The sequence below is a fragment of the Hippoglossus hippoglossus genome, chromosome 8 (assembly GCF_009819705.1).
Source record: "Hippoglossus hippoglossus isolate fHipHip1 chromosome 8, fHipHip1.pri, whole genome shotgun sequence".
Taxonomy (NCBI): Eukaryota; Metazoa; Chordata; class Actinopteri; order Pleuronectiformes; family Pleuronectidae; genus Hippoglossus; species Hippoglossus hippoglossus.
The window spans coordinates 2788796-2932974 of record NC_047158.1 but is presented as its reverse complement, the minus strand read 5'-3'; the positions used below and the strand labels follow the sequence as shown (position 1 = coordinate 2932974).

Sequence of the window (144179 nt, the reverse complement as noted above, 5' to 3'; positions counted from 1 at the left end):
ATCTGACGCATCTAGCCTGGAGGTGTGTTTGGGGTCATTGTTCTGTTTAAATAGAAATGCTGGTCCCACTAAGCGTCAACCAGATGGGATGGCATGTCGCTGCAGAATGCTGTGGTAGCCATGCTGGTTAAGTATGCCTTGAATTTTGAATAAATCCCCAACAGTATCACCAGCAAAGCCCCCCCCCACACCATCTCACCTCCTCCTCCATGCTTCACGGTGAGAACCACACATGTAGAGACCATCCGCTCACCTTTTCTGCGTCTTACAAAGACATGGCGGTTGGAACCAGAAATCTCAAATTTGGACTCATCAGACCAAAGTACAGATTTCCACTGGTTTAATGTCACTTCCTTGTGTTTCTTGGCCCAAGCAAGTCTCTTCTTCTTGTTGGTCTTCCTCAGTAGTGGCTTCTTTGCAGGAATTCGACCATGAAGGCCTGATTCACGCAGTCTCCCCTGGACAGCTGATGTTGAGATGTGTCTGCTACTTGAACTCTGCAAAGCATTTATGTTGCCTCTAATCGGAGGTGCTGTTAATTTGCGGTTTCTGAGGCTGATAACTCTAATGAACTTATCCTCAGCAGCAGAGGTAACTCTTGGTCTTCCTGTCCTGGGGCGATCCTCATGAGAGACAGTTTCATCATAGCGTTTGATGGTTTTCGCGACTGAACTTGAGGATACATTAAAAGTTCTTGAAATTTTCCAGATTTACTGACCTTCCTGTATTAAAGTAATGATGGACTGTCATTTCTCTTTACTTAGTTGAGTGGTTTTTGCCATAATATGGATTAGAACTCCTGTCGAATAGGCCTATTCACTGTATAGAACTGTGCACCAACCCTGCCTCTGCACAACACAACTGATGGTCTCAAACACATTAAGAAGGCAAGAATTCCACAAATTAACTCTTGACAAGGCAAACCATTCCAGGTGACTACCGCATGAAGCTGATTGAAAGAAGACCAAGAGTGTGCAAAGCTGTCATCACAGCAAAAGGTGGCTACTTTGAAGAATCGAAAATATAAAACATATTCTGGTTTGTTTAACACTTTTTTGTTTACCACATTCAATATGTGACTGCTACTGTACATTCCATTGCTATATGCCGTAGTCAGTTCACAAAGTAAAGTCCAGTCCAGAAGCATCCACCATGTCCAAAATTGGTTGTCATATCTTGATAAATCCTTTGACATTGTCATGCAGGATAGATGTCAGTTTTGCCAGAGGGAGTATTCGTCTTGAGGAGTTTCGATTGCGCAAGTGGTTTCCACACCACACACGTGTATAATAATGTGCAAGATACTAGATCTCAGAACAAGCAGAGGCAGCGTCAGCTTGACAAGCCCTCAGTCTGTAGCCAGTCCCCCCTCAGAGATCCCAGATTTGATCCTCAGTTCAACATTAGTGCAGAACTCCAGGACAAGCTGGCCTCCCCCTCTGCCTGATGGGCTCCATGGTTTGGCCTTCTGGGTGTGAAAACAGCCTCAATTCGAATTTGGCTACTTGTTCACCAAACTTAGGTGTTAATGTCAATGTGAGTCTGAGGTGAGGGACCCAGTGGTGGATTTTTGAAAAGGTTTTCCATTTGTATTTAAGTGTAACAAACGTCAAGGACCACACGACATTTCATTGTAGCAATAGCTAATATAACCCATGGAAAACCAATGAGAATAGTTTCAAAAACACAGTCATGAAAGAGATCATTATAATAAAATAATCAAGACAAATTGCCCCTCCTCATGATGCAGGAACATTGCACAGTCCAATAAACATTAAAAACCCCATTGAAACAGGCCTGATGCAACTTGGAGTCCTTTTGTCAACCAGCCAGAAAAAACTCCAGCAGCAACCGCCGCCCTGGAGTTGGTATCTCATTAATAAATACCTTAAGTTACTAAAATGACATGACTGAGAAGAAAGTTAGTTAAATGGGAGCCCTGACAACAAGCTGAGTGTTATGTGAAGCCAAATGTGTATAGTTATTTATCTGTTTTGAGTGTCGTGCTATAAAGCATCAACTAAGTAGATGAAGGGTTGGAAAGAGTTCAGTCTTTTTACACCAGCATGTGTATGCCCAATGTATGTGAATGGTCACGTGACTTGCACTTTCAGGCATGTGAGGACATGATCACACATATGCAGATGCAAAGTGAATATCAAAGTTCACCGAAGCTGAACCCCACACAAAGCCACACTGCGATTTGCCTCTGCACAGGAAGTGAATGTTTTAGTCACCTCCTAGCTCACACAGATTTAAAGTGAACAGGAAGCGAAGGTTAGCCACTGATACATAGTATGGACAGGGATCAATGCTCGTGTGGAACGGTAAATAACAAGCAATAGTAATTACTCGACCAATACTGACACTGGTCTGTTCTCTTTCTTTGTCAGAGGCTGTTTTAGCCAATGAACACGGTTTATTGTGTTTTCCAGAGTAAATGGGAAGAAAGGGTTTTTAGTAGTGTAGTGGAAAATTGCACTGACCAGTGTCTAAGGTATTGGAAATCCCCCTGACCAGGTGTCTCACTGCTGTGATACTGTCTACCTGACAGGATGGAACCCTTATTTGGCAGTGTCTCACTGCTATGACCTTGATAAACAGGGTGCATGCCCTTATTTGGTGATGTTTTTCTTCCAACTGCTACAGCGGACGGACAGACACAGATGATCTCATGTCTTTCATGTCTTTTTTCATATTATGTTTTATGAAACGCCTCTTTGTATAAGTTCTGGCTTTTGTGAACTTGCGGCCAGTTCTATTTTGAGCACCCGTGCTTGTTGTGTAACCTCTGCAGAGCTTACTATTATAAAGACTCAAAGGCAACTCCAGTCTGAGAATTTCATTATTGCAAATAGTGAAAAGTCAAAATGTCATAGTAACTGTCACAACTTCAGTCAGCTCATAGCATTTTCTGTTATCTTGTTTCTCATGTACTAATTCTCATGTCGTTTCAGAATTCAGCCACTCCCCCCTGCTCTGCATCACCTCTTCCCATGGATCTCATTACCTGCCCCACCCCCAGACTCACCTGCTTTCCATCAGTCATCAGTCACCCAGTATATTGTTGGGACATGGAATTTGTGAAACAAAGTTCGGCCTATATGTGCAGTCAAAAGCCTGAAGCCGCATGTCCCTTTGTTCCGGAGAAAACATGTATACATTACATTACATTTCATTTAGCTGACGCTTTTATCCAAAGCGACTTACAATAAGTGCATTCAACCATGAGGGTACAAACCCAGAACAACAACCGGTTATTCTAGGGCACCCATGGTTACGGAGACATAATCCACATATTGACTGGGTTACTGGTTCCATTTTACAATGGAGTAACCACTGTCATGCTGTCTGCCTAAGATCTGCTTCATCACTTCCCTCCAGCCCATCTCCTCCTAATGGGTTTCCAGATCTTTCAGGAGTTCCATCTGAGTACCAGGACTTAAAGGAGGTGTTTAACAAGGCTCGGGCCACTTCGCTTCCCCCACACCGCCCGTATGACTGCGCCATCGATCTCCTCCCTGGTACCTCACCACCCAGGGGGCGACTCTTCTCCCTGTCTACTCCTGAGACCAAGGCCATGGAGAGGTACATAAATGACTCGCTGGCTGCCGGCATTATCCGTCCCTCTTCATCCCCTGCTGGAGCTGGATTCTTTTATGTGGATAAAAAGGACAAGACCCTCCGACCCTGCATTGATTACCGAGGTCTGAACAACATCACCATTAAAAACAGGTACCCCTTCCCTCTAATCTCTTCTGCATTCAAACTGTTGCAATGGGCTACAGTGTTTACCAAGCTTGACCTCCGAAACGCCTATCACTTTGTTCGTATCAGAGAGGGGGATGAATGGAAGACTGCATTCAACACCCCTAGTGGTCACTATGAGTATCTGGTTATGCCTGCGGTCTTCCAGGCTATGGTGAATGATGTTCTCCGGGATTTTCTTAATATTTTTGTGTTTGTCTACCTTGACAGTATCCTCATCTTCTCTAAGTCTGAACCGGAGCATGTTCAGCATGTTCGCAGTGTTCTCCAGAGACTCCTGGAGAATCAGCGGAAATTTCTATTAATCAAACACAAAGTCATACAGTTGTCTTTGGGTAAGTTCAATTCTACATCTGCAGATGGACTCACCCCACACATCACCTAGCGTGACATGTACAACTTTTTTTTTTTAGTTAAGCAAACTGCTACACAATCATGTGACTCTCTCTACTGATGTAGGGAAGAGAGTCGCATAGTTAAGAACAGTGCATCTCTAAATAGTGATGTCTATCATTTAAAGCTATACTGTATTATATCTGAGCCACCTGGCTGTCAAAAATCATAGAACCAGCATATGACACCAGTAAGTCATCATCATATATCACAACATCACATATCACAACATCATATATCCACAGCTCTGAGACATGTTTGAAGCTCTGCTTCCTTTGTTTTTCCTTACAGGAAAAATTAGTGTATGAACAGGAGATTTTTACATGTTCCACAAGAAGATTCAGATATTCTTTTCTCAAACATGACGGTACCTGTTTCAACTCAGGAATATCATTAATGTTTACAACAAAACAATTTTTTTTTATCAATTATATCAAAAGATTTTGACATTCAGGAATGAGTTCAACACTCCTAATTTCATTTATCACTACAGAAAATTGTTTGCGATTAACATTTAGCCCTCTTTTTAAAATCTTTTACTGGGATTAAATGTCTTTTGCCCTCCAGTAGTATTACACCTTTTAATCCAAAGTTCCAAAAACTTTCCACTCAAATTTTTTGGGGTTTTATCAGTGTTACACGAGAATCAGAAGTTGATACCTTAACAAATCTTTAGCCAATGAGTCTATCAAAGCTACTGAGACAACACAGTGTTTACTGTTCCAATACAATCAACTTACATTATCCTTTTCTTTACTCAACATCCTCTATAACCTTCTTAAACTTAGTTTGCCCTTACCTAATGGTTCTCTTCTCTGCGTTAATAACCTTATGTACCTCTGCAAGAGATGGCCTTATCCCAGTCTGCAGCCATGGAAAGTGCCATCAAGAGAATCCTGCTGGATGATGTGTTTTGGGAAAGAGTGACTAGCAGCCTGAGAATCCTCAAACCAATAGCAGCAGCTATTGCCCAGATAGAAGGTGATGATGCCATCTTGTCAGATGTTCAATGTCTGTTTGCTGAGATCAAAGAAGAAGTCCAAACTGCCTTGCCCACTTCCCTGCTGCTCCAAGCAGAGGAAACCGCAGTGGTCAAAATCGATGGAGAAGCGCCAAGAGTTCTGCATGAAGCCAAAACACGCAGCAGCATACATGCTGGACCCAAAGAAGTATGAGAAAAGCATACTCTCTGGTGAAGAGATCAACAGAGCTTACACTGTTATTACTACCATGTCTCACTACCTGGGTCTTAATGAAGGCAAAGTTCTCGGCAGTCTGGCACCGTACCAAGCAAGGTCTTTGGGAAGGGGATTAGATATGGCAGTCATGCCAGCACATATCTGCATCCACCTGGTGGAAGGGACTTTGTAGATCTGAGGCCCTTGCACCTGTAGCCTCCATCATCCTCCAAATCCCACCAACATCAGCCGCCTCTGAGCACAACTGGTCACTGTTTGGGCACACACACACAAAGGTTCGCAACAGGCTCACCAATGCAAGGGTAGAAAAACTGGTGGCCATCCGGGCAAACCTAAGGCTCTTTGAGCCTGACACAGAGCCATCCTCTACAAGGTTGGACAGTGACACCGAAGATGACGACGAGTCAGATGTCGAGGAAGTGGACGTTGATGAGGTCCAGGAAGAAAGCATTGAGACCTGAAAGGATTCAGATGAAAAACGCTAAAACCAGAGGCTTGAGAAGCTTGACTAAATGCTTTCATTTTACATTTAGAATGGGACTTTTTTTGGGGGGGGATCATAGGGAATACATTTATTTTATTCAACATTCATGTTTTTTGTTGTTCAATGAAAGAATCCATTAAAGTTCTACTCACAAATGGATTAAGTCAAAAATGTCATTTTTAAAATTTGTATTTGAAATGTTTGCATGCATGTCTGCTTATGACAAAACAAAATGTTTATATTTATGTCTGTATATGACAAGGTAAATACAGTTAGTAGAGATTACCCACAAAATTTCCAGTTTATTCCCGTTAATTCCCGTATATTCCCGTATATTCCCGTTAATTCCCATGGAAAGTTTCCAACTTTGAAAATTCCCGGGATTTTGCAACCCTACTATATATTAATACTCTAGTTTAACTTTTTCGAAACCAGAATTTGACTTACCAGAAAGACAATGCCATTTGCCATAGTTGGTCCGCTGCATCACATCAGTGAGAGCACTTCCGGTTCTCAGGCTTCCGGCCCCCACTTCTCCAAACAGTTTTTGGGAGGTTGAGGTGAGAATCTAAAACTCCCTGCACAATTTACCTTCAGCACTGAGATCCAGAGTTTTCCTCTCACACGAGTGATCCTGCCAACAACGCAAAATTGTCGTGGAAACTTCTATTAATCAAACACAAAGTCATACAGTTGTCTTTCGGTAAGTTCAATTCTACATCTGCAGATAGACTCACCCCACACATCACCTAGCGTGACATGTACAATGAGCAAAGAAACACAGGAGAATCAGTATACTTATACATCACAAGCCACTCCCTGAGAGGAAGAAGAAGTTATTCATCAGCTTCTTCAATGTCTGATTAGGGTGGGGAGACATACTGTCTCCATCTCTGTCCCAGACCCCTGGAGTGACCCCTCTTGCGAAAACCATTTGTCTCAGAGACCCCTTATCTTCGTTTACAAGACAATGAACACCTGGCCTTGTCTACAAGACAAAGAACCCAGCCCTGTTTACAAGACAAAGACCCCTGGACCCATCTGCTCAGACACCTTGAGTGACCCCTGCAGTGAACCATTTACCCAGAGACACTCAAGGTTTCAGGAAGCCATAAACATTTAAGTTCCTTGAGCAACACTCGTAAACCTTAAGTTAACTCACAGAAACCCATCTGTTCATACATTCCTCTACATACATGTCTGTTCTTTCATTAATCATTACCCAAGATCAGAATTTCAATCACACAGCTTTTCGTGAAAGCAGAGAAATGTGAATTTCATGCCACAGAGGTAATGTTTTTGGGGTTTATCATCAGGGTTGGTCGTATCCTGATGGACCCCACCAAGATCAAAGCAGTGGCTGATTGGCCTAACCCCACCAGTCGGAAGAGGCTTCAGCAGTTCTTGGGGTTTGCCAATTTCTACCATCGTTTCAACCGTAATTATAGCTCTGTGGCAGCTCCTCTAACGGCTCTCACCTCCCAGAAACTCACCTTCCAGTGGTCATCTACTGCAGAAAGAGCATTCGGTGAGTTGAAGTCACGGTTCTCGTCTGCTCCCATCCTTGTCTTTCCAGACCCAGAGCGCCAGTTTATTGTGGAGGTGGACGCATCGGACTCCGGGGTGGGAGCAGTCCTCTCCCAGCGGTCAGCAGAGGTCCAGAAGTTGCACCCGTGTGCTTTTTTCTCCCGCAAATTGTCACCAGCCGAACAACATTATGATATTGGGAATCGAGAGTTGTTGGCTGTCAAGATGGCCCTGGCCATTTGTGGTTGGACCGACCACAAGAACCTGGAGTACATCCGGTCAGCCAAACGGCTGAGTTCCCGTCAAGCCAGGTGGGCATTATTCTTTAATCGTTTTGACTTTTCCCTCTCTTACCACCCAGGATCGAAGAATGTCAAGCCTGAGTCCCTATCCCGTCAGTTCCAGTCAGACAGTTGTCCCACATTACCGGAAAGTATCCTCCCCTCCAAGGTGGTCATCGGCATTATAACCTGGGACATTGAAGATAAGGTGAAGCAGGGTCAGGCTGATCACCCAGCGCCCAGTGCTTACCCTGAAAATCGCCTGTTTGTCCCTGCGAATCTCTGCTCTCAGGTACTCCAGTGGGGACACTCTTCTCGCCTTGCCTGTCACCCAGGTGTTAGATGCACCCTAGCTCTATTGAGGCAACGCTTCTGGTGGGGTTCCATGGAGGAGGACACTAAGGAGTTTGTCACGGCCTGCCAGATTTGTTCCCAGCACAAGAGTGCCCGCCATGCTCCTTCCGGTCTGCTCCAACCACTGCCCATTCCTCATCGTCCATGGTCTCACATCTCTCTCGACTTCATCACTGGACTTCCTCCATCAGACGGTAACACCACTATTCTCACCATTGTGGATAGATTCTCCAAATCTGCCCACTTCATTCCTTTGCCTACATTACCATCAGCCAAGGAGACGGCTGAACTCATGCTGCACCACATTTTCCGTCTGCATGGCCTCCCCAGTGACATTGTCTCCGACCAGATGCCACAATTCACCTCTCGGTTTTGGACAGAGTTCTGCAGTCTGTTGGGGGCCAAGGTCAGCCTATCCTCTGGGTTCCATCCTCAATCGAATGGACAGTCCGAGAGGCTGAATCAGGAGATGGAGACTGCTCTGCGGTGTGTTGTCTCCCACAATCCTTCCTCCTGGTCCAAGCAGCTCCTGTGGGTGGAATATGCCCACAACACACTTCCCAGTTCGGCTACTGGACTCTCACCTTTCCAGTGCTCCCGAGGTTACCAGCCACCACTTTTTCCTGAGCAGGAGCGAGAAGCCAGTGTCCCATCTGTCCAGACGTTTATCCGGCGCTGTCGTCGCACCTGGTTGTGGGCCCGTTCTGCTCTCCTGCGTTCTTCTGACCGGTACCAGAGAGGGGCCAACCGGCACCGCATCCCGGCGCCCCACTACACTCCTGGCCAGAAGGTTACTACATACATTCATCCTCCTTCTCTCATCCCTACCCTCATCCATTCATCCTCCGTCCCTTATAGCTCCCCTCATCCCCACATCCCTTCATAATAATAATAATAATAATAATAATAATAATAATAATAATAATAATAATAATAATAATAATAAAAAGACACATGTCCCTAACGATTTTTTGTCCATGTCCGCCACTCGTGGTGCCGGGGCTGCCCTTTAGGGGGCGCTAGTCAGTTATTTTGCCACGCCCATTCCTTAAAACCATATGAATGTCTGCAGGGTTTCATAAAGTTTCATAACCTTTTGAGCATGTTAAAGCCCTCAAAAAGCCAATTCATTTGGGTTAGAATAATAATGAATTCTCATATTGCTAGTATCTTTGTCTCTTTCTGCCCATTCCGTTGTCACTCTACTTGAAATGTTACACACCGTCTCGTTCTCCATTTACAAAGCAGAAGTTTTGTAGATTAGAAGTAGAATCCATTGTTCCAGAAGTAGAATCCAAAAGAAACATCACACACTGCAGAACGCTGCAGCCAATGGCTCTGGATCAGGAGGAAAGATTCCAACTGGGCCCCAATATTCTAGGGACATGCACCCAGGTCTGATCAACCTGTGGTGGGCCTGCCTTAAAAGAGGATGTCTTGTGATTAAAAGGCCTAAACACCTGATGACGCTAAGGTACACAACTGAAGATATGTCCCTAACATCCGCTGGTGGTCACTAACATCCGCTAACATCAACTGGCAATAGGCATTAATTGCTGCGGTCGAACGTACAAGGAATATTCTCCATCTTGTCCTATGTTCTAAAATGCTACAGAGTTTAGTTTAAAAAGGCTAAAGAGGTAATGATGTCTGATCTACTGAGCAGCCACATGGCTTTCATAGTACTGCCATAATACCCAGCAGCCAGTCAGATTTACCTTTATCCTCAGCATACCCTCAAGTTCGGCCTGTATCATTGATCAGAAGGTCAAAACACTTGATGACGCTAAGGTGCACAACTGAAGTTATGTCCCTAACATCCGCTGGTGGCCCCTAACACCTGCTAACATCTAATGTTTTTTTTGTGGTAATTTGTGCAGAAGACCTTCAGACGTACAAGGGATATTCTACATCTTATCCTATATATTAAATCATATAAACTCTTGTTGCTTTTTACAGAAGTGAGATATAAAAAATATGTTGCAGTTGTAATATTTCCATCTTCCTGCAGAAATTTAACTAATTGAATTAGTTGAGATCTCAAATTTCCTTCAAAATTAAGACAAACACAATCAAGTAACACTGTATCGATTTACGGTGATAGTCAGCAGCAACTGTGTCTTATTCTGAAAATATCTGACAGTTAGGTGCTTACTATCGCTATTTGATCACCAGCCATAATGAGGTCACTCTACTCTGCCTTATACAGCTTGTTGGAGCTACGTTCAGGTGAAGGTGCTGATGGCTGATGAATTAAAGGAAGAAACTAAACTTGCACCTGTGAAACAGTGAATTTTCAGCTTGTAAAACAGCAAAACTTTAGTCTCAGTGGAATAAATCCTGAGAACAAATTATACGATTTTGAATCTTTTAATAATTGTTTTAAATATGGGAGGGAACCGGAGCACCTGGAGAAAAGCCACAACAAGAGAGCAAATAATTCCATTTCATACATTTTATTAATTTTTATAAATGTGGGGATAACAGGAGCACCTGGAGAAAACATATTTAAATTTGAAAGTGAAGCTATCGGAATAACATCATCCACCTTTTATCTCCGGAAGAAGGAAGAGAAGCCTGCTCTGAAAGAGGAGAAGACGCCAGGCTTTTTGCACAGGCGTCTTTTCAAAGAGGAGCTAATTGATATCTCAAGTTCTGGATCTCTTAAAAGAAAGGAAACCAATAGCATCTCTGGACAAGGCCACTTCCTACACAACTCCTTGAAAATGACCTCGTCAAGGATTGTGTTGGGGTTCAAAGTTGAGTCAATGTCTTTGACCTCGGCCCATATTCTCTCCAGCAGATGATGACTTGTGTCTGTTATGTCGACATCGGTCCAGGTCACCTTTGCCTTATTATAGATTCGTGTGATGAGCTGGTCCAAGAGAACACTGACATACATTTTATATCTGTCTGCTGCCAGCATCTTTGCAATCTTCTCCCTGGAGTTCCTGTCTGATGATGCTGAGTTCTCCTTTTCTTTGCTGACCTCTGATGATGTTGTCTGCTTCGATCTTTTCCCCTCAATGCTGCTGAACACTGCTGGTGTTGACTGCTGCGATCTTTTATTCTCATTGCTGCTGACCTCTGATGATGAAGTCTGCTTCGATCCTTTCTCCTCAATTCTGTTGAACACTGCTGGTGTTGACTTCTTTGGTCTTTTCTTCCCACTGCTGCTGACCTCTGATGATGATGACTGCTTCGATCTTTTCTCCTCAACGCTGCTGAACACTGCTGGTGTTGACCGCTTCAATCTTTTATTCTCACTGCTGCTGACCTCTGATGATGAAGTCTGCTTCGATCCTTTCTCCTCAATTCTGTTGAACACTGCTGGTGTTGACTTCTTCGGTCTTTCATTCCCTCCGCTGCTGACCTCTGATGATGTTGACTGCTTCGATGTTTTCTCCTCAATGCTGCTGACCTCTGATGATGATGACTGCTTGTTTGTTTCCAGTGTGTCGATGGCCATAAAAGCCTCTGACACCCTTTTTGTGTGGCAGTTAACTTGGTTGTTCAGCCACCAGCTTATCAAGGACAGAAAACAAAACACCCTGGTCTGAATATCTCCATATATGCCCCTGTGTGCCTTAGGAACAGCCACCTTTTTCACTGGACCTGAACTAATGTCTGAATTCCTTCCAGGTGCGATGTGCGCATAGATGAGATCTGAAAGCTGTTTTGTGAATACAATAACCTTTTCAGATGGAGGCTTTTTCAGTGTTTGGAATGCAGAACTTTCATTTCCACCTCCCGGCTTCTCCTTCTCCAGAAGCACAGCGTCAATACTAGCCATCAATGACTGTATCGTCAGCCTCCTATTGACTTTGGTCTCCTCCTTGAATTTTTTCGCGACCCCTGTCAGTATTTGAAGCGTCCCTGCTGTGGCAAAAGTCTTTATGAAAAGACTATTGATCGTCCTCATTCTGATTGAGAGGTTTGGCTGTGGAGATTCCTTTCCATTTTTGCTTTCCTTATTGATTGACTCAATAATTTCATCTAAAGCCATATCAATCTTTGGAGAAAACGATGAATTGAGAAAGAGGCTGTCATTGAACTCATTAAAGAAGTCTGTGATGTCAGTCAAACTATTGTTGATTGTTTCCTGGACAAGCATCTTCCCACTGTCCATACTGCTTGTTGTTGAACCTCCCTCTGAGGAACTACCTGACTTGGAGCTGATTCCTGAAGAGTGGGAGCTTGAAGAGGTCCTACACATCCGAATGGGATCATCTGAAGCGTCCTGTTCCTCTGAGGAAATGGCCCGACTTCGCCTGCGCGATTGACACTCGAGCAAGAGTTTGATTTTTGCATCTGCCTTTAACGTCTCGCAGGCATAACAGATCATCTTCTGGACTTTAGCGGGGTTAATGAGGCGGGTTGGTATAGGCTTCTCAGAGCTCACACAGGTGGAGCTTGCAGACAAGGTGGAGTTGACAGTCTTCGTCACCTCCTCTACAACCAAGTCTGTGAGCTTATCCAAACTCTTAGACTTTGTTGTGCCCGGTGAAAGACTGTCGTTGAGAGTGTCGCCCAGAATGGACCGAACTTCTTCCTCAGACAAGGGTGCATGGGGAAATCGCTTTGCAATGGCATTTGAAATGGTCGTCATTAACTTCAGCAGAAGATCTGCCAACATAAATGTTGTAGCTTCATCCGGTTTGCATGACTTCAACAGCTCCCACTGCTCTGCACTGATCTTCGTAAAAAAGGACTCGAAGTACGGGCGGACAGTCTCTACCTCTATATCCATTTGTTTCACTCTCTGAGTGATCTCCATTGCGACTGTTGTTTGTTTCAATGTGTGTTACGAATTGTTATTTTCGCTGTTCAAGGTGTGTTTTCCAAATTCTCATGAAAAATCTCTTATCTTCTTTGTTCTACCAATTCGCTGGTTAGTGCAGACTGATTCTTCACTTCTTATTTTTCTGAGATAAAGAGCATCTTTAAAGAATAGAAAGGGAATTGAAGCAAAGGAGTTTAAAGGAATTGAAGCAAAGGGGGTTTAAGAAATTCAAACAAAGGGGGTTAAAGGACTATGATGTGACTAATAGATCAAAGGAAACCATAAACTGTTTTGCCTGCTGCCGTCTGGCCAACGGTACTGCAGCATCCGGGCCCGCACCACCAGGCTCAGAGACAGTTTCATCCCCCAGGCTATAAGACTTTTAAACTTCTCCAATCTGCAATAACTCCACTAAACCAGCACCTTAGCATATTTGCACTATTGCACATAATTGCACTATTGTTTTTTTTCTTTAGGTGTATATATACATTTAGATATATGTATTTTATTTTCTATTTTAAATTTTTGATATTCTATTTTATATTATTTTATTCAATATTTTTTTGCTTGTAATATGCAGAGCATTGCTATAAGAGAGCCTGTGACCCAAGCATTTCATTGCCAGCAACTGCTTAATGTAATTGTTGTGCATTTGACAATAAACTCTTGAATCTTGAATCTTGAATCCACTTGGATCGACCTTGTATTGCAGTACCTCTAGGAACGGTGCACCAACTCAGTCGATGGCGGTAATCAGTCCAAAATACTCTGTTTAATCTATGACAATACCATGACACAAAGAAGTTTTTTTACAGTTATCTTCTGGGATCACATGATCAAAGTCCCTTTCCCAACATATTTTAAGGCCCTCCAACTTTGGAAATGTATATAAATATAATCATAGAATTTTGATGCTCCCTTATTTTTGTGTTCCATCTTAGGTGAGAGATCTTCAATTCCAGTTGTACCTTGAAAATGTGTTTATTTGAAATACAGCAATGCCTAATTTAATAACCAATGCCTAGGTACACTGAGTGGAACTAATGCAGTCCCATACAAAATGTCATATATTATATAAATATTGTACATTTCACGAAGGTAGGACATGTTTTAGGGCTGTTGGTGTTGGATTGTATTAGTTTTAGCTTGGTGTACCTAATAAACTGCTTCACTTAGTTCCTTATGCAATACGTTACCCTTCATGTCCATTGTATAATACTTTGTGCATTGTCAGGGATTTGTTCTGCAGTTGAAAAACAAATTGTGAATAAAATTCACATATTTTTCATTTGGAGAAGTGATGAATGTCACTGTCTGATCTGTGTCAGCACCAAAGTTGGGATCTGCGATTTTGTTTTATGGTTTGTATTAAGCATATATTTAACAAAGCACTTTGTCAACTCCAAATACAAATGACTTCTGAGTCCTGTTTTCTATTGCTTTTTTCAAAATGTCAGTTTTTACTATGTATGACTGATTTGTGGAGAAAGGCATTTTCTTCTTCATCATTCCTGTGTATGCTGAGTGAATATTATAGAAGTGACACTAAATCTGATTCTGATTGTGTTGCAAGTTGATTTAGCGCAGCATCACACAAGCCAAGAGGTTAAAACCTGAACAATACGAGCTCTTCACAGAAATATCAGTAGTGGCATATGTACCAACCAGTAACTAACTAAAAGCTGAAGAGCAGGTTCACACTGAACACATGGGGAACATTATGCTGCCTGTACATTCTACACACTAAACCTTTAAGGTTTCTACATTCTATTGGCCAGGTATTCAGTATCCTAAGCATCCACATTTAGATTTAAAGATGGAAAAATAATTACATTACCAGAGTTTAAATTGATAAAAAATAAGAGTCGGGTTCACAACTGCTGAGACAACCTATTTGAAAAAATAGGTTTAAGAATAGAGAGGATGACTGTGGTTTTTCCGAGCATGGGAAGTCTGAGTTTAAATCAGTTATAGCAACTCAAAACTAAACTGCAATGTGCCGGATTGGGGAGCGTATGAATGTTGTTTAACTGAAGTGAATATCAGGGACTGAACTAATCTCCAAGTCTCAGTGTCTCCGACTACACCCTGATCTGGACTCAGGTCCACCAAGAGAACAACCACAGCCAGCAGTGGTGCAGCCTGATGACCAGTCGGACACTCAGCTGCTACCGCTGCAGAGGGCGCAGGCAGCAGCTGCAGCCGTCCCTAACCTCTATCCAGACTCCGACCTTGTTGCAGCGGAGGATGTGGACAGGCTTCCAGCATACACCACTCCATATGTGGCAGCCCATATTCCACGGCAAAATGGAAAAAGGACAATTCATGGCCTAAATGCAACCTCGCAAGCACCGAGGGGGCGCTAGTCAGTTATTTTGCCACGCCCATTCCTTAAAACCATCTAAATGTCTGCAGGGGGGTCTGTTGTTACACACCGAACACCGAAGTTATAGTAATTTCGTGTGTCACGGCGAGTTGATGAACTTTGACGCCACGCCACTATTATGGCGTTTGACGAAAAGTCACAGTAATGTTATGCCTACATTAACAAAGTCTTGAGACCCATTTGATACAGTTTGACATGGCTGCGAGCAGTGGGTGAGGAGGAATACCTACAAGTGTAAGACGTTCCAAAAACAAGACATTTCTTGTTTCCACCAGGGGGCGCTGTGATTTTAAGTCAAGATTTCTGTGTAAATGTCATCAGGATGGGACTCTTGTCTTACATGTCTAGTTTGGAGTCGATTGGACCTTGTATGTCCGAGATACAGAACCTTGTGTTTTGATGGCGTGTAATCAAACTTTGATGCCACGCCACGGTCACACCGTGTGACGAAAAATCGATCTTTATGGTAGTTTTTATCTCCATCTTGTTTAGATGACACTCATCTCAATTTGAAGTTGATCTGATGAAAGCCCTGGGACAAGTTTGTCAAAGTAAAAATGTGAAAAATGGCCAAAATGGCCACTAAATGCAAAATGGCGGGCTTCCTGTTGCTTTTTTCAAAATGCACCTCTGTTGAGCCATTTTGCCACGCCCATTTAAAATTACTCCAGAATACGTAAATTGTCACCACTTTCTAATTTTCTGCAAACTTTGGTAACTATTTGAGCATGTTAAAGCCCTCAAAAAGCCAATTCATTTGCCTGAAAAAAACAAAACAAATAATCCTTACAATTTCAATAGGGCCTCCCACTGTCTCCTACTGTTCGGTGCTCGGGCCCTAATAATGAAATTATGCCTGAGATGAGACCCCCTTGGAGTCCCCCCATTCTATCCTCTCAGACCAGCCTATGAGACGCATCTTCACCTCAACACCTTCACAGTGTCCATTATTTTCTCCTCAACGTCGAATACATCAATATCCATTCAAACCCTTAAATCATATTGTTGCTGAAATATAGTTAGTCTAACTGTGGATGGATGAATATCTAAACTCTTTGACATTGCTTTGTAACTTTCAGCTTTATGCAATCAATAATTCTCGATTGGAAGTTTTCTAAATTAGTTTTTTGGCAGGCATGGATCACATCAACAGATGCTTCTTATGGTTTGTAAAATTAGTTTTAAGTCGATTTTTTTTTTTCTTGACAATGAGTTTTTATCATACACTTTATCCACCTCCTCCCACTATCCAGATCTGAAGCCAAAATATCTTGGATACAAATGTTTCCAGGTCTGCGCAGCATTAAATCACTAATTAAAACCTAATTTGGTAGAAGAATGAGAACTTGGACAAACATCAGTCTTATAAGAACTGCCTAAAATGAAATAAAACCAGAAAAAATATTTGATGTGACTTTTTAATTTGGTCCATATCCCATCTTTATATACACCATGGAGTTTACTGATGTCATAGGGTGTTCACATACCATGAATCAATATGAATGATGTGCTGTATTCAATATTAACCAGAATATTATATTGCCAGGTTGTTAGCACATTCGTAACTGGAAATTAAATAAATATCAAGCATAAAAGCGTTCATGTGATGATTCTGTGTTTATTTTGGTTTGGTTGTATTTCTGTGTTCTCTCTCTCTCTCCCCCTCCCCTTTCTGTTCATCCCCTGCAGGTCGTGTGTGTGGCAGGGGGTGTGGCTGGTTTTCCCGCTGCAGCAGACAAGGCACACCTGCTCTCACTCATTCATCAACCTCTTCATAAAAGCCTGGTCTTGCGTCCACTACGCTGCCAGATAATTCCGTCTTGTTCGGTAGTGTGTTTTCTTGTTATCTCTCGTTGCTGTTGTCTTTTTGTTTAAGGTGACTAACCCGTGTTTTTTCCTCCGTTTTGCCCAGACCTCCTGTGTGCCTTGCTGCTCGCCGGCGTTTTGTTTTCCGTGCAGTTTTTTCCCTTTCCTGGTGTTCAGTGTCCGTGCCATCCCGTGGAGTGTTCCAGCTAGCCAGCTCCCTGCCTCCACAGCCTGCTTTTCTCTGCCTTGTTGAACAATAAACTCTGCCTTCATTCCAATCTGGTATTCCAGTCTCTGCTTTGGGCTCCAACTAAAATCAGTACCTTCACAGAATTATCTGGCCACTATGGACCCCACAGATGCTGAAAAAATCAGACAGGCCCTATCCACCCAAGGAGCTTGTGTTGGGCAGCATGAAAGAGCCCTACAAGAAGTTATGGACGCTCTTCGCAACCTTTCCACCAATGTGGCTCAGATCGGTGGCCGCATGGACCAGCTTTCCACTCACTTAACCACGCTGACGGCTCCTGTCCACGCTCTGGCCCCTCCAGCTTCAGCTCCGGCACCTCCACCGCCAGCTCTCTGTCTCTCAACCTACCCAACCCCGGGAACCCTTCATCCCTACGCCCGCCAGGTATTCAGGAGTGTTAGGGTCATGCAGACAGTTCCTTCATCAATGTTCTCACGTATTTGACCAGCAGCCGTTGACTTATGCTTCAGACAGTCTAGGATTGCTTTTATTATGAGCCTCTTGACGGAGAAAGCCGCGGCTTGGGCTGTGGCCATATCCAACAGTAATTCACCCATTTGCCATTCTTTTCAATCTTTCACAGCTGAAATCCTTAAAGTGTTTGACCATCCCCTGCAAGGTAAGGAAGCCAGTAGCCGGCTCTTCCACCATCCTCCTCCTGTAGGCTCCCTCCGCAGACAGCCTCTTCACCCTCTGCTCCAAGGAACCAATGCAGCTGGGGAGGATGAGGCTCACCCCTACAGAACGTCAACGTCGTCACCTCCAGAGGCTCTGCATATACTGTGGACAGGACGGCCATCTGGTAGCCCACTGTCCTGCTTTGCCAAAAGAGCGGGCTCTTCAGCCACAGGAGGAGCGCTGGTGAGCCATTCATCTGTTTCGTCTCCTCCCCGCATTCTACTTAAAGGTACTGTCTTGTGGTCACAAGTTTCTCTGCCTCTTCTACTCCTAGTAGACTCCGGTGCGGATGATAATTTCATTGACTCTGACTACATTACACAGTCTAAGCTACCCTCTGAGCCCCTTCCTGAACCCAAGGATGTGTTTGCACTCGATGGGAGGCTTCTTGCCTGTGTCACTCACCGTACTGTCCCAGTGTCACTACTACTTTCTGGTAACCATCACGAGACTATATCACTCTACATTATTCCATCACCTATTTCTCCGCTAGTGCTAGGTCTCCCTTGGCTTAAACTTCACAATCCACACATAGACTGGTCTACTTCCTCTATTACCAATTGGAGCCTGTTCTGTCATTCTCACTGTTTACATGCCGCCATCCCTCCCATGGTATCCATCACACCGTTTCCACCCAAGCCTGTTGATCTCACCTCTATCCCCACTGATTATCATCACCTCCAGGAGGTATTTAACAAGGATCATGCTTTGTCTTTTCACCTCACAGACCATACGGATGTTGTATTGACTTGCTCCCTGGCGCCCCCTATCCTTCCAGTAGACTTTATAATCTGTCCAAGCCCGAAAGGGATGCCATGGAAGCATACATCACTGACTCTCTTGCTGCTGGTCTTATTCGTCCCTCTTCCTCACCAATGGGGGCAGGGTTATTTTTTGTCGAAGAAAGACAAATCGCTTCGCCCCTGTATTGACTACAGAGGTTTGAATGACATAACAGTGAAAAATAAGTATCCCCTCCCAATCATCGACTCAGCGTTCGGGCCCCTTCATCAAGCTACCATCTTCTCTAAGTTGGACCTCCGCAACGCCTACCACCTGGTGAGAATAAAGGAGGGGGATGAGTGGAAGACTGGTTTTAATACTCCCCTGGGACATTTTGAATACCTAGTCATGCCATTCGGTCTAACTAATGCACCTGCGTTTTTTTCAGGCACTTATTAATGATGTTCTGCGGGACATGCTGAATAGATTTGTTTTTGTTTACCTTGATGACATTTCAATTTTTTCCCACAATTTTCAAGAACATGTACAGCATGTGAGACTTGTGTTTAAAAAGACTGTTAGAGAACAGACTACATGCTAAAGCTGAAAAGTGCGAATTTCATGTATCATCTGTCAGTTTTCAGGGTTTTATAGTGGAGAAAGGGCAGATTAAGACCGACCCTGCCAAGGTTCAGGCAGTGGCCGAATGGCCCACTCCTACAACAAGAAAGCAACTTCAAAGGTTTCTGGGGTTTGCCAATTTTTACTGTAGGTTCATCCGTGACTCTAGCCGAGTTGCCACACCACTTACCAAGCCGACATCGGTGAAAATCCCTTTCGTGTGGTCGCCGGCAGCCGAGGCTGCTTTCTCTAAGTTGAAATGTTTGTTTTCCTCTGCTCCTGTTTTGGTTCACCCTGACACTTCTGCTCAGTTCATGGTGGAAGTTGATGCCTCTGACTCCGGTGTTGGGGTGGTCCTCTCCCAGCAAACCACCTCCGACCAGAAGCAGCATCCCTGTGCTTTCTTCTCCCGCCAGCTCTCCCCAGTGGAGAGGAATTATGTGGGGAACCGGGAGCTGCTGGCGGTCGTCTTGGCCCTTCAGGAATGGAGGCACTGGCTGGAGGGCTCCACTCACCCATTTGTGGTTTGGTCTGATCATAAGAACTTATCTTACCTCCGTTCCGCTCGCAGGCTCAACTCGCGCCAGGCTCGGTGGGTTTTGTTCCTGGGTTGATTCAATTTCACTCTCACCTACCGACCAGGCTCAAGGAACGTCATGCCAGATGCCCTGTCACGTCAGTTTGCCCCTCCACTTGAGGTTTCGTTGGTGGAAACCATCCTCCTGTGTGGTGGGAGCAGCTGGGTGGTAGATTGAGGGAGTGGTCCAGGAGGCCCAGAAGGATCATCCAGCCCCTCAAGGGTGTCCACCAAACCGGCTGTTTGTCCCCCTGTCTGCCAGGTCTCCAGTTCTCCAGTGGGGATACGCTTCTAAGATTGACTGCCATCCAGGGTTCCATCGGACTCTGGCTCTCCTTCAGCAACGCTTCTGGTGGCCCTCCATGTCTGCAGACACAAAGCAATACGTTTCTGCCTGTTCTGTCTACGCCTGCAGTAAGGCGTCTCATCGTAGACCTGCTGGCCTTTTTCATCCTCTTCCCCTTCCTCACCGGCCTTGGTCACACATCACTGTTGATTTCGTCACTGGCCTGCCTCCTTCAGAAGGTAACACTACGATTCTGACCATAGTCGACCGTTTTTCTAAGGCTGTGCATTTCATCCCCCTGTCTAAAGTGCCTTCCGCCCTCGAGACTGCTAATCTGCTCATCCAGCATGTGTTCAGACTGCATGGCATTCCAGAGGACATTGTTTCTGACAGGGGCCCGCAGTTCTCCTCCCGGGTATGGAAAGCCTTTTGCCAGGCATTGGGGGCGTCTGCCAGCCTGTCATCAGGTTACCACCCTCAAACTAACGGCCAGACAGAACGCGCCAATCAGGACCTGGGGGCGGCCCTTCGTTGTGTTACCTCTCGTCACCCGGCTTCCTGGTCCACCCACCTCCCCTGGGTAGAATATGCCCACAACTCCCTGGTCTGCTCCGCCACAGGTATGTCCCTGTTCATGGCCTCTAATGGTTTTCAACCCCCACTCTTCCCAGCCCAGGAGACAGACATGGCAGTCCCCTCTGTTCAGGGGCATCTCCAGCGTGCCCGTCGAGTCTGGCGCGAAGCCCGGGCAGCTCTCACCCGCACCGCTGCTCGCAACCAGAGAGTGGCAGACCGCCATCGCACCCCAGCCCCGGATACCAGCCCGGCCAAAGGGTCTGGCTATCCTCCCGTGACCTACCACTCCAAACTGAATCCCGGAAGCTGACACCCAGGTACATTGGCCCATATGAAATTGAACGCATTATTAATCCCTGTGTGGTGAAGCTTAAGCTTCCCCCCTTTTTGAATGTCCACCCTGCTTTCCATGTGTCACTCCTCAAACCAGTTTCCACTAGCCCTCTAAGACCTCCAGCTGAGCCCCCTCCACCCACCCGGATCATTGACAATCGCCCTGCATTTACTGTCAGGCAGTTATTGGATGTACATTGGCGAGGCTGGGGCTTCCAGTACTTGGTGGATTGGGAGGGGTATGGTCCGGAGGAGCGATCATGGATTTCTCGCTCCCTCATCTTGGACCCTGTAATCCTCAGACTTTTCTGCTCAGTACCCGGACAAGCCTGGTAGGCTGCCAGGAGGCGTCCCTTGAGGGGGGGGGGGGGTACTGTGATGATTCTGTTTATTTTGGTTTGGTTGTATTTCTGTGTTCTCTCTCCCCCTCCCCTTTCTGTTCTTCCCCTGCAGGTCGTGTGTGTGGCAGGGAGTGTGGCTGGTTTCCCCGATGCAGCAGACAAGGCACACCTGCTCTCACTCATTCATCAACCTCTCCATAAAAGCCTGGTCTTGACTCCACTACGCTGCCAGATAATTCCGTCTTGGTCGGTAGTGCGTTTGCTTGTTATTTCTCTGTGCTCTTTTGTTTAAGGTGACTAACCTGTGTTTTTTCCTCCATGTTGCCCAGACCTCCTGTGTGCCTTCCTGCTCGCCGGCGTTTTGTTTTCCGTGTTTTTCCCTTTCCTGGTGGTCTGTGTCCGTGCCATCCCGTGGAGTGTTCCAGCTAGCCAGCTGCCTGCCGCCACAGCCTGCTTTTCTCTGCCTTGTTGAACAATAAACTCTGCCTTCATTCCGATCTGGTATTCCAGTCTCTGCTTTGGGGTCCAACTAAAATCAGTACCTTAACAGTTCAGTTACTTTTCTTGCTATTAGAAGTTCTATACTCGAATTGAAATGTTTTTGAAGTTCAAATGAACGTACAGGGCAAAAAATAACATGCTGGTATTAAAAAATACAAAAATGTGTGCGAGGCGGACCAGTGCTCAGAGCAGCAGTGAAATTAATGTGAGAAATGGAGGCTGGAGATTAAAACATGGGTTAAATCCGACGGACAACAGCTGATACAAGGAGACAGTGTGGGGGAGGAGAGATGTTTAGATGAGGAAACACATTAGGAGTGTGTATGTTTACAGCCTCCAGCTTTTCAACAAGGTCACTGAGCATGGTGGGTCACATGAAGACACAAGAACTGCCCTCCACCATGGAACTGAGTCAGAGTTAATTGGTGCTGACCTGTGACTGACTGAGACACTGACATGTGCATGAGACATTTGGTCTAGTCTGTGTTGCTCATTAAGATAATGTGCAAAAGACTAGAACATTTGTAAACTGGATCCCAGATCTTCTAGCTGGTGTGCAGTCAAACCCAAATGGATCCATGGGCCATTTAACCATTTATAGAGTCACACTAGGTGGATGGAGGATGGATGGAAGATATTTATTATATATTTATAAATGATTCATCCACTTCAATGTCAACAAAGCAGCCAAAGTCTTCACCAGGAACACACATTTCTCACAGATACATCACCACCAAATGTTCACATATTAGGTTGAATCATACATGCACAGAAAACCTGGAGACACATGGTGGTGGCTACATGTGACATACATAACCTACAGAGTGGGGGTGCACTTAAACACACCTGCCTTCAATCAGCACCTTAACACACACACACACACACAAATAATCTGGGTAAAATGGGTTGTAACACACAAACATTAATAGATGCTTTGTGTGAGTGAACAAGACAAAACCGATGTTAGCTCACTTTAGACTGAAAAGGTAATGTATGGTCCAATGCATTTTATTTATAATAACATCTGTGAAATGACATTCAGGAAAACATCACAATTTAAATCAAACTACGAAATATTTAGCAAATAAAATTTACCTAAATGACAAAATACACTTGGTTATGCTTCCCAGAATATTTTCTTTCTAATTCAAAACAAAAAGTACAAGACTCAATTTGGTCCATGTATACACATATATTAACAAAAAAAGATTCATACCTACATTTACAAAGATTTGTCTGGTGTGATTAGTATAAATATTTACAACTTGAAACTGTCATTTTTCATCGGTTATCCTAGATTTCTTTTAATTTGAACAACTTTTCCTACAAACTGATTACATCACTGAATTTTTATTAGAAATGATTATCATTAAATGCTGCAACTTAATTTAGTGAATCACTACGTGGAAAATAGTTAAGTTTCTAAAATGCAGGAAGCTCATTATACACAAACTTAGCACTGGATTTATGAATAACAGGTGCAAACCAATCTTGAGCCTTGTAGCCAATATTGATGAAACAGAGATTGCGCTCTCTGTATTGAAATGTGCAGCTTTTCAAATTGCAGCAGTTTTAGTTTCTAGTTTTTAGTTTTATGAATAAATAATATATTCAGTATTTGACACCAGGTGGTTGGTGATGTGAAGTTTTGAAACAGCATGTAGATCTACATGTGTCTACTACTGTCCAAGTGATACCTTTTACATATCTTTCCCAAGGGGTCAAGGATGTGTTTAGGGGAGACTTGGACTCAAATACTGGCTGTAGGACTGGGTGTGACACCGGATTTAAAGTAGCTCGCTGTCTTAAACTGGACTAATAGTTAAAAGCCTGCTCCTGACCTCTACTGGACAAAATGAGCAATTACACATCATGATATGAGCGTGTTGGCTGGAATGGAGCTACATCGCTAATGGGGTTCAAAATGTCATGTTTTTTGCTGAAGGTGACATTTGAGGAAAGGTCACGAGGTCATTGAAGTCAGTATAGTTGTCAGAAACAGATCTATTAGGATGGATATGGACATTTAAGGAATGTAAGAGTCCTACTTGGTAAAAATACATTTCTCTCTGTCACAGTTGTCAAGTATGGAGGGTTTTAAGGGCCCAAACTAAATATATAAAATACATAAGTAATTATTTAAATACATGAATAAATAATTGTATAATATGCTCAAAGAATAGATTCATAATAGTTTCAGTGTCACTCAGGGCTGATATCATTCCTATTTGCTTAGCAATGCCCTCAATCACACGTAAAAAGGCATGAATTAGCATTTGCCTCCATTTGTTCAGCTACAGCAAACATTTCTACCATTGTAGCACGCAATCGATCCATGGGCGCCTTCTTCTTCTTCTTCTATGGTGGAAGTGTAGTGGTGAAGAGCGAAGGTGAAGGGAAGTGTGATCAAACGTTTGCAGTTATCTTACTGTGTGTTTATTGTATGATCATTGTTTTGTGGTGTTTGTGTAGTGTTTGTGTACGTTTAGTGTAGTTTTCTGTGTGTTTTCCGTGTCTCGTGGCGGGGAGGGCAGCGCCGGGGTGACTAAACCTGCGTGGGGACGGTCGGTTCTGCTGCGTCCTCTGAGGCTGCTGGTCCGGCTGCGGCTGGCCCGGCTGCGGTGGGTCCGGCGGTGGGTCCGGCGGCTGCCGGGCCGGCTGCGGTGGGTCCGGTGGTGGCGGGTCCGGGTGCTGGGGGTCCGGCGGTGGCGGGTCCGGGTGCTGGGGGTCCGGCGGTGGCGGGTCCGGGTGCTAGGGGTCCGGCGGCTGCCGGGTGCTGGGGGTCCGGCGGTGGCGGGTCCGGGTGCTAGGGGTCCGGCGGCTGCCGGGCCGGCTGCGGTGGGTCCGGCTGAGTCCAGGTGAATGAGACACCCTGAGCTCCGACATCACTCTGGAGGAGCTGACCACTGCAGTGTCACAGATGGCTGCAGGCAAGGCACCAGGGTTGGACGGATTACCAGCAGATTTTTTACAGCATTTCTGGAATTTTATGGGACAGGACCTGCTGGATGTATTGAAGGAGTCCTTTGGGAAAGGACTTCTTCCAGCCTCCTGCAGACGGGCTGTCATATCCCTCCTGCCAAAAAAAGGGGATCTAACCCTGCTGAAAAACTGGAGACCCGTCTCTCTTTTATGTAGTGACTATAAGGTTTTATCTAAGGTGTTAGCGAATAGATTTAAGGTTTTTATGGAAGTGTTTATTGGTGCTGACCAATCGTATTGTGTACCAGGTAGGTCAATGCAGGACAATTTGTTTTTAATGAGAGACATTTTTGATTTGTGTACAACATATAATATTAATATTGGCATTATTTCTATTGACCAGGAAAAAGCATTTGATCGTGTCGATCGTTCATTCCTGTTTGCCACACTGCAGGCTTTTGGTGTCGGGGAGCACTTTCTGTCCTGGGTGAAATTATTATATAATGATACGTGTTGTGTTGTGAAGGTGGGGAGGGCTGAGCAGACCTGTACCAGTCAAAAGAGGGATCAGGCAGGGATGCCCCATCTCAGGCCAGCTGTACAGCGTGGCCATCGAACCTCTCCTGTGTCGGCTCAGGGCTCGGCTGAAAGGCCTGCGTCTGCCTGAGCTGGCTCACAGCCCCCCTATAATAGTATCAGCTTATGCTGACGACGTAAACGTCCTTGTCCAGGGTCAGGGGGACATCCAGGAATTAGAGGGCAGTCTGGCAGTATATGGGAAGGCTACGACAGCAAAGGTGAACTGGGAAAAGAGTGGGGCCTGTGTGATTGGTCAGTGGGATGCAGGGAGAATACCCCGTCTCCCTGGGAACCTGACATGGGGAATAAGAGGGTTAAAAGTCCTCGGATTGCATCTAGGCAGTAAAGAAATAGAGAGGCAGAACTGGGAGGGAGTGCTGGGGAAGGTGCAAGCAAAGTTGTCTAAATGGAAATAGTTGCTACCCCAGCTGTCCTACAGGGGAAGAACTCTGATAGTCCATAACCTGGTTGCAGCATCCCTGTGGCACAGACTCCAGGTGCTTACTCCTCCACCGGGACTCATGGAACAACTACAGAGGCTGCTGGTGGACTTCTTTTGGTCAGGTCATCACTGGGTGCGGGCGTCCGTTCTGTACCTCCCTGTGGCAGAGGGGGGCCATGGATTAACGGACATCATCTCCAGGACTGCTGCTTTTAGACTGCAGGCAGCCCAGAGGCTGCTGTACGGCTCCCCACTGTGTTGGTCGGCTGTGGCACGCCTGCTGCTCTGGAGAGCCGGGGGCCTCGGGTATGATAAGCAGCTGTTCCTGATGAACTCTCCTCAGCACAAACTGACTGGACTCAGTTGTTATTTTACCTCGGTGATAGATGCCTGGAGGACTCTCAGCTTCACTAGGCCTCCTGACCCCACGCCTGGGATGTGGCTCTTTGAGGAGCCACTGTTCGACAATGGGTTCCTGGCCGACTCGGTCCTAATGTCAACTACGGTAAAGAACAAGTTCAGGGAGGCAGGTATAGTAAAGCTGGGCCACCTGACACGGACGTCAATTGAGAGGCTGGCGGAGGTGACGGGGATAAGATCCACCAGAGTACTGCAGAGCCTCGTGGACGAGGTGTGGCAGTCACTGCCCCAGCCTCTTCGGACCTTCGCCCAGAGCCAAAGTCAGGCTGACCAGTGGACAAAAGTACAGGAGTACAGGTTTCCTATCCTGAATGTGAGTCCTGCTGTGGGGGAGTGGAGAGAAGAGAGCGGCCTACTGCTAACCCTCAGGACTCCAGCACTGGGCACCTTCAACACCTCTGGAGGGAAACAGCTGTACTGTAGCTGTGTGAAGGTCCTGAACCACCGCTCTCTTGCAGGAGTCAGGGAGTCGAGATGGACTGAGTTTTTTGGCTCAGACTCTTCCCCTAGTGGCAGTTGGCAGGTCCTGTATAAACCTCCTGTGGAGAAACGGATGGCAGACATCCAATGGAGGATTATACATGGAGCTCTAGCTACAAACAGATACAGAGCTCACCTGGACCCAAGCACTGAGGGGGGGTGTCCTTTCTGCTCACTGCCAGAGACCCGAGAACACCTAGTAGTGTCCTGTCCCCGATTAGCGGGCACTTTTGAACAGCTGCGGGAGTGGGTGGGGGGTTTGGGAGAGGTTTTCTCTATGCCACTCTTTGTTTTTGGACCCGGGTACACAGCAAGGAAAAAACACACTATGGTTTTAATGAATTTTCTCTTTGCAAATGCAAAGATAGCGACTTGGATAAGTCGGAAGAACAAAATGGCTGGGGGAGGCTGGACTGATCCACTGCGCTGTCTGAGGGGTTTGGTGGCAGCTCGGCTGAAGATCTAACATGCGTATTTCACACTGACGGACAATTTGGAGGGTTTCAGGGCTGTGTGGGGTGTTGGACAGGTCCTGTGCTCACTGGGGGACAGCCAGTCTCTGGTTTTAAATTTTTAGCAGAAAATATTTTAACTCTAGTGTTGGTGTATGATGTGTGTGTGTGTGTGCATGAAAGGAGTTATCCTTTTTTGTTCACATAGTTGAATAATTAGGTTTTACTTGACAAATGTGTCATAATTAAAGTTATTCAAAAGTCAAGTCGTCTTCTTCTTCTTCTTCTTCTTCTTCTTCTTCAATTTGATGGGTGGTTAGCAACCAGATGTGCGCTGCCATCTTGAATTAGGCAAAAGCAGTACATTCAAGTTCAACAACCAATCCGAAGCTTTAACCCGCCCCCTGGACTTTTGATGACTGACGTTGACAGTTTAATTATGTTCTGTCCAGCAAGTAACGCTATGGATAAATAAAAGTATAAATAAGTAAATAAAAAGTATCAGTAAATAATAATAAAAAAAAATTGGAAATATATAAATAAATAAATACACATTTCGGCATTTATTTAGGAATTTAATTATATAATTTTGTATATATTTATGTATTTATATAATTATTTATGTATTTTTATTTGTAGTTTGGGCCCTTAAAACCCTCCATACCCTTGGCTCTTCTCTCCTCATGAATCTTTCAGAGAATTATAGCAACTCTCATTTTTCAAACACGATGAAGCTTTCACTCCAAAGGAAACAAGAATGCAGGGTTTTTACTGTTAATGGTACATTTCTATATTCTTGAATCAGGAGAGCGCCTGTTGTTGTTGGTACCTGCCCCACCCTGACTCCCCCTCCCTCTCCCTCCCTCCCTCTTTCTGTGGACGGTCTATAACCGAAGCAGTTCCTCAAAAGGAGAAAGAAAACCCTGCCACTTCTGATCAGACAAATCGAACAGCAGAGGAGTTGAGGCATAACTTTCACCACAACGTGGATTCAGCTTCAGAACTTCATTAAGCAGAGTAGGTTGTGTTCACATGCAGACTGGAAAGCTAAACTTATCAGTCTCATTGATTGTCCTGTGGCTTGTGATTTCAGGAGCTTTGGCAGAGGCAGCGGACAACATGGAGGTAAAAGAAGCAGCCTCAGTGGTGAGAGATGAATGGCAAAGGATTGAAGGTGTCCCTCACCAGAAAACTATCATTGATCGGGTGCTGCTACTCTGATCTGTATTTGTATGGTATAATATAAAAAAAAAAAACAGAAGACGATCTTTTATGCTTGGGCACTGGACCATAAACTTTTATTGACTGTGATGGCAGCAATAGTTGTTAGTTAATTGTTAGTGTTTTTCTTTACATATGAAAATAGGTAATATGGAAATTCCCTCAAAATGTAAAAAAAAATCCTTTGATGAAACACAGGCTGTATTATAAGACTTTACATGATATTATTTTGCAACAGCAGTTTAATGCAATATATAAGAAATGCATTGCAATGTGTATAGTATATTATGGTAGCACATTTCAAATTTAAATCCATCCATCCATTATCTATACCACTTACCCTCAATGGGTAAGTGGTATAGATCGATTGATTGCGGGAGACATATTTTAGAGATAGGACGTTTGGTGGTCGGTGATAGGACATTCAGAGAATTGTCCAATTGTCGTCTGCCTTCCTTGTCCACTCTGTTGGCGCTTCTTGCCAACTTTGCTGCTGCTAGCGTGCATAGCGTTGATATATTTGTTGTACTTTAGGGCAGCCTTGTATATTGCAGCTGACACTTTTATCTGCTCTGGTAAAATATTTCCCCATTGATGATCTTAGTCGCGCATCTGAATTTGGTCAAACTGCTGCTTTAGCGCCCACATTGCAGTGTTTAGACAGTTTAGACAGATAGTTGACGAGTTGAGTAGTTCTATTCGAGCCTTATTTGAGGGTTGCAGGGGGGCTGGAGTCCCACATTTAAATTCAACTTTGAAATTAGACTAATGAACAATCTCAGTTTCCATTCACTGTGCTGTCTAAATGAGTTGATTTTTTTCCCCACAGAAACCCATCGATCAGTCCCCCTCTCTGTGTGCTGGTGAGCAGGACTATGTTGACAGGAGGAAAAGGGTCGTTCTGGAGTCACTCAACAGCCTGGGAATCAACTGTTCTGCAGTAAGAAAGAAACTGCTCACACACTAACATCATTTCTGTCCGTCCGTGTTAGCCTGGCAAGCACCCGTCAGGAAGGTGCATGTAAGGTAGTCACTCTGCTGGTTGGTGGAGTAAAGGAGTTAGGAGGAAGTTTATGCTTCTTAGTTGTTCCGCTTTGTACCTGTTGTTGCGTTTTGCTGTTTGTCATGCCTGAGTGAGTTGTACCTTTGTGCGTTGTCTCTTACTTTATGCCCTCACACCATGTCAAATATCATTTCGCCTGTTTTTATGTAACACACACATGTCCTCCATGACTTTGTATGATCACTATTTTTAGGTCTTACAGTAACGTTTGAGCAGACTTTAGACACTCACAGGAACAGAGTACTGCTGAAGCTGTATGGTTGTAAGGTAATTAATACAGTGGTAAGTTATAAAACTCATCACATTAATCTTATACCCTTATTAAGAGTGGGGAACAACCAGGAACTTCCTCTACCAACACAAAGGTGAGAAGACAGACCTCATCAGCAACTATAAGAAAGAAGTTGAGTAATGCTTGAGTTCAGTCACTGTCACACCATGGTTTCCATCAGCTGTTTTCTGTGAAAAAGATAGAAAACACTGCACAAAACTAGCACAGCACTTAGGAGCGGAAGTTAGTGGACAACGAAACTGAGCTAAAGAGAGTAAATATTGAATTTACATTTGACGACGTGCCCCGAAACGTGACTCCAGCTAAATGCTAATGTTGCTATGTGTCTACTGGAAGTGGAAATAACTGTTACCTCTCTTCCATTATGATCCCACCCATGGAGGTATAAAACGTTTACTGGTGACCATAGACTGTAAATCAAGAGGAAGACACATCTCCACCTCCGCCCACTATTCAGAAATGAATCCAAAATATCTTGTATTTCAACCCTGCCATCGTGGTGGTGGATTGTAATCGTGGTGTCAGCTGATCATGGACTATGATTAGAAAAAGACTGCTTGATATACAATATGCCATACTCACACACATGTAAATATTGTAATTCTGTTGATGTGTTCAGTTACACGTGGCCTCTATAGCACTAATGCAGTCGCATTGTTTTATTTTTAGTTGTTTTTCCTAGTTTCACACTGTTTGCATAGCATCCAATGGGTAATTATAACCAAACTTAGCAGAAGAATTTTCACTCCAACAAACATCAGTGTAACTTCATTAGAACAACCTAAAATCACAGAAATCATGATTGAGAAAAATGTATTTGACACGTAGCTTGACTTTTTAGTTTGGTCCATGTCCCATCCACTAACAAGGAGGCGGCAGAGTTTATGACCTATATTACAGCCAGCCATCAGGTGGCAATTGAAATGCTTTGGCTTCACTTTTTGGGAGCAGTTGTGTCGTTCATCTTTATATACAGTCGATGCTTGTTACATAGTTATGAATAAAAAAGTAAAGAAACAAATACAGTAAGTGAACAATGGCATTGATTGTCTTATAATGGTCCAATACAATAAAGACAAAATGGTAAGTATATAAGTAAATAAATAAATATATAAAAGATTTGCTTTAAATAGTGATTTAATAGTTAAATGATGGTTAAAAAATGATTTTGCTGGTCAGATGCTCCACCTTGCCTTGGCGCCAAAGAAATAATCCACCTGGTCGATGCCGGGCTGCTGATCAATGTTGCCTACCCTCCTTTTCTGGGAGAGAAGAGAGACATTGACCTCATTATTGTACCGGAGTACAGCGCTGGAAACATGTTTGAGGTAATGTAAAGTGTGTGTGTGTGTGTGTGTGTGTGTGTCTATACACATCAGCCAGGGGCATTGTTTTAAACCATGGGCTTAACTAATAACAACCATATTAGCTAAATGTGGCTCGTAATGAGAACTCACCAATAAGCTTCACCTTGCTCTGCACCTGCATACACAGTGTACATCAAAACTGAGTACACACAATATCAACAAAAAAAATTCTGATTCCAAATGATATCACCTTACACAAATTGGATGTTTAAATAAGTTAAGTTAAATTTAAATGTTAAAAAGTTGACATTTCTACATGCTCAATGAATCCTGGGCTAGGCTGGGCTAGCGAAGGATCCGCCCATTGGAGCCTTTGTTTCTTGCTGATGAAAGGCCGCATTTGAAGGAGCCTCCAAAATGGGACAGCCTAGTTGCACCACTTTGATGCAATCATTAATTTGTAGCCTCCAAAGGATGCAGCCCCTGAATTGAGATACAGCTACTGTCAGTCGCTTCACAGTAAGACAGGAAATAATAAGTCCAAATACTATAACATTCCAAAAGGTCAAAACAGAAGATTTCTCAAAATAAACCAAAAGTCCTCAACTGACATTAAAAGTCCACAACAAGCTCCAAGCTCCAAAACAAGTCCAAAAAACTCTCGGGGGCAGAATAATGACATTATGACAAAGTGGTACCTGTGATTCATGAATTAAAGGATAACTGAGTTATAGCAATTGCTAACCAGTAATTTGTTGCACACTCAACAAGTTCAAGGCTGGAAAACCGTGTGAAACACTGCTGTTCGCTCCTGCGCTCTTCTCAGACTCTGACTCTGGCCAGAGACTATGCTGCGGAGGTAAAGAAGCCTTTCCCCGAGATAGACGATCAGGTCCTGGAGGAGAGAGAGTGGCCAAAGGACTGCTACGTGTTCGAGGGAAAAGAGAAGGAGCCTACAATCGTCTACATGCCGCTCTTCAATAGACGGAACTGCCAAGGTCTGTGACGCACACATACGCACACTTGCAAATTTGTTGTAATGATTTTTCATCTTAGATGCAGAACTGCTTATAAACATGATTTAAACTTCAATGGACAGAAACAAGATGAGCTGTGTTTTTTATGGTGCAGTATGGACACAGTTTGTTTCCTGTGTTAAATGAAATAGCTTCTAGATTTAATAGGTTAGCACAAATGAACAATACCTGTCTCCTTCTGTTAATCTGAAAGCATTTCTCTCAGTGGAGGTCAAGATTGATTTCACATTAATTCCATGAATATGAAAACAAAGACAACACAAAATAGCATTTGGGGTTGTGTGTGTGATTTATCATCCTCAGTGCTGATAAGCACATGGTAGCTTGTTAACATGCAAAAATGGAGCAATGCTTGCGAGCTAGTTCAGGCAGCCAACTTGAGCTGCGCTTCTCCAATCATGTGATGTACCTCACTCTCCACAATCATCTATAATACACACCCACCTTATTAGGCAGTCTATTTAAGCAGATAAAATTTCCCATCACTCCCTTTGCTTGCCCGACCCTGCGTCAGTATTTCTGCCAGTTGCTTCAGCCCCTCCAGCACCCCAGCATCCAGCTAGGCTCCGACGGGGGGGGTTACAAGTATTTGCTCATCAGTCCCATCATAACTATGTAATCATATCGGGGGGAGTCACTAAGTCTGAGAATAGACGCCAAACACTAACCTGTTCTACTGTTGCAATAAATATTTAAATGTGAGTTGTCTGACTGAACTGAAGTTGTAAACGTTTCAATTAGTTATTTGATGCTATTAAAACAGGCTGTGACGTCATGATTGACAGCTGGACAGACTTGCGATTGTTCAAGCGCATGTTACATTACATTACATATCATTTAGCTGACTATTTTATTCAAAGTGACTTCCAATAAGTGCGTTCAACCATGAGGGTACAAACCCAGAACAGCAAGAATCATGTAAGCACATTAGCTTCAAAAAGCCAAACTACAAGTGCTACATGTAAGTGCAACATTTAAGTTAAAATTTTAATATAAACACCAGAGTAGACGGTGGTTATTAGACATCATCTTCTTAACCAAGGTGTAGTTGGAAGAGATGTGTCTTTAGTCTGCAGCTGAAGATGTGTAGACTTTCTGCTGTCCTGATGTCAATGGGGAGCTCGTTCCACCATTTGGAGCCAGGACAGCAAACAGGCGTGATTCTGTTGAGTGGTTAGGTGTCCCTCGCAGTGAGGGAGCAGCAAGCTGATTGGCCGATGCAGAGCAGTGTGGAAGGGATGGGGTGTAAGGTTTAACCAATGACCTGGATGTAGACTGGACCCGATCTGTTCACAGCATGGTACACAAGTACTAGTGTCTTGAAGCGGATGCAGGCAGCCACTTTTAACCAGTGAAGAGAGCGGAGGAACGGTGTAGTGTTAGAGAACTTCGGTAGTTTGAAGACCAGTCGAGCTGCTGCATCCTGGATAAGCTGCAGAGGTCGGATGGCACTAACAGGCAGACCAGCCAGGAGGGAGTTACAATAGTCTAGGCGTGAGATGACCAGAGCCTGGACCAAAACCTTTGCCGCCTTCTGAGTGAGAAGGGGACGTATTCTCCTGATGATGTGCAGCATGTATCTACACGATCGGGTTCTTGCAGCAATCTTGGTGGGAAGGGAGAGTTGGCTGTCGAGTGTCAAATCCAGTTTTCTTGCGGTCTGGGTGGGGGCTGCCACAGAGTTGTTGATCGTAATAGTAAGGTGATGGGTGGGAGAGCCCTTCCCTGGAAGGAAAAGTAGCTTGGTTTGTCAAGGTTGATTTTCAGGGGGTGTGCGGACACCCACTGAGAGATGTCAGTCAGACAGGCAGAGATTCGTGCTGCTACCTGTGTTTCAGACTGGGGAAAAGAGAGAATTAGTTGGGTGTCATGTTCGTAGCTTTGGTAGGAAAAGCCATGTGAGTGAATAACAGAGCCAAGAGAGTTGGTGTACAGAGAGAAAAGGAGGGGACCCAGGACGGAACCGTGAGGTACCCCAGTGAGTGGACAAGGTTCTGACACAGATCCTCTCCAAGTTACCTGGTAAGTGCGGTCGTTGAGGTAGGATGAGAGCAGGGAGAGTGCAGAGCCTGAGACACCCAGATCCTGAAGGGAGGAAATAAGGATCTGGTGGTTCACCGTGTCAAACGCAGCAGAAAGGTTGAAAAGGATGAGGACAGAGGAGAGAGAGGCTGCTCTAGCAGTGAGAAGTTGCTCAGAGACAGTAAGGAGGGCAGTCTCAGTTGAGTGGCCTGCCAGACTGGTGAGGATCAAGAAGGTTGTCCTGGTGAAGATAGGAAGAAAGTTGATTACAGATAGCATGCTTGAGTGCTTTGGAGAGAAATGTATGCATGTATTGACACAACCCCAATACTGCGTCTCCACTCCACCATCACTACTGCACAGAATCTGGCTACAAATTATGTAAAAAGTGCAAGGTGGCGGCATCTGTTTCCCGGATATTTTAGCTTAGTTTTTGAACAGTAGCAGGAAGTGGAGACACGTTGTCCATCTTTGTATACAGTCTATGGTCTGCCACCGTTTACACTCACAACCTCTGATGTGGCAGCATTTCACATCGTCGGACTGTTGAAGCTGGTTTGGTTTCACTCAGGTTTCATTTGATATATAGCACCTGTGGTCCACTTATTTCTGGATGCACCATGGTCTGGATTTGGATGTATGCTTCTGTGTTTCAGTATCTGACAACGCTGAAATGCATTATCAGGGCTCTGAATGTTGATGCTTGCAGGAGCGTGCACGGTGATGTCACCTTTATGTGTGCATATGATTTGCTGTACATAATCCAAAGTACAGCTTGACATGAACTGTGAAATAATTTACTGTACAGCATAACATATATAAAAGTGTCAGGATTAAGAAACTAAGAACGGCCGTGTACACATTCTGCCAAATAATCTGCAAGGATTTACAGCTCCAAACTTTTAAGAGATTCTCACGTATCCAGGTCAGACCTTGTAGATTCTCCCAGACAAACCAAATAGATACAAATGAATACAAATGATTCCTTGGCACAAGTTGTGTTACTTACTAATAGCTTTGTGAATTTAGCAAGCTGTCATAGAAGAGCAGGGTCTCATTTGATTAGAGCCTAATAAGCCTTCACTGTTTTCTATAGATGCAAAGGAGGTCGATGCAAAGATGAAGGAGTTCTCCACTTTCCAGCCTCCTTTCAGTGAGGCCAAGATCAAGTTCATGTTGGAGACGGCAGAAGATAACATGAAGAACAACAAGGAACTTCTGCTGAGGGAGATAAACAAGGCCGTCCTCCGTCGACAGAACAAGAGGTGAGGTTTGGCCGGAGTGTTACAGGAGGGATTGTCAAGCGAAACAACGAGAGAGACCACCCCTCCTGTAACATGATGATGATGTTGATGATGTTGATGATGGTGATGGTGATGATAACGATGATGGGGATGTTAGTGATGATGATGGTGATGATGATAATGATGATGGTATGATGAACAGAATACAAGTTTTACACTACGTTTGTTATAAATATCTCTAGATAAAATAATAATATATTAACATTAGATCAATTTGGTATTATATTTGAACCCAATGTTCATTAAGATTAAGCCAATGGAATTCTTCAGGCAAAGTATTCCCTGTTAAGAAAGCTCTTTATAGGTTTTTCTCAGACTAACCTCCTATGACACTCTAAGTATGATTAAATTGGTGAATGCCAAAAAATTCTCTTCAATTGCTCGTACTACTTCAGAACAAATCTGTCTGTAAGATTGGTTCCCGCTTGAGGCCCAGTGTGTGTATAATGGTAATAGATGGACAAAAAAGAGTATCAATAAAATGAGTTCACGTCATAACCTGTGCATCACTGTGTCTGAGACAGAGGGAGATGTGAACAGCTGATGAATATTTATCGGACTTTATCGAAATCGTGTCTTTTTCTCTCCCTTCCAGGAAGTCTGTGCTGAACAATCTGTTATCATAAATGATTATGACTCAATCTCTGACTTCATCTACAAAAAGAGTTGGAGGAGAAGAAGCTCTCAGACAGACACAGGAGGCAGAAGAAGCACTAACCGCACCAACATGAGCAATACAGAATCATGTAATGCATGCATGTAATGATGTCTGCTAAGATGGCTGACACTAAATAAATGTTGGTTGCATGTGTGAAAGTAATTGTCTTCTTCAAGGGTTTATTGCACTGCACATACATAATTGGTTTGAGGACAAAATTATTTTTCCATTCCACTGCTGCACACTGGGTGATCACATGATACGATGAAGTCACACAATGTCTGTAACAGTCACTTAAGACTTAAACTGCACTAAATCTGTGACTCCTTGCGACAGATATCGGTAAAATTTCAAGGATAACACAACAAATTGGTTTCGACCAATCAGCGTCCTGCAAGGGAGGAACTACTGGCAGCCCTGAGCATGTCCTCGGTGTGACGACATGTGAGAATTGAGTGTTCGTTACCACCAATGACGGATAGGGTTATGGTTCACGTAGATAATGCTTTTACATATATATATATATATATATATATATATATATATATATATATATATATATATATATATATTGCAGCAACAGAACATAGTTAGAGTTTGGCACCCAGGCTCCGACTTCATCAATTAATCAATTTACCAGAAGATTACATTAATCTTATATAATATAATAAATATAATATATATATATATATATAAAATAATGCAACAACAGTCAATGGAAACCAAAATCATCAACCCATTGAGGGCTGGATTCAAATCCACACCGAAAATCAAAGTAAACAATTTCAAGGGCCCATATTGTGTAAAATACATTTTCTGGGCTATTTCTATCCGTAATTACTTGAAGGGGGTCAGTAGGGACCCTCAAAGTATGAAAACAGTCACTCCGCAGACTTTTTCACTCAGTCCATTCTAAGAAATATGTTATCGAAAAGTCTTGTTTCGTACTTCCTCCCCCGTATGAGTCATACAGGATCACACTTCTCCCTCAGCCCCACTCAGCCGGTACCAGTCCAGCCTCTGAACCCACCTCCCCGCTCCCCATCACCACCCCTCCACACCGAATGCAACACCAAGCAGACGTGTTGCTGAGCTAGGAGCTTGTTAGCTACCACAGGCTAACCACAGCAAACAACACTGAAGAAACACTGCAGCGTGGAGGGATGCAAGGAAGAGAATGTGTCCGTGCACATTCCTCCTAAGAACGTTACTGTTCGAGACCAGCGGTTACGCTTTATTTCTTCTGACATGCCGTGTCAGTGTGCTCACTACGGAGTAAAGTCTACATTACTCCGTATTGAAACTCCGTACTGTAACTCGGGACGTTACTCCTACATTGGCCGACTATCCTGCTAAAACTTGAACAAACATGAGGACGGTGTAACTTACCGTTCAGAAACATCCTGTTGTAACCGACTGAGTATGTGGCTGGTCTTCTATAGCTGCATCCAAACATAACGAGACTTTCAGCTCTGTTTACCAGAGGGAGTAAATGCGCCAGAATGAGACGGTGATAGGCCTGGTCACGCACAAAGTGCAGTCAGCCAATCAGCAATACACATTGCAGCAGTTTTTCCGACTTTAAACAACTGATCTATCATCTTAAGGGTATCAATACCTCAAATTAAATCCCAGAAAGGTGTAAAATATGGGCCCTTTAAAATCACACAAGCTGACCCACTTGCATTTATTTCATCACAACAACTCAGAATGTGACTCAGTAGTGTGTATGGCCCCCGCCTGCCTGCATGCACTCTCAACAACGTGTGGTTTCCTTGGGGATCTCCTCCCAGACCTGGATCAGGGAATCAGTGAGCTCCTGGACAGTCTGTGGAGGTACTTGGCAACATCAGATTCGCGATACATAATGTCCCATAGGTGCTCAATTGGATTTAGGTCAGGAGAACGTGAGGGTATGTCAATGGCATCAAAGCCTTCGTCATCCAGGAACTGCCTACACACTCTGGCAACATGAGGCCGGGCATTGTCCCGCACCAGGAGGAACCCAGGGCCCACTGCAACAACGTATGGTCCGACAATCGCTCTGAGGAATACATCCCGGTACCGAACATCAGTCAGGGTAGCGTTGGCTATGACATGAAAGTCTATGCAACCCTCCAAGGACATGCCTCCCTAGACCATCACTGACCCACCACCAAACCTTTCATGCTGGATGATGTCTCCAGACTCTTACATGCATGTGGCGATGCCGGCGAGCTAGTTTTGGCAGGCAACTGGTGGTTCACCGTGTCAAACGCAGCAGAAAGGTCGAAAAGGATGAGGACAGAGGAGAGAGAGGCTGCTCTAGCAGTGAGAAGTTGCTCAGAGACAGTAAGGAGGGCAGTCTCAGTTGAGTGGCCTGCCAGACTGGTGAGGATCAAGAAGGTTGTCCTGGTGAAGATAGGAAGAAAGTTGATTACAGATAGCATGCTTGAGTGCTTTGGAGAGAAATGTATGCATGTATTGACACAACCCCAATACTGCGTCTCCACTCCACCATCACTACTGCACACCATCACTGACCCACCACCAAACCTTTCATGCTGGATGATGTCTCCAGACTCTTACATGCATGTGGCGATGCCGGCGAGCTAGTTTTGGCAGGCAACTCGAGCTGCGCTGCACCAATCATGTGACATACATCATGTGACATACCTCACTCTCCACAACCATCTATATTACACACCCACCTTATCAGGTGGTCTATTTAACCAGAGAGAAATTTCCCATCATCCCCTTTGCTCACACTGCTGCTGCAGTATTGCTACCAGTTGCTTCAGCGACTCAGCGACTCAGCGGTTGACCAAGTGACCGTTGTTCCTCCGTGGGTCGTTTGTCTCTCTCAATCCGAGTGAGTCCTCCGATGACGAGGGTTCGCTTTATTCCCGAAATTTGGGCTCGGTCCTTCGAGATTCACTGCGTGTGAATCGGACGTCAGGCATCTGCGCCGTGGCTCCCGCGGGCCTCTCGGCGTGCACCACATCCTGGAGGAGCTGCGCGCCCAAAGCGTTTAATTCATCGGTCTGAGCCACGAGGAAGTTTTCAACTACTTCTTGACTAAGGGGAGGCTCCGCAAAGCCGAACAAAAGCTGGTGGCAGCATCGCAGACGGCTTCCTCCCTGGGCCTCGCTGCTGCACCAACTTCTCCCTCACCTCGGGATGTTGTCCCTCGGAGGCAGAGGAAGCACGCCTGGATCCGCTGGGGCTTCCATCCTGTCTCCTCTGCTGAATGAAATCTGCACTGAACGTTATGAATGAAACAATTCAGTCTCGAATAATACGCCATCTTCCCTGCACGTGATGTAAACAACACTGGCGAGCCGACAACACTGGCGAGCAGGCTCGTGTTTTAGTACTTCCTGGTACGTCACTCCAACAGGATTATGGGAGCTGTAGTCCCATCTCCAGCCATGGGTTCGAGGCTCCTGTCTCCTGATAACATTCCCTTTCCCATAGGAATCAAATTCTAGCAGGTAATCTGTTTTGTTATTCTGGAAACATTCAATTATATGAATATAATATATATATGTGGGTAGAGTGGTCGTCCTCCAACCAGAGGTAGGTGGTTCAATCCTCAGTCTTCCCATCTGCATGCCAAAGTGTCCTTGGGCAAGATACTGAACCCCTCAAATGGCCCCTTATAGATGTGGAATGCACTAATTGTAAATCACTTTGGAAAAAAGCAGCTGCCAAATGACATGACTTTTCTGGCATGCAATGGTGTTGCAACGGACGCTCCATTGTGCTATGTTTTGTCGCTATTGCACATGCCCGACTTTCAGAGATAGGAAGGGAGCGAGATGGCTCACTCCTCAGCTACTTCCATCAGCACATCCGGTAAAACGAAGTTTAGTTCAGCTGCACGGCACGAATAACACGCGCTATGACGTAACCAACGAAGTATGGACTATTAAATTCGTTGGCAACTATTTTTGTCATCGATTTGTCGACTACGTCGATTTATCGTTGCACCCCTATTTTAGTGGTGAGGTTGGTACATATAAATTAAATTAATCACAATACAAATAAATAAATTAAATCTCTGCCCATAGAGAGGAAGTTTAGACCACAGCCATTTTGGGGGAGTCTTCATTAATGTCTGGCCAACCAAACCCGAGCGTCTTGACCCCAGGGTCTTCATCCGATTCCTACAGAGCAGTGAATAGATCAAGAACAAATTACTTTCTCATGCGTTAATGCTGCTACAATAGAAAAAAAATCTATAAAGCCTCAATGATGACAGTCTTACCTAACATTTAGCTTGGCTTTATATTTCCATATTGCTAAGTTGTTAAGGTGAGTCAGAGTAAATACGATGATGGAAGCTGTCTAACCAGAAATCTGCCAAGGACACTCATTTAATCCTCTACATGACCTTACCCTCTCTAATCTTAGAAGAACACATGTACATGACAAGTCTGATAGATCTTGTCGAGACTTCTGAATTATCATTGCTAAGAATAATACTGCTTTCTGTTCTTTCTCCTCTATGATCAAACGCTTGCATCGCTCTCCAACCCATCTGGCGACACCCTTGCTCACCAACAATGGTTGAAAATGCATGACGAGATCTCCTCAAAACTTCGCCATCCCGGCCAGAACTGAGGCCTAACACCTGAATGCTATTCCCTGCACTCCCTAAGATGTGGCACAGCTACGACAGCAGCACTCCATCACCCATGCTACTCATGCTATGTTGGACACCACAAGAAGGAATATTGACTCTCAAACATCATCTGCACCCTTGATGTTTTAATATGTAATCTCCGCTGCCTAATTCCATTGTCTAATGGTGCGGGTCCTTCTTCCCTCCTCCTCACACTACCAGTCCTTCCACCCGGAAGGACTGGTAGTGCTCCGTTGCCAGTGGTGACGACACAATGTGAACGAAGCCAAGAGATTCGCTGCACCCTTGTCGTGGCATATATCGCGCTCCTGTCCATCCTGGGAGGGGGATCCCTCACATGTGGCTCTCTCTGAGGTTTCTACATTTTCCCCTGTTCATGGGTTTTTTTGGTAGTTTTTCCTTACTCTTGTTGAGGGTGAAGGACAGGATGTCGCACTTGTTAAGCCCTATGAAACGAATCGTTTTTTGTGAATATGGGCTATACAAGCAAAACATGTGAGTGTTGTGCCATAATGCATCAAACGTGATACCATAAAATGGTGTGCCTTTCGGCATTCAATAAATTTGGTTATCAAGATAAAAATATTAAATATTAATATTTTTATTATTAATATTAAAGAATAACTTTAATTGATTAAAGTTACCTCTGGGCACCACCCTTCAAAGGAAGGGACAAGATAGCCAATTTATTGATTAAGTCTCATAAAGGTTCTAACTACAAATTTGGAACTCTGATTAACAATTAAATTAATAACTATAACCAAAATTACCATATAGATAGTTAGCTAAGTTGAAAGATATGGGGTTCTTGACAGTGTAGAGGTTGGCGAAATTCACTTATGCAACATTAATGAAAAAACATTTGTGAAAGAAAAACATTTATTATGAATATAATAAAGTATAAAAACACAAATTACTAACGGTCTAATTGTTAAACAAAGATAGGTATGTGTGTATACATGTGTGTGTGTCTGTGTGAGTCAGCGTGCTTTCAAGATGGTCGCTGGCCAAAGAGATAACACCCTTCCCCCACCTATTGGAATGTTTACGACCTGTAGAGATAATGAGGTGAAGAGTTATGCGTGTGTCTGTGTGTGTGCCAAGTTAGAGAAAGTTACTAGATTGGATGCAACGAAAGACTGTGAAGAGCATAACAGACTAACATTACTTTCTCAATAACTTGTACCCAAAATATCACAACACCACAAATCAAACTTATAAACCTCACACAGAATCGAATAAACAGTCTTGCTTAGCCTAGTATAATTATTAAGCCCAGTTGTGTTACCAGTCCGTGGAAAGGGGAAAACGGAAGTTGCTGTGCAGTTCGCAGTTTTGTGTCGTCTTGCTGGTTTCGGTTGAGCGGTGTAGCTCAGTTGCTGGCTGAAGTTTGCAAGCAGGACATCGAGTCGCTGCTAGGACGTTGGTAGAGCTTGGAGGGCGAGGAGGTTTCCTTGGTAAGATGAGCTGGAAGCTGCACCTTTGTGCTCCTCTCGAAGAGTTGGATGGGAAGAGAAGATGTGAGCTGGAGAAGAGGCTCCACAGCCTTCCCTCCTGTGGAAGGATCATAGGAAGAGGCAGAAGAGGCTCGACAGCCTTCTCTCCGTTGAGGGAGTGTAGAAAGAGGAAGAGAAGAAGCTGGAGAACCTAGCTTATATTGGCCCGGTGACCTCACAGGTCATGGGGTCCAGAGTGACCAACGGGAGTTGAAACCTGTGTCCCTGGGGGGGGTTTCCACCCCTCTGTGTGAAGTTGATGCCCTCTGGGACATTGAGTTCCTTGCTCTGGTTTTTAATGCCCCCTGGGAGACGGAGTCCTGGAGGGACATGCTGCTTCAGGCTTTGATGGCACATGTAGGCCGAAGTGTGGTTTCACACAAAACCATGGCCCAACATGAGTGAATAATATGTATGTGCTTTGCAGCCTGATTATATTATTGCATTTCAGGTGGTTTGCTGGGCTTAAAGGGGACATAGCATGCCCATTTTACCACAAGTTGATATGGTTCCTTGGGGTCTTAATGAAATGTCTGTAACATACTTTGGTCAAAATACCACAAGGATCATATAAAACAGCACCCTTTTTACCCTGTATAAAACAGCCCTCCACAGAGTGACCTGTTTTGAGTGCCTGTTCCTTTAAATGCTAATGAGCCAGCTCCCCCCTCCCCCCTCTCCCCCCATGATTTTAAACGATATAAATTACATATTTTATATGATATAAATTATCAAATATGCATCCCATACTTTGTATTCCCCTTCTGTTGTCCTGGAGTTTTAATTTTCCCAATCACATAATTAAATGTCCCCCTCTGCCCATCCACTACAAGCACACAAGCAGACAGACAGAGAGAGAAAGAGAGGGGTGGGGGGGGGGGGCTATGAAGACCATCATTTACCCCCGAACCCCGACATTCAACGGGTACAACAACAAGCGGAGAAAGCAGAATCGCGGGCTGACCTTATATATACAGTCTATGGGGCTGACCAGCGCGGAGAAATGCTCGTCCCGTGTGAACAGCCAGGCGGCTGCGTGCTGGAGAACGGCGCTGCGCTGGAGAACGGCGCTGCGCTGCCTCGCAGCGGCGCTTCCGCGTCCGGTGTACCCCGGCGTAACTACTGTAACCCGGCGTAACTACTGTAACTGTATGTGTTTTCTTAAGTTGCAGTGCGTTGAGCTCTCAGGGCCACCGTAGTTCTGCAATCAAATAACAGATAACAATGTTAAGATCAATCATATTGCTTCTTATACTAATATGCTAGAAACTACAGCCTATCTGCACTGATGTATAAACTTCTACTAGCATTGAGGGTTGTCCTTTTTTTAGGTTAGAGTAATATGCCCTCAAAATGAATCTGCATGTCAAGCGTCAGCCTCGACTTCTTTACAGGATGGGAGAGATTGGACTGCCGGCAGTGATATACTTTTCAAAAGCAGGCTCTGCAAACATAGGTCACAAAACCCTTCTCTCATGAGTTACCCACAGAATGACCAGTAAGAGACCATTAAAGCTCACACTTATAAGAAGGCTGCAAAATGCTAATTAGTTCTAATTAGCATTTTGTCTAAACTATTGTCTAAAGCTATAAACTATAGGATGTATTCAAATAATATTTCATTGAGATGTGCTCCAAAAGACTTTATTTTACAGTTGCTGAGCGAGGGCTCAGTGCATGATGGGAGTTCCCCCAGCAGTCTAAGCTTACAGCAGCACAGCTAAGGGATGGTTCAGGGCTCCCCTGAGAATCACTAGCTCTATGCTTTATCAAAGAGGAACGTTTTAAGTCTAACCTTAAATGTAAAGATGGTGTCTGCCTCCTGAACCCAGAGTGGGAGCTGGTTCCACAGGAGAGGAGCCTGCTAGCTGAAGGCTCTACCTCCTGTTCTACTCTTACAGACCCGAGGAACCATTACTTTATAGTGACCATAAATGAGCCTGTGTTTAGGGAGCAGAGTGATCTATGAGGTCTTTAGTAAGGAGAATGATTTTAATTATTATTCTGGATTTTACAGGGAGCCAATGCAGATAGGGTTATATGGGAGAAATATGATTTATTCTTGCTCCTGTCAGTACTCAACTGCAGCATTTTGAACCAATTGGAGACTTTTCACATACTCACAGGAACATCCTGATAATAAAGTATTTCAATAGTCCAGTCAACACCACGGGCCTTGCAATAAATATGAAAGATCAAAGTGGTGTTATCTTACAATTTTGAGGTGGACCAGTGCATCTGAGTACAGTGTTACTGGGTATCTCACAGAAGTGAGGTAGACCAGTGTGTGACAGTGGTGCAAAATTAGTCCTGTCATATGGATTGAAAGAGAGGAGTAGTGAGCGAATTACACTGAAATCTATCATCCTCTTTTGGACCACACTCCTTTTTTATATACACTTGTTTTTATTGAGGCTCTCAACAATTATATACACTTTCCAATTCTGCAAGTATACAGAACAACTTTTCCCCTTAGTCTTCTTTAACATAACACAGAGACAGCAGAAGTTACAACCTAACGAACAAACAAAAGAAAAGAAAAACAGGAGACCCAGACAAACAAACGCACAAAGATAAAGCAAAAGTATAAAAAAATATACAGACATACATATGCTCCACCACATTGACATAGTTACAGTACCAGTCAAAAGTTTGGACACACCTTGTCATTCAATGGTTTTTCTTTATTTTTTATTTCTTTCTACATTGCAGATTAATATTGAAGACATCCAAACTATGAAGGAACACATATGGAATTATGTGGTAAACCAAAAAAATGCTCAACAAACCAGAATATGTTTTATATTTTAGATTCTTCAAAGTAGCCACCTTTTGCTTCGATGACAGCTTTGAACACTCTTGGCATTCTTTCAATCAGCTTCATGAGGTAGTCACCTGGAATGGTTTTCCAACAGTCTTGAAGTGTTCCCAGAGGTGCTGAGCACTTGTTGGCTGCTTTGCCTTCACTCTGTGGTCCAACTCATCCCAGACCATCTCAATTGGGTTTAGGTCGGGTGATTGTGGAGGCCAGGTCATCTGACGCAGCACTCCATCACTCTCCTTCTTGGTCAAATAGCCCTTACATAGCCTGGAGGTGTGTTTGGGGTCATTGTCCTGTTTAAATAGAAATGCTGGTCCCACTAAGCGCCAACCAGATGGGATGGCATGTCGCTGCAGAATGCTGTGGTAGCCATGCTGGTTAAGTATGCCTTGAATTTTGAATAAATCACCAACAGTATCACCAGCAAAGCCCCCCCACACCATCTCACCTCCTCCTCCATGCTTCATGGTGGGAACCACACATGTAGAGACCATCCGCTCACCTTTTCTGCGTCTTACAAAGACATGGCGGTTGGAACCAGAAATCTCAAATTTGGACTCATCAGACCAAAGTACAGATTTCCACTGGTTTAATGTCACTTCCATGTGTTTCTTGGCCCAAGCAAGTCTCTTCTTCTTGTTGGTCTTCCTCAGTAGTGGCTTCTTTGCAGGAATTCGAAAATGAAGGCCTGATTCACGCAGTCTCCCCTGGACAGCTGACGTTGAGATGTGTCTGCTACTTGAACTCTGCGAAGCATTTATGTTGCCTCTAATCTGAGGTGCTGTTAATTTGCGGTTTCTGAGGCTGATAACTCTAATGAACTTATCCTCAGCAGCAGAGGTAACTCTTGGTCTTCCTGTCCTGGGGCGATCCTCATGAGAGACAGTTTCATCATAGCGTTTGATGGTTTTCGCGACTGAACTTGAGGATACATTAAAAGTTCTTGAAATTTTCCAGATTTACTGACCTTCCTGTATTAAAGTAATGATGGACTGTCATTTCTCTTTACTTAGTTGAGTGGTTCTTGCCATAATATGGATTAGAACTTCAGTCGAATAGGCCTATTTGTCAGGGTGCGCAAAAATGGCAAACGTGAACCCAGAAGCACGACACTGGAGCAGTTATGGGAGAAGCAAGAGTTCTGGTTTATTGGATGATAAGAGGTCAAAAACCAGGCAGACAGTCAGAGGTAGCAAACAAATCCGATAGGGAGCAGGCAAAAGGGAATCCAGGGTCCAAAAGGCAGGTCAGAGCAGAGATCAGGCAGAAGAGTGAAACGGGATAATGCTGGAAAGCTAGGAAAAAACACACTAGACGATCTGGCAGAGAACAGAGGAAATGGGCCGGTATATATATTGGGTGACTGATGACTGATGGAAAGCAGGTGAGTCTGGGGTTGGGGCAGGTAATGGGAAGACGTGATGCAGAGCAGGGGGGAGTGGCTGAATTCAGAAATGACATGAGAATTAGTACATGAAAAATAAGATAACAGACAATGAAAATGTTATGAGCTGACTGAAGTTGTGACACTATTCACTGTATAGAACTGTGCACCAATCCTGCCTCTGCACAACACAACTGATGGTCTCAAACACATTAATTCCACAAATTAACTCTTGACAAGGCAAACCTGTTAATTGAAAACCATTCCAGGTGACTACCGCATGAAGCTGATTGAAAGAAGGCCAAGAGTGTGCATAGCTGTCATCAAAGCAAAAGGTGGCTACTTTGAAGAATCTAAAATATAAAACATATTTTGGTTTGTTTAACACTTTTTTATTTACCACGTAATTCAATATGTGTTCCTTCATAGTTTTGATGTCTTCAATATTAATCTGCAATGTAGAAAGATATAAAAATAAAGAAAAAGCATTGAATGAGAAGGTGTGTCCAAACTTTTGACTGGTACTGTACATTCCATTGCTATATGCCGTAGTCAGTTCACAAAGTAAAGTCCAGTCCAGAAGCATCCACCATGTCCAAAACTGGTTGTCATATCTTGATAAATCCTTTGACATTGTCATGCAGGATAGATGTCAGTTTTGCCAGAGGGAGTATTCATCTTTAGGAGTTTCTATTGCGCAAGTGTTTTCCACACCACACACGTGTATAATAATGTGCAAGATACTTGATCTCAGAACAGTGGAAGCAGAGGCAGCGTCAGCTTGACAAGCCCTCAGTCTGTAGCCAGTCCCCCCTCAGAGATCCCAGATTTGATCCTCAGTGCAACATTAGTGCAGAACTCCAGGACAAGCTGGCCTCCCCCTCTGCCTGATGGGCTCCATGGTTTGGCCTTCTGGGTGTGAAAACAGCCTAAATACGAAAGGTGGAAATTTGAATTTGGCTACTTGTTCACCAAACTTAGGTGTCAATGTCAATGTGAGTGTCTGAGGTGAGGGACCCAGTGGTGGATTTATCTGTTTTGAGTGTCGTGCTATAAAGCATCAACTAAGTAGATGAATGGTTGGAAAGAGTTCAGTCTTTGTACACCAGCATGTGTATGCCCAATGTATGTGAATGGTCACGTGACTTGCGCTTTCAGGCATGTGAGGACATGATCACACATATGCAGATGCAAAGTAAATATCAAAGTTCACCGAAGCTGAACCCCACAGAAAGCCACGCTGCGATTTGCCTCGGCACAGGAAGTGAAGTGAAAACATCACCGAATAAGGGCATACACCCTGTTTGTCAAGGTCACAGCAGTGAGACACCACCAAATAAGGGTTCCATCCTGTCAGGTAGACAGTATCACAGCAGTGAGACACTTGGTCAGTGGAATTTTCCATTACAAGGCATAACTTTCACCACAACGTGGATTCAGCTTCAGAACTTCATTGAGCAGAGAAGGTTGTGATCACATGCAGACATGCAGACTGGAACGCTAAACTTATCAGTCTCATTGATTGGCCTGTGGCTTGTGATTTCAGGAGCTTTGGCAGAGGCAGCGGACAACATGGAGGTAAAAGAAGCAGCCTCAGTGGTGAGAGATGAATGGCAAAGGATTGAAGATGCATATTAGCAGCACGATTATTAGAATAGTTCACTGTTTAGCTAGTGTCCCTCACCAGAAAACTATCATTGATCAGGTGCTGCTACTCTGATCTGTATTTCTCTGTATGGTATAATATTAACACAACAAAGAGAAGACGATCTTTTATGCTTGGGCACTGGACCGTAAACTTTTATTGACTGTGATGGCAACAATAGTTGTTAGTGTTTTTCTTTAAATATGAAAATAGGTAATATGGAAATTCCCTCAAATTGTCCCCCAAAAAAAATCCTTTGATGAAACACAGGCTGTATTATAAGACTTTACATGATATTATTTTGCAGCAGCAGTTTAATGCAATATATAAGAAATACATTGCAATGTGTAAAGTGTATTATGGTAGCATATGTCAAATTTAAATCCATCCATCCATTATCTATACCACTTATCTATTGAGGGTCAGGCTTTCACAACAACTGTATCTTAGTTGTCGTCAGCTATTCCCAAAAGGAGGTCAACTAGTCGATTGATTGCGGGAGACATATTTTAGAGATAGGACGTTTTGTGGTCGGTGATAGGACATTCAGAGAATTGTCCAATTGTCGTCTGCCTTCCTTGTCCACTCTGTTGGCGCTTCTTGCCAACTTTGCTGCTGCTAGCGTGCATAGCATTGGTATAGTTGTTGTACTTTATTTCCCCATTGATGATCTTAGTCGCGCATCTGAATTTGGTCAAACTGCTGCTTTAGCGCCCACATTGCAGTGTTTAGACAGTTTAGACAGATAGTTGACGAGTTGAGTAGTTCTATTCGAGCCTTATTTGAGGGTTGCAGGGGGGCTGGAGTCCCAAATTTAAATTCAACTTTGAAATTGAAATTAGACTAATGAACAATCTCAGTTTCCATTCAGTGTGCTGTCTAAATGAGTTGATTTTTTCCCCCACAGAAACCCATCGATCAGTCCCCCTCTCTGTGTGCTGGTGAGCAGGACTATGTTGACAGGAGGAAAAGGGTCGTTCTGGAGTCACTCAACAGCCTGGGAATCAACTGTTCTGCAGTAAGAAAGAAACTGCTCACACACTAACATCATTTCTGTCCGTCCGTGTCAGCCTGGCAAGCACCCGTCAGGAAGGTGCATGTAAGGTAGTCACTCTGCTGGTTGGTGGAGTAAAGGAGTTAGGAGGAAGTTTATGCTTCTTACTTGTTCCGCTTTGTACCTGTTGTTGCGTTTTGCTGTTTGTCATGCCTGAGTGAGTTGTACCTTTGTGCATTGTCTCTTACTTTATGCCCTCACGCCACGTCAAATATCATTTCGCCTGTTTTTACGTAACACACGCATGTCCTCCATGACTTTGTATGATCACTATTTTTAGGTCTTACAGTAACTTTTGAGCAGACTTTAGACACTCACAGGAACAGAGTACTGGTGAAGCTGTATGGTTGTAAGGTAATTAATACAGTGGTAAGTTATAAAACTCATCACATTAATCTTATACCCTTATTAAAAATGCAGTCAAAGAGGCGCTGCTTGTTTACAGTGATCCGTTGTGAGTTCATAGTCCACTCCCTGCTCTGCACCACACAGACAGAGTTAAGCTGCTTTCAGACATGCACTGAACTCCAGAGATCCTGTGGACATTCTCCAGAGGGTCTGTGTGAATGCAAATGTCAGAGTGAGAGCCTCCATGCTTTCTGTGGACTTTCTCCACCTTGCCCCCTAATCTAAAGTCTGCAGAAAGTTCAAAGGAGCCGATGTAAGAACACAGCAGGATTCACTGTGAGTGAATGATTTTATAGACCCGACAGAAAACAAGTACACACCAGCGAAAATGTCTTTTAGCCTATTAGGCTCCAGCTTATTTGTTATTTCTGATAATGCCATTATACAACATGTATCATAGTGTGTAGAGTATATACAGTGTATATATATATATATATATATATATATAAAAAACATAACATACATGTGTGTGAGTGCATGTGTGTGTTTATGTTATAATAGTAAGTATTTTTCTGAAGATATCATTTACAATTTTGCCCTGTTTTTTCTGTTCTTGTTTTTGTTGATTGGCATGTCAAATTATATTTGTTTCATGTAATTTTGCAATTGGCTATAAAGGGTATAATGAGGGAAAATAGCATGAACATCCCAACAACCACAGAAAATTCCAAATACAGCAATCCTTTCACTTCCACATCTCATTTGATATAGAAGGATGTTTGCATTGCAATATAAAAAATTCTGGGATCATATCTGAAGGAATTTAGAGTTTAAATAGCACTAAGAAACCCAGAAGCCAACAGTAACCTCATAAATATCCCAAACAATGATGTTTACTTCATGAATAAATAATGTCGTTCTCTAAAGTATTCTGCAATTAGCTTAGCCGCTGTCAGATTTACTATCTCTCCAACCAGGACTGGGTTCCCCACATCGCTCTGCTGCCATCAGGTGGGGGTCAGAGGGCAGCCGTGGGTCTGATGGGTTCCCTCTCTCAAATGGAAAAGGATGGTCTGCTGGACCCTCTGCTTTACATGGGAACAGTCTCTGGGTCAACGTGGTAACAATCACAGTTTCACACATATAATCACGTTAGTGTAACGAGAGCTGAACAGCTGCTGATGCATGATGGGACATGTCAAGGTGATGATGGGATATAATTGGCATATTGTGATATTTATATGGGGCTGGAAGAGCTACAAAAAAATACCTAATTACAGAAGATAACTACCAAAAACAAACCATTTTATACTCAATAATGATTTCATTGGATGTGTTAATCTGTCTGTCTTCCTCTGATAGGTCCATGTCCGCCCTGTACAGTGACCCGCAGTGGACCGGCAACATGGACAGAGCAGTGTCCACGATGACAGGTCCTGGGGTCGAGGTGGAGCAGGCTCTGGCCTGGTTGGACAAGAGGTCAAAGGAGGAGCTTTTCTCTCTGTCTGATATCTGGGGGGTGTTAACCTCTGTTGGGATCATGAAACAGGTACCAGTCCATACACACACACACACACACACACACACACACACACACACACACACACTTTTACTTCCTGTTTGGAAACACACCCTGTTACAATTATTGTATACACAGTCCTTTAGAGAAATATCTTGTTTTCATCAGATGGACTTGCGGCATCTTTCCGACGAGGCCAGCAGGAATGCCACAAACCCTTATCCCATCTACAGCGCCATAGAGAAGGGCTGCCTTTTAGATGGGCCTATAGAAGGTATATACATGCATATGCAGCTTGGGAGAAAGAGCGGGTTGTCCACTAACCCAGAAGGTCTGAGATTGGATCCCAGTCTTCCTCATTCTGCATGCTGACGTGTCCTTGGGCAAGACACTGAACCCCAAATCGCCCCTGACACCCAGTACTGTGTGAGTGATGTGTGATAGAGAGAGTGCTGCACAGAGATGCAGTGTATGAATGTCTGTGTGAATGGTAAAACTGAACCGTAAAGCACTTTGAGTGGAAAAGAAAAGTGCTTTATAAATACCGACCATTTCCAGAGCTTTTCTATGCACATGTCACCGCAGGGTCTAAGTGAATCACCGACTGAATAACAGCAAGTGTGAAATTCACTCTCTGTTTCGTAGGGAAATGGTTTGAGGTGAGTCCTCATGAGGCTGGATTCACAGAGCTGGGTGTCTTTGTTGAAACGTCTCTCCTGGGCAGTAAGTTTCAGAGCGGAGAGCTGCAGGAGCAGAAGACAGAGATGGACATGATCGAGCTACAAGGTGTGTGTTTACATGTGAGAATGGTAACAGCAGGATGGATCTGCAATCAGTAATTTACAGCTCAGCAGCAGCTTTTATTTTGAGGTGAAAAAAATAGTGTTTACTGGATGCATGAGCAGCCAACTCTTTGCCATCATGTTATCCTTATCCACTTTATAACGTGACACTGATGTTACTTTTGTTTTTTCAGTTTGTTTTACTGCCCCTAAGAGGCAATTCATCTCATGATAATAATAATATTGATGATATATTAAAAAAAATTGGCTTTAAAATATGACAAAATCATATATTTGAAAGAAGGGGAGTAAAGTATTCATGCATTTATGGATTGGCAGGAGTGTTGGTCATGCATGCATATGAATTGTCATTTTCAAACTTGTTTGTGTGTTGAAATTGTGCAGGTGTTCTGGGTTGTGCGTTGGCTCATGACGAGGTTATCAGAGAGTTCATCCCTCCCTGGTTGAATGGTAATCACAATCACATTTCTATACCCACGCAGGAAAACAAGTAGTCGCAGTATCGTGCTCCACTATAACATGTGTGAGTTGAATGTCTTACACGTTTGTTCTCTCCCGGTGTGTGTGTTTGTGTGTGTGTGTTTGTTTGGCTCAATGCCCGGACATATAGACAGAGATGCTGATGAGTACTTGCGTGTATACAACACCCTTGACAAACTGGTGGCCCTGATCAGAAGTTCCACAAAGGATCCTACCACTCTTTCTGAGCTGAACACGTTGCAGAAAATACTAGAAGGTGATGGTCCTGCTCAGATGACTTAGTTTTACTCTTTAAATCCAGTTGTTTTGGCATCTGTAAGCTCATTTGTTAAACTGCATTGACAGCCAAAGAGGAATGTTGTCAACGTCGGATTTTTCTTCTCAGTTATGTGTTTTTTGCCTGTGATCATGTGTGATGCAATAAAGACTGCAGAGTGCCCATTACATTCTCTGTTTTCCAGACAAGGTAAATTGTAATGATTCTGTGTTGCTGGAGTCAAAGAATATGGAGGAAAGAAAAAAGATGTTTCATCATTTGAGTCTGGAGCTGCTGGAGGCAGTAGACACCTGGAGCCAAAGATTGGGGAATGGTCAGTGTGAAAGTATTGTAGATATACTAACTTTATTTACTTGATTGAAATGAGATGTTAATGCATCTATTTGTTCTCAATGTGTTTCTCCCAGCCTCTGTAATCCTTAAGCAAGTCCTTCCCCTGATTATGAAGTGGGAGTGGGGAACAACCAGGAACCTCCTCTACCAACACGAAGGTGAGAAGACAAACCTCATGTGCCCCGAAACGTGACTCCAGCTAAATGCTAATGTTGCTATGTGTCTACTGGAAGTGGAATTAACTGTTACCTCTCTTCCATTATGATCCCTCCCATGGAGGTATAAAACGTTTACTGGTGACCATAGACTGTAAATCAAGAGGAAGACACATCTCCACCTCCACCCACTATTCAGAAATGAATCCAAAATATCCTGTATTTCAACCCTGCCATCGTGGTGGTGGATTGTAATCGTGGTGTCAGCTGATCATGGACTATGATTAGAAAAAGACTGCTTGATATACAATATGCCATACTCACACACATGTAAATATTGTAATTCTGTTGATGTGTTCAGTTACACGCGGCCTCTATAGCACTAATGCAGTCGCATTGTTTTATTTTTGGTTGTTTTTCCTAGTTTCACACTGTTTGCATAGCATCCAATGGGTAATTATAACCAAACTTAGCAGAATAATTTGCACTCCAACAAACATCAGTGTAACTTCATTAGAACAAACTAAAATCACAGAAATCATGATTGAGAAAAATGTATTTGACACGTAGCTTGACTTTTTAGTTTGGTCCATGTCCCATCCACTAACAAGGAGGCAGCAGAGTTTATGACCTATATTACAGCCAGCCATCAGGTGGCAATTGAGATGCTTTGGCTTGACTTTTTGGGAGCAGTTGTGTCATTCATCTTTATATATAGTCGATGCTAGTTACATAGTTATGAATAAAAAAGTAAAGAAACAAATACAGTAAGTGAACAATGGCATTGATTGTCTTATAATGGTCCAATACAATAAAGACAAAATGGTAAGTAAGTAAATAAATATATAAAGGATTTGCTTTAAATAGTGATTTAATAGTTAAATGATGGTTAAAAAATGATTTTGCTGGTCAGATGCTCCACCTTGCCTTGGCGCCGAAGAAATAATCCACCTGGTCGATGCCGGGCTGCTGATCAATGTTGCCTACCCTCCTTTTCTGGGAGAGAAGAGAGACATTGACCTCATTATCGTACTGGAGTACAGCGCTGGAAACATGTTTGAGGTAATGTAAAGAGTGTGCTTTTTTGTGTGTGTGTGTGTGTGTGTGTGTGTGTGTGTGTGTGTGTGTGTGTGTGTGTGTGTGTGCCTATACACATCAGCCAGGGGCATTGTTTTAAACCATGGGCTAAACTAATAACAACCATATTAGCTAAATATAGCTCGTAATGAGAACTCACCAATAAGCTTCACCTTGCTCTGCACCTGCATACACAGTATACATCAAAACTGAGTACACACAATATCAACAAAAAAAATTCTGATTCAGAATGGTATCACCTTATACAAATTGTATGTTTAAATAAGTTAAGTTAAATTTAAATGTTAAAAAGTTGACACTTTAGTCTACATGCTCAATGAATCCTGGGCTAGGCTGGGCCAGCGAAGGATCCGCCCATTGGAGCCTTTGTTTCTTGCTGATGAAAGGCCGCATTTGAAGGAGCCTCCAAAATGGGACAGGCGAGTTGCACCACTTTGATGCAATCATTAATTTGTAGCCTCCAAAGGATGCAGCCCCTGAATTGAGATACAGCTACTGTCAGTCGCTTCACAGTAAGACAGGAAATAATAAGTCCAAATACTATAACATTCCAAAAGGTCCAAACAGAAGATTTCTCAAAATAAACCAAAAGTCCTCAACTGACATTAAAAGTCCACAACAAGCTCCAAGCTCCAAAACAAGTCCAAACAATTCTCGGGAGCAGAATAATGACATTATGACAAAGTGGTACCTGTGATTCTCCTCAGACTCTGACTCTGGCCAGAGACTATGCTGCGGAGGTAAAGAAGCCTTTCCCCAAGATAGACGATCAGGTCCTGGAGGAGAGAGAGTGGCCAAAGGACTGCTACGTGTTCGAGGGAAAAGAGAAGGAGCCTACAATCGTCTACATGCCGCTCTTCAATAGACGGAACTGCCAAGGTCTGTGACGCACACATACGCACACTTGCAGATTTGTTGTAATGATTTTTCATCTTAGATGCAGAACTGCTTATAAACATGATTTAAACTTCAATGGACAGAAATAAGATGAGATACAAGTATTTGCTCATCACTCCCATCATATCTATGTAATCATATCGGGGGGAGTGACTAAGTCTGAGACTAGACGCCACACACTAACCTGTTCTACTGTTGCAATAAATATTTAAATGTGAGTTGTCTGACTGAACTAAAGTTGTAAACATTTCAATTAGTTATTTGATGCTATTAAAACAGGCTGTGACGTCATGATTGACAGCTGGACAGACTTGCGATTGTTCAAGCGCATGTTACATTACATTACATTACATTACATATCATTTAGCTGACTATTTTATTCAAAGCGACTTCCAATAAGTGCGTTCAACCATGAGGGTACAAACCCAGAACAGCAAGAATCATGTAAGCACATTAGCTTCAAAAAGCCAAACTACAAGTGCTACATGTAAGTGCAACATTTAAGTGCAAATTTTTATGTGAACACTAGAGTAGACGGTGGTTATTAGACATCATCTTCTTAACCAAGGTGTAGTTGGAAGAGATGTGTCTTTAGTCTACGGCAGACGATGTATAGACTTTCTGCTGACCTGATGTCAATGGGGAGCTCGTTCCACCATTTGGAGCCAGGACAGCAAACAGTCGGGATTCTGTTGAGTGGCTAGCTGTCCCTCGCAGTGAAGGAGCAACAAGCTGATTGGCCGATGCAGAGCAAAGTGGAAGGGCTGGGGTGTAAGGTTTGACCATGTCCTGGATGTAGACTGGACCTGATCCGTTCACAGCATGGTACACAAGTACTAGTGTCTTGAAGCGGATGCAGGCAGCCACTGGTAACCAGTGAAGAGAGCGGAGGAGGGGTGTAGAGTGAGAGAACTTCGGTAGTTTGAAGACCAGTTGAGCTGCTGCATCCTTGATAAGCTGCAAAGGTCAGAAGGCACTAGCAGGCAGACCAGCCAGGAGGGAGGTGCAGTAGTCTTGGCGTGAGATGACCAGAGCCTGGACCAAAACCTCTGAGTGAGAAGAGGACGTATTCTCCTGATGATTTGCAGCATGTATCTACACGATCGGGTTATTGCCGCAATCTTGGTGGGAAGGGAGAGTTGACTGTCGAGTGTCAAATCCAGGTTTCTTGCTGTCTGGGTGGGGGCTGCCACAGAGTTGTTGATAGTAAGAGTAAGGTGATGGGTGGGAGAGCCCTTCCCTGGAAGGAAAAGTAGCTTGGTTTGTCAAGGTTGATTTTCAGGGGGTGTGCGGACACCCACTGAGAGATGTCAGTCAGACAGGCAGAGATTCGTGCTGCTCCCTGTGTTTCAGACTGGGGAAAAGAGATAATTAGTTGGGTGTCATCTGCGTAGCTTTGGTAGGAAAAGCCATGTGAGTGAATAACAGAGTTGGTGTACAGAGAGAAAAGGAGGGGACCCAGTAGTGAGTGGACAAGGTTGTGACACAGATCCTCTCCAAGTTACCTGGTAAGTGCGGTCGTTGAGGTAGGATGAGAGCAGGGAGAGTGCAGAGCCTGAGACACCCAGATCCTGAAGGGAGGAAATAAGGATCTGGTGGATCACCGTGTCAAACGCAGCAGAAAGGTCTAAAAGGATGAGGACAGAGGAGAGAGAGGCTGCTCTAGCAGTGAGAAGTTGCTCAGAGACAGCAAGGAGGGCAGTCTCAGTTGAGTGGCCTGCCAGAATGGTGAGGATCAAGAAGGTTGTCCTGGTGAAGATAGGAAGAAAGTTGATTACAGATAGCATGCTTGAGTGCTTTGGAGAGAAATGTATGCATGTATTGACACAACCCCAATACTGCGTCTCCACTCCACCTGCACAGAGTCTGGCTACAAATTATGTAAAAAGTGCAAGGTGGCGGCATCTGTTTCCCGGATATTTTAGCTTAGTTTTTGAACAGTAGCAGGAAGTGGAGACACGTTTTCCATCTTTGTATACAGTCTATGGTCTGCCACCGTTTACACTCACAACCTCTGATGTGGCTGCATTTCACATCGTCGGACTGTTGAAGCTGGTTTGGTTTCACTTAGGTTTCATTTGATATATAGCACCTGTGGTCCACTTATTTCTGGATGCACCATGGTCTGGATTTGGATGTATGCTTCTGTGTTTCAGTATCTGACAACGCTGAAATGCATTATCAGGGCTCTGAATGTTGATGCTTGCAGGAGCGTGCACAGTGATGTCTGTCAGGGTGCGCAAAATGGCAAACGTGAACCCAGAAGCACGACACTTGAGCAGTTTTGGCAGTAGCAATAGTTCTGGTTTAATGGACGATCAGAGGTCAAAAACCAGGCAGACAGTCAGAGATAGCAAATTAATCCGATAGGGAGCAGGCAAAAAGGGAATCCAGGGTCCAAAAGGCAGGTCAGAGCAGAGATCAGGCAGAGCAGTGAAACAAGGGATAACGCTGGAAAGCTAGGAAAAAACACACTAGACGATCTGGCAAAGAACAGAGGAAATGAGCCGGTATATATACTGGGTGACTAATGACTGATGGAAAGCAGGTGAGTCTGGGGTTGGGGCAGGTAATGAGATCCGTGGGAAGTGGTGATGCAGAGCAGGGGGGAGTGGCTGAATTCTGAAACGACATGAGAATTAGTACATGAGAAACAAGATAACAGAAAATGAAAATGCTATGAGCTGACTGAAGTTGTGACAATGTCGCCTTTAAAATTTGTGTGCAGATGATTTGCTGTACATAATCCAAAGTACAGCTTGACATGAACTGTGAAATAATTTACTGTACAGCATAACATCTATAAAAGTGTCAGGATTAAGAAACTAAGAACTTCCGTGTACACATTTTGCCAAATAATCTCCAAGGATTTACACCTCCAAACTTTTAAGAGATTCTCACGTATCCAGGTCAGACCTTGTAGATTCTCCCAGACAAACCAAATAGATACAAATGAATACAAATTATTCCTTGGCACAAGTTGTGTTACTTACTAATAGCTTTGTGAATTTAGCAAGCTGTCATAGAAGAGCAGGGTCTCATTTGATAAGAGCCTAATAAGCCTTCACTGTTTTCTATAGATGCAAAGGAGGTCGATGCAAAGATGGAGGAGTTCTCCACTTTCCAGCCTCCTTTCAGTGAGGCCAAGATCAAGTTTATGTTGGAGACGGCAGAAGCTAACATGAAGAACAACAAGGAACTTCTGCTGAGGGAGATAAACAAGGCCGTTCTCCGCCGACAGAACAAGAGGTGAGGTTTGGCCGGAGTGTTACAGGAGGGATTGTCAAGCGAAACAATGAGAGAGACCACCCCTCCTGTAACATGATGATGATGATGATGATGATGATGATGGTGATGTTGGTGATGATGATGGTGATAATGATGATGGTGATGATGATGATAATGATGATGGTATGATGAACAGAATACAAGTTTTACACTACGTTTGTTATAGATATCTCTAGATAAAATAATAATTATAAATTAACATTAGATCAATTTGGTATTATATTTGAACCCAATGTTCATTAAGATTAAGCCAATGGAATTCTTCAGGCAAAGTATTCCCTGTTAAGAAAGCTCTTTATAGGTTTTTCTCAGACTAACCTCCTATGACACTCATGAATTATCTTTGTACTTGAGAGGAAATTCTAAGTATGATTAAATTGGTGAATGCCAAAAAATTATCTGCAATTGCTCGTACTACTTCAGAACAAATCTGTCTGTAAGATTGGTTCCCGCTTGAGGCCCAGTGTGTGTATAATGGTAATAGATGGACAAAAAAGAGTATCAATAAAATGAGTTCACGTCATAACCTGTGCATCACTGTGTGTCTGAGACAGAGGGAGATGTGAACAGCTGATGAATATTTATCGGACTTTATCGAAATCGTGTCTTTTTCTCTTTTTCTCTCCCTTCCAGGAAGTCTGTGCTGAACAATCCTTAATCATAAATGATTATGACTCAGTCTCTGACTTCATCTACATAAAGAGTTGGAGGAGAAGAAGCTCTCAGACAGACACAGGAGGCAGAAGAAGCACTAACCGCACCAACATGGGCAATACAGAATCATGTAATGCATGCATGTAATGATGTCTGCTAAGATGGCTGACACGAAATAAATGTTGGTTGCATGTGTGAAAGTAATTGTCTTCTTCAAGGGTTTACTGCACTGCACATACATAATTGGTTTGAGGACAAAATTATTTTTCCATTCCACTGCTGCACACTTGGCGATCACATGATACGATGAGGTCACAGAATATCTGTAGCAGTCACTTAAGACTTAAACTGCACTAAATCTGTGACTCCTTGCGACAGATATCGGTAAAATTTCAAGGATAACACAACAAATTGGTTTCGACCAATCAGCGTCCTGCAAGGGAGGAACTACTGGCAGCCCTGAGCATGTCCTCGGTGTGACGACATGTGAGAATTGAGTGTTCGTTACCACCAATGACGGATAGGGTTATGTTTCACGTAGATAATGCTATTACATATATTTCATATATATATATATATATAGCAGCAACAGAACATAGTTAGAGTTTGGCACCCAGGCTCCGACTTCATCAATTAATCAATTTACCAGAAGATTACATTAATCTTATATAGCCTATATGTGTATGTGTGTGTATATATATAAAATAATGCAACAGCAGTCAATGGAAACCAAAATCATCAACCCATTGAGGGCTGGATTCAAATCCACACCAAAAATCAAAGTAAACAATTTAAAGGGCCCATATTGTGTAAAATACATTTTCTGGGCTATTACTATCCGTAATTACTTGAAGGGGGTCAGTAGGGACCCTCAAAGTATGAAAACAGTCACTCCGCTGACTTTTTCTCTCAGTCCATTCTAAGAAATATGATATCGGAACGTCTCGTTTCGTACTTCCTCCCCCGTATGAGTCATACGGGATCACACTTCTCCCTCAGCCCCCCCCAGCCGGTACCAGTCCAGCCTCTGAACCCACCTCCCCCGCTCCCAACCACCACCCCTCCACACCGAATGCAACACCAAGCAGACTTGTTGCTGAGCTAGCAGCTTGTTAGCTACCACAGGCTAACCACAACAAACAACACTGAAGAAACACTGCAGCGTGGAGGGATGCAAGGAAGAGAATGTGTCCGTGCACATTCCTGCTAAGAACGTTACTGTTCGAGACCAGCGGTTACGCTTTATTTCAGCTCTGTTTACCAGAGGGAGTAAATGCGCCGGTGATAGGCCTGGTCGCGTGTCACTCAAAGTGCAGTCAGCCAATCAGCAATACACATTGCAGCAGTTTTTTCGACTTTAAACCACTGATATATCATCTTAGGGGTATCAATACCTCAAATTAAATCCCAGAAAGGTGTAAAATATGGGCCCTTTAAAATCACAAGCTGATCCAACTTGCGTTTATTTCATCACAACAACTCAGAATGTGACTCAGTAGTGTGTATGGCCCCCGCCTGCCTGTATGCACTCTCAACAACGTGTGGTTTCCTTGGGGATCTCCTCCCAGACCTGGATCAGGGAATCAGTGAGCTCCTGGACAGTCTGTGGAGGTACTTGGCGACATCAGATACACGATACATAATGTCCCATAGGTGCTCAATTGGATTTAAGTCAGGAGAACGTGAGGGTATGTCAATGGCATGCCACACTCATGGAGGCTGTTTATGACGGTTTGGTCAGAAACATCCACACCTGTAGCCGGCTGAAGGTCATTTTGTAAATATGCCCCATATATATATATATATATGGAGCATATTTACAAAATGACCTTCATATATATATCTCAATAAAACCATTAGACAAGTTGTCCACTATGCTGAGGACTGAAGTAGGCCATACCCATTAGAAAGTCTGGCTATTATGTGCTATTTATTTAAATAACCTTCTAATCAGGTTTAGGTCTAAAACACTGATAAAACTTAAAACTTCTCAATTCCCATATCTTTTATTGCTGTTCATTCATACAGCAGGATACATATAACATTGTAATGGTTGTTATGTTATCAGATGACATTTCAATCTTCACACACCAGTGTCGCACTGGATGTGAAGGGAGTTACCCAAACCTAACGCAAGAGGGAGCAGCACATCCACAGGAGAGAGTTCCACTGGTTGCACAGTCTGCAAACACCACAGCTGGATTCTCTGAGAGGGTCTGTGCCACTTGTTTGGAAGTGAAATGAATCACTGTGATAAGTTCACAGTCAGATTGTCACTGATGCTGAATTTTTCTTTTTATTTACTTTGAGATTGGGTCAAAAGCATCTGAATCTAACCGTGTACGCCTGTAATATTGTAAAAACTCTCACCATTATAGAAACCAATTTTTATAAACTATTCCTCGGATCTTGAGTAGATGTCTGACTTTATCACACTCTGTTTTTCCCCTCCTTGTTATTTGGGATGTCTCCTACTGAAATGTACTGTGTGTGTGTGTGTGTGTGTGTGTGTGTGTGTGTGTGTGTGTTACTGTTAGTCATCATCACACAGTGCCATGAACACGCTGTCTCTGTCAGTCTGTGCGCGTTTGTGGAGAAGTTGTCTGATCCAGCGCAGACAAGCGGTGCGCCACTGACATCCGCCCGTTCCGAAGGAACCCCAGCAGAGGAACACGCGTAATGAAAGATTTTACAGCTGGAAATTCTTACAGGCGGATAAACTCACAGATAGATGGTAAAAAGCTGAAATGCTCCAGAACCGCGCAGAAAACGAGGACGACGCTGTGAGGGCGGATCTCCTGCGGGGCTTCACTCCATCTCTGCGCTCCGTGTGAGAGGAGACGCCGAGGGGCTGAGGGGCAGAAGGAGAACTGGAGAAGAGGGGGAAATGCTCAAAGTTTGTCCGCGTCGTGTGGAAGTGCCACCCCGCAAAGCGCCGTCCCGCAACAGCTGCAGAAAATGAGCATGAATTGAACGAAGAATGCATGTCGTTTGGGAGATATCTGTGATTCTGCAAACATATATCATCTGCACGTCATCAGGTAAGGAGACAGATCCTTTAACGTTTCTACACATGTAAGGCAAAGGAGTGAGGCCGTTACTGACGGTAAATACTTCACTGTCAGTGCCAGCTCACCTGTCAGGTACTGTGGTCTCTGTGGACACATCAGCCAGTTCACACTAGAGATTCAGATCATAGGAATTCAATTCATCCTCAAAACTCACACATCATATTCTGTGTTTTGATCAGGAGCCTTTCGTGCATGCGGACGCATACGCGCAGATCTCACTGAGGAGTTCATAAATATCACTGACTGCAGGTCAAAGAGCTCATACTGTCAGGGTGCGCAAAATGGCGAACGTGAACCCAGAAGCACGACACTGGAGCAGTTATGGGAGAAGCAAGAGTTCTGGTTTATTGGATGATCAGAGGTCAAAAACCAGGCAGACAGTCAGAGATATCAAACAAATCCGATAGGGAGCAGGCAAAAGGGAATCCAGGGTCCAAAAGGCAGGTCAGAGCAGAGATCAGGCAGAAGAGTGAAACAAGGGATAACGCTGGAAAGCTAGGAGAAAACACACTAGACGATCTGGCAGAGAACAGAGGAAATGAGCCGGTATATATACTGGGTGACTAATGACTGATGGAAAGCAGGTGAGTCTGGGGGTGGGGCAGGTAATGAGATCCGTGGGACGCGGTGATGCAGAGCAGGGGGAGTGGCTGAATTCAGAAATGACACGAGAATTAGTACATGAGAAAAATAAGATAACAGACAATGAAAATGTTATGAGCTGACTGAAGTTGTGACACATACACAGACACTTTTATCCAAAGGAACTTACAATTAGTGCATTCAACATCTATGAGGGGCCATTTAGGGGTTCAGTGTCTTGCCCAAGGACACTTCGTCATGCAGATGGGGAAGACTGAGGATTGAACCACCAACCTTCTTGTTGGAGAACTACCACTCCAACCCTCAGCCACAGCCGCCCTAATTATAACCCTAACCCTAAAACCAAGTCTTAACACTCAAACAACCCATCGAATTTGTGAGGACCAGTCAAAATGTCCTCACAATGATGATATTGAACCAAAATTGGCCATTGTAACTCTAGATAGACATGGTTAACATAGTCAACTTATAGTCTCAAAATGGTACACACACGCATGCACGCACGCGCGCGCACACACACACATAGACACACACAAAGACACACACACACACATAGACGCACACACACACACACACACACACACACACACACCCTCAATGGTTTTAGTCAGAGTGTCACGCTCCTCACTGCTTGTGCACAGCACAGGGCCAAAATTACCTAGTCAACTGCCCATTTGGCCTTCTTGACTGGCAAAACCCAAAACTTTTATAATTGTTGTGGTTGCAACAATAATACTCAGTAACTCAATAGTTGCTAAAATTCCCTCAAATAAAATCACGTTGTCATCCATGGACACTCCAAACTGACGATTTACATCAGAGAAGATGGCTCTCTTGACGTTGTGAAGCCTGGTTTGGCTATGTTGTTGTAAGAGATTTTAAGGGCGCGGTCACACACACGAATGCAAAGCGAATGACGCGGGTAAAAGTTCGCCAACGTTGTACTCCATACGAAGCCACGCTGCGGAATTGCCTCATCACAGGAAGAAATTGTTCACCTCCTTGCTCATGCTGATTGGAAGTGAGATGGGGGGTCGAAGGTTCGTCACTGATACATTCAAGTTTATATGACAGAGCCCTAATGTTGAATTCTTTTGAAGTTGTAGAAATGATTAATGACAAACTGTATAATCTGTGTGAATCCATTTAGATAAAAGTCACTACATATTGCTCAGCTTGTAAAGTTCACATGATTTCTCAGAATAAAAGTCTTTTTATACTATTATATATATATTAAGTTATCATCACATGAATCATGAACCATGAATCTGTGCTGGTTAGCTAAGGAAAAGGCTTTAGCTTCATTCAAAAAGAAAGCTGACGTTGAAGTGCAAAATGCAGCTGATAGAATTCTCCCTATTTTTTCATCATGCGCTAATAATGTTCTAAATAATATCTAAATAACATAATCAGCCATTCTCTGGGGCCCCCTCTCATCTTAGGGCCCCAAGCAATTGCTTGCTTTGCCTTCCCTGTTGCAACGCCCCTGGTAAGATGATAATTACAAGTTTCTTTCAGAGACAGCTTCAAACTCTCCTCTCATCTTGCACATACATTGAGAGAGTGATAAGGAGAAAGATAAATCTTGCCTTGAGCATAGTAGTAATAATAATAATAATAATAATAATAATAATAATAATAATGACTAATATCAAATCGTCAAACAATAATAATAATAATAACAATACTTTATTATTTTAACACTTATTAACAATAACCTATTAAGTACGTTTCTATGATATTCATTCATGTGTAGTTATGAGATATGAGTTCAATCAAATACTTGCTTTTGGATAATATAGTTAATTATTTAAATTATATATTAAATTATTAAATTCAATTTGTAAAATCTTGTTTTCTTATACTCTTTTTTTCTTTGGAACTGATCCCATACAGTAGTTACATTTCCAAAGGAGTGAGAAAGACAGGAAACAAGAAGGTATCCCTCAGTTTTATAACAGCCATGTGTATCCCCACATCTCATCTGATCCATTCCACCCACAGTCCCAACATCCCAGATAGATAATAAATGAAAATAGAAAGTAAAATGAAATAAAATAAATAATCAGTTACTATTATACATCTGTAATAAGAAGAAAATATAACAAAATACATTTTTATTAATAATAACAGTTACCAAAATGAAACAAGAGGAGAGAAAGAAAAAAGAGAGGGATATAAAAAAGAGAAAGGGTAAAAGAGTGATCTATAATTGGATACAAGTTAATTAGGTTGAGCTCAGTATCTGAACTTGAAAAAACCTTCAGTTTTCCTTTTTACTTTACATGGTTTACAGCATATCAACTCATAATCTGAATTCAAAGAGTTCATTTTTGAGTTTGAGTATTGTGTTCTGCAATCAAATAACAGATAACAATGTTAAGATCAATCATATTGCTTATTATACTAATATGCTAGAAACTACAGCCTATCTGCACTGATGTATAAACTTCTACTAGCATTGAGGGTTGTCCTTTTTTCAGGTTAGAGTAATATGACCTCAAAATGAATCTGCATGTCAAGCGTCAGCCTCGACTTCTTTACAGAATGGGAGAGATTGGACTGCCGGCAGTGATATACTTTTTAAAAGCAGGCTGTGCAAACATAGATCACAAAACCCTTCTCTCATGAGTTACCTACAGAATGACCAGTAAGAGACCATTAAATCTCACACTTATAAGAAGGCTGCAAAATGCTAATTAGTTCGCGTTTTTAATCTCATTATTTAAATGTGTTCTATTGTTTTATTCATTTTTATTCTTATGTTTAACAGTTTTTTATCAATACAATTATACAATTACACATCACAAATCTAATGGTTATACCCCTACCCACAATAAGACCCACCCACCCCCAGCCAGCCTACCCCATGCAGCAGAAGTACATACATTAAGACAGAATCTAGAATGTATATATATATATATATATATTGGAATATTGAATTATTACAATACAATTACATACAACAATGCTGCAAGACAAAGCAGAGAAAAGAAAGTTTAAAGAAATTAGAAAAAAATAAAAAAATAAAAAATAAAAAAATAATAATAAAAAGGGAGAGAGAGGGGGGTGGTTGCCATCTAATCTTTCTCTTGTAGTGGGCTTTGTATGCTCTCATAGTACGACAAGAAAGGGGTCCAGGTTCTCTCAAAGCTCTGTATGGAACCTTTCAGAGTATATCTGATTTTCTCCAGTTTCAAGAAAGACATGGTGTCTCTAATCCATCTGCTGAATGTGGGTGGTGTTTGTTCCTTCCATAAGAGTAGTATCAGACGTCTGGCAAGCAGAGAGGTGAAAGCTATGACAACATGGGCCCTGCCCTTAAGAGGACGAGCTTCATCAGTAAAGCCAAAAATGGCACATAATGGGTTTGGAGGGATGACCACACCAAACATTTTAGAGTAAGCATGAAAGATGTCTGCCCAAAATGTTCTGAGGAAAGGGCAGGACCAGAACATATGTATGTGATCAGCTGGTTGACTTTTACAGCGGGGACAAGAGGGGTCAACATCAGGGAAAATCTTGGCAAGTTTAGTCCTGGTCCAGTGAACTCTCAGGAGGATTTTAAGTTGAAATAAGCTATGTCTAGTGCATGGGGATGATGTGTGTACTAAGTTTAGCGCAGCCTCTCACTGATCCTCTCTCATTACTTCCCCTAGGTCTTCTTCCCAAAGTGTTCTAGTTTCTTGCAGTGACTGGGGGGAGATGTTGCAGATTTGCTTGTAAAGGACTGAAATTAAGCCTTTACGGTGCGGAGACAAAGTGAAAAGATTGTCAGTTGTGTTATCTGGTGGTAAATTTGGAAATGAAGCAATGTTTTTCTGCACAAAATGTCTTACCTGGAGATATCTAAAAAAAAATGATTTTGGCAGGTCAAACTTCTCAGAGAGTTGTGCGAATGATCCAAATTTGCCCTGAAAAAAGAGGCTAAGTGTGGAAGTAATGCCTTTTGCCATCCAGATTTTAAAAGCTGAGTCCAAGGTAGAGGGTGGGAAATTGTAATTATCGACAATTGGGGAGTGAATTGACATTGTAGCCAGGTTGAAATGTCTTTTAAACTGTGACCAGATTCCAACTGAGTTAAGGACAATTGGGTTGGAGAAAAATCGGGTATGTGGGGTCGGAGGGGACGGAGCGCATAAGACAGAGCGCAAGTGGACCGGGCCGCCTGTGCACTCAAGATGTATCCAGGCCTCACTGCTGTCAGGTTGATAGTCCTCCATCCAGAACAATATTTTCTGGATATTACAGGCCCAATAATAATACATAAAATTGGGCAAAGCCAAGCCAGCAAGCCCTTTGGGTCTTTCAAGCGATTGCCTTTTAATCCTGTGGGATTTACCATTCCAGATGAAGGATGCTATGCATCGGTCCAAAGTTTAAAAAAAAATGTTCCTTATCAAGATGGGAATGTTTTGGAAGAGGTAAAGAAATTTTGGTAGCACAATCATTTTAATTAGGTTAACTCGGCCGACTAAGGAGAGTGGCAGGCTGGACCATCTCACCATATCTTGTTTACACTTTTCCAAGAGCTTTATAAATTTTATAATCTTTATAAATAGCAGTGGAAAAGTGGGCGTGATTTCTACTCCAAGGTATTTAAATCCCTTCTTAACTACTTTGAATGGGAAATGTGATGGGGAAATTTGAGAAGCCGCCTGATTGAGAGGGAACATTTCACTCTTCTGGAGATTAATTTTGTAGCCAGATATTTTCCCAAACTGATTTACTGTTGACAATTGAGGGAACTGCAGTTATAGGGTTAGATGTATATAATAGCAAGTCATCTGCATAGAGGGATAACTTGTGAGTAAGTCCACCTCGCACTATGCCTGAAAACTCATCCAATTGCCTAAGGGCAATGGCTAACGACTCTATTGCAATGGCGAAGAGGAGGGGCGACAGGGGACAGCCTTGGCGGGTGCCTCTACCCAGGGAAAAATATTCAGACTGTTGACCGTTGGTAACTACTGCGGCTAAGGGTTGAGCATATAAAAGTTTTATCCAGGATATAAAAGCTTCACCAAATCCAAATTGCTTGAGCACTGAGAACAGGTAGTTCCATTCAACTCGATCGAACGCCTTTTCGGCGTCAAGTGAAATCACCATTTCAGGAACAAGGGCTGAAGGGGAATACACGATATTTAGGAGTCTTCTCAAGTTTGAGCTAGAGTGTCTATTTAAAATAAAACCTGTTTGATCTGTGGATATTATGTGTGGTAGTAACTTCTCCAGTCTAACGGCTAGGATTTTAGACAGAATTTTATAATCGCCATTCAGTAAAGAGATAGGGCGATAAGAAGAGCACTGTAGTGGGTCTTTACCTTTTTTAGGGATAAGTGTAATAGCAGTTTGTCATAGGGTTGGTGGAAGCTCTTCAGACGACAAGGATTCAGTAAACATGGCTTGAAGCAGTGGGGATAGTTCAGGTGCAAATTTTTTATAGAAGTCTGAGGTAAAGCCATCTGGCCCAGGTGTTTTATTGCATTTTAAAGATTTAATAGCTTCTAAGATTTCTGTGTTTGAGATCTCTCCCCCAAGTGGTGAATTGTGCTCCGGAGGGATAGAGGGAAATGTGAGTTTGTCAAAGAAGCTCTCAATTTTGGGGGAGTTTTCATCTTGTTCAGAGCTATATAGGTCACTGTAGTATTGTTTAAAGACATTGTTAATCCCCAAATGGTTGGTCATGATCTCACCATTTTCACCATGGACCTTAGGTATGAGGCGAGAGGAGGCGGATTGGCGGGCTTGTTGGGCTAACAGTTTGCCAGCCTTATCACCAGATTCATAAATATTATAACGGGCCCTGGTGAGTAGATAAGTGGCTTTGTCTGTGGTCAGTGTATCGTATTCTGTCTGCAAGCGCAGCCTTTCTTTATAAAGACTTGGAGAGGGGGATGAGGCATATTGTTTGTCAATATCAGCTAAGGCTTGGGAGATGGTCTCAAGTTTGGCCATTCTTGCTTTTTTTATTCTGGAGGAGTACTCAATTATCTGCCCTCTAAGGAACGCTTTAAGCACCTCCCATATGGTTGAGTGGGACACATCTGGGGTAGTGTTAGTTTCTATAAAGAAATTAATCTGGGAGGAGATGTGATTTACAAACTCTTCATCAGCCAATAGAAGTGGGTTAAGCCTCCAATGGCAAGAGGGTCTGAAGCAATTGGGCAAGCTCAGTTGAAAGGATAGAGCGCCATGGTCTGAGACAGAAATGGAGTGGTATTGGCAAGAGTCTGCATTCCCTACTAACCTGTTATCTATCAGAAAATAGTCAATACGGGTGTAGGTATGATGGGCACTGGAGAGGAAGGAGAAGCCTTTTTTATTGGGATATTTAAATCTCCAAATGTCTGAAAGACCAGATTGTGCACAAAAACCATTGATGACCTTGGCTGATTTGGTGAGAGCCTGAGGTCTAGCTGAGGATCTGTCTAGTGTGGAGTTGAGCACACAGTTAAAATCGCCTCCTATTATCAAGTTGTAATTGTTATGGGCAGGTATGGCAGAAAAGAGTTTAGTAAAAAAGTTGTGGTCATCAAAATTTGGGGCATAAACATTGACAAGAATTACAGGAAGATAGAATAACTGACCAATGACGTATCTCCCATTGGTGTCGGCAATCACCTCTTCTGCTTGAAATGCGATATCTTTGTGTATAAGGATTGCGGCCCCTCTGGCTTTGACGTTAAACTGTGAGTGGTACAGTTGTCCAACCCATCTTCTTTTAAGATAACTGACAGCATCAGTTTTTAAATGAGTTTCCTGTATAAATGCAATATCTGCCTTTAGCTGCTGGAGATAGGATACTATTTTCTGTCTTTTCACTGGGTTATTTAGTCCTTTTGCATTAAGTGAAACACACTGTATGGAACGACACTGAGTGTTAACTCTAGATGTCAATTTGTCTAGCACAGGAAATGAGGTTTGAGATCAATTGAGAGTTGTGGGAAGCCATAGTGAAGTGAGATGATGGCGAGGGGTGAGGGGAATGCACAGAGAGGAGGGAGAGGGGGGAAATAAAAATACAAATGAAAATAAAAATAAAAAGGCTGGGCTGAAAAACTTGCTTTAGCAAAAAGCACAAAGAACACGTGCTACCTATGCTTAAACTCTACACTGTACTCTGTTATTACAGAAAATATGTTTTTCATTAAAAGGGTATGTGCACAACGCAAAGTCACTAGGAATAACACCTTTTAAGAGTAGCAGGAACAGTAAGAGGAACAGTTTGCGGGTGGTGTGTGCCACCCTTTTTAGATTTTGAAAGATAAAATAGCCTAACTATGAAGATATAGTATAAAATAGTCTATTTAGCCTCTTAAAAAATGTAGTACAACATAGGAAGGGAGAAAAAGCGTTTTTCAAGCATCTGTACATAAAACGAAGTTAAACGACCAAAATGAAGTCACATTAACATAGTAGGCAACCAAACTTGGCATATAACTAGAGCATTTTCTTAACTTTTTTTAAAAAATCCAACAGGGCATTTTATGCATCACATAGCAGTCAAGGTAAAAAGAAGAATGACCATTTATAATGAAAGTTGACTAATATGAAGTCCTATGGAGTAAGCTACGGTCAGAGTTCGTATAATAAGATGCATCTGGAGTTAGCTTACTCACCCACGCTATGTTTCAGCCTGCATGGAAGTATCCCAGCCCTATTTGCCTGTACGTCTTTCCACAAACAAGACAGCTTCGTCGGGTGAGAGAAAAATATGCTTCTCCTGTCTGTCCTTGTCGGTAACCTGGAGGTTGGCAGGGAACAGCATCCTGTAGTTGAATCCAGCATTTTTAAGTTGCGACTTCACTGAGATAAATGCAGCTCTCTTCCTGGAGACTTCAGCGCTGAAATCCGGGAAAAAGTGAATTTGTGATCCGCGGAAAGAAACGGAGGTGGCCTCTCTTGCTAGCTTCAGAATGCGTTCCTTGGTCTGGAAGTGGTGAATTCGCACAATGAGGGGACGTGGTCTGGAGTCAGCTGGATTCTTCCTGACCATGGCGATCCGATGAGCCCTGTCAGCGATCGTTGAGGTAGGGAAAGCCTCCACACCAAATGTTTCTCTCAGTAATGTGTCAATGAATGAAGTGGGATGCAGTCCTTCAACTTTTTCAGGCAGTCCTATTATGCGAATATTGTTTCGCCTGGATCGGTTTTCTAGATCATCCAGTTTAGCTTTCAGCTCTTCGTTGTCTTTTGAGAGCGCTGCACAAGAGGATTCAAGTCTCTCAAGTCTTGTATGCATGTCGTTGTGCGAGGTTTCCAACTGTTGAATGGTTTCGTGGTGTTGGTTGATAATAGCTCTCTCAGCCGACAGTTGAGCAGAACGTTTTGCTATAATGCGTTCCTCCATGGACGTTAGCAATCTCTCCATATCTGGCAGGGTTAGCAGGTTGCTAGCCTCAGAGTCCGGTTGTTCCGCTAGCTTATCTGAGTCGGCTTGTTTTGTCTCTTTATCTTGTTGGTCTGCCGTTTGGCCTGTTTTTCTATTCGTCTTTTTCATACTCTCAGCTAAAGTCAGGGTTAGCACCAATAGTTGAATGGAATAAACGGATTAAAAAAGGATTTTGACCGAATGTGAACAGAGTATTCCCGGCTTGCGACCTACTTCGCCATGCGTCAAACCAGAACCCATTTTTATTCTTATGTTTGTGTTTTTCCCAATTACTCAACTATTGTTTAAAGCTATAAACTATAGGATGTATTCAAATAATATTTCGTTGAGATGTGCTCCAAAAGACTTTCTTTTACAGTTGCTGAGCGAGGGCTCAGTGCATGATGGGAGTTCCCCCAGCAGTCTAAGCTTACAGCAGCACAGCTAAGGGATGGTTCAGGGCTCACCTGAGAATCACTAGCTCTATGCTTTATCAAAGAGGAACGTTTCAAGTCTAACCTTAAATGTAGAGATGGTGTCTGCCTCCTGAACCCAGAGTGGGAGCTGGTTCCACAGGAGAGGAGCCTGGTAGCTGAAGGCTCTACCTCCTGTTCTACTCTTACAGACCCGAGGAACCATTACTTTATAGTGACCATAAATGAGCCTGTGTTTAGGGAGCAAAGTGATCTATGAGGTCTTTAGTAAGGAGAATGATTTTAATTATTATTCTGGATTTTACAGGGAGCCAATGCAGATAGGGTTATATGGGAGAAATATGATTTATTCTTGCTCCTGTCAGTACTCAACTGCAGCATTTTTAACCAACTGGAGACTTTTCACATACTCACAGGAACATCCTGATAATAAAGTATTTCAATAGTCCAGTCAACACCACGGGCCTTGTAATAAATATGAAAGATCAAAGTGGTGTTATCTTACAATTTTGAGGTGGACCAGTGCATCTGAGTACAGTGTTACTGGGTATCTCACAGAAGTGAGGTAGACCAGTGTGTGACAGTGGTGCAAAATTAGTCCTGTCATATGGATTGAAAGAGAGGAGTAGTGAGCGAATTACACTGAAATCTATCATCCTCTTTTGAACCACACTCCTTTTTTACATACTTTTCTTTATTGAGGCTCTCAACAATTATATACACTTTCCAATTCTGCAAGTATACAGAACAACCTTTCCCCTTAATCTGCTTTAACATAACACAGAGACAGCAGAAGTTACAACCTAACGAATAAACAAAAGAAAAGAAAAACAGGAGACCCAGACAAACAAACGCACAAAGATAAAGCAAAAGTATGAAAAGATATACAGACATACATACGCTCCACCACGTTGACATAGTTACATTCCATTGCTATATGCCGTAGTCAGTTCACAGAGTGAAGTCTAGTCCAGAAGCATCCACCATGTCCAAAACTGGTTGTCATATCTTGATAAATCCTTTGACATTGTCATGCAGGATAGATGTCAGTTTTTTCCACACCACACACGTGTATAATAATGTGCAAGATACTTGATCTCAGAACAGTCAAAGCAGAGGCAGCGTCAGCTTGACAAGCCCTCAGTCTGTAGCCAGTCCCCCCTCAGAGATCCCAGATTTGATCCTCAGTTCAACATTAGTGCAGAACTCCAGGACAAGCTGGCCTCCCCCTCTGCCTGATGGGCTCCATGGTTTGGCCTTCTGGGTATGAAAACAGCCTCAATTCGAAAGGTGGAAATTTGAATTTGGCAACTTGTTCACCAAACTTAGGTGTCAATGTCAATGTGAGTGTCTGAGGTGAGGGATCTAGTGGTGGATTTTTGAAAAGGTTTTCCATTTGTATTTAAGTTTAACAAACGTCAAGGACCCCAAAACTTTTCATTGTAGCAATAGCTAATATAACCCATGGAAAACCAATGAGAATATTTTCAAAAACACAGTAGTGAAAGAGATCTTTATAATAAAATAATCAAGACAAATTGCCCCTCCTCATGATGCAGGAACATTGCACAGTCCAATAAACATTAAAAAACCCATTGAAACAGGCCTGATGCAACTTGGAGTCCTTTTGTCAATCAGCCAGAAAAAACTCCAGCAGCAACTGCCGCCCTGGAATTGATGGAAAGAGTTCAGTCTTTGTACATCAGCATGTGTATGCCCAATGTATGTGAATGGTCACGTGACTTGCGCTTTCAGGCATGTGAGGACATGATCACACATATGCAGATGCAAAGTAAATATCAAAGTTCACCGAAGCTGAACCCCACAGAAAGCCACGCTGCGATTTGCCTCGGCACAGGAAGTGAAGTGAAAACATCACCGAATAAGGGCATACACCCTGTTTGTCAAGGTCACAGCAGTGAGACACCACCAAATAAGGGTTCCATCCTGTCAGGTAGACAGTATCACAGCAGTGAGACACTTGGTCAGTGGAATTTTCCATTACAAGGCATAACTTTCACCACAACGTGGATTCAGCTTCAGAACTTCATTAAGCAGAGAAGGTTGTGATCACATGCAGACATGCAGACTGGAACGCTAAACTTATCAGTCTCATTGATTGTCCTGTGGCTTGTGATTTCAGGAGCTTTGGCAGAGGCAGCGGACAACATGGAGGTAAAAGAAGCAGCCTCAGTGGTGAGAGATGAATGGCAAAGGATTGAAGATGCATATTAGCAGCACGATTATTAGAATAGTTCACTGTTTAGCTAGTGTCCCTCACCAGAAAACTATCATTGATCAGGTGCTGCTACTCTGATCTGTATTTGTCTGTAATGTATAATATTAACACAACAAACAGAAGACGATATTTTATGCTTGGGCACTGGACCGTAAACTTTTATTGACTGTGATGGCAACAATAGTTGTTAGTGTTTTTCTTTAAATATGAAAATAGATAATATGGAAATTCCCTCAAAATGCCCCCCCCAAAAAAATCCTTTGATGAAACACAGGCTGTATTATAAGACTTTACATGATATTATTTTGCAGCAGCAGTTTAATGCAATATATAAGAAATACATTGCTTATCCATTGAGGGTCAGGCTTTCACAACAACTGTATCTTAGTTGTTGTCAGCTATTCCCAAAAGGAGGTCAACTAGTCGATTGATTGCGGGAGACATATTTTAGAGATATGACGTTTGGTGGTCGGTGATAGGACATTCAGAGAATTGTCCAATTGTCGTCTGCCTTCCTTGTCCACTCTGTTGGCGCTTCTTGCCAACTTTGCTGCTGCTAGCGTGCATAGCGTTGGTATAGATGTTGTACTTTATTTCCCCATTGATGAGCTTAGTCGCGCATCTGAATTTGGTCAAACTGCTGCTTTAGCGCCCACATTGCAGTGTTTAGACAGTTTAGACAGATAGTTGATGAGTTGAGTAGTTCTATTCAAGCCTTATTTGAGGGTTGCAGGGGGGCTGGAGTCCCAAATTTAAATTCAACTTTGAAATTGAAATTAGACTAATGAACAATCTCAGTTTCCATTCAGTGTGCTGTCTAAATGAGTTGATTTTTTTCCCCACAGAAACCCATCGATCAGTCCCCCTCTCTGTGTGCTGGTGAGCAGGACTATGTTGACAGGAGGAAAAGGGTCGTTCTGGAGTCACTCAACAGCCTGGGAATCAACTGTTCTGCAGTAAGAAAGAAACTGCTCACACACTAACATCATTTCTGTCCGTCCGTGTTAGCCTGGCAAGCACCCGTCAGGAAGGTGCATGTAAGGTAGTCACTCTGCTGGTTGGTGGAGTGTCGTGTTTTTTTATCCTGAGATATGAGAAGAGCCGGTCTCGGTTTGGTTCAACAAGTATTTATTCAGAAGCAATGAAAAGGTACAGCATAGCTATGTGCACATAGCTATGGGCACTCAATACACAGCCTCGGCTTTCTAGTAGCACGGGGTAGTCAAGAGTTGCCCCGAACGGACGGCGGGTACAGTACTTATAATAGTAGGTATAACTTCATTGGTCAATAACGAGGGGGAGTCATCATGGTTCAGACCTGGGCTCTCTCTTGCTGGTGCGCAGGCGTGGTCCCCAGCCTCTTGGCACTGGAATCTGCGAATGATGAGGAGCCGCTCCCAAGTTCGCCCCTCCTCTGACAGTAGCTGGGAAAATCTTCACATTCTGACAGTGTTTGGTTTCATGTTTTACAGACAGGCCTTCAGCTGAAGCCTTGTGGGTCTTCAGTATTTTTGCAGATATGGTGTTGTTGTTCATTGGAGTGAGAAACCTTGTTCCTGCGTTATCGGCTGTATGTTCTGTGTGCGTAAGCATGCGCATTTTCTAGACAAAACAACGCCTTTCCTATCTGTCCTTCAGAACCTAGTGGCAGCTGCTTGAATTCTTTCTAAGGGTAGGTCACAGTTTCTTATGAAAACAGTGCATTCATGTATGTGTGATGTTTGAATAAAGCTAATGGAGTTTAGGCTGTAATATAGTAAGTTAGGTATGAGAACAAGTTAAAGTACAGTGTATTGTATGCCACAGATGTACAGTCTCCACAACAGGCATTATCAGACAGGTGCGAGACTAAACTGCAATGTGACGCACACACACACACACACTAACCAACTTCAAGATTAAAACCAGCCAGCAACAGCTACTAAAAGTCACTATGTGAAGGCCACACATTCTCCACATATTCAGCCCAAACTGCCCCTGCCCCCACCCCTGTCTAACATACTGCATTTGTTTAGAGTTCAGTTTCATTGCCATCTTCACAGACACACACACAAAGAAAAACATAGATTTTAGTCTTAACAGGAGTAAAGGAGTTAGGAGGAAGTTTATGCTTCTTACTTGTTCCGCTTTGTACCTGTTGTTGCGTTTTGCTGTTTGTCATGCTTGAGTGAGTTGTACCTTTGTGCATTGTCTCTTACTTTATGCCCTCACGCCACGTCAAATATCATTTCGCCTTTTTTTTTTACGTAACACACACATGTCCTCCATGACTTTGTATGATCACTATTTTTAGGTCTTACAGTAACTTTTGAGCAGACTTTAGACACTCACAGGAACAGAGTACTGCTGAAGCTGTATGGTTGTAAGGTAATTAATACAGTGGTAAGTTATAAAACTCATCACATTAATCTTATACCCTTATTAAAAATGCATTCAAAGAGGCGCTGCTTGTTTACAGTGATCCGTTGTGAATTCATAGTCCACTCCCTGCTCTGCACCACACAGACAGAGTTAAGCTGCTTTCAGACATGCACTGAACTCCAGATATCCTGTGGACATTCTCCAGAGGGTCTGTGTGAATGCAAATGTCAGAGTGAGAGCCTCCATGCTTTCTGTGGACTTTCTCCACCTTGCCCCCTAATCTAAAGTCTGCAGAAAGTTCAAAGGAGCCGATGTAAGAACACAGCAGGATTCACTGTGAGTGAATGATTTTATAGATTTTGTTCTAACACCCGACAGAAAACAAGTACACACCAGCGAAAATGTCAAGGGAGTTTTTGGGCGATATGAGCCGACACCGGTGTCGTTGTGTTGTAAACATGAAAACGTTACATCCTATCTCTGCCTGCTGCACCTACCCTCACCTGAACTCTCTGCAGATTTCCGTGCAGTTGCGAACATGTTTGAGCAGAGAAACTCCTGCTGGGTTGTTCAGCCTGTTCTGCTTTAGAGAGCAACAGAAGAACATAGTTGAAAATTCAGCAGCTGTAAAGACACATTATTCAACAGCCTTGCACGGCCACAATCTTCTCTCAGGATTTGTTTACATACCTCAGTCGGACTGACTTAGCTTTTTAGCCTATTAGGCTCCAGGTTATTTGTTATTTCTGATAATGCCATTATACAACATGTATCATAGTGTGTAGAGTATATACAGTGTATATAGATATATATCTATATCTATATCTAGACATATCGAGTACAGCGCTGGAAACATGTTTGAGGTAATGTAAAGAGTGTGCATGTGTGCATGTGTGCGTGTGTGCGTGTGTGTGTGTGTGTGTGTGTGCCTATACACATCAGCCAGGGGCATTGTTTTAAACCATGGGCTTACCTAATAACCATATTAGCAATATATGGCTCATAATGAGAACTCACCAATAAGCTTCACCTTGCTCTGCACCTGCATACACAGTATATATCAAAACTGAGTACACACAATATCCCCAAAAAAATTCTGATTCCAAATGATATCACCTTACACAAATTGTATGTTTAAATAAGTTAAGTTAAATTTAAATGTTAAAAAGTTGACACTTTAGTCTACACGCTCAATGAATCCTGGGCTAGGCTGGGCCAGCAAACGATCCGCCCATTGGAGCCTTTGTTTCTTGCTGATGAAAGGCCGTATGTGAAGGAGCCTTCAAAATGGGACAGCCTAGTTGCGCCACTTTGACGCAATCGTTCAATTGTAGCCTCCAAAGGATGCAGCCCCTGAATTGAGATACAGCTACTGTCAGTCGCTTCACAGTAAGACAGGAAATAATAAGTCCAAATACTATAACATTCCAAAAGGTCCAAACAGAAGATTTCTCAAAATAAACCAAAAGTCCTCAACTGACATTAAAAGTCCACAACAAGCTCCAAGCTCCAAAACAAGTCCAAACCACTCTCGGGGGCAGAATAATGACATTATGACAAAGTGGTACCTGTGATTTATGAATTAAATGATAACAGAGTTATAACAATTGCTAACCAGTAATTTGTTGCACACTCAACAAGTTCAAGGCTGGAAAACCGTGTGAAACACTGCTGTTCGCTCCTGCGCTCTCCTCAGACTCTGACTCTGGCCAGAGACTATGCTGCGGAGGTAAAGAAGCCTTTCCCCGAGATAGACGATCAGGTCCTGGAGGAGAGAGAGTGGCCAAAGGACTGCTACGTGTTCGAGGGAAAAGAGAAGGAGCCTACAATTGTCTACATGCCGCTCTTCAATAGACGGAACTGCCAAGGTCTGTGACGCACACATACGCACACTTGCAGATTTGTTGTAATGATTTTTCATCTTAGATGCAGAACTGCTTATAAACATGATTTAAACTTCAATGGACAGAAACAAGATGAGATACAAGTATTTGCTCATCACTCCCATCATATCTATGTAATCATATCGGGGGAGTGACTAAGTCTGAGACTAGACGCCACACACTAACCTGTTCTACTGTTGCAATAAATATTTAAATGGGAGTTGTCTGACTGAACTAAAGTCGTAAACATTTCAATTAGTTGTTTGATGCTATTAAAACAGGCTGTGACGTCATGATTGACAGCTGGACAGACTTGCGATTGTTCAAGCGCATGTTACATTACATTACATTACATATCATTTAGCTGACTTATTGGCGACTTCCAATCAGTGCGTTAAACCATGAGGGTACAAATCCAGGACAGCAAGAATCATGTAAGCACATTAGCTTCAAAAAGCCTACGGCAGACGATGTATATACTTTCTGCTGACCTGATGTCAATGGGGAGCTTGTTCCACCATTTGGAGCCAGGACAGCAAACAGTCGTGATTCTGTTGAGTGGCTAGCTGTCCCTCGCAGTGAAGGAGCAACAAGCTGATTGGCCGATGCAGAGCAAAGTGGAAGGGCGATATCATCGCGATATCAACATGGGCGATGTACATATCACAAAAGACTGCTTGGACTGCGATAAATGGTGTTCAATGTGCCATGTATTCACGCGCTGCGTGTCAATATATTTGGCCAATTAGATGGAGCCCTGCTGCCCTAGATAATAAATTAGAGATATTCACATCATTGTGATCCGGCTGTGTCAAATTTCGTACTGCCTCCTTAAAAGATTGTGTACAGTGGAAATTGCTAGTAATCACGCTTGTCCCGGGCCAAATTGATGTCTATAAATGGATGATTATAAAAAAGAATTGCACAGCTTCTTTAATATAGTCCCAGAATCTGAGGGAAAGATAACGGCGCACAAACACTGACTCTGCTGCTCACTTTTCTCACTTTTGTCGCCCTACGACATATGTTTGTGAGTCCAAATCCACTAAAAACATGTGAAAAGATCTAAAGAGTAAACATGTATGGTGAGCTCAGTTTTAGGGATCATATCCATTCACACACTCAGATATATATATATGAATATAATACTCCAATTTATTACCACAATATCACAACTCTAGCAAAACAAATTTCAATTTACATAATGTGATGTAATGTCATGACAATTGTAGAAACAAAGTTCACAAACATCAGTCATCTTTAGGAAGATTTCAAAGGTTAGTTACTCTGACCTACATGTATGTATTATTTACTTGTGTAACACCTTAGTAAAAATACAACGTTATTGTGTTCGTTATCTAATAATGTCACCACAACATACCCTGATTCGTAGAACTATTTTATGGGCTGATTCGTGGTTTCTGTTAGTTTCCTTATACATTATCTGTTTATGTTTATATTTATATTGTAGCATCCCTCAATGATGAGCTAAGCGTCTTGAACTGGTCTCACCAACCATGTATTGTTAAGACTAAAATCTATGTTTTTCTCTGAATATGTGGGAAAATGTGCGGCCTTCACATAGTGACTGATAGTAGCCGTTGCTGGCTGGTTTTAATCTTGAAGTTGATTGTTGTGTGTGTGTGTGCGTCACATCGCAGTTCAGTCTTACACCTGTCTGATAATGCCTGTTTGAGAAGACTGTACATCTGTGGCATACAATACACTGTACTTTAACTTGTTCTCATACCTAACTTACTATATTACAGCCTAAACTCCATTAGCTTTATTCAAACATCACACATACATGAATGCACTGTTTTCTTAAAAAACTGTGACATACCCTTAGAAAGAATTCAAGCAGCTGCCACTAGGGTCTGAAGGACAGATAGGAAAGGCGTTGTTTTGTCTAGAAAATGCGCATGCCATACTGAAAGCTCACAAGCTGTCAGCCGATTCATGGCTTGTTTTAAAACACCAAACCAAACACTGTCAGAATGTGAAGATTTGCCCAGCTACTATCTAAGGAGGGACGAAACTGGGAGCGGCTCCTCATCATTGGCGGATTCCAGTGCCTAGAGGCTGGGACCAGCCTGTGCACTAGCCACGTGACTCCCCCTCCCAATGAAGTTCTACCTATTATTATAAATATTGCACCTGTCATCCGTTCGGGGCGACTCTTGACTTCCCCGGCGGTATTAAGCGGCTTGGGGCTGTACGTTGAGTGCCCATAGCTATGTAGTAGCTGTTCATTGCTTCTAAATAAATACTTTTTTGAACCAGACCGACTCTACCCTCTCTACCTAAGGAAAAAAGAACACAACAGTAGTCACATCCCAGGTAATACAGGCTACAATGGGCCGTAGCCTGTGGCAAAACAATAGAATATTAGCAAATGAATAGCACTCCATTGTCTGTATCGACAGACTCCACATTCGCTGTCTCAGCACTCGGACTGTAAACCCAGATCGTTACAATATTTAAAAACAAAACAAAATAAACTACTTACCTGACAGAAGGATTATAACATTGTCGTCTTCCAAGCGGTCCATGTTTATGACATAGCTTTGTTTTAAATGGACCGGAAAGTTTAAAAAAACTTTATTTACGACATTCACACGACAGGTCCGCTCACGCATGCGCAATTGGGCCCGCCTCAGTATGAATGTAGTTGCGGGGGAATTCTTAGATCCTTCGAATTAGAGGTGTAATCTATCATCAAATATTAATATCAAATAACGTGAATAGAATGTATTTTAATGCCCAAACTATATCATAAAATGACATTTTTATCTGAAAATATAAGGAATGTCCGCCATGTTTTCGTTTTCGCAGACGGGAACTTGAGTCACGTGACGTGGGCACAGGCCAATGCAAAACAATGGGCAGACAAAAACGTAGGCATCTCACAATTTGAGAGGCCAAATTGTGAGATGCCTACGTTTTTCCAAGTGGACCAACGTAGGTACTATACGTTTTCTGATGAGACTGGGTTGGTTTCATCTAAATTGTACAAGTTGTTGTTTTCTTTACCTTTATATTCAAAACCTTTTTATCTACATCTGGAGTGGGTCCTCTCTATGGAGGCCACCATATTTTGACAACTAAAGGCTGCCACAGGTTCTCTAACATATTTGGAAGGGGAGGGTGAGGTGAGGGGTATTCAGCTGCAACATTTAACTTCACCCCTAGATGTCACTAAATTCTACAAACTGTCATAAAAAATTACCACATCTTTACTTTGATGATTCAACTCTTAATATTACAACAGACAAAGACAGGCAGCAAATCCTCACACTTAAGAAGAAGGTGGAACTAAGGTGGACTTTTGTGATTGCAAAGTGAGTTGAATGATTAGTTCATCATCAAAACGTGTAAATTCATGTTCTGACGACTGATTAATTGAAGAATTCAGCTTTATTTTTTAATACAAGAATCCTCAGATTATAACTGTGGTTGTAACTGTTCTATCACAAAAGGGGTGGGGTGTGATGTCATTAGAGGGGACAATGGTGCACATTTTCAAATACTTTCTCCCAAATGACATTGCTCTCAGTTGATGACATGAAAGACCCCAAAAATAGCTGCGTAATAAATGAAGAAACGAGCTGAGAGGGATGTTGATACCATGGTTCATTTCTCACCTCCACACAGCTGATCAAGCACACTGTGAAACTAGGTGTGAATGTTGCTTTTTTGGTTTTGAAAAGTTAAAGTGATCAGAAACAAGCATCGAGATTCAAGACTTTATTGTCATGTGCCATTATATGTCTAAAACTGGAGACATTACAAACTAGTGAGAATGCAAGGTATTTAGTTTTCATTGAGTTTAAATACCTGTTTCTAATAAACAACTACAAACTTCTCAGTTTCAAATATAAATTTTAATCTGTCGAAGCTTAACAGCTAAAAGCAAATAAACTAATGTATTTAACCCTTGTGTGGTGTTCCCAATAATGCAGTGGGTCCACCAGACCCACAAACATTTTTAAAAGTAACACTACTCAAATACAAAATTGGTTTGTGAAAGGGGGTCCAACTCAAGATCTCAAGAATTCCACAAAGGTAATACGCAAAATGTATCTTAAAAACATTAAGGCAGTAAACAACAACTGAGCTCTCTCTGTCGCCGTCTCTCTCCGCTGTCGCTGCTACTTTCTGTGAGCTCGACCCCGAAACCCTGTCCCTCTCTCTCTCTCTTTCAGAACCCACACCTCTGTCTCTGTCTGGTCCTGAGACTCTGTCCTGCTCTCGGTCTGAGCCCTGCAGTCTCTCTCCAGCACTCCCTGGTCTTTCGCGAGAGGCTCTCCTCTCTGCAGATGCAGACAGCTCCTTTTGTCCAGCCCCTTCTGTTGTACTGTTGGATCTGTCACCTTCGGAAACGCTGGAAGAAGCTGATCGGTCTGATGTGGACGACATCTTCTCAGGACCTAATGGTGCTCTGTCTGAGGCAGATGTCTCAGTGCTGCCTTTTCTCCCCAGATCTCTGTTCAACTTGATCCTCCTCTGGGCGAGTGGCATCTGGAATTGGACAAAAATACATACAAAAAATGAAAAGGTTCAATTAGAAGTCATGGTATTAAGCATTTATGCGCCTTGTAGAAACATTTAATAAATATTTATAACACACTACAATGTGGTTCCAAGCAGAGTTTGAGTCTTTATCAATGCGTTTACCATTACAACCTCCGCTGTGGAATCCAACCTGCCAAACATTCATATTGAACAAATATTATTTGAAACCTCTCAAAACCACATAAAAAGTGTTTTCATACTGTTTACATAGGTAAAAATATAATTAATTTCACTCTCGGCAGACTTTTTGAGAATTAAACCCACCGGCAGGTCCTTTAGAGGTCTAATGGTTCCTTGATCTGCGTCTCCTTGGATCATTTCAAGGCTCCCAGGCAGGGGAAGAAGACCGGGTCTGTCTGAAGAGAGTTGGAGTCTGTGGAGCGGGGGCTGGTGAGACATGTGTGAGTGGGGGAGGACATCGCTGCCAACCTCTAGCCCATCTATCCTCCGCAGCTTTCCATGAGGAGGTCCCAGTATAGAGCGGCCCTCCTCCCCCATCCTCCGCAGCTTTCCATGACGAGGTCCCAGTATAGAGCGTCCCTCCTCCCCCATCCTCCGCAGCTTTCCTTGAGGAGGTCCCAATATAGAGCGGCCCTCCTCCCCCATTCTCCTCCAACCATCCACCGGAGAGGGAGGTCGATGGAGGAGTGGGAGTCCATGTGGACGGGAGATTGGGAGGAGACCACTACCTGGTGGAAGATCTCTTCTTCCCCGAATATCATGGCTGAGTCGAGGGCCATCGTGAAGTGGTGTTTTATTGGTTGAGGGAGTTATATCCATTGGTTCATCGCCGACAGGAGTATGAACCGATGGATACGGGGGAGTCGTATCCATCGGTTCATCGCCGACAGGAGTATGAACCGATGGATACGGGGGAGTCGTATCCATCGGTTCATACTCCTGTCGGAGATGAACCGATGGATACGGGCGAGTCGTATCCATCGGTTCATCGCCGACAGGAGTATGAACCCATGGATACGGGGGAGTCGTATCCATCGGTTCATCGCCGACAGGAGTATGAACCCATGGATACGGGGGAGTCGTATCCATCGGTTCATCGCCGACAGGAGTATGAACCCATGGATACGGGGGAGTCGTATCCATCGGTTCGTCGCCGACAGGAGTATGAACCGATGGATAAGGGGGAGTCGTATCCATCGGTTCGTCGCCGACAGGAGTATGAACCCATGGATACGGGGGAGTCGTATCCATCGGTTCGTCGCCGACAGGAGTATGAACCGATGGATAAGGGGGAGTCGTATCCATCGGTTCGTCGCCGACAGGAGTATGAACCCATGGATATGGGGGAGTCGTATCCATCGGTTCGTCGCCGACAGGAGTATGAACCCATGGATATGGGGGAGTCGTATCCATCGGTTCGTCGCCGACAGGAGTATGAACCCATGGATATGGGGGAGTCGTATCCATCGGTTCGTCGCCGACAGGAGTATGAACCGATGGATATGGGGGAGTCGTATCCATCGGTTCGTCGCCGACAGGAGTATGAACCGATGGATATGGGGGAGTCGTATCCATCGGTTCATACTCCTGTCGGAGATGAACCGATGGATATGGGGGAGTCGTATCCATCGGTTCATCGCCGACAGGAGTATGAACCCATGTATATGGGGGAGTCGTATCCATCGGTTCGTCGCCGACAGGAGTATGAACCCATGTATATGGGGGAGTCGTATCCATCGGTTCGTCGCCGACAGGAGTATGAACCCATGGATATGGGGGAGTCGTATCCATCGGTTCGTCGCCGACAGGAGTATGAACCGATGGATATGGGGGAGTCGTATCCATCGGTTCGTCGCCGACAGGAGTATGAACCGATGGATATGGGGGAGTCGTATCCATCGGTTCGTCGCCGACAGGAGTATGAACCCATGTATATGGGGGAGTCGTATCCATCGGTTCGTCGCCGACAGGAGTATGAACCGATGGATATGGGGGAGTCGTATCCATCGGTTCATCGCCGACAGGAGTATGAACCGATGGATATGGGGGAGTCGTATCCATCGGTTCGTCGCCGACAGGAGTATGAACCCATGTATATGGGGGAGTCGTATCCATCGGTTCATCGCCGACAGGAGTATGAACCCATGGATATGGGGGAGTCGTATCCATCGGTTCATCGCCGACAGGAGTATGAACCGATGGATATGGGGGAGTCGTATCCATCGGTTCATACTCCTGTCGGAGATGAACCGATGGATATGAGGGAGTCGTATCCATCGGTTCATACTCCTGTCGGAGATGAACCGATGGATATGAGGGAGTTATGTCTCGATCTCTGTCTGGTCCTGAGACTCTGTCCTGCTCTCGGTCTGAGCCCTGCAGTCTCTCTCCAGCACTCCTTGGTCTTTTGCGAGAGGCTCTCCTCTCTGCAGATGCAGACAGCTCCTTTTGTCCAGCCCCTTCTGTTGTACTGTTGGATCTGTCACCTTCGGAAACGCTGGAAGAAGCTGATCGGTCTGATGTGGACGACATCTTCTCAGGACCTAATGGTGCTCTGTCTGAGGCAGATGTCTCAGTGCTGCCTTTTCTCCCCAGATCTCTGTTCAACTTGATCCTCCTCTGGGCGAGTGGCATCTGGAATTGGACAAAAATACATACAAAAAATGAAAAGGTTCAATTAGAAGTCATGGTATTAAGCATTTATGCGCCTTGTAGAAACATTTAATAAATATTTATAATACACTACAATGTGGTTCCAAGCAGAGTTTGAGTCTTTATCAATGCGTTTACCATTACAACCTCCGCTGCGGAATCGAACCAGTTTAATTTGACCTGCCAAACATTCATATTGAACACATTTTCTTTTAAACCTCTCAAAACCACATAAAAAGTGTTTTCATACTGTTTACATAGGTAAAAATATAATTAATTTCACTCTCGGCAGACTTTTTGAGAATTAAACCCACCGGCAGGTCCTTTAGAGGTCTAATGGTTCCTCGATCTGCGTCTCCTTGGATCATTTCAAGGCTCCCAGGCAGGGGAAGAAGACCGGGTCTGTCTGAAGAGAGTTGGAGTCTGTGGAGCGGGGGCTGGTGAGACATGTGTGAGTGGGGGAGGACATCGCTGCCAACCTCTAGCCCATCTATCCTCCGCAGCTTTCCATGAGGAGGTCCCAGTAAAGAGCGGCCCTCCTCCCCCATTCTCCGCCGCTTTCCAGGAGGAGGTCCCAGTAAAGAGCGGCCCTCCTCCCCCATTCTCCTCCAACCATCCACCGGAGAGGGAGGTCGATGGAGGAGCGGGAGTCCATGTGGACGGGAGATTGGGAGGAGACCTCTACCTGGTGGAAGATCTCTTCTTCCCCGAATGTCATGGCTGAGTTGAGGGCCATCGTGAAGTGGTGTTTTATTGGTTGAGGGAGTTATATCCATCGGTTCATCGCTGACAGGAGTATGAATGGTGTGATGGCTCAGGAAGGGAGGAGGAGACGGCAAGAGTGAGCGGGACCTTGACTGTGGAGGAGGAGGTAGAAGGCCACATTCATCGAGAGGCCGACATATTAGAATAAAAACATTTAATAGTTCTATAGACGGGGTCTCACCACCTGTGTCTGCCTCCCCCTCGGTGAGAGTGATGGGGCCGTGACTGGTGACCTAATGGAGCAGAGACACAGTTTAGTTAGCTTCTGAATGTCTTTCCTTCAAGCTCACAAGCCTCCTTAAATGATCTAAATCCAACCTCTTACCTGATGGATGTGGCGGCCTTGTCGGTGGCGATAGGCCAACAGAAAAATGGTAGCCCTGCGGAAGAAATCAGTGAAAAAAATGTACTTACCTTTCAGAGACGTTACTATTCCAGTTCTCATGGATGTACAGGTGCGTAGTAAGGATGCACCTAAGTAAGTTAATGACTCCAATAATAGAGCGTAACAGTGAATGCCCACTTTTAGAATGGATTGTGTAAATAAAACACGTTTTTCTTGATATGCAGTTGCTATTATAAGGACTTGTGGCTTCTACAGGAGCTTATAACATCGTTTCACAAACTTGTAGTGAGTCTACCTTGGATGGTAAAAATATTATGGCAGATGATCAAAATCGCTATTCAGAAAATGGATTTTTACTTCTGAAAACGATCTATTGAGCTCTATAATAATAAAGAGGAGGAGAGTGTTGTTTTTACATACGGGTCTAGACGGTCCAGCCACAGCTGCGGAAGACCGTTGTCTGCAAAAACACACAGGACAAAAATAAACCATCAGTTACCAACATTGTGACCAACTACAGGATCAATTTCACAAGTATAACTATAGGAAATCTAATATAAACAAACCAATGACTTAAAATCATCAGTGACTTTACTGATTAATCATAAAACCAGTAATAACGTTATATATACACAATGAACGTCCTGCCAGCGGGCTTTACTCCACCAGGGGGAGTGCGGCGCACAATCACGGAGGAGTGTTTCCGGATGTGGGCTTCATCATCGGTATATTCTACAAAGCACAAGCAACAAATCATTAGAAAACAAAAACACGACAACCTAACAATTACACCACAATTCACTCAATAGAATACATTGATAGGCCTTTGTTATTAAACAGATGCATGAAGTGGGATTGCAAAAAGATTGTTCAAACTTATTTATTCATATATATATATATATAAATGAATATGTATATAAATAATTAAAATAAACAGCTGATACTCAGAATTTTAGACAACGTGTATTGTTCTCTTGACATTAGTGTTTAGCAATAAGGCTCAGGAGATAGTTGGTAGTTACTTTAAACAAAACCCTGTAAAGAGATTAAACAATCAATTAACAGAAGGGTATGTTCCAGCCATTTTGAAAAGAAAATTAAACTGTTTAGAGCAGAGGTCTTCAACAGGGGGTCCACGACCCCTGGGGGGGTCCGCGGAGGTACTGCAGGGGGGTCGCACATTTTTTGATTGATTCGAAACAAACAAATTTAAATGTCTTTAAATACACATTAACATGAATTCAACATATTGTAGCGAACGGATAAATGGAGGCAGAAGACGTTATCTTTCAATCAGCAATGCACACATTCAGCGGCACACAATAATAAAAACATGAATATATGAACCTGTGTATTATTTGAATAGCTTAGTATTGAATGCACAATAACAGGGTAGCTATGTTTATACATGGCACTAGGCCCAGTTTAATATAAAACACAATTTTATACAATATATATAGTATATAATCCCTGCTCCATCTCTCCATCAGTTTAGGGGTCCTTGGCCTGAAAAATGTTGAAGACCCCTGGTTTAGAGTATTTAAAGCAGCTTCTTGTGTTTATGATGTTATTCTAGTAAAACTGTAGGCTGAACTTTTTGGGGACTTTTTTAGATAAAACAGGAAAATTGAATTTATCATCAGACTCACATTTTTTTCAAGCCATTTTATTTAGGTACCCAATATAATATCATTCTACCTGATAATATTGAATGTACTAACTATAGATGTCAAAGCAGAGAAAATATTATTTGAGAGGTTAGAATCTGTTGTTAATTGGCACATTGTGACAATTTTTGCTCGAAAAGGTAAATAAAACTATTATTCTACGAATTGCTGATTATTTTGCTGTTGAATGGCGAGTAATGAAGGATCCATTCATTGCCTTAATGTGGTGACATCATAAATGTGTTTTAATGTATTGTCCAAATAGATCACGAATCTGTAAGAGCATCTGTAAGAATCTGTAAGAGCAGAATGGGAGGTAGAGTCTTCCGCTACAAGGCTCCTCTCCTGTGGAACCAGCTCCCACTCTTGGTTCGGGAGGCAAAGACCATCTCTACATTTAAGGTTAAACTTAAAACGCTCCTTTTTGATAAAGCCTATAGTTAGGGCTGGATCAGGTGAGTCCTGAACCATCACTTATTAATGCTGTTATAGGTCTAGAATGCTGGGGGAACGCCCATCATCCACTGAGCACTTCTCCTCTTCTCTCTGTCTCTCTGAGGAGTAAAAGTCTGTCTATCATTTACGGTAACCCCCTCAAAATAATGTCAGATGTGTCACAGATGAGTAAAGGCATCAGCTGACAACTTACCTTCACCAGTCTGCTCATTGGTGATCTGCAGGTCACCTTTTGTGGCCTTGAGGTGCTTCCGGCCCATAATCTTCCTTTTTAGCTCCTTGAGGGTGATATGCAGCCCATGGAAAGTGACTGTCTTGTAGTCCAGTTTGGAAGAAAACGTATAGTGTACATTTTCACAGGTCAATTAAGCACAGAGGGGGGTGAAAAAAGTAGTAGCTCGTAGAGGCTCTTTCGATGTAGAGACTCTTTCGATGTCAACAGAAACTGCCACCTGCCGTTGATGCCACACTGTTTAGAGGCAGCTGCCTATGATGCCACACTGTTTAGAGGCAGCTGCCGTTGATGCCACACTGTTTAGAGGCAGCTGCCGTTGATGCCACACTGTTTAGAGGCAGCTGCCTATGATGCCAAACTGTTTAGAGGCAGCTGCCTTTGATGCCACACTGTTTTTTATTTTATTTTAATTTTTCGGTTAAAAGGTCTCTCTACCTGTAAAGTGCCTTGGGATAATGTATGTTGATATTTGGTGCTTAACAAATAAAACTGAATTGAAAAGTCATCACTCTACCACCTTTAATGAACAAATCTGTCTTCATAAAATAATACAAGGCAAGCATCCTGCATTTAAAGTCAAAAAAGCTGCAGGTGACCTCACGTTGCAATTTAAAGTAAACTTTCCACCATTCATTGTTTCGAATAGGTATAATGAATAGGTTTTGTATCTTAATTATCCTTAACATATAGATGATACATTTATATTTGAGCAATACATCTGAGCTTACATGCTGTTAAACGGTCAGAGCTCGGAGAAGAAGAACAAAAGTTCTAATTATTAACACCTGAGAGACACAAATGTACAACTCAAAGGCCTAATGTCGATTCACGTGTTTCGTTTGGTGGGGCGACTTCAAATGTCGAAAAAATACAACTGAAGACATTTTCATCAGGTCAAAACATTTTAATAAAAAAAAAAGGAAGCAACAACTCACTTGTAAGAACATCAGTCAAATTCTCCCATTTCCGTCACATTTCAGTTTCAAACCATCACACACACTCGCGCGCTCACATAACATGGCAGCTACTGCACCTTTGGAACAAAAACATGCAGACTGATTTGCTATTTTTAGTAAACACATCCTAGATTTATACAATCCAGTGTAGCATGATTGGTCTGCTTTAAATTAAAGGAAAAAACTGGTGAGGTTTTTTTTTGCAAATGTTAGCCCATTATTCACAAACTTTACTGCTAACCACGAGTTTCAACATTTCTGGAGTAGATACTGGATTTCACTCATGAGCTCGTAATTGATCGGTGTCTGAGATTTAAATGAATGAAAATAACCACATTGCCTTAATTTAAATTTAGTAAATGATACAAAAAACATGGTATGAATTGAACCCCATGGCTGACCAAAAAATTTGATTACCTTAAAAATGGTGAGCAGGAAAGCATGATGTACAATTTGTAGTTTAGTCAATGTGCTAAAACATGCAAAACTGCAAAAAATAGAGCTTACAAAGGCCCAACACTGAAGGTTAATCCAGTGTTGAAGCCTTGGACAGCACAGGAGGGATGTGAGCAGAACAAACCGAGAAAAAATTATTATGCGAAGCAACAGTTCATCTCTATTTACAAATAAATCAGAGGCAGAGAAACAGCCATTTCTCCTCTACAAATAAGCATTCACATCCCTGAGTACAGTTTGTTACTCCTATTTAAATTTACTGCTTCGTGATCGGCTATTATCATCAAGTCCATTCTGTTTGCTCACGGTTGATCACAATAGTGCAGCACAATATTTTGACCCTACGTCGCCAAAGAGGTTCACGTGTAAGAAACCGCAGCAGCGCTCACATTTTTGCTGCAGTCCAGACACACCACAATGAAGTGAAGGTCTGGAGAGCTGCAGGGACAAAGAGACCAACCCGCCATCAGTGCCGTGGACATTTAACACCTACGCTCCTTGTGAACAAAGGAGGTTCCAGATTTCGGTGACTTCCTGTTAGCATGGAACCGGCTCTTCTGCTTTCTCCGTCTTCTCCTCCTCTTCCTCCCCATCTTTGTCTTTGTTCTTTTTGTGTTTCTTCTTCTTGTGTTTGTGCTTGTGCTCCTTGGGCTCCTTGGGCTCTGCTTTTTCCTGACTGCCGTGCTTGTGCTTTTTGTGTTTCTTGTGTTTCTTGTGTTTCTTGTGTTTCTTCTTTTTCTTGTCTGCAGTGGTAGTGGTCCCCGAGTCGCTGGGGTTGCTCGGGCTGGCGCTTCGGGAGGCTTGGCTGACGGACAGGCTGGGGCTGCTCCTTCCTCTCTCCGGCTCCAAGCCTTCACCTTCGCTGTAGTCGGGTAGAAGGCGGCCTCGTCCGTCTCACGGCCCAGGTCAGAACACAAACGTTGTCTCCTGGGCTCTGGGCCACGACTCTCCTCTCGTCCTCCTCCGCCTCTCCCTTCTGCTGATCTCTCCTCCTTCCCCGTCGCTCCTCTCCCCTCATCCCTGGCTGTAGATCTCCCTTCATCTCTCAACCCTCTTCCCTCCTCCCTCACCATTTTTGATTTGGTTGGTTTGTCAGAATTTGCCTGTGCCACCCTACCACCCTTACCCTCTTCCCTTGGTGCTCTCATTTTCTTCTCTTCCCTCACCGCTCCCGTCCTTTCCTCCCTGACAGACTCCCGGCCTTCGCTCTTGACTGGTTTAGGAGCCTCGGTCTGCCCCTCTCTGCCTCGGCTCCTCTGAGGCACCGGTGAGGGCTCCTTGGGCTCAGTGGCTCCTTTTTCCTGCCCTTCTTCATCATCCTCTTGCTCCAATTTGGAGCGAGGAGGAGGCTGAATGAGTGGCTCCTCTCTGGTCATGCTGGCTGCTGGGCTGACACTGGGGCTGCGGCCTCTGGAGTTCACAGGGCTACTGGGGGGCAGCTCTGCAGGTTTAGAGGATTCACTCTTCTGGTCTTTTTCTGAGCTTCTCTTTGTCTCCTGACTCGACCGAGAGCTGAGGAAATAACAAAAAACATTTAAAGGTTCAGTGTGTTAGATTTAGGTGAAAGGGATCTATTGGCAGTAATTGAATATAAAAGAATCACAATGATGTTTTCACTAGTGTGTTTCATCTAAATTGTACAAGTTGTTGTTTTCTTTACCTTTATATTCAAAAACTTTATATCTACATCTGGAGTGGGTCCTCTCTACGGAGGCCACCATATTTTGACAACTGAAGGCTACCACAGGTTCTCTAACATGTTTGGAAGGGGAGGGTGAGGTGAGGGGTATTCAGCTGCAACATTTAACTTCACCACTAGATGTCACTAAATTCATCCTCAGTGCAGCAGAAATGTTTAGGCATTTAAACTCAACTTGGCTCAGGTCTGCATTGTCCCCGTGTTTAGACCGAAATGTAGATCGGCCTGGAGACTGTAAAGATGGACAACACGTCTCCATTGACTCCCACTGTAAAGAAAATGAAGCCAAAATATGGTCGTGTAATTTGCAGCCAGAATCTACGCCGTAGTGATCGTGGAATGGAGCCGGGGTATCGAAGTCCCCTCGATACATGCACGCGACCAATCGTGAGTCAATCTCTGCTGTCAATTATTAAGTTTCACCCCTTTTTCTACCTTCAAATCACTAATTAAAACCAAACGTTCAAACGGAGCATTTGGTTTCAGTTGTGGGTTGGTGTCTCGTCATCGAACAGTCTGTGGTTGAATACTGCTCTTCACAGACAAATGTAGGAATATCTTATGAAAACGTCTTTGTTCCTACGACAATTTGAGTTGTATTGTTAATGTTTTTTCCTTTTTATTTGTCATGCTAAAATGTAAAAGTAAGATGATCCCCACCGTAAATTTGATTCATTTTCTGCATCAAACATTATTAACATTCGTTTCTTAGTGATGTTTGGATGGACACAGACAAATCAGCAGTCAAACATACAGACTGTCTCAGCACTAGTGCGACTCAAAAGATTAGATTTTCACTCCGAGCGAGGAAACACCGTCCGACTCCCGATCCTCGCCCACAGCAGACCGACTCCTCACAGCTATCATAATTCCTACAGCAGCAGCAAAGTGTATCTCAACAGTTTAAGATATCTAGGCCACATTCAAGCCTGGAAATAACAAAAAACATTTAAAGGTTCAGTGTGTTAGATTTAGGTGAAAGGGATCTATTGGCAGTAATTGAATATAAAAGAATCCCAATGATGTTTTCACTAGTGTGTTTCATCAACCCAGTCTCATCAGAAAACGTATAGTACCTACGTTGGTCCACTTGGAAAAACGTAGTATTCTCACAATTTGGCCTCTCAAATTGTGAGATGCCTACGTTTTTGTCAGCCCATTGTTTTGCATTGGCCTGTGCCCACGTCACGTGACTCTCAAGTTCCCGTCTGCGAAAACGAAAACATGGCGGACATTCCTTGTATTTTCAGATAAAAATGTCATTTTATAATATAGTTTGGGCATTAAAATACATTCTGACACCATTTCTAGCGAGAAATATGCTCTTTGCTTCCACAATCTTCACCCAGTTCATGCGATCTATATTTTATTAGTTATCGTGAATATTTTTCAGATCTCGCCAGAAAAATTGTAGTAATGTAACGTTTTTATCGTTGCTATGGTGGTTGCTGTGAGCGCTGCCATGCCGTAAACCACGTCGTAGCGTGCTGTTTGAATCATCGTCCGTGCGTTGTGTCGTTCAGTGAGCGTGAATGTTATTCACGTTATTTGATATTAATATTTGATGATAGATTACACCTCTAATTCGAAGGATCTAAGAAGTCCCCGCAACTACATTCATACCGAGGCGGGCCCGAGTGCGCATGCGTGAGCGGATCTGTCATCTTGGACGGCTTAGTATGGCGAGTGCACATTTTTACAGTATATATGCCTATTGTGTATTTGATAAATTTGATATGGACTGATGATGTCACATTAAGATTATTTTTTGTATATCATTTATACATTTTTTATCTTTACTTTTTTCTTATAACTTTGTATTTGTATTTCTGCTATGTAAAGAGTTGTTTGTACATACTGTTAATCTTCATGTGCTCTGTAATAGCGATGAATAAAAACAAATCTGCTGTCTACTTGAATTTTAATTTTTTAATTTTGTATTACTGTATAGAGATGATAGACATACTGTATAAGGCAAGGGCTAAATCAATTATATAATTTATATATAAAATTCAGCAATCAATTCCAGCAGCAAATGGTTTCAGCAGTTCACACAATCACACAAGGCGTTGGGGTTTGAAGGGTTTTTAATTAATGTATGTACCATACATAGAAAACAAATTTGACTACATTCCTAAAATATAAATTAACAGTAAGGTAAAGAAACAGCAAGATAGTCTTTTCAATTAAACAAATAAAAATAATAGTAATATTACAATATTATTCATATATACTGTATATATATTGACATGCTGTTGTAATACATCTATCTATCTATCTATCTATCTATCTATCTATCTATCTATCTATATCTATCTATCTATCTATATATAAGTAATATTAACAAAAACTTCTTGAAAAATAAACACTTAACATTGAACCTTTTATGTCACATTTGTGTGTGTGTGTATGCGTTTTGTGTATATTCGTGTTGTGTGTATGTATGTCAACAGACCCCACGCCCCCCCCTGGAGGGAGGCCGGACACTTCTCAGGTAATAAATACAGAGAACCCCCTCAACTCATTGCTTTTTCCCGTGCGCTGAAGATAGGACCAGAACCTCTCCCGGTTCCTCCAGATGATCCAGACACTTAAAGGGGGCAACCAATCCAAACGTTTGTATTTTTATTTTAAACTTAATTTCATTCTCTTTTATTTTTTGTGAACTTCCCTTTTTTACCTGAGCTTTATTTTGAAACAACCGCGGCAAAGTCTTTCACTCGCAGGCCGAGTTATCCCCTGACTTTTCTCCGGATCCAAAACCACAGCTGCTCCTCAGCTGTTCATACCTGCAGAAGGGCAAGAAACATTCGCCAAGGAGAACGAGACGAATTCTCTCCTATCCGGCCCAGCTCAATCCCCGCTGCCACCTTGCGAATCAGCTGTTCTAGAGGCCACGAACACAATTCACTTGTCTTCCCGGATCGCGCCGCTCGCGCATCAACGAACCGTGGACCAGCAACAAGTAAGAGGCTTATGTCTGGGCAGAGACTAGTTTAAACATTAGCGTGTTATTATTTGAGTGTATATTTCTGTAGGACCGCCGAGTCCCTTTGTTTTGTGCCAGCGTCTTGACGAATCTACGTTTCCGGCCACATCGCGGCACTGTTTACCGTTTTACTGTTTACCAACTTTGCGGAGATTTTAACCCATTAAAAGATCGGTACACAGCTGGACAGATCTTAGTTCGTCCGCTTGGGTACCGAGTGGTATACTCCCCGCAAAACTGTCTCTGGCGGTGTTTGAGATCTCCTCTGATCATTCTTTACATGTTTCCTTTTCTCTCTCTCTATCTCTTTTCTCCTAAACCCGCCTGCACACACATCCACATAATTCACGTGTTATACCCGTTCGGGGACTTAGATAGTGCGATCGCATCTCGACGCCATTCGGCGCTTTGAACCACGAGATAGACCAAAGCATCCCTTTGTTCTCCATTTCCTGTTGGTCAAACCACGAGTTTATACCGCCATCTTGAATTCGATCCTACGTCAAATCACGTGGTTAGACCGCCATCTTGAATTCAGTAACACGACACCATGCGGTTAGACCGCCATCTTGAATTCAGTAACACGACGTCATCCCCCGTGACTTCGTACGCCATCTTGACTTCTCACTCTCACTCTCTCACTCACACACACACATAGACCTACACACAGGTATTGCATGTGTGTTATAAATCGTGTTAAGTGCTAGTGTTGTGATCTTTGATATAGTGGATTCTTGTTAGGATAATAGTCATTAATTAACATTGATGTTATTATCTTTAATAAATTCTATTGTATTTAAAGTACCGGTATTGTGTGATTATTTGTGCATATGTATGTGAATACAGCTGGAACATGATAGCCAGTGCTTGAACTTAAACCTTCACTGTTCATTTTATAATCATTAATAGTAAATATTGAGATTTTATGAGACTGATCTTTACAGATTGATTGTTGGTCCCTGATACCAGGGTGGTGCCCCGTCTTTGATAAATTATAATTAAAAATTGTATTATTCTTAATTGATAATTTTATTGTTGCTCATTAATTATTTCATTATTCTTAATTAATAACTTTATTGTTTTTAATTAATAATTAGCCAACATCAAGTCTACCTACTATTGCACAACATTTCTCCATATAAAGAAGGTGAAAATGTGCTAAAAGAGGTGAAAGGCAGACTGCGTGTAGTGTGCTCCTCAGGATAAAGGGGAAAATTGTCAAAATGAGAATATAAAAACTCAAAATATATATTGCATTATAAATGAAACAGTATGGAAATGGGACAAAGCCGGGAGATAAAAGCATCTGAGAATGTGAAACACATTTAGAAACCCATCATTGTCACCTCTTTATATCAGCTGAGTAAAAGTATATGTATTTTTTCACCCCCCGCCCCCATAGAAACCCAAATTAGAGTGTGAACTACACTACATTTTTTAACATGTCTCCTCAGCTAGAGGAAGAACCCATATTTTAAGTAGTTGGAGCAGCAGTGGTGACATCCCCGCTCTGTCTGCTGCTAAATTCAACAAGAGAGCGAGACAGAAATTATGAACATAAGCCTTGGACGAGATGCGATGTGATTCTCGGGATGTGAGGCTTGTCTGACCGCTTTTCCCGTGCTGCAGAACAAGATGTTTCTTGACTGTGAGTCGAGTACAAGGCAATCACTACATTTGGATAATCACAAATAAAAAGAAGCATGCACCGATTGGAGCGAAAGAATACCCAGGGAGGGAACGCCATCTGTGGTACGATGACACTGGTTGAATTCGTTTTTTCCAGTTTCATACCACAGAACTACATTATGCTCATTAGTGGCTTTTGGAAGTGGTTGGAAAACTGGAGCTCTGGCACAGGCACATATTTGCATATACACACACACACTTCTTTAAAATATATAATTTACATCTAAAGGCACTAGGTCAGCATTAACACGGTGAATTCAGGATGAGAATACTGAACAGTAACTCCAACGGACAACCAGTAATGTGCTGACTACGGTGCAGAACACACATGGTAATACTCATAACTTGGTGCCCCGAGATCTCTAATGAGCCTTGGTTACCATAGATCTGATGAGAAAATGGCTGTAGGGCCGTGCAGTGTAAAAAGGTGCTTTCCATTAATACCACAGGAGCTGTAAAGCTGTCACTGCCACTCCATGCTCGTCCCACATAAAGCTGATTTGTGATGCCTCCAATCCGCCAGCCCTCAGTCTCCCTAATGATGGCGAGATCTATCACACTCATTTAATCAGAGCTGAAAGGAAAGCAGAGAAGATGGATGAGGCCATTGTGTGACTCAATAGGCACTTTATAAAGTGGCTCTCGTACCCCCCGTCCCACACTGCCCAAAATCTAGATGATAATACAATTACTAATTTAGTGGAGCTGGAGTCATGTATTTTTTTTAAAAATCACCCTCTTGAAATGTCGACGCTAATGAGAGTGTAACACAAGCAGTGTACACTCTTCGATTGATGGTTCCATTTGATAGAGCGCCCATTCTTTCAAGAGCTGTTAAAACCACAGGGAGGACAACAAGCGAAAACAGAGAGAAAGAGGATGTGACTGATGTACTTGCATCCCACGGTGACAAGATGCTCCTCCAAAATGAACCAAATGATCACAACAGCAGCGACTCATGAGTTTGGTTTGTCTGGACAGCATTGTTTTGTCATAGCTTTCCAAAATGCCACCGCTATATCGGTCCTGATATGTAGGACTAGGTATTAGTATCCCTTGCTTGCAAACGTGAGACCTGCGGGATGGTCAGGTGAGTGGTGGTAACGCCTTTCCGGGGTTATCAAGTGGACGCCCTCCTTCCTCAATGCTTCCCTGATAGGCCCACAACGTCTGCAGAGGGTTCAGCAGTGAATCCTGGCCGCTCACCCGTAGGTGCCATCTACTCATTTGAGGCCCAGGTGGAGTCCATTCTCTTCATCCAGAGCCACTGATTGTCCTTTCCAGCAGCTCTGGAGAGATTTTTAACTGCTTGCTGGTGGGTCTTTTCTCACACTCCCATCTCCCGTAGCCTTGATGTTGATGTGGTTACATTCCTCTCCAGCCTACTTCAACTGGTCGGACTTTTGCTTATATATATATATATATATATATATATATATATATATATATATATATATATATATATATATATATATATATATATATATATATATATATATATATATGAAGCTATGTCTGTCCTTGCCACTTAGAGAGGTGACATTACTCACATGGCCACAATAGGTTGCAAGATACTGTGGACAATCTTAAGTTGTGGAACTAAAGACCGATTTGAAGAGGAGAGTTTTAATCGACAGACAAAAACAGAGAAGAGGAAGAACTTGTTCAAACCAAAACAGATCACGATCACTCTTAATCAGTAAGTCACAGCTGCTGCATAATATATATGTATTGGCTTCTTTATGTAACTACATCACCATGAAAGTCTCTACAATCAACATGTACATCAGTGGCATACACTGCTGGTGCACAGGGCAGCTGAGTGCCAGAGTGGATAGGCTGAGGTGGTGAACTTGTGCACCCAGAGGACCTGGGAGTTCACTGTGCAGTCAGCTGTGCAACAATGATGAGGCTATAGTGGAGAGGGTGGGAGCGGTGTAAAGTATGGGAAGTATGGAAATAGGCCTGTAATTCTCCATCTGTAGGAAAGTGTGCTCATGACCTAACATGAATAATCTGTCATGGGACCTGTCCCTGCACTCAGACACTCTGCAGTAGGAAGGAAATGAAAGGAGGAGGAGGACTAAAAAGAAAATCAAACCCCCCACAAAAAAAACAACTGAGCTTCTTTCAGTACTTCATCAAATAGTAAGTCATAAGAAAATAAATGACAGATTCCTTTCTCCTCATTCAGTCATTTCAGTACGAGTATTTTGGCCATATAACGAAAAATAAATTGTGAGATTTTAAGATAATGCCATAATTTTTTTTTTTTTAAAGTCATAGTATTACAAAAATAAAGTTTTAATATTTCGAGAATGATGACAAGATATTAGGATAATATATATAATTGATATATTATATTATTTATTATTACATTATATTATATTTAATAACTGAGAAGAAAATTACAATATTTTGAGAATAAAGTTGGAAATTAACACAAATTAAAGTTGTGGTATCACAAAAATAAAGTCATAATTTAACAAGAAAAAAAGCCCAAATATTTCGTCAATAAAGTCGTATTTGAATGGAATAAAAGTCATGGGTAAAAAAAAAAGGTAGTAAAAGTAATTTTTATTTCAATCTATGACTTTTTCTTGCAATATTATTCTCATTCATTTTTTCCATTCATAATTTGCCTGTATTTATAGAGGCTTTGCTGTGATTGGTCATTACCTGTACATAAGTGCAGCCAATTTCCCACCATTGACTGTTTTGCTGTGCATGGACATAACGTTGCAATTCAGCAGAAAGTTGACAATGTTATCCTTTTGCCTGAAGCTATTGAACTATATCCTGTCTGTGCACAGCAAGCCACTATACCATCTGTATTAGAGTGTGTGTGTATGTATAGCCCGGTGGGTGGTCGGGCGATATATCTGGAAAACAAATGGCTGGACAGAGGTGGGGGTGGACAGTGGGTATATGGGTGTTGGATGTGTGCGAGCAGCCAAACAAATAGCTGACTCTGTCTTCCTACAGGCAAAATGAGGTTACTTCTTCGCTGAAGCTGCCCAATAAACTCTGCAATGAGGTTAGGGTCAAAGTAAGACAGGTGTAGTGGAAAATTCAACTGACCAGTGTCTAAGGTATTGGAAATCCCCCTGACCAGGTGTCTAACTGCTGTGATACTGTCTACCTGACAGGATGGAACCCTTATTTGGTGGTGTCTCACTGCTATGACCTTGATCAACAGGGTGCATGCCCTTATTTGGTGATGTTTTTCTAACCAACTGCTACAGCGGACGGACAAACACAGATGATCTCATGTCTTTCATGTCATTTGTCATTTGCACCACATATTATGTTTGAGGTGCACGTGCTGAAATATGTCCCTGTATGAATCCAAAGCTGGACAAGTAAGGGTGCACGTAATAACCCATCATTCGCCTTCTATTTGCTTTTTCTTCAAACAGAGAACTAGCTGTGATAACGTCTGCAAAGACAGTGAAGAGCTGGCTGAACTCCGCGTGGCACGATATGCAGAGGAGCAGACGGAACAAAGGAGACGTGCCAAAGAGCGAAAGATGTTTCTGTGGCAAATTAAACAGAGATAAGTGTTCTCTCAAAACAGAGAGAGGTATTTGCCAGGAAACAGCGAAGTCATTCCCGGGCCATGCAGAGGGAAGAAAAACAAGACGGGTCTGCTGTTGGAGCTGGTCGGCTCGATCATCATCAGCCCAGGGACCTGTAACAAGCCTTCCCCTTCATAAACGGACAAATGGCAGTGTCACTGCAGTCTGAATTCATGGATGGCTTTTCCAGAGGAACGTCAGCTCTAATGACTTGAGATTCATGTTTTAATGGGAAACGCATTAAATGGTGTAATTTAATTCTCTCTGCTACATTTAAAGTCTAGTGGTCTTAATCTTGGCGCAGTGCAGCGAGTTATCCAAGCTCTGTGACACCGAGCGAGTCCCATCAGTCTTATGGTAGTTATGTTGTGAGAAAGTGCAAGAAAATGACTCTGGATCATCAGCAAAAGCAATGATATCTTTTTAACGGAACACATTTCCGTAAGATTTCCCTCCAAAATAAGCATTTGATTGGATGTGAAAGGTTCAAATGTGTGTCCGGAAATTTTCTTTCACTCCAATACAAGCACCACACCAAGTCCATCCATCCGTTATCAATATATCTAATCCTTTAAGGGTTGCAGGGAGTCACAGATGGACCCCCACGGTTCTGAATACATGTCAACTGCAAATGATTTACAATGTTCACATATTAGTTTTCAAAGTAATAAAGTGCAATCCAGAGTTGCTGTTAAATCAAAGTATTTGCGTATTCACGTGAACTGGGCGTGTTAAAAGCAGATGATGGTGAAAGCCATGGCTGCTGGAGGAGAGGAAGAATTGGAGAAGCCTGCTGCATCACGCAAGTCTCATGCATGGGAGCATTTTAGAATTGATCCAGCCTGTAGCGGTGCACCTGCACGTGCATGTAGTTTGCTCCCTCACACAGGTACACAGACCAGAGAGTGAAAGACAAGCCCTCACGCGTATTTGCTCCAAACCACGAGTTCTGTGATCCGCCCCTATTCCCAGCTGGGCAAGAGGCAGGGCACAGCCTGGACCTTTCACCAGTCCATCACAGGGCTGACATACAGACACTACTCACATTCACATGTACTCACATTCACATGTACTGTATCTCCAATGTCTTCAGACTGTGAGAGGAGCCTTGATCAAATTCTGGGTGATGTAAGGGGAAGATTTAAATATTTTGATTTGGAAATCTATGACAAAATTAACACATTCTTCGTGTCTTTAAGGTCATGAGCTGCATTTGTAAATATTGATGAAACCATTTTCTCAGTTATGGTTGAAAGCGAAGCTGAAATCAATAACTCATCAAACATCTTCAGTTCATAGAAAGGCTGGTAATGTCATTTACTCTCTTTTGCCCCCAAGCTGAGGAGGACAATTACCGCCAAAGGGCTGTGAACACAGGAAGCGTTCAGTGATGGTTATGAGGTCAACACCACCAACAGAGTCAGCACTAATCCAAATTTCATAGGAAACTAAACTGTATCAGGAAGGAAAACCTTTTGCACAAAATAATTCAACAGATTATGCTTAATTTAGTTCCTTCAGAAAATGTGTATTCTCTAAAAAACACATGGGGCTCTGTAAAAAGTCCCTCTGTTGGTAGATTTTTGTCATATATGAGATTAAAATGTATAGTACTACAAAAGGGGATATATATATATATATATAAGTGTATGTAGTCTATTGTTCTAAATCCACATGTATGCAATGCTTAGGGGCTTTAGACCCAAGTGAAAATTGATCCAATGCGAGTTAAAATGGAAAGGCCAATGAATGCCTTTGGGCCCAAGAAAGCGGACCAATGAAAAGGATGGAAATTACCGACTACAGAGAGATAAAAACTAACTCAAAGATCGGTTTTTCATCACACGGTGTGACCGTGGCGTGGCATCAAAGTTTGATTACACGCCATCAAAACACGAGGTTCTGTATCACGGACATACAAGGTCCAATCGACTCCAAACTAGACATGTAAAACAAAAGTCCCGGCCTGATGACATCTACACAGAAATCTTGACTTAAAATCACAGCGCCCCCTGGTGGAAACAACAAATGTCTTGTTTTTGGAACGTCTTACACTTGTAGGTATTCCTCCTCACCCACTGCTCGCAGCCATGTCAAACTGTATCAAATGGGTCTCAAGACATTGATAATGTAGGCATAACATTACTGTGACTTTTCGTCAAACGCCATAATAGTGGCGTGGCGTCAAAGTTCATCAACTCGCCTTGACACACAAAATTACTATAACTTCGGTGTTGGAGGTTCAACCTCCCTCAAACTACATTTGTGTAACAACAGCCCCCCCCCCCCCTGCAGACATTCAGATGGTTTTAAGGAATGGGCGTGGCAAAATAACTGACTAGCGCCCCCTCGGTGCTTGCGAGGTTGCATTTAGGCCATGAATTGTCCTTTTTCCATTTTGCGGTAGCAGCTGAGTGTCCGACTGGTCATCAGGCTGCACCACTGCTGGCTGTGGTTGTTCCCTTGGTGGAGCTGAGTCCAGATCAGGGTGTAGTCGGAGACACTGAGACTTGGAGATTAGTTCAGTCCCTGATATTCACTTCAGTTAAACAACATTCATACGCTCCCCAAACCGGCACATTGCAGTTTAGTTTTGAGTTGCTATAACTGATTTAAACTCAGACTTCCCATGCTCGGAAAAACCACAGTCATCCTCTCTATTCTTAAACCTATTTTCTCAAATAGGTTGTCTCAGCAGTTGTGAACCCGACTCTTATTTTTTATCAATTTAAACTCTGGTAATGTAATTATTTACATATCTCATACATAGTAAAAACTGACATTTTGAAAAAAGCAATAGAAAACAGCACTCAGAAGTCATTTGTATTTGGAGTTGACAAAGTGCTTTGTTAAATATATGCTTAATACAAACCATAAAACAAAATCGCAGATCCCAACTTTGGTGCTGACACAGATCAGACAGTGACATTCATCACTTCTCCAAATGAAAAACATGTGAATTTTATTCACAATTTATCTTAAGTCATTTGTTTTTCAACTGCAGAACAAATCCCTGACAATGCACAAACTATTATACAATGGACATGAAGGGTAACGTATTGCATAAGGAACTAAGTGAAGCAGTTTATTAGGTACACCAAGCTAAAACTAATACAATCCAACACCAACAGCCCTAAAACATGTCCTACCTTCATGAAATGTACAATATTTATATAATATATGTCATTTTGATTGGGACTGCATTAGTTCCACTCAGTGTACCTAGGCATTGGTTATTAAATTAGGCATTGCTGTATTTCAAATAAACACATTTTCAAGGTACAACTGGAATTGAAGATCTCTCACCTAAGATGGAGCACAAAAATAAGGGAGCATCAAAATTCTATGATTATATTTATATACATTTCCAAAGTTGGAGGACCTTAAAATATGTTAGGAAAGGGACTTTGATCATGTGATCCCAGAAGATAACTGTAAAAAAACTTCTTTGTGTCATGGTATTGTCATAGATTAAACAAAGTATTTTGGACTGATTACCGCCATCTACTGAGTTGGTGCACCGTTCCTAGAGGTACTGCAATACAAGGTCGATCCAAGTGGATTCAAGAGTTTATTGTCAAATGCACAACAATTACATTAAGCAGTCGCTGGCAATGAAATGCTTGGGTCACAGGCTCTCTTATAGCAATGCTCTGCATATTACAAGCAAAAAAAGATTGAATAAAATAATATAAAATAGAATATCAAAAATTTAAAATAGAAAATAAAATATATATATCTAAATATATATATACACCTAAAGAAAAAAAACAATAGTGCAATTATGTGCAATAGTGCAAATATGCCATGGTGCTGGTTTAGTGTTATTGCAGATTGGAGGAGTTTAAAAGTCTTATGGCCTGGGGGATGAAACTGTCTCTGAGCCTGGTGGTGCGGGCCCGGATGCTGCGGTACCGTCGGCCAGACGGCAGCAGGCAAAACAGTTTATGGTTTCCTTTGATCTATTAGTCACATCATAGTCCTTTAACCCCCTTTGTTTGAATTTCTTAAACCTCCTTTGCTTCAATTCCTTTAACCCCCTTTGCTTCAATTCCTTTAAACTCCTTTGCTTCAATTCCCTTTCTATTCTTTAAAGATGCTCTTTATCTCAGAAAATTAACTAGTGAAGAGTCAGTCTGCACTAACCAGCGAATTGGTAGAACAAAGAAGATAAGAGATTTTTCATGAGAATTTGGAAAACACATCTTGAACAGCGAAAATAACAATTCGTAACACACATTGAAACAAACAACAGTCGCAATGGAGATCACTCGGAGAGTGAAACAAATGGATATAAAGGTAGAGACTGTCCGCCCGTACTTCGAGTCCTTTTTTACGAAGATCACTGCAGAGCAGTGGGAGCTGTTGAAGTCATGCAAACCGGATGAAGCTACAACATTTATGTTGGCAGATCTTCTGCTGAAGTTAATGACGACCGTTTCAAATGCCATTGCAAAGCGATGTCCCCATGCACCCATGTCTGAGGAAGAAGTTCGGTCCATTCTGGGCGACACTCTCAACGACAGTCTTTCACCAGGCACAACAAAGTCTAAGAGTTTGGATAAGCTCACAGACTTGGTTGTAGAGGAGGTGACGAAGACTGTCAACTCCACCTTGTCTGCAAGCTCCACCTGTGTGAGCTCTGAGAAGCCTATACCAACCCGCCTCATTAACCCCGCTAAAGTCCAGAAGATGATCTGTTATGCCTGCGAGACGTTAAAGGCAGATGCAAAAATCAAACTCTTGCTCGAGTGTCAATCGCGCAGGCGAAGTCGGGCCATTTCCTCAGAGGAACAGGACGCTTCAGATGATCCCATTCGGATGTGTAGGACCTCTTCAAGCTCCCACTCTTCAGGAGTCAGCTCCAAGTCAGGTAGTTCCTCAGAGGGAGGTTCAACAACAAGCAGTATGGACAGTGGGAAGATGCTTGTCCAGGAAACAATCAACAATAGTTTGACTGACATCACAGACTTCTTCGATGAGTTCAATGACAGCCTCTTTCTCAATTCATCGTTTTCTCCAGAGATTGATATGGCTTTAGATGAAATTATTGAGTCAATCAATAAGGAAAGCAAAAATGGAAAGGAATATCCACAGCCAAACCTCTCAATCAGTAAAGGAATGAGGATGATCAATAGTCTTTTCATAAAGACTTTTGCCACAGCAGGGACACTTCAAATACTGACAGGGGTCACGAAAAAATTCAAGGAGGAGACCAAAGTCAATAGGAGGCTGACGATACAGTCATTGATGGCTAGTATTGACGCTGTGCTTCTGGAGAAGGAGAAGCCGGGAGGTGGAAATGAAAGTTCTGCATTCCAAACACTGAAAAAGCTTCCATCTGAAAAGGTTCTTGTATTCACAAAACAGCTTTCAGATCTCATCTATGCGCACATCGCACCTGGAAGGAATTCAGACATTAGTTCAGGTCCAGTGAAAAAGGTGGCTGTTCCTAAGGCACACAGGGGCATATATGCAGACATTCAGACCAGGGTGTTTTGTTTTCTGTCCTTGATAAGCTGGTGGCTGAACAACCAAGTTAACTGCCACACAAAAAGGGTGTCAGAGGCTTTTATGGCCATCGACTCACTGGAAACAAACAAGCAGTCATCATCATCAGAGGTCAGCAGCATTGAGGAGAAAACATCGAAGCAGTCAACATCATCAGAGGTCAGCAGCGGAGGGAATGAAAGACCGAAGAAGTCAACACCAGCAGTGGTCAGCAGCATTGAGGAGAAAACATCGAAGCAGTCATCATCATCAGAGGTCAGCAGCAGTGGGAATGAAAGACCGAAGCAGTCAACACCAGCAGTGGTCAGCAGCATTGAGGAGAAAAGATCGAAGCAGACGTCATCATCAGAGGTCAGCAGCAGTGGGAATAAAAGATCGAAGCAGTCAACACCAGCAGTGTTCAGCAGCATTGAGGAGAAAAGATCGAAGCAGACAACATCATCAGAGGTCAGCAAAGAAAAGGAGAACTCAGCATCATCAGACAGGAAATCCAGGGAGAAGATTGCAAAGATGCTGGCAGCAGACAGATATAAAATGTATGTCAGTGTTCTCTTGGACCAGCTCATCACACAAATCTATAATAAGGCAAAGGTGACCTGGACCGATGTCGACATAACAGACACAAGTCATCATCTGCTGGAGAGAATATGGGCCGAGGTCAAAGACATTGACTCAACTTTGAACCCCAACACAATCCTTGACGAGGTCATTTTCAAGGAGTTGTGTAAGAAGTGGCCTTGTCCAGAGATGCTATTGGTTTCCTTTCTTTTAAGAGATCCAGAACTTGAGATATCAATTAGCTCCTCTTTGAAAAGACGCCTGTGCAAAAAGCCTGGCGTCTTCTCCTCTTTCAGAGCAGGCTTCTCTTCCTTCTTCCGGAGATAAAAGGTGGATGATGTTATTCCGATAGCTTCACTTTCAAATTTAAATATGTTTTCTCCAGGTGCTCCTGTTATCCCCACATTTATAAAAATGAATGAAATGTATAAAATGGAATTATTTGCTCTCAGTATTTATTCCACTCAGACTTAAGTCTTTTTGTGGCTTTTCTCCAGGTGCTCCGGTTCCCTCCCATATTTAAAACAATTATTAAAAGATTCAAAATCGTATAATTTGTTCTCAGGATTTATTCCACTGAGACTAAAGTTTTGCTGTTTTACAAGCTGAAAATTCACTGTTTCACAGGTGCAAATTTTGTTTCTTCCTTTAATTCATCAGCCATCAGCACCTTCACCTGGACGTAGCTCCAACAAGCTGTATAAGGCAGAGTAGAGTGACCTCATTATGGCTGGTGATCAAATAGCGATAGTAAGCACCTAACTGTCAGATATTTTCAGAATAAGACACAGTTGCTGCTGACTATCACCGTAAATCGATACAGTGTTACTTGATTGTGTTTGTCTTAATTTTTAAGGAAAATTGAGATCTCAACTAATTCAATTTTGGAGTTAAATTTCTGCAGGAAGATGGAAATATTACAACTGCAACATATTTTTTATATCTCACTTCTGTAAAAAGCAACAAGAGTTTATATGATTCAATATATAGGATAAGATGAAAGACCGAAGAAGTCGGTAATCCTTAAGCAAGTCCTTCCCCTGATTAAGAAGTGGGAGTAGGGAACAATCAGGAACTTCTTCTACCAACACAAAGGTGAGAAGACAGACCTCATCAGCAACTATAAGAAAGAAGTTGAGTAATGCTTGAGTTCAGTCACTGTCACACCATGGTTTCCATCAGCTGTTTTCTGTGAAAAAGATACAAAACACTGCACAAAACTAGCACAGCACTTAGGAGCGGAAGTTAGTGGACAACGAAACAGAGCTAAAGAGAGTAAATATTGAATTTACATTTGACGACGTGCCCCGAAACGTGACTCCAGCTAAATGCTAATGTTGCTATGTGTCTACTGGAAGTGGAAATAACTGTTACCTCTCTTCCATTATGATCCCTCCCATGGAGGTATAAAACGTTTACTGGTGACCATAGACTGTAAATCAAGAGGAAGACACATCTCCACTTCCGCCCCACTATTCAGAAATGAAGCCAATATATCCTGTATTTCAACCCTGCCATCGTGGTGGTGGATTGTAATCGTGGTGTCAGCTGATCATGGACTATGATTAGAAAAAGACTGCTTGATATACAATATGCCATACTCACACACATGTAAATATTGTAATTCTGTTGATGTGTTCAGTTACACGCGGCCTCTATAGCTATAATGCACTTGCATTGTTTTATTTTTGGTTGTTTTTCCTAGTTTCACACTGTTTGCATAGCATCCAATGGGTAATTATAACCAAACTTAGCAGAAGAATTTGCACTCCAACAAAAATCAGTGTAACTTCATTAGAACAACCTAAAATCACAGAAATCATGATTGAGAAAAATGTATTTGACACGTAGCTTGACTTTTTAGTTTGGTCCATGTCCCATCCACTAACAAGGAGGCGGCAGAGTTTATGACCTTACAGCCAGCCATGAGGTGGCAATTGAGATGCTTTGGCTTCACTTTTTGGGAGCAGTTGTGTCGTTCATCTTTATATACAGTCGATGCTAGTTACATAGTTATGAATAAAAAAGTAAAGAAACAAATACAGTAAGTGAACATTGGCATTGATTGTCTTATAATGGTCCAATACAATAAAGACAAAATGGTAAGTATATAAGTAAATAAATAAATATATAAAAGATTTGCTTTAAATAGTGATTTAATAGTTAAATGATGGTTAAAAAATGATTTTGCTGGTCAGATGCTCCACCTTGCCTTGGCGCCAAAGAAATAATCCACCTGGTCGATGCCGGGCTGCTGATCAATGTTGCCTACCCTCCTTTTCTGGGAGAGAAGAGAGACATTGACCTCATTATCGTACTGGAGTACAGCGCTGGAAACATGTTTGAGGTAATGTAAAGAGTGTGCATGTTTGTGTGTGTGTGTGTGTGTGTGTGTGTGTGTGTGTGTGTGTGTGTGTGTGTGCCTATACACATCAGCCAGGGGCATTGTTTTAATATCCCCAAAAAATTCTGATTCCAAATGATATCACCTTACACAAATTGTATGTTTAAATAAGTTAAGTTAAATTTAAATGTTAAAAAGTTGACACTTTTGTTGTGCCATAATGCATCAAACGTGATACCATGAAATGGTGTGCCTTTCGGCATTCAATAAATTTGGTTATCAAAATAAAATATTAAATATTAATATTTAATTATTAATACCTTTAATTGATTAAAGTTACCTCGGGGCACCACCATTCAAAGGAAGGGAAAAGATAGCCAATTTATTGAATAAGTCTCATAAAAGTACTAACTACAAATTTGGAGTTCTTGACAGTGTAGAGGTTGGCAAAATTCACTTATGCAACATTAATGAAAAACATTTATTAAAGAAAACATTTATTATGAATATAATAAAGTATAAAAACACAAATTACTAACGGTCTAATTGCTAAACAAAGATAGGTATGTGTGTATACATGTGTGTGTCTGTGTGTCTGTGTGCTTTCAAGATGGTTGCTGGCCAAAGAGATAACACCCGTCCCCCCCTATTGGAATGTTTACGACCTGTAGAGATAATGAGGTGAAGAGTTATGCGTGTGTCTGTGTGTGTGCCAAGTTAGAGAAAGTTACTAGATTGGATGCAACGAAAGACTGTGCAGAGTATAACAGACTAACATTACTTTCTCAATAACTTGTACCCAAAATATCACAACACCACAACTCAAACTTATAAACATCACACAGAATCGAATAAACAGTCTTGCTTAGCCTAGTATAATTATTAAGCCCGGTTGTGTTACCAGTCCGTGGAAAGGGGAAAAAGGAAGTTGCTGTGCAGTTTGAAGTTTTGTGTCGTCTTGCTGGTTTCTGTTGAGCTGTGTAGCTCAGTTGCTGGTTGAAGTTTTTCTGCAGGACATCGCATCGCTGCTAGGACGTTGGTAGAGCTTGGAGGGCGAGGAGGTTTCCTTGGTGAGATGAGCTGGAAGCTGCACCTTTGTGCTCCTCTCGAAGAGTTGGATGGGAAGAGAAGATGTGAGCTGGAGAAGAGGCTCGACAGCCTTCCCTCCTGTGGAAGGATCATAGGAAGAGGCAGGAAGAGGCTCGACAGCCTTCTCTCCGTAGAGGGAGTGTAGAAAGAGGGAGAAGAGTTGGATAACAGGCCTTATATTGGCCCGGTGACCTCACAGGTCATGGGGTCCAGAGTGACCAATGGGAGTTGAAACCTGTGTCCCTGGGGGGGTTTTCACCCCTCTGTGTGAAGTTGATGCCCTCTGGGAGACTGAGTTCCTTGCTCTGGTTTTTGATGGCCCCTGGGAGACTGAATCCTGGGGGAACATGCTGCTTCAGGCTTTGATGGCACATGTAGGCCGAATTGTGGTTTCACAAAAAACCATGGCCCAACACTTTAGTCTACATGCTCAATGAATCCTGGCCTAGGCTGGGCCAGCGAAGGATCCGCCGATTGGAGCCTTTGTTTCTTGCTGATGAAAGGCCGCATTTGAAGGAGCCTCCAAAATGGGACAGCCTAGTTGCACCACTTTGACGCAATCATAATATCATAAGATTCCAAAAGGTCCAAACAGAAGATTTCTCAAAATAAACCAAAAGTCCTCAACTGACATTAAAAGTCCACAACAAGCTCCAAGCTCCAAAACAAGTCCAAACAACTCTCGGGGGCAGAATAATGACATTATGACAAAGTGGTACCTGTGATTTATGAATTAAATGATAACTGAGTTATAACAATTGCTAACCAGTAATTTGTTGCACACTCAACAAGTTCAAGGCTGGAAAACCGTGTGAAACACTGCTGTTCGCTCCTGCGCTCTCCTCAGACTCTGACTCTGGCCAGAGACTATGCTGCGGAGGTAAAGAAGCCTTTCCCCGAGATAGACGATCAGGTCCTGGAGGAGAGAGAGTGGCCAATGGACTGCTACGTGTTCGAGGGAAAGATGAAGGAGCCTACAATCGTCTACATGCCGCTCTTCAATAGACGGAACTGCCAAGGTCTGTGACGCACACATACGCACACTTGCAGATTTGTTGTAATGATTTTTCATCTTAGATGCAGACCTGCTCCAATCATGTGATGTACCTCACTCTCCACAATCATCTATAATACACACCCACCTTATTAGGCAGTCTATTTAAGCAGATACAATTTCCCATCACTCCCTTTGCTTGCCCCGCTGCTGCGTCAGTATTTCTGCCAGTTGCTTCAGCCCCTCCAGCACCCCAGCATCCAGCTAGGCTCCGACGGGGGGGGGGGGGGGTTACAAGTATTTGCTCATCAGTCCCATCATAACTATGTAATCATATCGGGGGGAGTCACTAAGTCTGAGACTAGACGCCAAACACTAACCTGTTCTACTGTTGCAATAAATATTTAAATGTGAGTTGTCTGACTGAACTGAAGTTGTAAACGTTTCAATTAGTTAATTGATGCTATTAAAACAGGCTGTGACGTCATGATTGACAGCTGGACAGACTTGCGATTGTTCAAGCGCATGTTACATTACATTACATTACATTACATTACATATCATTTAGCTGACTATTTTATTCAAAGCGACTTCCAATAAGTGCGTTCAACCATGAGGGTACAAACCCAGAACAGCAAGAATCATGTAAGCACATTACCTTCAAAAAGCCAAACTACAAGTGCTACATGTAAGTGCAACATTTAAGTGTAAATTTTTAGGAAAAGCCATGTGAGTGAATAACAGAGCCAAGAGAGTTGGTGTACAGAGAGAAAAGGAGGGGACCCAGGACAGAACCGTGAGGTACCCCAGTGAGTGGACAAGGTTCTGACACAGATCCTCTCCAAGTTACCTGGTAAGTGCGGTCGTTGAGGTAGGATGAGAGTAGGGAGAGTGCAGAGCCTGAGACACCCAGATCCTGAAGGGAGGAATTAAGGATCTGGTGGTTCACCGTGTCAAACGCAGCAGAAAGGTCTAAAAGGATGAGGACAGAGGAGAGAGAGGCTGCTCTAGCAGTGAGAAGTTGCTCAGAGACAGCAAGGAGGGCAGTCTCAGTTGAGTGGCCTGCCAGACTGGTGAGGATCAAGAAGGTTGTCCTGGTGAAGATAGGAAGAATGTTGATTACAGATAGCATGCTTGAGTGCTTTGGAGAGAAATGTATGCATGTATTGACACAACCCCAATACTGCGTCTCCACTCCACCATCACTACTGCACAGAGTCTGGCTACAAATTATGTAAAAAGTGCAAGGTGGCGGCATCTGTTTCCTGGATATTTTAGCTTAGTTTTTGAACAGTAGCAGGAAGTGGAGACACGTTGTCCATCTTTGTATACAGTCTATGGTCTGCCACCGTTTACACTCACAACCTCTAAGGTGGCAGCATTTCACATCGTCGGACTGTTGAAGCTGGTTTGGTTTCACTCAGGTTTCATTTGATATATAGCACCTGTGGTCCACTTTCTGGATGCACCATGGTCTGGATTTGGATGTATGCTTCTGTGTTTCAGTATCTGACAACGCTGAAATGCATTATCAGGGCTCTGAATGTTGATGCTTGCAGGAGCGTGCACGGTGATGTCACCTTTATGTGTGCATATGATTTGCTGTACATAATCCAAAGTACAGCTTGACATGAACTGTGAAATAATTTACTGTACAGCATAACATATATAAAAGTGTCAGGATTAAGAAACTAAGAACGGCCGTGTACACATTCTGCCAAATAATCTCCAAGGATTTACAGCTCCAAACTTTTAAGAGATTCTCAGGTATCCAGGTCAGACCTTGTAGATTCTCCCAGACAAACCAAATAGATACAAATGAATACAAATTATTCCTTGGCACAAGTTGTGTTACTTACTAATAGCTTTGTGAATTTAGCAAGCTGTCATAGAAGATCAGGGTCTCATTTGATTAGAGCCTAATAAGCCTTCACTGTTTTCTATAGATGCAAAGGAGGTCGATGCAAAGATGAAGGAGTTCTCCACTTTCCAGCCTCCTTTCAGTGAGGCCAAGATCAAGATTATGTTGGAGACGGCAGAAGCTAACATGAAGAACAACAAGGAACTTCTGCTGAGGGAGATAAACAAGGCCGTTCTCCGCCGACAGAACAAGAGGTGAGGTTTGGCCGGAGTGTTACAGGAGGGATTGTCAAGCGAAACAACGAGAGAGACAACCCCTCCTGTAACATCATGATGATGATGGTGATGATGGTGATGGTGATGATGGTATGATGAACAGAATACAAGTTTTACACTATGTTTGTTGTAAATACCTCTAGATAAAATAATAATAATATATTAACATTAGATCAATTTGGTATTATATTTGAACCCAATGCTCATTAAGATTAAGCCAATGGAATTCTTCAGGCAAAGTATTCCCTGTTAAGAAAGCTCTTTATCTGTTTTTCTCAGACTAACCTCCTATGACACTCATGAATTATCTTTGTACTTGAGAGGAAATTCTAAGTATGATTAAATTGGTGAATGCCACAAATTCTCTTCAGTTGATCGTACTACTTCAGAACAAATCTGTCTGTAAGATTGGTTCTCGCTTGAGGCCCAGTGTGTGTATAATGGTAATAGATGGACAAAAAAGAGTATCAATAAAATGAGTTCACGTCATAACCTGTGCATCACTGTGTGTCTGAGACAGAGGGAGATGTGAACAGCTGATGAATATTTATCGGACTTTATCGAAATCGTGTCTTTTTCTCTTTTTCTCTCCCTTCAGGAAGTCTGTGCTGAACAATCCTTAATCTTATCATAGTGGTTTGCTGGGAATTGACTTGTGTGGTTTCACAATGATTATGACTCAGTCTCTGACTTCATCTACATAAAGAGTTGGAGGAGAAGAAGCTCTCAGACAGACACAGGAGGAAGAAGAAGCACTAACCGCACCAACATGGGCAATACAGAATCATGTAATGCATGCATGTAATGATGTCTGCTAAGATGGCTGACACTAAATAAATGTTGGTTGCTTCTTCAAGGGTTTACTGCATTGTACATAATAATTGGTTTGAGGACAAAATTATTTTTCCTTTCCACTGCTGCACACTGGGTGATCACATGATACGATGAGGTCACAGAATGTCTGTAGCAGTCACTTAAGACTTAAACTGCACTAAATCTGTGACTCCTTGTGACAGATATCTGTAAAATTTCAAGGATAACACAACAAATTGGTTTCGACCAATCAGCGTCCTGCAAGGGAGGAACTACTGGCAGCCCTGAACATGTCCTCGGTGTGACGACATGTGAGAATTGAGTGTTCGTTACCACCAATGACGGATAGGGTTATGGTTCACGTAGATAATGCTATTACATATATTTCATATATATATATATATATACACTACCGTTCAAAAGTTTGGGGTCACCCAGACAATTTCGTGTTTTCCATGAAAACTCACACTTTTATTTATCAAATGAGTTGCAAAATGAATAGAAAATATAGTCAAGACATTGACAAGGTTAGAAATAATGATTTTTATTTGAAATATTAATTTTGTTCTTCAATCTTTGCTTTCGTCAAAGAATGCTCCATTTGCAGCAATTACAGCATTGCAGACCTTTGGCATTCTAGCTGTTAATTTGTTGAGGTAATCTGTAGAAATTTCACCCCACGCTTCCTGAAGCACCTCCCACAAGTTGGATTGGCTTGATGGGCACTTCTTGCGTACCATACGGTCAAGCTGCTCCCACAACAGCTCAATGGGGTTGAGATCTGGTGACTGCGCTGGCCACTCCATTACAGACAGCATACCAGCTGCCTGCTTCTTCCCTAAATAGTTCTTGCATAATTTGGAGGTGTGCTTTGGGTCATTGTCCTGTTGTAGGAGGAAATTGGCTCCAATCAAGCGCTGTCCACAGGGTATGGCATGGCGTTGCAAAATGGAGTGATAGCCTGTAGTGGAAAATTCAACTGACCAGTGTCTAAGGTATTGGAAATCCCCCTGACCAGGTGTCTAACTGCTGTGATACTGTCTACCTGACAGGATGGAACCCTTACTTGGTGGTGTCTCACTGCTATGACCTTGATCAACAGGGTGCATGCCCTTATTTGGTGATGTTTTTCTTCCAACTGCTACAGCGGACGGACAGACACAGATGATCTCATGTCTTTCATGTCTTTTTTCATATTATGTTTTATGAAACGCCTCTTTGTATAAGTTCTGGCTTTTGTGAACTTGCGGCCAGTTCCATTTTGAGCACCCGTGCTTGTTGTGTAACCTCTGCAGAGCTTACTATTATAAAGACTCAAAGGCAACTCCAGTCTGAGAATTTCATTATTTCAAATCTCAAGATGAATTTCCATCACAAACTTGGCGTCACGAACAGGATCCCTTGAAAGATCGTCTTGACCCGAGAAGTCTTCGGTGGCTGATCACCCAGGAGAGAAAATCTTCTGCCTCTACCTCCAACAGTTAAGAGAAGAGAGGGCCGAAATAACTTGGGTTCCGGACCTTCTTCACAGGGATCCAAAGACCTCTCTTTGGTCATCTTATATCTGGTGAGATGTTGAAATTCTGATTTTCATGACTGTTTAGATGATTTCTCAAATACAAAATCAAACATAAGAAATAATACATTTAAAGGGTTTTATTTGGAACGGGTGTATTAGTCATTCTCTCTGGATTATTGTGGATTAATGATGTTAATCTGACTCGTCCTTGTGGCAATCATCCTTGTTGATGGCATTTTTCCTGTTTTGCCGGAGAAAGAAACAAGGATTCGTGAAGGCATTTTTCCTGTTTTGCCAGAGAAAGAAACAAGGATTCGTGGAGACGTCCACGTCTTAAATTGAGTGTTCAAGGGAAATTGTGGATGAGTACGATTTCATACACTTAATTGATAAGGATGTAGAAATTGTGGATGAGTACGATTTCATACAGAAAGTCCAAATGGTGGGCTTTATGGTTGCAAGAGTGAGGACGGGAAAGTGTGACATTTTTCTTCCAATATGGTCCAGAGACTTTGCTTTTCCTCATAACGGGTCATTTATTGTCGAAAAAAATTAAACTTTTAAGAGAGAAACTCCTCGAGAAAGAGGAAGAAAAAAAAATAAATAAATAAAAAAATAAAAAAATAAATCAAGGTCGCAATGTGGAAAGACAGAAGATAATAAGAAAGTGTCTTGAAATGTGGGAAAAAGAGGCAGAGTGTAGGGACAGAAAACAAACATTTAAACAGATGGCTAAGGTTGATAAGAAGGAAACTGAGAAAGTTGAAAAGAAATCATATAGATCTCTGTAGTCTCCATTACAGGGTGTGGCAGTCCTCTCCTCAACGCCTGCCTTCCTCCTCACCTACGACAAAACCCTCCTCCATGATGATGTGCAGAGACCAGACTCCACCAATCAACGATCAGGCCCATCTCAGACTCCACCCACCACTCTCCCAGTCTATGGAGACGGGGCAGCGGGAGGACTGAATGATGACGCCACCTCTTCCTCATCTTTAGGCCCCACTGACTTTGCAAAGATATGTCCGCACTGTGGGGGAGACCTCCGTCTGACTTCACCAGACTGGGATGATGCGGTTAATGCAGCATACGTCAACGCTCTCAACACACTCCTCAACGCCCTGAGGACCGCCTTCCCCAATAAAATTGACATGTCCAAAATAACGGGGTGCAAACAACAACCAGGCGAAACCGTAGGAGATTTCCTCACACGTCTGACCGTCCTGTTTAATCAACACAGAGGCATCCCCATACCTGACACCCTTGGCAACGAGCCAGGGGCTTATGAAACACATCTGAAACAGGCCTTCTTGAATGGTCTGCTCCCCCCACTACGGGCAGACGCAGGCCACACCTGCATCGGGCTTGAGGATGCTCGCTTGACAGAGGTCAGACGTCATGCTGAAAATGCTGAACGTCACAACACAAAGAAACCAAAGACAAAGTCAGCAGAAAAAGGATCAACAACTCCAGAAAGCACAGCTAACCATGATGCAGGCTGTGTCTGCCCTGTCAAGGCCACACAGACAAGATAACACTGATAGCAGAGCCAACTTCACTGAACCAGGAAGAGAGGGGCGCGGTCGCGGACGTGGCCGTGGGAGAGGTTTCTCTCGACGACCCCCACTTGCCAGAGATGAGTGTTTAATCTGCAGACAAAAAGGACACTGGGCAAAGAACTGCCCCCAACGGTGAGAGGACGGGGAGACAAGAACTTTCACTGCCGACTGAACTACAGAAAGTGAGGAGAGGCAGACGGGGGGGGAGACGACCAATACACCCGCCGAGGATCAGAGAAAGGGAAGTGAAACACAGATACATACATGCCAAAGCAATGAAGAAATCGCTTGCAATTCTAACCGCACATACACACAAAAGCTCCAGCAATGAAGAAATCGCTTGCTAAACTAACCGCACACACACACACACCAGAGCAAACACAACTTTGTGGTTCTTATGTTAAGTACAATAGTGATGCTTTTAAGAAAATGCCTCAACTCGAACTGTGTGTTACCGGTCACAAACTTAATTTCATGGTCGACTCTGGTGCAGGTTATTCTGTGGTTAGGATGTCAGATTTGCCCACATCTCCTGAGATGAGTGGTCGCTTTATATTCTCTCAAGGTGCCAGCGGTGCCAAGGTAAAAGAAAATTTCACAAAACCTCTAAAATGCGCCGCTCAGTTTGACAAACATCCCATAAGGTTTGAACATGATTTTCTGTTGTCTCCCTGTTGCCCAATTAATCTATTAGAAAGAGATTTGATGATTGTGTTAGGCTTCAATTTAGTATCCTCCCCTGATGGAGTGACGGTTACGCACAATTCTTCTTCACAATGTCACAGACCACACATGAGCAGCTGTTTGTATATCAGTGGCAACTTCCTAAAAATGCCTCCACTGATCTTCTCTCCACGTCACACTCTCTCGTCACCCCTTTTTTCTGATTTTATGCACACTGATTCACTGCATTGCACTTCACATGTGACAGACACAGCAGATCACGTTTATGAATCTCTGTTTTTGCCTTTTCCTGATGATTCTCTGAAAAGTGTCCAATATTTTTTGGTCTGGTTCCAGAAGTGCAGCTTCCGTCTCACTCACTGACCATCAGATGGCACTGTTTCGCGTCTCGAATTCCAGCCCTCACATCTCGCTCTCCAAGTCCCATGATGACCAGTGGCAAGACTTAGGCCCATTTGTCAGATCATGCCAGGCTGCCGTTGATTGGCAACCCACAACCACGCCTGACGTAATGTATTCACCCAGTCTGAGTGCATTTGATCTAAAAATGTCTCCAACCTTCTGTTCTCCAGCCACACGCTCATTTGTTGTGACTGAAAATCACCTTCATTCTTATGCAATGTTGTCCAGCCCCTCTGATGTTTCTCCTTTACTTTCAGATCTGCCTTAAACACTGTGGGCAAAGGACAAATAGGATGTGGGCCTCATCAGAAACTGTGATCCAGTCAAAATCACTCCAAAATCTGATTATAGGCCATGTAAACAACAATATCCACTCAGACAGAATGCAGTGGAGGGGATACGTCCTGTTTTTGAATCCTTTTTGCAGGCTGGTGTAATTGTCCCCTGCCCTGATTCAGCGGTCCGCACTCCACTGTTCCCAGTTAAGAAGATCAGAGACAAAGGTCAACCTACTGAGTGGCGGTTTGTGCAGGATTTGAAGGCTGTGAATGATGCTGTAATTGCTTGATCGCATATTGTTCCCGACCCATACACGCTGCTTTCCCAAATTCCGTCTAATGCAGTGTGGTTTTCGGTTGTAGACTTATCCAATGCTTTTTTTTTTGTGTTCCTGTCCACAGGGACAGCCAGTACTGGTTAGCTTTTCATTTTGAAAACAAGGCCTACACGTTCACACGCCTATGTCAAGGCTACTGTGAATCTCCATCATTATACAATCAGGCTCTCAGGAACAGTCTTGAATCCCTCATCCTCATTCTGGGTTCAGTTCTCTTGCAGTATGTTGATGATCTACTAGTTGCCAGTCCCACACAGGAGCAATGTGAAACAGATACGATCGCTTTGCTGAGACATCTGGCTCGTGAGGGCCATAAAGTCAGCCTCAGCAAACTAGTTTGGTCAACAAACTGTCACGTTTCTGGGTCATGTCGTCACCAAAGATGGCAAATCCCTGTCTGATAAGAGAGTAGAAGCTATTGTTAACATGCCTAAACCCTTGACGAAGAAACAACTCATGTCATTCATCGTCACATGCTCTTTCTGTAGAACGTTCATTCCTGACTTTGCTCTTCTTGAAGCCCCTTTAGGTGCTCTGTACCATGGCAAATCACTCACTCCTCACGAACGTGTCGTTTGGACTCACGAGGCAGACGAGGCATTTGTCACACTGAAGAAGACGCTGCAGCAAACTCCCACTCTTGCTCTCCCTAACCCTGACAAACCTTTTGTTCAGGCTGTGGATGAGAGAGACCGCTGCATGACTTCCGTCTTCCTTCAGTCTCATGGTGACAAATATCGCCCTGTCGCCTACTTCTCCGCCGAACTTGATCCGGTGGCAGCTGGCCTTCCACGTTGTTTGCGTGCAGTGGCCGCCTGTGAAAAAAGCCGTCCTTGCCTCACGAGACATAGTAGGTTACTCTGACTTGACACTCTTTGTTCCTCATGCTGTGTCTCTCATTCTTACAGAACAGAAGACCTCACATCTTTCTGCTGCTCGCTGGTTGAGGTATCACACTGTTCTTCTTGACATGCCAAACATCACAGTGAAACGCTGTTCAACTTTGAACCCAGCCACGCTTCTTCCGCTTCCGGATGACGGGGAAGAACACAACTGTGTGGCTGAACTTCAAGTCCAGTGTTCCCCACGACCTGACCTCTCTGACAAACCTCTTTCTAACTCTGACTTGATTCTGTATGTCGATGGGTCCGCCTCACGTGACCCTGTCTCTGGTACTAACTGTGTTGGTTTTTCTGTTTGTTCAGATAACGAAGTGCTCCTCTCGAGTTCTCTTCCTCATCACCTCTCAGCACAGGCAGCAGAGCTCATCGCACTCACGGAAGCATGCAAATTGGCTACTGGTAAAACACTCACAGTCTACACTGACTCCAGATATGCGTTCGGTGTAACTCATGATTTTGGCGCCCTTTGGCAACACAGAAACTTCCTCACATCTTCTGGTAAAAAGATAGCACACCACGGTCTCATCACAGATCTTCTGTCTGCCATTTTGCATTGTTAAGAGACATTATTCCACAATGGGGAATTCCTAGCAGAATTTCCAGTGACAATGGCAGACACTTCGTAAACGAAGCTGTCAAACAACTCGGTTCTCATCTAACTATGGATGTGCGAACACACTGTGCATATCATCCAGCCAGTGGTGGAGCTGTGGAACGAGAGAACGGCACACTCAAAACTAAACTTGCAAAATGCTGTGAAGACACAGGTCTCGCATGGACAACAGTCCTGCCTCTGGTGCTGATGTACATGAGGATGAGAAAACGAACCAGATCTAATCTTTCACTTTATGAGATTCTTTTTGCAACTCCTCCCCACATTGGTGTGGATCCTCCGTCTTCTCCGCTTCCATCCACAGACTTGTGTGATCATGATATGGTGTCCTATTGCTCTGACTTCTTCTCTTTCAGACATCAGGAAACAGGTGGCAAGGGCCCTACCAGGTACTGCTCACAACCCACACAGCAGTGAAAGTTGCTGAAAGAGCCACCTGGATCCACGCCAGCCACTGCAAATGAGTACCAGCTCCATCTGACCAGCTGACGCCTTCAACTCAAAGCACACACACTGATACTTCCACAGGTTGAGAAGCACCAAGAGTGTTGTATGATTAACCACACGAGCGTTCTGCCACAACACAGAAGAAATCTGCCTGACAACTGAGACCATGGACAGGCCATGGCATCCATTTCGACATCCAGGGTTGTGTGGCCTGAGAGGCTCGCTATACGTGTTACTCATGATCTCCTCTATTATTGTTTTGCACATTATTCTGTCTAGATGCACTCCTGTGAAAGTCTCTGATGATCTAACGAACTGTCTTTTCCTACGGTGTCCTCTCAGAACCATCCAGCACATGCAAATTTGACTAGACACAAGAGAAGTGATTCAGGTCCTCTTGATCTGTAACTTATTCCCCATCCCTCCCTACCTGGACACTGACAGCACAGATGGTTCTGATGACGATACTCAATTTTAGGTTTTTTTATGTTATTTTCTCCCCCCAGCTTGCTTATGTGTTTCTTAATGATTTCACAAGACAAAAACAGCTACTGTAATTATCCTTTCAACTTCATATTTTATGATGCTTTAATTTGAAGCTCTGTGAATTTTTAAGGTTGATGTGAGTTACTTTATGAAGTTTGTACATCCTTAATACATTTTTACTTCCTAGCAAGAATTTAAAAAGTTTTTACTGCATATTTTCAACCTTAAATATACTGTATGTTGACATTTAACGTTTTATTACATTTTAATATGAGTTACTTTTGCCAATCTATACAGTATATTAACTTTTGATAATGGTTAATGAGATGATGATGTTGTTTGACCTGATTTCCTTCCATTTTTCATTTTAAATGCTTGCTCAATCACAGGAAAAGAACTTTTTTTTCTTTCCACAAAAACAGCAGCGGCTACCTATTGCACCTCCCCACCATGCATCGTATGTTCTAGAACCTCTCCATGGTGGATGTGACCCTGTCTGTGCGCAAAGTGCCAGGGTTGAAGACTCGTCGATATTCTTCTATGATTATGATGTTGATTATGATGTTTCTTGATTATTTTTCGTTAGTGATCATATTTTTATTGATGATCAAAGGGGGAAGTGTAGTGGAAAATTCAACTGACCAGTGTCTAAGGTATTGGAAATCCCCCTGACCAGGTGTCTAACTGCTGTGATATTGTCTACCTGACAGGATGGAACCCTTACTTGGTGGTGTCTCACTGCTATGACCTTGATCAACAGGGTGCATGCCCTTATTTGGTGATGTTTTTCTTCCAACTGCTACAGCGGACGGACAGACACAGATGATCTCATGTCTTTCATGTCTTTTTTCATATTATGTTTTATGAAACGCCTCTTTGTATAAGTTCTGGCTTTTGTGAACTTGCGGCCAGTTCCATTTTGAGCACCCGTGCTTGTTGTGTAACCTCTGCAGAGCTTACTATTATAAAGACTCAAAGGCAACTCCAGTCTGAGAATTTCATTATTTCAAATCTCAAGATGAATTTCCATCACAAGCCTTTCTTATTTAAAATCCCTTTTACCTTGTACAAATCTCCCACTTTACCAGCACCAAAGCAGCCCCAGACCATCACATTACCTCCACCATGCTTGACAGATGGCGTCAGGCACTCTTCCAGCATCTTTTCACCTGTTCTGCGTCTCACAAATGTTCTTCTGTGTGATCCAAACACCTCAAACTTTGATTCGTCTGTCCATAACACTTTTTTCCAATTTTCCTCTGTCCAATGTCTGTGTTCTTTTGCCCATATCAATCTTTTCTTTTTATTGGCCAGTCTCAGATATGGCTTTTTCTTTGCCACTCTGCCTAGAAGGCCAGCATCCCGGAGTCGCCTCTTCACTGTAGACGTTGACACTGGCGTTTTGCGGGTACCATTTAAAGAAGCTGCCAGTTGAGGACCTGTGAGGCGTCTATTTCTCAAACTAGAGACTCTAATATACTTGTCTTCTTGCTGAGTTGTGCACCGGGGCCTCCCACTTCTCTTTCTACTCCGGTTAGAGCCCGTTTGTGCTGTTCTCTGAAGGGAGTAGTACACACCGTTGTAGTAAATTTTCAGTTTCTTCGCAATTTCTCGCAAGGAATAGCCTTCATTTCTAAGAACAAGAATAGAGTTTCACATGAAAGTTCTCTTTTTCTGGCCATTTTGAGAGTATAATCGAACCCACAAATGTGATGCTCCAGATACTCAACTAGCTCAAAGGAAGGCCAGTTTTATAGCTTCTCTCACCAGCAAAACAGTTTTCAGCTGTGCTAACATAATTGCACAAGGGTTTTCAAGGGTTTTCTAATCATCCATTAGTCTTCTAAGGCGATTAGCAAACACAATGTACCATTAGAACACTGGAGTGATAGTTGCTGGAAATGGGCCTCTATACACCTATGTAGATATTTCATTAAAAACCAGACGTTTCCACCTAGAATAGTCATTTACCACATTAACAATGTATAGAGTGTATTTCTGATTAATTTAATGTTATCTTCATTGAAAAAAACAGTGCTTTTCTTTGAAAAGGGTTAGGGATAATAAGGACATTTCTAAGTGACCCCAAACTTTTGAACGGTATTGTATATATATATATATATTGCAGCAACAGAACATAGTTAGAGTTTGGCACCCAGGCCCCGACTTCAACAATTAATCAATTTACCAGAAGATTACATTAATCTTATATAGCCTATATGTGTGTGTGTGTGTGTGTGTGTGTGTGTGTGTGTGTGTGTGTGTGTGTGTGTGTGTGTGTGTGTGTGTGTGTGTGTGTGTGTGTAAGGATATAAAATAATGCAATATAAACAGCAGTCAATGGAAACCAAAATCATCAACCCATTGAGGGCTGGATTCAAATCCACACCGAAAATCAAAGTAAACAATTTAAAGGGCCCATACTGTGTAAAATACATTTTCTGGGCTATTACTATCCGTAATTACTTGAAGGGGGTCAGTAGGGACCCTCAAAGTATGAAAACAGTCACTCCGCTGACTTTTTCTCTCAGTCCATTCTAAGAAATGTGTTATCGAAACGTCTCGTTTCGTACTTCCTCCCCCGTATGAGCCATACAGGATCACACTTCTCCCTCAGCCCCACTCAGCCGGTACCAGTCCATCCTCTGAACCCACCTCCCCCGCTCCCCAGCACCACCCCTCCACACCGAATGCAACACCAAGCAGACTTGTTTCTGAGCTAGCAGCTTGTTAGCTACCACAGGCTAACCACAACAAACAACACTGAAGAAACACTGCAGCGTGGAGGGATGCAAGGAAGAGAATGTGTCCGTGCACATTCCTCCTAAGAACGTTACTGTTCGAGACCAGCGGTTACGCTTTATTTCTTCTGACATGCCGTGTCTGTGTGCTCACTACGGAGTAAAGTCTACATTACTCCGTATTGAAACTCTGTTGTGAAACTCTGTACTGTAACTCGGGACGTTACTCCTACATTGGCCGACTATCCTGCTAAAACTTGAACAAACATGAGGACGGTGTAACTTACCGCTCAGAAACATCCTGTTGTAACCGACTGTGAGTATGTGGCTGCATTCAAACATAACAACGTGACTTTCAGCTATGTTTACCAGAGAGAGTCAATGCGCCAGAATGAGACCGGTGATAGGCCTGGTCGCGTGTCACTCAAAGTGCAGTCAGCCAATCAGCAATACACATTGCAGCAGTTTTTTCGACTTTAAACCACTGATATATCATCTTAGGGGTATCAATACCTCAAATTAAATCCCAGAAAGGTGTAAAATATGGGCCCTTTAAAATCACAAGCTGATCCAACTTGCGTTTATTTCATCACAACAACTCAGAATGTGACTCAGTAGTGTGTATGGGCCCCGCCAGCCTGTATGCACTCTCAACAACGTGTGGTCATCCTCCTGATGAGTCGGATGGTTTCCTTGGGGATCTCCTCCCAGACCTGGATCAGGGAATCAGTGAGCTCCTGGACAGTCTGTGGAGGTACTTGGAGACATCAGATACACGATACATAATGTCCCATAGGTGCTCAATTGGATTTAGGTCAGGAGAACGTGAGGGTTTGTCAATGGCATCAAAGCCTTCGTCATCCAGGAACTGCCTACACACTCTGGCAATATGAGGCCGGGCATTGTCCCGAACCCCGAGGAACCCAGGGCCCACTGCAACAGCGTATGGCCCGACAATTGCTCTGAGGATTACATCCCGGTACCTAACATCAGTCAGGGTAGCGTTGGCTATGACATGAAGGTCAGTGCAACCCTCCAAGGACATGCCTTCCTAGATCATCACTGACCCACCACCAAACCTGTCATGCTAGATGATGTCTCCAGACTCTTACATGCCTGTCACATGTGCTCATTGTGAACTTGCTCTCATCTGTGAAGAGAACGGGGCACCAGTGGCGCATCTTCCAATTCTGGTGTTCTCTCTCTAATGCCAATCAAGCTGCACAGTGCTGGGCTGTGAGCACAGCTCCCCCTAGAGGACGTCGGGCCCTCATGCTACACTCATGACGGTTTGGTCAGAAACATCCATACCAGTAGCCGGCTGAAGGTCATTTTGTAAATATGCCCCATAAATATATGTATATATATATATATACATATCTCAATAAAACCATTGGACAAGTTGTCCACGATGCTGAGGACTGAAGTAGGCTATACCCATTAGAAAGTCTGGCTATTATGTGCTATTTATTTAAATAACCTTCTAATCAGGTTTAGGTCTAAAACACTGATAAAACTTAAAACTTCTCAATTCCCATATCTTTTATTGCTGTTCATTCATACAGCAGGATACATATAACATTGTAATGGTTGTTATGTTATCAGATGACATTTCAATCTTCACACACCAGTGTCGCACTGGATGTGAAGGGAGTTACCCAAACCTAACGCAAGAGGGCGCAGCACATCCACAGGAGAGAGTTCCACTGGTTGAACAGTCTGCAAACACCACAGCTGGATTCTCTGAGAGGATCTGTGCCACTTGTTTGGAAGTGAAATGAATCACTGTGATAACTTCACAGTCAGATTGTCACTGATGCTGAATTTTTCTTTTTCTTTACTTTGAGATTGGGTCAAAAGCATCTGAATCTAACCGTGTACGCCTGTAATATTGTAAAAACTCTCACCATTATAGAAACCAATTTTTATAAACTATTCCTCGGATCTTGAGTAGATGTCTGACTTTATCACACTGTGTTTTTCCCCTCCTTGTTATTATTTGGGATGTCTCTTACTGAAATGTACTGTGTGTGTGTGTGTGTGTGTGTGTGTGTGTGTGTGTGTGTTACTGTTCGTCATCATCACACAGTGTCATGAACACGCTGTCTCTGTCAGTCTGTGCGCGTTTGTGGAGAAGTTGTCTGATCCAGCGCAGACAAGCGGTGCGCCACTGACATCCGCCCGCTCCGAAGGAACCCCAGCAGAGGAACACGCGTAATGAAAGATTTTACAGCTGGGAATTCTTACAGGCGGATAAACTTACAGATAGATGGTAAAAAGATGAAATGCTCCAGAACCGCGCAGAAAACGAGGACGACGCTGTGAGGGCGGATCTCCTGCGGGGCTTCACTCCATCTCTGCGCTCCGTGTGAGGGGAGACGCCGAGGGGCTGAGGGGCAGAAGGAGAACTGGAGAAGAGGGGGAAATGCTCAAAGTTTGTCCGCGTCGTGTGGAAGTGCCACCCCGCAAAGCGCCGTCCCGCAACAGCTACAGAAAATGAGCATGAATTGAACGAAGAATGCATGTCGTTTGGGAGATATCTGTGATTCTGCAAACATATATCATCTGCACGTCATCAGGTAAGGAGACAGATCCTTTAACGTTTCTACACATGTAAGGCAAAGGAGTGAGGCCGTTACTGACGGTAAATACTTTACTGTCAGTGCCAGCTCACCTGTCAGGTACTGTGGTCTCTGTGGACACATCAGCCAGTTCACACTAGAGATTCAGATCATAGGAATTCAATTCATCCTCAATACTCACACATCATATTCTGTGTTTTGATCAGGAGCCTTTCGTGCATGCGGACGCATACGCGCAGATCACAGTAGTAAGCAGTAGTAGCATAAACACACAAGCGGACTAACACGCACTGTCACTGAGGAGTTCATAAATATCACTGACTGCAGGTCAAAGAACTCATACGGTACATAACCGTGACACACACACAAACACACACACACACACACACACACACACACACACACCCACACACCTCTCTTTAGTTGTGAGGACACTCATTGACAAAATGCATTCCATGGCGCTTTACCCTAACCTAAACCTAATTATTACATTACATGTCATTTGGCAGACGCTTTTATCCAAAGCAACTTACAATTAGTGCATTCAACATCTATGAGGGGCCATTTAGGGGTTTAGTATCTCGCTTAAGGACACTTTGTCATGCAGATGGTGAAGACTGAGGATTGAACCGCCAACCTTCTTGTTGGAGAACTACCACTCCAACCCTCAGCCACAGCCGCCCTAATTCTAACCCTAACCCTAAAACCAAGTCTTAACACTCAAACAGCCCATCGAATTTGTGAGGACCAGTCAAAATGTCCTCACAATGATGATATTGAACCAAAATTGGCCATTGTAACATGGTTACATAGTCAACCTATAGTCTCAAAATGGTACACACACACGCGTACACACACACACCCTCAATGGTTTTAGTCAGAGTGTCACGCTCCTCACTGCTTGTGCACAGCACAGGGCCAAAATTACCCAGTCAACTGCCCATTTGCCCTTCTTGACTTGCAAAACCCAAAACTTTTGTAATAGTTGTGGTTGCAACAATAATACTCAGTAACTCAATAGTTGCGAAAATGTCCTCAAATAAAATCACGTTGTCATCCATGGACACTCCAAACTGATGATTTACATCAGAGAAGATGGCTCTCTTGACGTTGTGAAGCCCGGTTTGGCTATGTTGTTGTAAGAGATTTTAAGGGCGCGGTCACATACACAAATGCAAAGCAAATGACGCGGGTAAAAGTTCGCCGACGTTGTACTCCATACGAAGCCCCGCTGCGGAATTCCCTCATCACAGGAAGAAATTGTTCACCTCCTTGCTCACGCTGATTGGAAGTTAGATGGGGGGTCGAAGGTTACAGATACAAACTGTATAATCTGTGTGAATCCATGTCGATAAAGGTCACTACATGTTGCTCAGCTTGTAAAGTTTACATGATTTCTCAGAATAAAAGTCTTCTTATACTATTATATATATATTAAGCTATCATCACATGAATCATTATCCATGAATCTTTGCTGGTTAGCTAAGGAAAATAGCTAGTCAAGCTAAAGCAGGCTTTAGCTTCTTTCAAAAGAAAGCAGACCTCCTGTGTGCCTTGCTGCTCGCCGGCATTTTGTTTTCCGTGCAGTGTTTTCCCTTTCCTGGTGTTCAGTGTCCGTGCCATCCCGTGGAGTGTTCCAGCTAGCCAGCTCCCTGCCTCCACAGCCTGCTTTTCTCTGCCTTGTTGAACAATAAACTCTGCCTTCATTCCGATCTGGTATTCCAGTCTCTGCTTTGGGCTCCAACTAAAATCAGTACCTTCACAGAATTATCTGGCCACTATGGACCCCGCAGATGCTGAAAAAATCAGACAGGCCCTATCCACCCAAGGAGCTTGTGTTGGGCAGCACGAAAGAGCCCTACAAGAAGTTATGGACGCTCTTCGCAACCTTTCCACCAATGTGGCTCAGATCGGTGGCCGCATGGACCAGCTTTCCACTCACTTAACCACGCTGACGGCTCCTGTCCACGCTCTGGCCCCTCCAGCTTCAGCTCCGGCACCTCCACCGCCAGCTCTCTGTCTCTCAACCTACCCAACCCCGGGAACCCTTCATCCCTACGCCCGCCAGGTATTCAGGAGTGTTAGGGTCATGCAGACAGTTCCTTCATCAATGTTCTCTCGTATTTGACCAGCAGCCATTGACTTATGCTTCAGACAAGTCTAGGATTGCTTTTATTATGAGTCTCTTGACGGAGAAAGCCGCGGCTTGGGCTGTGGCCATATCCAACAGTAATTCACCCATTTGCCATTCTTTTCAATCTTTCACAGCTGAAATTCTTAAAGTGTTTGACCATCCCCTGCAAGGTAAGGAAGCCAGTAGCCGGCTCTTCCACCATCCTCCTCCTGCAGGGTCCCTCCGCAGGCAGCCTCTTCACCCTCTGCTCCGAGGAACCAATGCAGCTGGGGAGGATGAGGCTCACCCCTACTCAACGTCGTCACCTCCAGAGGCTCTGCATATACTGTGGCCAGGACGGCCATCTGGTAGCCCACTGTCCTGCTTTGCCAAAAGAGCGGGCTCTTCAGCCACAGGAGGAGCGCTGGTGAGCCATTCATCTGTTGTTTCGTCTCCTCCCCGCATTCTACTTAAAGGTACTGTCTCGTGGTCACAAGTGTCTCTGCCTCTTCTAGTCCTAGTAGACTCCGGTGCGGATGATAATTTCATTGACTCACTACACAGTCTAAGCTACCCTCTGAGCCCCTTCCTGAACCCAAGGATGTGTTTGCACTCGATGGGAGGCTTCTTGCCCGTGTCACTCACCGTACTGTCCCAGTGTCACTACTACTTTCTGGTAACCATCACGAGACTATATCACTCTACATTATTCCATCACCTATTTCTCCGCTAGTGCTAGGTCTCCCTTGGCTTAAACTTCACAATCCACACATAGACTGGTCTACCTCCTCTATTACCAATTGAAGCCTGTTCTGTCATTCTCACTGTTTACATCCCTCAAACTAACGGCCAGACAGAACGGGCCAATCAGGACCTGAGGGCGGCCCTTCGTTGTGTTACCTCTCGTCACCCGGCTTCCTGGTACACCCACCTCCCCTGGGTAGAATATGCCCACAACTCCCTGGTCTGCTCCGCCACAGGTATGTCCCCGTTCATGGCCTCTAATCGTTTTCAACCCCCACTCTTCCCAGCCCAGGAGACAGACGTGGCAGTCCCCTCTGTTCAGGGGCATCTCCAGCGTGCCCGTCGAGTCTGGCGTGAAGCCCAGGCAGCTCTCACCCGCACCGCTGCTCGCAACCAGAGAGTGGCAGACCGCCATCGCACCCCAGCCCCGGATTACCAGCCCGGCCAAAGGGTCTGGCTATCCTCCCATGACCTACCACTCCAAACTGAATCCCGGAAGCTGACACCCAGGTATATTGGCCCATATGAAATTGAACGCATTATTAATCCCTGTGTGGGGAAGCTTAAGCTTCCCCCCTCTTTGAATGTCCACCCTGCTTTCCATGTGTCACTCCTCAAACCAGTTTCCACTAGCCCTCTAAGCCCTCCAGCTGAGCCCCCTCCACCCACCCGGATCATTGACAATCACCCTGCATTTACTGTCAGGCAGTTATTGGATGTACGTCGGCGAGGCCGGGGCTTCCAGTACTTGGTGGATTGGGAGGGGTATGGTCCGGAGGAGCGATCATGGATTTCTCGCTCCCTCATCTTGGACCCTGTAATCCTCAGAGACTTTTCTGCTCAGTACCCGGACAAGCCTGGTAGGCTGCCAGGAGGCGTCCCTTGAGGGGGGGGGGTACTGTGATGATTCTGTGTTTATTTTGGTTTGGTTGTATTTCTGTGTTCTCTCTCCCCCTCCCCTTTCTGTTCTTCCCCTGCAGGTCGTGTGTGTGGCAGGGGGTGTGGCTGGTTTCCCCGATGCAGCAGACAAGGCACACCTGCTCTCACTCATTCATCAACCTCTCCATAAAAGCCTGGTCTTGACTCCACTACGCTGCCAGATAATTCCGTCTTGGTCGGTAGTGCGTTTGCTTGTTATCTCTCTGTGCTCTTTTGTTTAAGGTGACTAACCTGTGTGTTTTCCTCCGTGTTGCCCAGACCTCCTGTGTGCCTTGCTGCTCGCCAGCGTTTTGTTTTCCGTGCAGTGTTTTTCCCTTTCCTGGTGTTCTGTGTCCGTGCCATCCCGTGGAGTGTTCCAGCTAGCCAGCTGCCTGCCTCCACAGCCTGCTTTTCTCTGCCTTGTTGAAAAATAAACTCTGCCTTCATTCCGATCTGGTATTCCAGTCTCTGCTTTGGGGTCCAACTAAAATCAGTACCTTAACAGTTCAGTTACTTTTCTTGCTATTAGAAGTTCTATACTCAAATTGAAATGTTTTTGAAGGTCAAATGAACGTACAGGGCAAAAAATAAAATGCTGGTATTAAAAAATACAAAAATGTGTGCGAGGCGGACCAGTGCTCAGAGCAGCATTGAAATGAATGTGAGAAATGGAGGCTGGAGATTAAAACATGGGTTAAATCCAACGGAAAACAGCTGATACAAGGAGACAGTGTGGGGGAGGAGAGATGTTTAGATGAGGAAACACATTAGGAGTGTGTGCGTTTACAGCCTCCAGCTTTTCAACGAGGTCACTGAGCATGGTGCGTCACATGAAGACACAAGAACTGCCCTCCACCATGGAACTGAGTCAGAGTTAATTGGTGCTGACCTGTGACTGACTGAGACACTGACATGTGCATGAGACATTTGGTCCTGTCTGTGTTGCTCATTAAGATAATGTGCAAAAGACTAGAACATTTGTAAACTGGATCCCAGATCTCCTGGTGTGCACAGTCAAACCCAAATGGATCCATGAGCCATTTAACCATGTATAGAGTCACGCTAGGAGGATGGATGGAAGATATTTATTATATATATATTTATAAATGATTCATCCACTTCAACGTCAACAAAGCAGCCAAAGTCTTCACCAGGAACACACATTTCTCACAGATACATCACCACCAAATGTAAGGGACTTTTAGGAGTGGTGCATGGCCGCATGGTCTCAAACAAATGGTTTTGGATACACTCAGATGTTAGAGAACCTCCCTTTAAAACTCCCCCCCTGTGCACAGACAGGTGAATCCCTCCTCCAACCCTGACCTCACAGCATGGGCCTTGATTTTGATTGGGATTCTTCAACCTATATGATTAGTACAAAGACATGAATTGATGGTATTCTCATATCCTCTCTTGCTTTGTGCTTTGCTAAGGAAGCCCAACTCTGCCTTTAGACAGCGGCGCATGGATCAGAACCTGGGCTGCAAAACAAAGACACACAGCAAAATGAAGAGAGCAGCAACAATGTTCACATATTAGGTTGAATCATACATGCACAGAGTGGAGGCGCACTCAAACACACCTGCCTTCAATCAGCACCTTAACACACACACGCACACACACTCGCACACACACACACAAATAATCTGGGTAAAATGGGTTGTAACACACCAACATAATTAATAGATGCAGTAATTGCTTTGTGTGAGTGAACCAGACAAAACCGACGTTAGCTCGTTTTAGACTGAAAAGGTAATGTATGGTCCAATGCATTTTATTAATAATAATGATGTTAACATCTGTGAAATGACATTCAGGAAAACATCACAATTTAAATCAAACTACCAAATATTTAGCTAATAACATTTACCTAAATGACAAAATAAACTTGATTATGTTATGCTTCCCAGAATATTTTCTTTCTAATTCAAAACACAAAACGTACAAGACTCAATTTGGTCCATGTATACACATATATTAACAATAAAAGATTCATACCTACATTTACAAAGATTTGTCTGGTGTGATTAGTATAAATATTTACAACTTAAAACTGTCATTTTTCATTTTGTCCTTTTCCTATAAGCTGATTACATCACTGAACTTTTATTAGAAATGATTATCATTAAATGCTGCAACTTAATTTAGTGAATCACTACATGGAAAATAGTTAAGTTTCTAAAATGCAGGAAGCTCATTATACACAAACTTAGCACTGGATTTATGAATAGCAGGTGCAAACCAATCTTGAGCCTTGTAGCCAATATTGATGAAACAGAGATTGCGCTCTCTGTAATGAAATGTGCAGCTTTTCAAATTGCAGCAGTTTTAGTTTCTAGTTTTTAGTTTCATAAATAAATAATATATTCAGTATTTGACACCAGGTGGTTGGTGATGTGAAGTTTTGAAACAGCATGTAGATCTTCATGTGTCTACTACTGTCCAAGTGATACCTTTTACATATCTTTCCCAAGGGGTCAAGGATGTGTTTAGGGGAGACTTGGACTCAAATACTGGCTGTAGGACTGGGTGTGACACCGGATTTAAAGTAGCTCGCTGTCTTAAACTGGACTAAAAGTTAAAAGCCTGCTCCTGACCTCTACTGGACGAAATGAGCATTACACATCATGAATAAATACATAAATCATTTTATAATATGCTCAATGAATAGATTCATAATAATTTCGGTGTCACTCAGGGCTGATATCATTCCTATTTGCTCAGCAAATGCCCTCAATCACATGTAAAAAGGCATATGAATTGGCATTTGCCTCCATTTGTTCAGCTACAGCAAACATTTCTACTATTGTAGCACGCAATCCGATCCATGGGCGCCTTCTTCTTCTTCTTCTTCTTCTTCTTCTTCTTCTTCTTCTTCAATTTGATTGGTGGTTAGCAACCAGATGTGCGCTGCCATCTTGAATTTGGTAAAAGCAGTACATTCAAGTTCAACAACCAATCCGAAGCTTTAACCCGCCCCCCGGACTTTTGATGACTGAAGTTGACAGTTTAATTATCTTCTGTCCAGCAAGTAATGCTATGGATAAATAAAAGTATAAATAAGTAAATAAAAAGTATCAGTAAATAATAAAAAAAAGAAAATTGGAAATATCTAAATAAATAAATACACATTTCGGCATTTATTTAGGCATTTAATTATATAATTTTGTATATATTTATGTATTTATATAATTATTTATGTATTTATATTTTTTGTTTGGGCCCTTAAAACCCTCCATACCCTTGGCTCTTCTCTCCTCATGAATCTTTCAGAGAATTATAGCAACTCTCATTTTTCAAACACGATGAAGCTTTCACTCCAGAGGAAACAAGAATGCAGGGTTTTTACTGTTAATGGTGCATTTCTATATTCTTGAATCAGGAGAGCGCCTGTTGTTGTTGGTACCTGCCCCACCCTGACTCCCCCTCTCTCTCCCTCCCTCCCTCTTTCTGTGGACGGTCTGTAACCGAAGCAGTTCCTCAAAAGGAGAAAGAAAACCCTGCCACTTCTGATCAGACAAATCGAACAGCAGAGGAGTTGAGGCATAACTTTCACCACAACGTGGATTCAGCTTCAGAACTTCATTAAGCAGAGTAGGTTGTGTTCACATGCAGACATGCAGACTGGAAAGCTAAACTTATCAGTCTCATTGATTGTCCTGTGGCTTGTGATTTCAGGAGCTTTGGCAGAGGCAGCGGACAACATGGAGGTAAAAGAAGCAGCCTCAGTGGTGAGAGATGAATGGCAAAGGATTGAAGATGCATATTTAGCAGCAAGATTATTAGAATAGTTCACTGTTTAGCTAGTGTCCCTCACCAGAAAACTATCATTGATCAGGTGCTGCTACTCTGATCTGTATTTGTCTGTATGGTATAATATAAATAAAAAAAAAAAACAGAAGATGATCTTTTATGCTTGGGCACTGGACCATAAACTTTTATTGACTGTGATGGCAGCAATAGTTGTTAGTAAGTTGTTAGTGTTTTTCTTTAAATATGAAAATAGGTAATATGGAAATTCCCTCAAAATGTAAAAAAAAATCCTTTGATGAAACATGATATTATTTTGCAGCAGCAGTTTAATTCAATATATAAGAAATACATTGCAATGTGTAAAGTGTATTATGGTAGCACATTTCAAATTTAAATCCATCCATCCATTATCTATACCACTTATCCATTGAGGGTCAGGCTTTCACAACAACTGTATCTTAGTTGTCGTCAGCTATTCCCAAAAAGAGATCAACTAGTCGATTGATTGCGGGAGACATATTTTAGAGATAGGACGTTTGGTGGTCGGTGATAAGACATTCAGAGAATTGTCCAATTGTCGTCTGCCTTCCTTGTCCACTCTGTTGGCGCTTCTTGCCAACTTTGCTGCTGCTAGCGTGCATAGCGTTGATATAGTTGTTGTACTAGGGCAGCCTTGTTTATAGCAGTTGACACTTTTATCTGCTCTGGTAAAATATTTCCCCATTGATGATCATAGTCGCGCATCTGAATTTGGTCAAACTGCTGCTTTAGCGCCCACATTGCAGTGTTTAGACAGTTTAGACAGATAGTTGACGAGTTGAGTAGTTCTATTCGAGACTTATTCGAGGGTTGCAGGGGGGCTGGAGTCCCAAATTTAAATTCAACTTTGAAATTGAAATTAGACTAATGAACAATCTCAGTTTCCATTCAGTGTGCTGTCTAAATGAGTTGATTTTTTTCCCCACAGAAACCCATCGATCAGTCCCCCTCTCTGTGTGCCGGTGAGCAGGACTATGTTGACAGGAGGAAAAGGATCGTTCTGGAGTCACTCAACAGCCATAAAGGGTATAATGAGGGAAAATAGCATGAACATCCCAACAACCACTGAAAATTCTAAATACAGCAATCCTTTCACTTCCACATCTCATTTGATATGGAAGGATGTTTGCATTGCAATATTAAACATTCTGGGATCATATCTGAAGGAATTTAGAGTTTAAATAGCACTAAGAAACCCAGACGCCAACAGTAACCTCATAAATATCCCAAACAATGAAGTTTACTTAATGAATAAATAATGTCGTTCTCTACAGTATTCTGCAATTAGCTTAGCCGCTGTCAGATTTACTATCTCTCCAACCAGGACTGGGTTCCCCACATCGCTCTGCTGCCATCAGGTGGGGGTCAGAGGGCAGCCGTGGGTCTGATGGGTTCCCTCTCTCAAATGGAAAAGGATGGTCTGCTGGACCCTCTGCTTTACATGGGAGCAGTCTCTGGGTCAACGTGGTAACAATCACAGTTTCACACATATAATCACGTTTGTGTAACGAGAGCTGAACAGCTGCTGATGCATGATGGGACATGTCAAGGTGATGATGGGATATAATTGGCATATTATGATATTTATATGGGGCTGGAAGAGTTACTAAAAAAATACCTAATTACAGAAGATAACTACCAAAAACAAACCATTTTATACTCAATAATGATTTCATTGGATGTGTTAACCTGTCTGTCTTCCTCTGATAGGTCCATGTCCACCCTGTACAGTGACCCGCAGTGGAGCGGCAACATGGACAGAGCAGTGTCCACGATGACAGGTCCTGGGGTCGAGGTGGAGCAGGCTCTGGCCTGGTTGGACAAGAGGTCAAAGGAGGAGCTTTTCTCTCTGTCTGATATCTGGGGGGTGTTAACCTCTGTTGGGATCATGAAACAGGTACCAGTCCATACACACACACACACACACGCACTTTTACTTCCTGTTTGGTAACACACCCTGTTACAATGATTGTACACACAGTCCTTTAGAGAAATATCTTGTTTTTCATCAGATGGACTTGCGGCATCTTTCCGACGAGGCCAGCAGGAATGCCACAAACCCTTACCCCATCTACAGCGCCATAGAGAAGGGCTGCCTTTTAGATGGGCCTATAGAAGGTATATACATGCATATGCTGCGGCTTGGGAGAAAGAGCGGGTTGTCCACTAACCCAGAAGGTCTGAGATTGGATCCCAGTCTTCCTCATTCTGCATGCTGACGTGTCCTTGGGCAAGACACTGAACCCCAAATCGCCCCTGACACCCAGTACTGTGTGAGTGATGTGTGATAGAGAGAGTGCTGCACAGAGATGCAGTGTATGAATGTCTGTGTGAATACGTGAATGGTAAAACTGAACCGTAAAGCATTTTGAGTGGAAAAGAAAAGTGCTTTATAAATACTGACCATTTCCAGAGCTTTTCTATGCACATGTCACCGCAGGGTCTAAGTGAATCACCGACTGAATAACAGCAAGTGTGAAATTCACTCTCTGTTTCGTAGGGAAATGGTTTGAGGTGAGTCCTCATGAGGCTGGATTCACAGAGCTGGGTGTCTTTGTTGAAACGTCTCTCCTGGGCAGTAAGTTTCAGAGCGGAGAGCTGCAGGAGCAGAAGACAGAGATGGACATGATCGAGCTACAAGGTGTGTGTTTGCATGTGAGAATGGTAACAGCAGGATGGATCTGCAATCAGTAATTTACAGCTCAGCAGCAGCTTTTATTTTGAGGTGAAAAAAAAAGTGTTTACTGGATGCATGAGCAGGCAACTCTTTGCCATCATGTTATCCTTATCCACTTTATAACGTGACACTGATGTTACTTTTGTGTTTTCAGTTTGTTTTGCTGCCCCTAAGAGGCAATTCATCTCATGATAATAATAATATTGATGATATATTTAAAATATGACAAAATCATACATTTGAAAGAAGGGGAAAAATTGAGTAAAGTATTTATTAAAATACCAAAATATACCTTGAGTTAAAAAAAACTACTGGAAGTAGAGTTAATGAACTCAATGAAGTTAATAAATAAATAATTATAATACAATCTTGGAAATGTTCCTTCAAATTATCTCTGTGTAACAATAAATATTTATGACTGTATACCAATATCGCAGTTTTAAGAGAAATCATATTCAGTTTGACGCATAAAGGCTGCAACAGATTTGATTGACAGTGACCCAATCATTGTTAAATATTTGATTCTCTAAATAAGCCTCGCCCTCTGAATACCAATGAGAAGAGCACAGAGAAAAGCAGAAATAAAGAAATTCTCTCGTGAAGCAACTCAAACTGAAACTTTGGCAGAATAATGTGTGTTCATGTAGGATCTCATCACCCACGGTGCAACAAGTGCATTTTTGCATTGATGGATTGGCATGAGTGTTGGTCATGCATGCCTATGAGTCGTCATTTTCAAACTTGTGTGTGTTGAAATTGTGCAGGTGTTCTGGGTTCTGCGATGGCTGTTACCGAGGTTAACAGAGAGCTCATCCTTCCCTGGTTGAATGGTAATCACAATCACATTTCTATACCCACGCAGGAAAACAAGAAGTCATAGTATCGTGCTCCACTATAACATGTGTGAGTTGAATGTCTTACACGCTTGTTCTCTCCCTGTGTGTGTGTTTGTGTGTGTGTTTGGCTCAATGCAATCATGACATATAGACAGAGATGCTGACGAGTACTTGCGTGTATACAACACCCTTGACAAACTGGTGGCCCTGATCAGAAGTTCCACAAAGGATCCTACCACTCTTTCTGAGCTGAACACGCTGCAGAAAATACTAGAAGGTGATGGTCCTGCTCAGATGACTTAGTTTTACTCTTTAAATCCAGTTGTTTTGGCATCTGTAAGCTCATTTGTTAAACTGCATTGACAGCCAAAGAGGAATGTTGTCAAAGTCGGATTTTTCTTGTCAGTTATGTGTTTTTTGCCTGTGATCATGTGTGATGCAATAAAGACTGCAGAGTGCCCATTACATTCTCTGTTTTCCAGACAAGGTAAATTGTATTCTTCCTGCATTGTGAGTCAAAGAATATGGAGGAAAGAAAAAAGATTTTTCATCATTTGAGTCAGGAGCTCCTGGCGGTAGTAGACACCTGGAGCCAAAGATTGGGGAATGGTCAGTGTGAAAGTATTGTAGATATACTAACTTTATTTACTTGATTGAAATGAGATGTTAATGCATCTATTTGTTCTCAATGTGTTTCTCCCAGCCTCTGTAATCCCTAAGCAAGTCCTTCCCCTGATTATGAAGTGGGAGTGGGGAACAACCAGGAACTTCCTCTACCAACACAAAGGTGAGAAGACAGACCTCATCAGCAACTATAAGAAAGAAGTTAAGTAATGCTTGAGTTCAGTCACTGTCACACCATGGTTTCCATCAGCTGTTTTCTGTGAAAAAGATACAAAACACTGCACAAAACTAGCACAGCACTTAGGAGCGGAGGTTAGTGGACAACGAAACAGAGCTAAAGAGAGTAAATATTGAATTTACATTTGACGACGTGCCCCGAAACGTGACTCCAGCTAAATGCTAATGTTGCTATGTGTCTACTGGAAGTGGAAATAACTGTTACCTCTCTTCCATTATGATCCCTCCCATGGAGGTATAAAACGTTTACTGGTGACCATAGACTGTAAATCAAGAGGAAAACACATCTCCACTTCCGCCCCACTATTCAGAAATGAATCCAAAATATCCGGTATTTCAACCCTGCCATCGTGGTGGTGGATTGTAATCGTGGTGTCAGCTGTTAATGGACTATGATTAGAAAAAGACTGCTTGATATACAATATGCCATACTCACACACATGTAAATATTGTAATTCTGTTGATGTGTTCAGTTACACGCGGCCTCTATAGCACTAATGCAGTCGCATTGTTTTATTTTTGGTTGTTTTTCCTAGTTTCACACTGTTTGCATAGCATCCAATGGGTAATTATAACCAAATTTAGCAGAAGAATTTGCACTCCAACAAACATCAGTGTAACTTCATTAGAACAACCTGAAATCATGATTGAGAAAAATGTATTTGACACGTAGCTTGACTTTTTAGTTTGGTCCATGTCCCATCCACTAACAAGGAGGCGGCAGAGTTTATGACCTATATTACAGCCAGCCATCAGGTGGCAATTGAGATGCTTTGGCTTGACTTTTTGGGAGCAGTTGTGTCGTTCATCTTTATATACAGTCGATGCTAGTTACATAGTTATGAATAAAAAAGTAAAGAAACAAATACAGTAAGTGAACAATGGCATTGATTGTCTTATAATGGTCCAATACAATAAAGACAAAATGGTAAGTAAGTAAATAAATATATAAAAGATTTGCTTTAAATAGTGATTTAATAGTTAAATGATGGTTAAAAAATGATTTTGCTGGTCAGATGCTCCACCTTGCCTTGGCGCCAAAGAAATAATCCACCTGGTCGATGCCGGGCTGCTGATCAATGTTGCCTACCCTCCTTTTCTGGGAGAGAAGAGAGACATTGACCTCATTATTGTACCGGAGTACAGCGCTGGAAACATGTTTGAGGTAATGTAAAGAGTGTGCATGTTTGTGTGTGTGTGTATGTGTGTGTGCCTATACACATCAGCCAGGGGCATTGTTTTAATATCCCAAAAAAATTCTGATTCCAAATGATATCACCTTACACAAATTGTATGTTTAAATAAGTTAAGTTAAATTTAAATGTTAAAAAGTTGACACTTTTGTTGTGCCATAATGCATCAAACGTGATACCATGAAATGGTGTGCCTTTCGGCATTCAATAAATTTGGTTATCAAAATAAAATATTAAATATTAATATTTTATTATTAATATTAAATAATACCTTTAATTGATTAAAGTTACCTCGGGGCACCACCCTTCAAAGGAAGGGAAAAGATAGCCAATTTATTGAATAAGTCTCATAAAAGTACTAACTACAAATTTGGAGTTCTTGACAGTGTAGAGGTTGGCAAAATTCACTTATGCAACATTAATGAAAAACATTTATTAAAGAAAACATTTATTATGAATATAATAAAGTATAAAACACAAATTACTAACGGTCTAATTGCTAAACAAAGATAGGTATGTGTGTATACATGTGTGTGTGTCTGTGTGTCTGTGTGCTTTCAAAATGGTGGCTGGCCAAAGAGATAACACCCGTCCCCCCCTATTGGAATGTTTACGACCTGTAGAGATAATGAGGTGAAGAGTTATGCGTGTGTGCCAAGTTAGAGAAAGTTACTAGATTGGATGCAACGAAAGACTGTGCAGAGTATAACAGACTAACATTACTTTCTCAATAACTTGTACCCAAAATATCACAACACCACAAATCAAACTTATAAACATCACACAGAATCGAATAAACAGTCTTGCTTAGCCTAGTATAATTATTAAGCCCGGTTGTGTTACCAGTCCGTGGAAAGGGGAAAAAGGAAGTTGCTGTGCAGTTTGAAGTTTTGTGTCGTCTTGCTGGTTTCTGTTGAGCTGTGTAGCTCAGTTGCTGGTTGAAGTTTTTCTGCAGGACATCGCATCGCTGCTAGGACGTTGGTAGAGCTTGGAGGGCGAGGAGGTTTCCTTGGTGAGATGAGCTGGAAGCTGCACCTTTGTGCTCCTCTCGAAGAGTTGGATGGGAAGAGAAGATGTGAGCTGGAGAAGAAGCTCGACAGCCTTCCCTCCTGTGGAAGGATCATAGGAAGAGGCAGGAAGAGGCTCGACAGCCTTCTCTCTGTAGAGGGAGTGTAGAAAGAGGGAGAAGAGTTGGATAACAGGCCTTATATTGGCCCGGTGACCTCACAGGTCATGGGGTCCAGAGTGACCAATGGGAGTTGAAACCTGTGTCCCTGGGGGGGGTTTTCACCCCTCTGTGTGAAGTTGATGCCCTCTGGGAGACTGAGTTCCTTGCTCTGGTTTTTGATGGCCCCTGGGAGACTGAATCCTGGGGGAGCAGTTGTGTCATTCATCTTTATATATAGTCGATGCTAGTTACATAGTTATGAATAAAAAAGTAAAGAAACAAATACAGTAAGTGAACAATGGCATTGATTGTCTTATAATGGTCCAATACAATAAAGACAAAATGGTAAGTAAGTAAATAAATATATAAAGGATTTGCTTTAAATAGTGATTTAATAGTTAAATGATGGTTAAAAAATGATTTTGCTGGTCAGATGCTCCACCTTGCCTTGGCGCCGAAGAAATAATCCACCTGGTCGATGCCGGGCTGCTGATCAATGTTGCCTACCCTCCTTTTCTGGGAGAGAAGAGAGACATTGACCTCATTATCGTACTGGAGTACAGCGCTGGAAACATGTTTGAGGTAATGTAAAGAGTGTGCATGTTTGTGTGTGTGTGTGTGTGTGTGTGTGTGTGTGTGTGTGTGTGTGTGTGTGCCTATACACATCAGCCAGGGGCATTGTTTTAATATCCCCAAAAAATTCTGATTCCAAATGATATCACCTTACACAAATTGTATGTTTAAATAAGTTAAGTTAAATTTAAATGTTAAAAAGTTGACACTTTTGTTGTGCCATAATGCATCAAACGTGATACCATGAAATGGTGTGCCTTTCGGCATTCAATAAATTTGGTTATCAAAATAAAATATTAAATATTAATATTTTATTATTAATATTAAATAATACCTTTAATTGATTAAAGTTACCTCGGGGCACCACCCTTCAAAGGAAGGGAAAAGATAGCCAATTTATTGAATAAGTCTCATAAAAGTACTAACTACAAATTTGGAGTTCTTGACAGTGTAGAGGTTGGCAAAATTCACTTATGCAACATTAATGAAAAACATTTATTAAAGAAAACATTTATTATGAATATAATAAAGTATAAAACACAAATTACTAACGGTCTAATTGCTAAACAAAGATAGGTATGTGTGTATACATGTGTGTGTGTCTGTGTGTCTGTGTGCTTTCAAAATGGTGGCTGGCCAAAGAGATAACACCCGTCCCCCCCTATTGGAATGTTTACGACCTGTAGAGATAATGAGGTGAAGAGTTATGCGTGTGTGCCAAGTTAGAGAAAGTTACTAGATTGGATGCAACGAAAGACTGTGCAGAGTATAACAGACTAACATTACTTTCTCAATAACTTGTACCCAAAATATCACAACACCACAAATCAAACTTATAAACATCACACAGAATCGAATAAACAGTCTTGCTTAGCCTAGTATAATTATTAAGCCCGGTTGTGTTACCAGTCCGTGGAAAGGGGAAAAAGGAAGTTGCTGTGCAGTTTGAAGTTTTGTGTCGTCTTGCTGGTTTCTGTTGAGCTGTGTAGCTCAGTTGCTGGTTGAAGTTTTTCTGCAGGACATCGCATCGCTGCTAGGACGTTGGTAGAGCTTGGAGGGCGAGGAGGTTTCCTTGGTGAGATGAGCTGGAAGCTGCACCTTTGTGCTCCTCTCGAAGAGTTGGATGGGAAGAGAAGATGTGAGCTGGAGAAGAAGCTCGACAGCCTTCCCTCCTGTGGAAGGATCATAGGAAGAGGCAGGAAGAGGCTCGACAGCCTTCTCTCTGTAGAGGGAGTGTAGAAAGAGGGAGAAGAGTTGGATAACAGGCCTTATATTGGCCCGGTGACCTCACAGGTCATGGGGTCCAGAGTGACCAATGGGAGTTGAAACCTGTGTCCCTGGGGGGGGTTTTCACCCCTCTGTGTGAAGTTGATGCCCTCTGGGAGACTGAGTTCCTTGCTCTGGTTTTTGATGGCCCCTGGGAGACTGAATCCTGGGGGAGCAGTTGTGTCGTTCATCTTTATATACAGTCGATGCTAGTTACATAGTTATGAATAAAAAAGTAAAGAAACAAATACAGTAAGTGAACATTGGCATTGATTGTCTTATAATGGTCCAATACAATAAAGACAAAATGGTAAGTATACAAGTAAATAAATAAATATATAAAAGATTTGCTTTAAATAGTGATTTAACAGTTAAATGATGGTTAAAAAATGATTTTGCTGGTCAGATGCTCCACCTTGCTTTGGCGCCAAAGAAATAATCCACCTGGTCGATGCCGGGCTGCTGATCAATGTTGCCTACCCTCCTTTTCTGGGAGAGAAGAGAGACATTGACCTCATTATTGTACCGGAGTACAGCGCTGGAAACATGTTTGAGGTAATGTAAAGAGTGTGCATGTTTGTGTGTGTGTGTGTGTGTGTGTGTGTGTGTGTGTGCGCCTATACACATCAGCCAGGAGCATTGTTTTAAAACATGGGCTTAACTAATAACAACCATATTAGCTATATATGGCTCGTAATGAGAACTCACCAATAAGCTTCACCTTGCTCTGCACCTGCATACACAGTATACATCAAACCCACAATAGTATACCCACAATATCAAAAACAAAATTCTGATTCCAAATGGTATCACCTTACACAAATTGTATGTTTAAATAAGTTAAGTTAAATTTAAATGTTAAAAAGTTGACATTTCTACATGCTCAATGAATCCTGGGCTAGGCTGGGCCAGCGAAGGATCCGCCCATTGGAGCCTTTGTTTCTTGCTGATGAAAGGCCGCATTTGAAGGAGCCTCCAAAATGGGACAGCCTAGTTGCACCACTTTGACGCAATCATTAATTTGTAGACGCCAAAGGATGCAGCCCCTGAATTGTAAGTCCAAATACTATAAGATTCCAAAAGGTCCAAACAGAAGATTTCTCAAAATAAACCAAAAGTCCTCAACTGACATTAAAGGGGACATAGCATGCCCATTTTACCACAAGTTGATATGGTTCCTTGGGGTCTTAATGAAATGTCTGTAACATACTTTGGTCAAAATACCACAAGGATCATTTAAAACAGCTCCTTTTTACCCTGTATAAAACAGCCCTCCACAGAGTGACCTGTTTTGAGTGCCTGTTCCTTTAAATGCTAATGAGCCAGCTCCCCCCTCCCCCTCTCCCCCCATGATTTTAAACGATATAAATTACATATTTTATATGATATAAATTATCAAATATGCATCCCATACTTTGTATTCCCCTTCTGTTGTCCTGGAGTTTTAATTTTCCCAATCACATAATTAAATGTCCCCCTCTGCCCATCCACTACAAGCACACAAGCAGACAGACAGAGAGAGAAAGAGAGGGTTGGGGGGGGCTATGAAGACCATCATTTACCCCCGAACCCCGACATTCAACGGGTACAACAACAAGCGGAGAAAGCAGAATCGCGGGCTGACCTTATATATACAGTCTATGGGGCTGACCAGCGCGGAGAAATGCACGTCCCGTGTGAACAGCCAGGCGGCTGCGCGCTTGAGAACGGCGCTGCGCTGCCTCCGGTGTAAACCCGGCGTAACGAGTGTGGGGGGACGGGGGGGGTGGGCCAAGGCCATGTAGGGAGACTTCCAGTGCCTTGTTACGACACAAAACCCAGGAAGCTCAATCGAGTCACTCAAGCATGACGTTTCTGACTTAGAGGAACCATAACAAAACGCGCGAGTGTTTTTTTCCCAGAGTTTTTGGGTTGGTAGACATGCCAGATACCCAAATTAACATGTAGAAGCACTAACAAAGTGGAATTTGCATGCTATGTCCCCTTTAAAAGTCCACAACAAGCTCCAAGCTCCAAAACAAGTCCAAAAAACTCTCGGGGGCAGAATAATGACATTATGACAAAGTGGTACCTGTGATTTATGAATTAAAGGATAACTGAGTTAT

At 42.9% G+C, this 144179-nt stretch overlaps 3 protein-coding genes and 1 long non-coding RNA gene across 6 annotated transcripts; all 4 read left to right on the top strand.

The window, feature by feature from the left end:
- Positions 1-28018: 28018 nt before the first annotated feature.
- On the top strand, positions 28019-59177 carry LOC117766933 (cytosolic phospholipase A2 gamma-like). The gene is made up of 15 exons (XM_034594391.1): positions 28019-28194; positions 47872-47993; positions 48947-49057; positions 50419-50561; positions 50804-50990; positions 51129-51234; positions 51606-51746; positions 52148-52216; positions 52368-52499; positions 52705-52845; positions 52928-53011; positions 53922-54070; positions 54814-54985; positions 58084-58252; positions 58925-59177. The coding sequence occupies exons 2-15, from the start codon at positions 47880-47882 to the stop codon at positions 58947-58949; spliced, it is 1743 nt and encodes a 580-aa protein (XP_034450282.1). The 5' UTR covers positions 28019-28194; positions 47872-47879; the 3' UTR covers positions 58950-59177.
- Positions 59178-73433: 14256 nt separating this feature from the next.
- Positions 73434-136274, top strand: LOC117766916 (cytosolic phospholipase A2 zeta-like). 3 transcript variants are annotated; one of them, XM_034594361.1, is made up of 7 exons: positions 73434-73490; positions 73571-73623; positions 74512-74622; positions 134825-134967; positions 135211-135397; positions 135513-135618; positions 136001-136265. In XM_034594361.1, exons 2-7 carry the CDS (start codon positions 73597-73599, stop codon positions 136192-136194), a joined length of 768 nt encoding a protein of 255 aa, XP_034450252.1. In that variant the 5' UTR covers positions 73434-73490; positions 73571-73596; the 3' UTR covers positions 136195-136265. The 3 variants fall into 3 exon arrangements, with proteins under 3 accessions (XP_034450252.1, XP_034450255.1, XP_034450253.1); XM_034594364.1 differs by having other exon boundaries at positions 73471-73490; positions 73571-73602; positions 136001-136274; XM_034594362.1 differs by lacking the exon at positions 73434-73490 and having other exon boundaries at positions 73538-73623.
- LOC117766939 lies at positions 133007-134520 on the top strand. The gene is made up of 3 exons (XR_004614787.1): positions 133007-133306; positions 133387-133439; positions 134429-134520. It is a non-coding gene; the product is annotated as an uncharacterized LOC117766939 (long non-coding RNA).
- A 1259-nt stretch (positions 136275-137533) lies between the features above and the next one.
- Positions 137534-139048, top strand: LOC117765956 (cytosolic phospholipase A2 gamma-like). Its single transcript, XM_034592606.1, has 3 exons — positions 137534-137622; positions 137717-137800; positions 138891-139048. Exons 1-3 carry the CDS (start codon positions 137538-137540, stop codon positions 139046-139048), a joined length of 327 nt encoding a protein of 108 aa, XP_034448497.1. The 5' UTR covers positions 137534-137537.
- Positions 139049-144179: the final 5131 nt, after the last annotated feature.

Bases quoted from the DNA above. Each gene is read 5' to 3' on its own strand.
- LOC117766933 (XM_034594391.1), top strand. From the start codon at position 47,880: ATGCAGACTGGAACGCTAAACTTATCAGTCTCATTGATTGGCCTGTGG. The intron at 49,058-50,418 runs GTAAGAAAGAAA...CTCTCCAACCAG, and splicing joins TGGGAATCAACTGTTCTGCA to GACTGGGTTCCCCACATCGC. The intron at 52,217-52,367 runs ATCACAATCACA...CAATGCCCGGAC, and splicing joins CCCTCCCTGGTTGAATGGTA to ATATAGACAGAGATGCTGAT.
- LOC117766916 (XM_034594361.1), top strand. From the start codon at position 73,597: ATGGAGGTAAAAGAAGCAGCCTCAGTG. The intron at 134,968-135,210 runs GTAACAATCACA...TTCCTCTGATAG, and splicing joins GCAGTCTCTGGGTCAACGTG to GTCCATGTCCACCCTGTACA. The intron at 135,398-135,512 runs GTACCAGTCCAT...GTTTTTCATCAG, and splicing joins CTGTTGGGATCATGAAACAG to ATGGACTTGCGGCATCTTTC.
- LOC117765956 (XM_034592606.1), top strand. From the start codon at position 137,538: ATGGAGGAAAGAAAAAAGATTTTTCATCATTTGAGTCAGGAGCTCCTG. The intron at 137,623-137,716 runs GTCAGTGTGAAA...TGTTTCTCCCAG, and splicing joins GAGCCAAAGATTGGGGAATG to CCTCTGTAATCCCTAAGCAA. The intron at 137,801-138,890 runs GTGAGAAGACAG...TTTGCTGGTCAG, and splicing joins CTTCCTCTACCAACACAAAG to ATGCTCCACCTTGCCTTGGC.